The sequence below is a fragment of the Streptopelia decaocto genome, assembly GCF_964273445.1.
Source record: "Streptopelia decaocto genome assembly, chromosome: 3".
Classification (NCBI taxonomy): Eukaryota; Metazoa; Chordata; class Aves; order Columbiformes; family Columbidae; genus Streptopelia; species Streptopelia decaocto.
The window spans coordinates 32,615,138-32,737,033 of NC_138656.1; the positions used below are offsets into that span (position 1 = coordinate 32,615,138).

The window sequence follows — 121,896 nt, forward strand, 5'->3', positions numbered from 1 at the left end:
TTATTTGAAGCATGATGTTGTAAGAAAGAAGGAGCTCTTGGGGCACAGCTACTAGCTGGAAGGAGGCTTGGCATCATGAGCAAAGAAGGTGCATCCTCAAATGCTCATTAGTGCTTTCCTTATATATTTTGTAAATAAACAATGTCCAAGCTTCCTAGATGGGTAGTGCTATAACCAAACTAACCTGTGTCATGAAGAGCCAGGTGTCTGAGTTCACCTGAATGCAACCCTTTCAGGTAATATTTTACTTCTTTCTCCTGTGATGCCATGCAATCCAGAAGTAGGCCAAAATTCAAATTTAAGAATAAGCTAAAATCTTAGCTCTGGCTCTTCTTAATTTTAAGTTCATTTTCTTTAACAATTCTTTGATATGTCTTTGACCTGCTGAAGGCCAAAAATGCATACTTTTCCCTGAGACCACTGTGAGCACGTGCATGTCTTTGAAGCTAATGAAACTGTGGTACAAGAATCAGATCACTTCAATTTTATGTATTTGTATACTTAAATTAAAAAAAAATACTAAAAATAAATTGTGCTATTAAACTTGTTCTTACTTTTGTACTGCTAGTCACAGCTGCGAGCTTTCTGGTTGTACTCAGCAGCTACAAAGTGTGCGGGCAGTGCAGGTAGCAGGCCGGTTATCAACACAGTGAGTGCTTCACTGTTTCTTTGTCGGTCATTCACTTGTGTTGCATTTGGCAGTTTTAAACTTCTTTTCCAAAGATGTTTCTAGAGTTTTGCTTTCATATTTCTGTAAATTCCTATGACTTTGAGTTTTGGTATTCATGTCTTCCCCATTATAAGGCACTTGTTTGATCTGTGCATTGAATCCCTGTGGGTCTCATTTAAGTTTATAAGATCTCTGAGATCAGACATTTTGCCTTTCACCTACCTCACAACTGTTGGAAATGGACTTGAAAATGTACTTTCTCCTTGAGCCTTTCAAGTCACGATCTGTATCCTTCATTCAAAATAACTAATACAACTTCACTTAAATGCTTCATCTGAGGTCAAGTGGTGCCAATCTAAATGTGCCCATTCCTGAAGTTATCTTGCAGAGCTTTTCCTGGCCTTCTGGGAGGGGGTTGCTGCTGTTGTTTTCCAGTTGCACAGTTCCAGTGATGCTGTTCCCTCCCTCGACCCAGAGTACCACAGTCTGCCTGCCAAACCTCAGGCAGGGACACTGAACATCAGTCCAGAGGCCAATGCAGAAAGCTGCCTGGTTTGTTGTTGGCTTTGGGGTTTTGCTTCTGAACAAGGGTGTCTTTTTGTAGCTGGACTAAATGTGTTCCTGTCATACTAATAAAAACGTGGCGTTGTTTCTCAGGCTTTGTCACCTTTTGAACACATATCAAACATAATGAACATATCAAACATAATGAACATATTAAACGTAATGAACTCCAAGGCCAGGCTGGATGGGGTTCTGAGCAATGTGATCTAGTTGACGATGTCCCTGCTCATTGCAGTGGGTTTGGACTAGATGACTCTTAACGGTCCCTTTCAATCCAAACCATTCTATGATTCTGTGAACTCTTCTGGGGCTGACCCAGAAAATGTAGTGATCTATTTATGTGACTTACAAAAGTCCTACTTCTTCTACCTGATTTAGAACTTTGGATGTGTTCTCTACCAGTTCCAAGCTGTTGTATCTGCTGACTGTCAAAGCATTTAGCAATCTCCTGATAGTGAGGGGTTTGGGTTTTTTATTTATTTATTTTTGATCTCAAAGCAAGTGTACATTTCCTTCTGTAGTTGAAGATATTACTTATCTGTATGCAAAAGTTATTCTTTGTTGGTTGTTTTGCATACAAAACTATATGTTTTTTTCCCCTCTTAATTTACATGAACCACACATCTGTTGACATAGAAATACTGAGAAAGTTAATTCTTTATTGCAGGGGAGTATTGTACTTCTGCAATACCTAAGTCTTGTGAAATAATCCATTTGCCTAGTGTGCTAATTCCACCACCTGATTTAAAAAAGTGGCACAGAATACCACTTGTGTCTCACAAGCCCTGTGGCAGGGCTGGAGCAGCACAAAAGCCACCCTCTGCAGTGGACTGCCTTGTTTGTACTTGCTGCTGTGTCTCTGAAACAAATAAGAACACAGGAGAGAAAAAAAAGAGAAGAATATGATGGTTAATCACATTTTTGGATGCCCATGAGCAATGAATGTGAAGTAGCAGTAGAAAGACTAATGCACTTTTAGGGCACACTAGGGGAGTTGTTTTTGGCAGAGATATCCAAGACATTGTATGTGGCAATGATGAAGTTTCACGTACAGCTGAGATCACCTGTCTTTAACAAAGCTTAATGTGAGTTCAAACAGGTGCAGATGAGGATTAGTAGGTCAGTTAGAAGAATGGAATGGATTACACATTTCCCTGTTATTCCTTACAAAGAGGTAGAAATGCCTTGATTTGTTTAGCCTGGGAGGCAAATGCTTATAAGGGGATAAGACAAATATTTGTAAATGGGTTGGAGGGTTCTGTTTCAAGGATGGGAAAAAAAGGCATACAGGAGGATATTATTACGCCCAGATCAAATGTTTATTATCTGGTCATGAATACATTTAGGCTGGAAAGTGGAAGGTTCCTGAATGCTCAGAGTGAAGCTCCAAACAGGACTGGAGGGAGCGAGGAGTTTAAACTGTTGGTAGATTGAGTGCGATAAGCCAAATGGAAGGGATTGTGTAACTAATTTGGAGAATTCCTGAAGATAAGAACCCATATGTATCTGCTAGGTTCAAAAGGAAACTGGATTGCTGCTTGCACTGTATTTATTTTCGGTAATCCTGTGCTAAGACTTCTGCCTGTTTCTTGTAGGGATCAGCAGAGACTTGTCCCCCCGAACAATATAACAAACTCTGTTTAACAGATTTCTTGCATGTTGCAGGGATCTAGCACATCAGTGGTGCCTTCAGTCTCTCTTTTGCTGTCTGCTGTCTACAGCTGTTTTGTCTGAGCTGTTTCTTAGGTCCTTGTTTGGTTATCAATTTTGGGCAACTATTGCATGGAAGTGCGTACCTGGACATGTCGCGTGCTTTCCTGGGAGTGCAGGAAGCCTCGCTGCAGGACCTGCCTCCCAGTTCTCCTCTCCTATTAAGGGAGAGATGCTGATTTACTTTTCCCTCAAAAGGTGCTGGTAATCCAGTAGTGCTCCCCCCACCCTCTGTTTATACAGACAGTTCGTGTCTTTAAAGGCTCTTTATTTTTTGTTTTGAACATTTCATGACACACATCACTGTTTACTCAAGCAAAGGGCTGAGTACAACTGAGTCCTTGTCATGATGTACTGATTGAATACAAATTTATTTTCCCCCAGTTATTCCTCCTTTCTGGTGCATTAACAAAATAAAAAAAAAAAAAAATCAAGGGAGAGAAGCATTCTCTGGATTCCTTAAATATTCCCTGTGTCTCAATGTTATGGCACAGCTCTGTATGTAACCGTAATGACGGCAGGAGGATCCCCCTCCTCAGGATGTACAGGCCAGGAGCAGAGTGATTTACTTTTTTCTCTGATGGCTCTTGCACAGGTAAAATATCTTTGATACTTCAGAGAGTAGCAGTTATACCTTTATCTATGAGTTTACTTTGCTCAATAATGCATAGTTAATTCCTTTTTTTTTTCTGTAAGGACTAGTGTTTAAAAGCACTTGTGTACCCAGCTATTGTGTATGCTTGAAGCTGAGCAACAAAAACACACCGCCAGTTACAAGGTCTCGCTGCTGTACTTTTCCTTGCAACCTTTAATATATTCAAACCACTGTTATTGTGCATAGAATTCAGCAAGGCTATAATCACCATTAAAGAAGGTGGTTGGTTTATGTTTAGTTTGTGTTTTGCTATTTTAGGACAGACAAGAAAAATATTTATGTGGTAGAGTTTTTTTTTTTAGGATAGGAATAATATTTTCTGTTTACATTTGTGGAGTGAGCACACCCTGGTCCATGCAGTCACTGGGACTCCAGTACCACAGTACACAAAGTGTTCTTACTTTTCTCATCCACCATCACACTGATCAGTGGATTAGCAGGTTTCATCTGATTGAGTGAAATGTCTAAATAGTTAGTAACAGTTGCAGTAGAAAGAAAATATTTTTCTTCTGAGCAGCAGAAATCTTGATCCCCCAGGTCTTGCATCCTACATCTCAACTTTCTGCCAGTAAAAATAAATAAAGAATTTTTTTAAAAGCCCTCCAGATTTAATAGTTGCACCTCTTCTAAGCACTCCACCATTATGTTTCTTCCCCTTTCATTGTTCCCTGCACACATACTCTCATCTTCCTCTGAACTACTGTAGGGGCAAAAGGCAGCGTGTGTGATGTCTTGTTCTGAGCTGTACGTGTCCCCCCTGACCCGTCTCAGTAGGGAGCTGCCAATCTCCCATTGCAGCCTTCCCCTCAACAGGGGCATTTACTGGGATCTTCTATCCCCATGCAGATCTACAGCCCTGTAGGAACTTAGGACCCCCTTAATCCATGTGTCAAATGTGACTAAAACTGCCTGTCATGTTCAGAAGCCATTAGGAAATGAAATGCTGGACAGATATACAGCACTATTGTAAAAAGCCCATTTCATCAGTGAAGCACCCTAAAAAGACTGGATTTCCAGTTGTAATATATACAGAGAGATAAGTATTCCTACCCAGATATATAAAGTTAACTCTGAAGATGTACTTTTATGCGCATTCTGCAAATAGGTAATTGAAAAGTGAGGAAGAAAGAAGAGGGATGTTTGTATCATCTCATGGCAGGTACAAATGTCACAGCACACCTGGGTGCTGTTGACCTTGTTTCTTACACAAGTGCTAATGAAATATTTTGTGGTTTAAAACCAAAACAAAACAAAATGCAAACACTTGGAAACCCAGTATCAAAAGGGTTTCAGAACTTTATTGTATGAGCCAAATATTTCCAGCTGTTGTTGCCTTCCACTCATTTCCCACAGCATCTTGGCCTGGGTCTGCTAGTGATCTTTCTTTGTTGATGGCATGAGATGTTAGCTGAGCCAATGTTTATGCTGCTCAGAAGGATATTCCTCAAGCCTACTTCATTAATGATTTTAAAGCTTGTTAACCTGTTTATCTTCAAAGGATGGAAACATTTAATGCTAAATAATTTAGACAGAATTTATATAGATTTTGATAATGAGTACAATTGGATATCAGTCTCCAGTCTGTGTGATAAACTAGGGGCCATCACACATACTTCAGTTGCTTCTCACTGAGAGGAGTGAGATTAGATGGCATACACGGGTGTCTTAAGCAGCATTACATCTGCTATTTCCAATCCATTGAGTGTTTCCAATGTACAGCTTCATCAAAACAATTGCTAAGATAGTGGAAAACTTGGGGATAGTTTACTATAGGTTCTGTAATAATCTGTGGATTACCTTGTGGCATAGCGTAATCTTGTGAGTGGTTTAATTTAATTAAATCTAGAGCAGAGGGCATATCTTGGATGTTGTGGGATCAGCTGCTTTCTATCATGAGACTTTATAAAGTTACATATGCAAAGCAGTTGCAAAGTTTAACTGTTTTAATTTTCTTATATATTAGCCTACAGTGCTTTCTTTTAGGGTTGATGTCAAGTTACTCAAAACCACAGTCTGGTTGATTGACTGCTTTTTGTTGTTGTTTTGGTTTCCAAGCGTTCATTAGAATGGCAGGAAGTTTTTGCTTTAATTTTATTTTCCACCACTCACAGTAGTGCTGCTTGTATTTTACATTTCTTTTTGTTTTGGTGATGAAAACATCCTACTTGGCTGTTAATTGCTGTAAACATTTACTTAGCACTTTGCAGTCGCTAATGAATTAATCTCTCTAATGCTGGGTGAGTGATGTGTGTATTTTAGAGTTCAGGAGTGTGGATGAGACATACCTAAGGCCATAAAGTGTGTCAGTAGTGTAGATGAGGATTAATTTGAGAACCTTTCTGTGACTCACTGTAGTTAATGTGCTAGTAGTGTCAGTTTGTGGTTTTTATGTATGAGCCAGGATTTGCAATATTATAGAGATTACATCTGTCTTGTTCTAAAGAAGCTCTTTCAGGTTGCCTTCATTTTCCTTTGAGAAGTCGGTATTTTCGAAAGCTTGCTTCCACCTAACTGAAATGTTAACTTTACTTGTAAGTCTGATTCACATCTAAAGCAAAACATTACCCATTCCAATATCAGCCCTAGAAGTCAGACTACAAAAGACTAAAATCCCTTCTACTTCTGCCACTGACTGGGCAGAGAGAAACAACCAGTTCTCTTTTCCACTTGCCTGTTTGCAGGGACATCCATAACCAGCTTGTGTTGCTGAACCCCAGAGGTGCTCCCCAGTCTCACATGGCAGAGCTATGGGTAGCACAGCCTGGAGGAATCCCACGTCCCATCCTGTGTGGGACAACACAGCCTCAGAGGGAACAGACCCAGGGCTGAGCAGCCCCTTGGAGCCAGCACAGATGGACTCTGTGCCCAAAAGGCCTCTTTGCACCCAAATTTGCAAACATAGCACCCTCTTTTTCCTGGGAAGATGAGGGGAAAGAAACCCAACCAGCAAAACCAAACCAAACCAAAAAAAGAAAAAAACACCACCTTTTATTCTAAAAATAAGAGAAACTTCAAACAGAAAAGGCGTCACTTGCTTTATTAACAGCAGCTCAGAGCTGGTAGAACAGAACATAAGGCTCCATTGTAGCGCTGGGTTATTAGAGTTGTAACAGAAGGAGCATCTCTACTGGGATATAAGGTGCTTTTATTTCACCCTAGCTGTTTCTGTTATTTAACAGACCTGGGGACACTGCTGGATCTGTATTCACAGCCTGGACTTTACCACTTAAGTACCTGTGACTATGGTTGGTTTGTTTGTTTGTTTTTTAACAAATACACTCAAAATTGCTTCAGTCTCTTTTTCAGAATTTTAGGTAGAACTACAAATTTGCTGAAAGAGATACATGGGATGGGGAGGGGAAAATAATTTTCCAATCATGTATTACTTTTTCTTCCATTTTTCCCTCACGTCTTTTCCCAGATGTTGCTAAATGAAATTTAGGGCTCAAAAATCTATAGGCTGGGTTTTGTAGATAAACGTTATGTTTAAAGGCTTTTTATTTGAGTGAAGTAACAATGCCAACTAGTGGTCAGATCCTTCATAGAGAAGAGACTTGGTGTTCTGGCAAAAAAACCCTCGTTTTAATAAAAATATATGTAAATCATAACGGCTTTGAAGGAAAGGATCGTATTTCTTGGTTTTCGTTTAATAAGGTATTTTGATTAGTCATATAACAAGTATACCAGTAGTTTAATGATGTCATTTGACCATGCATTAATACACTATTATGCTTTTTTTTTTTTTTTTTCAAAATTAGTTTATCCCACTTATAAACTGATCACCTGTGCTAATGGTTCCAAAACCAAAGAAAGGCTTACACTGTTTCACAATAGTATCTGGGTTCTCCTTTCCTAACCTATAGATGTGGAGTGGAGCTTGAATAACCCATCTGGCTTTTGCTTGAAAGTGCATGGTTATTCTAATAGCAAGGGATATTCTCTAACATCACTGAAATATTTTTTTCTTTTCCCTCCCTCTCTCGGTGTTAAATGTATATCACCATATCAAACTTCATGAGGTACTGTGCCACCAGTTGCTTTTTTTTTTTCCTTATGTTGTTTAAGGACTTGTCTTTTATCAAGATATTTAGTTTTTTGAGATGTATGTGTAAATATTTGTGCCTATAATCTGGAACCACTATCTAAATATAAATATCCCCTTTATGTATTAAAGAGGTAAGACTATAAAGCAGCTATTTGGGTTGTATTTTAGGCTTTGGGGTAAGTTTTTTTTGCTGTCAAAACTGTACCCTTCTTATAGTGTTCATCTAGCACCCCGTTGTTTCAGAAAACTCGTGCTAATTAAGAAGGCAATTTCACTAGATGATATGGGGAAAGGCAGAGATCAGGGAGACAGTTCTCAGAATTCTAAAAACTGGGTAAAATTAGGGTATCTTTTTACTTTGCGTCAACTAGAAGTTTTCAGTCTGCAGTCTGCAGGTCCTGTGTCTTCAGTATCTACAGTTCTCTTGATGTACAGGTTTTCCAGCAGCAGTCTGAGATTGGGGTACCCTTTTCTTTTAGTGTTAAACTATGGGAGACATTCCCTGGATTTTATCCTAGAAGTTGGCTTGACTATCTACCTGGCTGACTTTTGAAAAGCAAGCTTTCTACATGTTATCATGTACTTACAATTATTAATTTTGCATTCCTAACAATTCTGAGCGTATCTATGCTATTTATCATGTGTTATGGTTTCTGCAAATAACAGTGACCTTTTGCGTTCTGTGAAGTCAGCTGGTCTGTGTGTGCCTCTTATTCCTTATAAACAGTTATCTGTATTTTATTGTATCCAAAGGCTAGCCCAATGCACTTCTCTGCTGTGTACTGAGCTTTGGATCAGCTCCTTGATCTCACGTGTTTAGCTGTGTTGCTGAGATTAGGAGCTCTGATTCACTTTGTTCTGCATAAAAAGGTGGACCACACTTAAAGGAAATATTTTTGAGGACTAATTTTGCTTTGCACTAAAGCTCCAAATCTTTCTTCCCCTTTTGGCAGGCCTTGATAAATGCTGTCCACTTCCACCATGGAATAACTTGGACACACAGGTTCCCTCTCCTTCCTGTGGCACCAGGAACTGGAGCCTGCTCTCTGTGGCTGTGAAGTTGTGCAGTTACTGTTTATGGTGCTGCTGCATGTTGGCTTTGTATGAACATCCTTATCCAATGTGCTCCTTCAGCTCTACTTTTGCCTCTCTGACATAAATACTGAGCTTTGGCATTCAAAGCACTATAAACTCCAAGGCAATCCTGAAGTTTCCCTTGTGTTTTGGAGGAGCGTGGGTGTACACCCCATTCCCTGGCTCTTCTGCACCCCCACGGGGTTTCTGGGTTTCTCTGTGTCATTCTTCTGACTACAGACCTTGAGGTCTTGATTTTTCTCCTCCTACCTTGATTGTTCAGTGCTGACAATGTTGGAGACCACACTTAGAGCAGCCACAGCTTGTTCATTTATTTTTTAATCGGTGACTACTTTGAAGATCAATTACTAACAATCTCCACAGAAACAACCTTCTAGCATTACTGCTGAGTTTGGAAGTCCTCTGTGTTGCTAGCTGCTCAGCTATCTTCAGACCTGTATGTTTGGGTTTATTTCTTATTTTCTTTTTCTCCCCTCGAGTCCAACCATGGTTTGCATATTGCTTTTATTCTTCAGTTTATTTATCTATTTATTTATTTATTTTAATTTTAGCTCAGAGACATCAAATATTGACTGCATTTTTTGATGTATGTATTCCCTGCTTTCCTACCCCCTATAGCCTGAAGGCAGCCTAAGTTCATGATTAAACTATGGCAAGATGGGAAAAGAGAATGGTTTGCTCTGTGAACTCAGCAGCATTAACAATTAACTATGCCTCTATTTATTTATTTTTAATGAGGGAAGAAGGAGAAAAATTAATAACATCTGTCCGTCACCTGCATTGATATGTGGGTTTTATGGAGATGGGAAGCTAAAGAAAAGAAAGCAAGATGCAGCCATTGCTTTATGTGATCTTTTCCACCTGTAGTCCTGAAGAGAGGATTCTAGAATGTATTTCACCCCTCTCCAGCTCTTTCTCCCCACTCCCCTGACCTTGCCTTACCACCAAATTTAAAGAAAAGGAGGAGGGAATAGAAAGATGAAGCAGATCCCAATCCACCATCCTTCTCCCCATTGCAGCCTTTCCTCTTCCCTTCTTGGCAGAAGAATGCTGCTTTCTTGCTTTTGGGGTTTCTCAGTTGCTAGGAATTCAAAATATTTGTGGCTTTTTAAAAAATAATTTTGGAAATTGCGTCAGTGCTGAGGCCTTGGGGCTGGAAATGCCAAGTGTTACCTAAGTGGAATATTTGGCAGCCCAGCATGGCACTGTGTGATGGGTGATGAACTTGGGGCAAGAGGAGCCAAGTGCCAAGGGTAGCAGAGCCTCCAGCCATTCCTGAGTCAGCGTCAGGCAGATGAGCGGTGTCCTGATTGCAGAGGGGCGGCTGCTGCTGCTCGAGGTAACATTTGTCCCTCACAAGAAGCAGCCCACACACAGATCTTGGTGGCAGAGGGAAGCCAAAGACTACATGGAGAGGTGAGCAGAAACATTAGCCTGGTAGGAAGAAAAGGGATTCTTGAAGAAGGGCAAAAGCTGAGGGAAACCCAACTGGTCTTAACTTGTCATGCTTCTTCCTTTCAAGCCCAATGTTTGCCACAGGAATCTGGCCAAACACAATTACTTTTTTTTTTTTTTTTTTTTTTATTTTTACCTGTATGAAACTGTCCTATCTAGCAGATTCAGAAATGAATGATGAGCACAGCTAGGAAACAGGGAGCCTTTACATAGGAGTCTGAAGACAAAGAACTCCTCACTGGGAAATAAGTGGAAAAAACCCAAGGAGTGATCTCTCCCTCACATGGGCATAAGAGGCAACTCTGTGGAGTAACACAGAAACCAAGGGAATCCTGCCATCTCTAGGGAATGCTTAAAATGTTAAAATTCCTGTTTTCTTTGGCATGTGAAGGAAATATTGTTTGTTGTTTTAAAACCAATATTCCGGTAATGCCAGCAGAAGAATTTACACATCACATGTACAGTACTGAGGAGTGTAGTGTTTGTGCACATGATATCTATGAGAAAGATGGGTTTGAATATGTCCTAGCCATCTGCTGTAAATACTTAAATTTTGTTAAAGTAGCACTCTTTACAATACGTTGATCATTTGGCTATTTTGTTTCTCTTCTGCAATTTGAATACCTGCTGTCAGCAGAAATTACTCTCCTTTGGTCATCGTGAAGAGCCCCTTTATTCTCTAAGGAAAAAAATCCTACATTGTCAAGAAATTCTACCCAAGCAGAAGGGAGACTGTCTTTCTTTTCTTCCCCCTGCTCTCCCCACATCAACTGTCCTTGCAAACAGCTACTCTGTAGTTCATGCAACGGTCTGACTGCTTTGTTCCTCAGCATTGCCTGGTATTCTGAGAAAGTTTGGCTAAACCTGCATGGGATTAGTCACTTTCAGTGGTGGAAAAATGTTCAAGGATACACTCATAGATATTGCTCAGTACTGTTTTGCAACAATATATATGAAGGAATTCTCCTGTTGCCATCATAATGCCCTACAACCAACACTGGGCTGCTTCAGTGCAGTTGTTCATACATAGCTCTGGGGAAATTTTTATGGCCTGTGTTGCAAGTTTCTCAAAATCCAAACCAGAAATTCACTTTGTTGGTTCAGCTCGGTCCCCAATGGCTTGCTTCATTCTGTTTCCAAGGACTTGGGGGTCCAGGTTCCCATTTCCTTCTGTCCAGATAGAGAGCATGGAGGACAGCTATGCTTCTCTGGATGCCTTGAAGAACACAAGTATAACTCAGACTTGAAGTAGATGAGAGATGTCCTGCTCTGATCTCTTTTACCATTCCAGGGCTTTGCTTAGTGGAATGCTGATGTGGCCAAAGTTTTCTGCCCTACTTCTTCCTCTAGGCAAACTCCCTTCTCCAATCTCCCTTTTATGAATTAGGGACAGATACCTGGACTTTTCTTGATTAATATGACTACCTGACATCCTCTTCCTCACCTCTCTGTTTTCATTTGAAAACTATTTATTGCTTGTTCACATCTAGTAAGTGCAGATTGAACTTTTGAAATCCTGGATAAAGAAGGAACTCTGATTCCTTCCTTTTGTCCTGCAAGGACAGCCAAGAAAGGGGGAGGCTTTAGCTGACCACCCAGCTACAAGGGGAATAGTATGTCAGATGGACACATCACCAAAGCCAAGCAGAAAGAATTAAAAAGCTGCAGCAGGTTTGGTGATCTGAGGCAGGGACATAGGTGGGAAAGGAGTTGCAGTTAAGGAGCAGTGTATGTATGGGGTGGGGGTTAGCTGGAAGACAATTTTGGAGCAGGCTAGAGGATTGGGGGTGAGGGGAGGAGTGAGAAGAGGGTGGTAAGAGGGTCCAGGTTGGGTTGCAGGGTCAGGACTGAGAGTTTTAAACAGGAGAGGGCTTAATGAGGAGATGCTCTTGAATGGGAGAGGCTGAGGTCACTGTGGTTAACTTATGGGACATCTAAGGGGAAGTGTGGTATTTGACACAAGAGTGGTGAGGAGGGATTTGGAATCAGGGGAAAGCTGGAAGGAAAGGAGTTGATGAGGACAAAAGAAGGACTTGCAGACTGAACAATGTAGTTAGGTCATTTGAGCCCTTAGTGGGTCACTGCAGTGCAGGGAGGAGAGATATGACATCTGGATCAGAGGAGGGAATGTACTGGGGACTTGGAGTGTGAGTCAGAAGCAGGATAGGTCAGAAGAATGCTCAAGACCACAGAGACCTTTGACTCAGGAGGGACTGTGATTACCAAAGGGCTAGTCTTGTCCCTACTCATCCACCCTTCTCACTTGGACACCTCGAAGCAGGACTCAGGAACAAGAAACACCCAGACCCACTTTCTTGCCTCTCTGCTCTGCCCCTTACACTTGCTCAGACCAGGAGAAGCCACCTGTGAAACCCTCCCCTCACCTTCACTTTCTCTCCTACTCCCACACTGTAGAGGTGGCACACCGAGCAACACAGCAGAAACTTAAACTCACATAGTCCAATGTTCTTGGTGCTTCCCATTCCCTGAAAGGTGAATGTTTGATCTTGGGCTGCATCTTTCAGGTAAACTTGGGCTTTGAATCACATGTTCAAACATGTAGAGCCCAGTTCAGAATTCTAACAATGGCCTTGATCATGATTTCTTGTTTCTAAATATAAACTGTGGTAGCGGGAGATAAGAACAACTCCATCCAGGTTTCTGTGCATTCCCATACTGTTTGCTGTTACTGCCGGTGCAACACTACATTGAACCAACTACACTTCTATTCTCAGATTAAATGTCCATTGTTTAAAAAGTCTGAGTGTGTTTTAATGAATCTGTAAAATGAATTCTACAGAAATTACTAAACGGCATACGAAATGCAGTAATTGCAAACATGACCTACTAATTTGCTATCAGGTAGTGTGAGAGATTATCCTCCTGTCCTTGCAAAAAAATTGCTCTAAAAAAATTATATGCATGTAACAACCAGAAAAGAGCACTGTGCATTGTTTTAAATGAACCTGTGATTTGTTAGGAACATTTACTAAAAATTAGATAGGAAGAGATGTCAGTGTCTGTGCATGCTCTGGCAAGTATAATCTCATCTTGAAAAATAGTGTTTCTCTTGTCAGAGGACAAGACAGTTCCCAGGTATGTTGTACCTTCAGAGGCTGCTGTGACTGTATCCTTAGGCTAGTTTTAATATTTCTGTCTGTTTCATTTAGGTTTCACGTTTCAATACTGGCAATTTTAAATAGGTAGTTTGTAAAAGTAGAGCAAGAAAGTGAACAAAACATGGAATGTTTTATTTCAGAAGCTTTAGCCTGAGAATGTAGCCTGTAGGCAGGAAGCTGAGGAGTTGTCCATGTTGTATAAAGGGAAATTCAAACTCCCAGGCAGAATGTTGATTAAAAACTACTGAGAGGCATTTACATAACCTCAGTAAAGCACATGTGCACGTAAAGTAATATAAAAAATATTGCAAACTTTTTTTTCCAGGGCCTAGTACACAAAAATAAAGGTTTGCCTTCAGGTGGTATGTGATTACCAGATACGGACTAGGAAATTCTCTGGTAGGACTCAATTAATACAGCAGCCTGAGGTCCATCGTGTTGATCTTAAGAATATTTTTCTAACAAACTGTTAAGTTTTGTATATCCTCTTGGCCTTGATTACTTGCCCTAACTGGTGCTATGTTGAATAAAATGGCATCCAGGACTGAAAAAGATTGAAGGTGGCATTGTACTCAATATCCATGACATACAGGTTAACTTCCTAAACAACTCAGGCAAGACACCTGCTATTTGTTTTTTTGTTGTTGTTGTTTCTTGTACAGTAAAAAGCAAAACTATGGATGTTATGTCACTTAGAATGGAGAATTTTATCTAATCAATGTAGTGGTAAATAAAATTAAGGAAAACAAAACAACTTTACTTGCAGACGGATTTCAAGACTTATTAGTCCATCTTCAATGAATGTTTTCTTCTCTACTAAGGACATTCAAGCTCATGTATTTTACTAAATCCATTTCCTGCATTCAGCTCCGTGTCATGTAGTATAACATGGTACATTGATCTTCTGTTGCGTTTTTATAGAATCTTCCAATTCAAGATCTTAACATCCTTTGTGTTAGTATAGGAATCTTCTGTGTTTCCAGAGTCCTACAGCAAGCTGTTGCCAGAATCCAGAACAAGAGATTGAAGCTCTTGATCCAACATATTGTTCCATTTACCTTCCAAATATTTGAAAAACAATCATGCTCAGCTTTGCAGGTAGGTGAATGCTCAAAGTCAGGGCCCCGAGAGTCCCATGAAAACACCCACTGGCTTCATGCGTCCTAATCCCCTGAGAAATACCCACCTGGAACTTTTGGAATAGCAGTGAAACACACATCAGTAAGATAATAAAAATCTCTGCTCTAGTGTGAAATGTGGATTGGGAAATATCTCCACTTCTTTTTATATTTCTCGTTTTAAGTTTCTGCAAAGTAAAACATGGGAAAACTTAAGCTTTTATTGTCAAATTGGGTTCTGATATGCACAAACATGACTTTCACTGACCTTTTGAGGGGGGGCTACGGACTTCACTGAACACAGCACAGAATAGCATAGACTTGGAATGGGAAAGTAACTAAAAGGGACATCAAGATATTTATTACCAAGTCAGAAGTACGTGATGAGCGAAAAATGGCCAGTTATCTTAACGCTGGGGTGTGGAATAGATAAGGACACAGTAAAAAACATAAATCAGCAGAATCAACGCAACATCACAAAGCCAAAGAAAGAGGATAAAGGTCAACAAAACCAGGGATGTCAGGAAAGCAAAAAAAGACATGACAAAAAAATGGCTGAAGACTGTGAAGGTGAAGTGGGACTTTTATAACCATGTCAGGAAGAAAAGGTCTGTGAGAAACTGCTTACACCAAGGGGAAGTTGTTCACGTATGTACTAGATAGTGCTGAGAAACACAGCAGTTTCTTCACCTCAGCATTCACCAGGAAGAAAGGGGAGAAACCTGTCAGAACCAAAAATACCTGTCTGTAAAGCCGAAAATGGAAAATTCCTGAACACTAAGTCTGACCACTACAGCTGACAGAGGAGTACAATGGCATAATAGAAAGATCCCAGGGCAGCTGTCATTCCCTCTTGCTCCCCAAAAAGGTAAAGATGGCAAGCAGTGGCAGCAGGAGTGGCAAGAGCCAACTGCAGTATCTGTACTGTTGCAGCACACTGTGGGTCATACCCAAAGAGCAGCTCTCCCCTGCTTCCATGCATAGTGTGTATGAATTTTGGTTTTGCTTTCATTAGTGTGTGTGTGCATGGAAAGCCTTTGGATTTGACTTTAATTGAAGTCCTCCTCCTGCTTGCTTTCCTTATGATCTCTCTTTAAGATGTTTTCTTATTCTTAGTCAGGCAGTACAGTGTGCTCAAAAAATGTTTTTTAGTTTCAGGGCCAGCATCCCCATTTGTCTAGGCTCTGTGCTTACCCAAAAGCTTTGGGGCTCATATAAACAAGGTCATGTTACATTTATGAATAAAACCATGCATGACTAACTTGTTCATCTGATGGGAGAAAATAAGGTGACACTCAAGGCTGCAAAGCTCATAGATACAAATTGAACAAGGTTAATGAAATTGCACAGGGCAAGAGAGTTTATTACTACAGCTGCTCCTGGACCATCATCCATGAAGAACATCATAACAGAATACTCTGTTTAACTATGGGATGGGTATGTTTCAGGCAGGCACAAAGAGAACTTTTTTCTTCTGCTTGTGCTCTAACCCTGATTTGGAGGAAGCCTGGGTAGGCACTAGCACAGAGGCAACCAATTATTGAGAAGGTGATGCTGCGGTCACCAGCCCCTTCTTGCTGGCAGGAGATAAAGCAAAGGTATTACAATTCCCATTAGCATGATACATGCAGCACATGCTTCTGGTCACTGGATAACTTCTCCCTGACCAAATCTAAAGTCTACTAAATCTGTAAGCTACTTAATTGCATGACTTACTGAAAAGATCCACATTATTTCATAAATGAGCTAGTCTATCTTTAGTTCCTGATTATTAACTCTCTGGTGAACAAGGCCAATCTCAAAGAAAGAGGCCTAATGGACTCCTTGTCTGCTTTCTGAATGTCTTTTTCCTGGAAATTAGATCAAGATCCTTCAACTCTTGTAATCTAAATTGCTGCTCTCTGACACTTTGGCAATTGAGAAGGGCAAGATTCAAAACAGCATCTTGGAGGTGAAAGGCTACATATCCTGTCAGTGGGAAAACTTTCATCTCCAAAAGCAAAGGTATTTGACATCAGGAAAAGCCTTTGTGAAGTCCACCACAGCAACAGAAAAGTATTCACCTTGATTTAAAGCATTCTTTTTATGGTGAAATCTAAAAATGGAGCAAGACGGGGTTATAACTTAAATGCAGGAACTGTGACAAGTAATAACTTATATGAGGAAACGGAGGTGCCACAGGGACTGTGTTCCAAGTCAAACTTGTCTTGTGAAAAGAATATGAACTAATGGTCAAATAAACCAGGGATTTTTTTAATTGTGTTTTTAATATTGCCTTAAAAAAAAAAAAAAATAGCATAAGTACAGGAGTGCCTGACATTCAAGAAAGGGTTGCTTGTGATTAATATACTGAGGAAACTGCTGAACAGTTTATCCCCATGAAAGTACCATCTCTAGGATGTTGCTAAGATCAGGAAAAATGTGGATTATTGATTACCTTGCCTGTGAATCAAACCTGCAGGAATGCAGGAAGGAAAATCTAATATAGTTAATCCTCTTTGACTTAGGACATTTTCTGAATTTTTGCTCTTGAAACAATCCACTTTCAATGAAGAGTTACTGGTTTAGTTCTGTTTGGTTTTTTTCCTTGTGTGCTTTTCTCTTGTAGAACAATAAGAACTCCACTAAATTGCAGTCTGGTAAGGATTTCTCTCAAGAAGTCTGAACTGCTGCAGCTTAAACACTGAGGAGCCTGAGAAGAGAAACAAATTGCATCCTTCCCAGGGCTACTTGGTTGGTACCAACAACTGCACAGCTGTTTTCCCATCCTTTCTACTAGGCTACAGCAGTAGTTGGGATGTTGTATGTGCCCAAGAGGAGGTCAGGCATTTTGCTGAGCTTTGCTTTTTTGACTCTGAAATCGTGGCCTTCCTGCTCCATTCACGAGAGATGATCGGGAGTTCCTGGAGCAATTTTCCAAATAAAAGACACTTTTTTTCTTGGCAATCCAAATATATTGCAAGAATGTTTCAGCGGAAGTTTTTTCCTGTAGTGTGGTAATTCCGATCAGTGTGCTGAGGGAGTCTTTCAAATAAGCAGAGGCTAGCTAGAGACAGGCTGCATCATGGTGTCCCATGAGGTGACCCAGTAGCACTAATGTAGAGGTCAGTGTCTCTGGTAAAGCTGCGCTTTGAAATTAAGCACTTGCCCTGAGTCAAGCAGTTTATTGTCTTTCTTTTCTAATGTAAATGTCCTAATTATTTCAAGGCAATTCTTCCACTCTCTTTCCACCAAAAATAACCTTATCTTCCATTTAAAAAATACTGAGTTTGTGCCTGTAAGGAAAATGAAAACTTCTCTAAGATCAAAAGTTTCATTTTTTTTCACTAAGCTCTACTGCAGTGTTACAGATGTGGAGCAGGAGATCAATGTTTGTGTCTCTAAGTTTGTTCCTGAATCTTCATCCCAACAGATGGTTAATTTATTAATTGTAGGTATTCTGAAATGAAGTAATAATGCCATCAGAACACCATGAACTGCCTTTACCCTACTCTTCTATTTGGCCCCTAGCACTTTCCCTAGGGTTGGTCTCACCATATGTAGCACACTCTGAAGAAATGAGCTGAACATGAAAACCTTCATGCTTTGACAACTTGTGTGTGGGACAGCATCACCCCTCTGCAGGTTTAGGGGATGCTTTCAATAGAAAAGTCCCCAAACATTCCATTCTCCCTATTTTGTAGCTCTGAAAAAGCAAAGTATTTGTTGCAACTTGCCTTGAAGTTTGAGAAGCATTTACTCTTCAGCAAGTTGCTAGTGCAGGATCTACACCAGGCATGTCAAACTCATTTTCATTGGTTACTCCTACGTTTATACAGTCCTAAAATTACATTTGACATTTTGAAGGCAACCGCAAGGCTGATGTGGCCCCAGTGAAACCGAGTTTTGCACCCCTGATCTACACAATTGCTGCTCCTTAGGGCATCTGCCCCACCTACCCACCACCATGAGCACCTTGACTCCAGGGCTGCCCTGCAGACACGTGTGCGCTGGTGGACACGGGAGCCCTGGAAACGCTTCCTCGCCTTTTTGCTACCACCTAGTGGGCATAAGCAGGTGTGATAAAATAGACTTCAGTGGAGAGGTGGATGTCAGTAACAGGGAAAGAATGTGGAGAACTATGTGCAGACATTTTCCCTGAATTCCTTTGCTGTAAGATTTTGCTTTGCTGTTCCTGGGACCTGACCCCAATGCTGTTACTGTTGGGCCATGGTGCCGTGCTGGAAGACCAAGGTAAGAGCAGTGTTAGGCTCTTATCTGAGATCTGCCTGCCATGATGCTACAGCTCCTTCACCTGGTGTTCCTAGGTGCCCGATGCTTGCGTTTAGCTGCTTTGGGGTGATGCATGCTATAAAATTGCCTAAGATCCCAGAAGGTCCACAACACTGTTTATAGTGAACGAAACACCACAGCTGTCTTCTGACCCTGCACTGAGTTTCATCCAGAGATCAGAGGAACCTTTGCTTAATGTCCTAGGCCTTGACATGAAAGCTACATTTCAGGAGATGTCAGTCAGCAATAGCAAAACACCATAGCAACTTGTCTGAAGGCCACAGAACTGTACGTCAAGTCAAGAACCTTGATTTATATGCTGTGAAATGTGGCCCTTGGCCTAAAGAGATTACCATCTATTAAATGGAGAGAATACTTTTGTCTTAAACTGTATATATACATCAACACTGTAAGTGAAATAAAGTATTAACAGAAATGGTTACAATGAAGCATCTAAGTCTGGTTAGATGGAAGTGGCCTTGGAAGCGTTATGGCCCTGCTAAGAGTTGAGGAGGGGACAGGAGGACCGAGGTTGTGATCTTTGAATGTGGATTTCATTTTTCTGCAGTCAGCCAAGTCTGAAGAACACAAAAACATAGAACGAAGAACAACAGGAGAGCGTATCAACCCCCTTGTGAAGCAAGGTTGAGGTGGAGTATGACAACCAAAGACAGACCCAAATCGTGATGTGTCTGCAGACATGGTACAAGTTCTGCCTGCAGGTAACAATGCATAGTAAATACAAGCATAGAGCAGATACCATTTTGTTCATTGTCTTAGGTCTTTTTTTTTTTCAGGAATAAAAATAAACAAACACTGAATTGAGACAATCGGATGGATCCTAGCACTAGGCCTGTACCTTCCATGAGGAATATTGGGCCAGACACTTGCTAATGTATGTGTATGCAGCGCTAGTGATTTTTATGCACCAGCCAATGCTCACTGAGAACCTAGTGAGTTGTTTTGTTTATTCATAATTGGTTTTGTTGTTTTACAATAAATCTGGGCAATATCAGGGAGTAAAAGCAATGCTGGGATAATTATGTGTTTGTCTCAAGAAAAATTCTATTCTTTCATGTATATGATTGGTATTTACTTTGCACTGCTCTACTTAAAATCACTTTTGTTCAAGAAAGTGAATGAGCATTGACACCCAATGTTTTAAAACCATTACCAGCAGAAAATATTATTTTAATGGATACATGAGAATTTTTCCCGGGGGGAGTGGGGTGGTGGTGGTGGAAGATGACAAAATTTCCTCTGGATAGAAAAAGCAATAGTTGTGAAACCTGAAATTAAACTCCAAAATCCATTTACTGAAACAGATATTAAATATACAGGAAGACTTGATCCATTTTTGGCTCAATGCACCACATAAAGTTTCTAAAGAAAAGGATTTTCTTGGTATTTGTCCAGAGTTTTGTTTTCAGTATCCCACAGTCTGGATGCTTTTGTGTAGATTACAATAACATAAAGCAAATGTATTTCACTCTGTTCATCTGTGAGTGAATTAAAAACAACTTGAGATCTATCAGATCAGTTCTGCAGCAAATAAGTTCATGCCTATAAATGCATCATTAAATGTATATGTGATTTTACTTTTAGTTTTTAGTTGATCCCAGAAACACAAACAAATGCCCATCTCAGAAGGGGCAACAGGAATTAGAGAAAGAGGGAGTGTATACTCATCCGATGTAACGTAAATTGTGCTTCAGTCCCTGATCCTGGAACTAAATCCCTTCAGGACCCTGTAGTCGATCCACAAATATGTCTTTGGGAGATCAGTTTCAGAAGTGGCTGCGTCTGCAGCAGGGAAATGGAGGTGTCATCTCAACTTATTTTGTGCAGTTTTCCATTGTCAGCTGTATGCATTACAGAAGTGAAGACTAACGCTTTCTAGCTCTTGGGCTCGTCAGTCAGAGAGTGGGTTTTAGAAACATATGTTGCCATTCAGTCTGTGTGTGATAGAAGCCACTTTTATTGAAAGAGAAGGTATATTTTGAAAGTTCAATCTTATCTCACAGAAGCAGATGGCATAGATTTAAAATTTCAGTTCTATTTAGATCCCAAAAGATAAACTAATCTGAACTGTGGAATATGACAGTCATTTACAAAACTATAAAATAGAAATAAATCACAAGGCGTCACATTCCTTCTAAAATGAATTTAAAATTATGAACCAAATATTCTGGCAGCTTTTTTCCAGGCAAGGTAAAACGACTGAGATTAATACGGACATCTTTAAGGTAATAATCTAAAATGACAGTAGAGGGTGCTATCATTTCTCCTTCGATTCACGGTGTCATGACTGAGTGTGTGGCTCTCTTAGCCCTCGAGTTGTTACTTTCAAGAATCTTCAAAAAAACCCAAATTCTGAAATTCATTAGAAGTTATCCAAAAGGCAGTTAGAGACCACGGACGGAGGAAGAAAGTATACACTGGTATGCATTTAAGGCTAGAATTCAACTTCCAAATGTGAAGGTTCTGCAACAAGCACTTCAATTTTGCAAAACTAAAACGTAGAGAGTTTTGCTGTTGTCTGTTTCTCTTTTCTCTAGAAACATAAATGTCAGACCTTTTAATCTCTAATATTTCTCCCTCATTACTTCATACCTTATCTGCTACAGACTGTTGCCCTTACTGAACTGCTCAAAAAGAAATGATAAAATAATATTGCTAAATGTTTGCAATGTCCTGCCTGTGAAAGTTACTTAGTTAACCTTTGGAAGAACTGACAAAAGAAGGTATTCCATCCTTTCCTGCCCTCTGAGATAAACAAATGTTACAGAAACAGTCCTCGAGCCTTTTCTGCCATCTGAAATATCTACGTAACCAGTACTTATGACTCATGGTTCCCTTGGATTTGGGTTTTCCCCACCTTCCTTTTGGAGCTTGATTGCTCAAAGCATGGTCTGTGAGGCCCTGGTCAATCAAAGTATGTAACCTCTGGTCCAGTTTGACTGAAGTGAATAGATAGCCCAGGTGTGAGGTTATATGCTGAACTTGCTGCTGAGGGTGCAATGCTGAGTGTCCTTCAGGATAAGCCCAAAAATACCAAAACACAGCCCATGGTTTCTAAACTTACTAGACGCACTAGAGTACTCTTCATTCTCTTATTGCTCTAAAACCAGCCAGACCCAGTTTTGAACTTGTCCTAAATAAGTAGTACATAAACATGCATAAGGTACAAAATTTGTGGGAAATACGGTATAATAAATAGAATTAATTTTCTGGATCTGTCATGGTTTAAAAGTTCCTAAGTTTTTCTTGTGTTGTTTTTAAGGGAAATGATGTGAAGCAATTTTGTGTGAGGCCTGCAGGTCTCATCAAGCAGATGGCAAGGTATGAGCTCAGTTTTGTTCATCAGAAGATATAATCTCAACACCATTGTAGTTCTGGCAAATTTCCCACTGACTTCTGTAGCAGCAGGATTTCACATCACAGGAAAGCTGAGGGTCTGGCTCGGTGTCTCCATTTCCCTCAGAAGCCCTGAAGTATCTCTGTCCTCAGCACTGCTGTTCTTACATGAATTCTCTTGTCCTTCTCTCCTACCTAGGCATTCACCTAGTCCCACCTGACTGGGCTCTACACCTCAGATTTTGTGTCTTGATAGCTAACCAGACTGCTGCTGAGTCTGCTTGCTATGGTGCTTGCTATGGGTCTGTGAAGAACTGGGTTGCTTCTGGGCTTAGAGTCAGGCCCAAGCCATGGATATAACTCCAAGAGAAAGTGGTAACTGGTGGAAGACTGAGGATTTTCCACTTTTGAAGATGTCAGAAGTAGGTTTCTGCATTATGTCTTGGATTTTGAAATACTGCATAGATTTTTTTGCAAGTCAGGGTTGGCAATGTGTTTCATTCAAGGAGTTATTAACCTGTTTCATAGGCAAAGTTGCCTCTTACTAGTTTTCAGCAGTTAGCAAATGTCTTTCTGTGAGTCTTTTATGGATTTAAGACCTGCTTAGATCTTGCATCTTTTTTCCATTCTGCCTCACATAGGCTTTGCTTCCAGATCTTTATTCCATTTATTAGAATAGAAAAATACTCTGTCTGTGAATTATACCCTATTACGTTTAACTTATAAAGCAAGAGATTCAGATTCCTAAGAGCTCTGTGCCAGCATTGCACCTTTTACTTTGTTTGTATCCATTTGGGTTCATGCGTTTTCTTTACTGTCATGAAGATAAATCTGTTGGTATTTTCTTAATGAATTAAAAGTCAGCTTTTGGGGACTAAGATCCAAATTAGCATGTAATTACCTATAGTGGGGCTGAAACTTCAATTAGGCCCTTACACACAGATCAATTGCCCTCTGGACTCTGACTTGATCCAAAATGACAGTTATGAGATTATTAATAGAGCAGGGGTAGTCACTGAAACATGGGTGAGGGACCTGGACAGAACTTAGATTACTTGGCTTCAGTCCAAGACAGCCATGTGTAAAATCTCTGCCCTGGTGATAAGCCAGGCTTTGTCCAGAAAGCTTTCTTGGATGCTCCTGTCTTAACTGAGCAGAGCATCCTCATGTCCTATTTTCTATAAATTTAATTTGGGATTCTCATACCACTCATCCCTAAGGGTGGTAAACTGCTCTGGTACACAGTTCAGATACCTGACAGCTCTGGTTTCAGCACAGAGCATTAATAAAGTAATCACCACCTCCATTAGAAAATGAATGAGTACTTGGGGAAACTTCATACTGATGGTGGCACCCACAGTTGGTACAACGGTATAACGGCTAGAGCATTTCCCCACTGAACATGGGGGTTTTCACAGCTGATTCTGATGATGCACCAGCCTTCACTCATTGCACTGGTGGGATATAAAGCTTTCTTCTCCTGCCTTCCTCCCAGGGTCACAAGCCCATAGAAATCCTTTCCATAACTGACAAATGAATCTGGAGATCAAGTTCATTACTGCTGCACCTGTCTTTTTTTTGTGTGTATACCACCCACCAACTTTCACTAGTGGACCCCAACACATCTTGGAGCTTCTGCTGCAGTGACAATCAGTTATTTGAACTATTCTGTAGCATAGTTTGGAAATAAGCAGTTGCTATGTCAGGTGTTTAAATAGCATTTTGGAAATGTGTTTTCCTAGGTCATGCTGAAAGGCTAAAGTTCTCTTGGTGGATTGATGAGTTTATTGCTGTCTTTGAAAAGACTAGGGAAGGCCCTAAAATATTTGGGCTTGGAGTGAATATATATTTTTTTTAATTCTAGGTTTGTCCAGAAATCTTTCTTGGGTGCTCCTGTCTGTCTACAGAAGTGCCCCTAACCTTTCATCATCTGTTAGCTGTGATTTGACTGAATAGTTTCACTCTGGTGACAATCATCATAAATATTCAAAAATACAGCCTAGCAGTTGTGGCTAAGAGAAAAGGATGATGGTGATAAATTGACCAAAAGACTAAATCAATAGTATTTCAATAAAATCTGGCATTTTGTCAGAATTAATAGTTTGGACTTTTGTCCTGTGGATTATGTGGAGATATACACATACATCTGTTTTATTTTAGGTAAGCTCTTTTCTTTCACTTAGAGCCAAGGAGGAATAGCACTGCCATGGTGTCTCCCTCCTTTATCTTGTGTTCCCTGAATAATATGTGGGAATTAAGAAATAGTGCTAAGCCCTAGCACCTGGTATACCTGCCTGTCTCAGGGGTGCAGGTGCAGTCTCACCCCATTTGGTTTGTTTCTAGGCAAATGATTTTTATCAGCAAGAGCCTGAGGCTCCAACCAGTGGGCAGGAACACACGTTGCCAAGTGTGATGAGAGCTCAGCACTCTTGGGTGATGATTTGCCCTATCATATAGTGCAGAGATGTGAAGTCATGAGAAAAGGTTTTTGCAAAGCCTTTCTGTGCATTCTGCTCCTCTAAAAATTAAACTTGTCAGTGCTCTGCTCCTCTTCGCATTTTTAGGGGAGTGGCTCTGTAAAACCAGCAGTCAACATGAGCATTAAAGTTTACAGTGTACTCTTAATAAAGGCTTCTGAAAAGAGAGTGTGTAGGTATGTGAGGGGGCAATATATTTCTCTTTTGTCTTCCTGACTCTTTATTCACCTTCTGGCGTATAACATTTTCTATATTTTAAACTCTGATGGACTGGAAGGAAATAGGTGTGGAACCAGAACTGAGATCTAGAATCAGGTTTAAGATGTCCTCTCATGTTTGCTTTACTTCATATTCCCTGTCTGTGAAATGAGGGAACTGCTGTTACAGCATCTAGTTAGGCATTGTTGTGGTTAAGTGCTGTGCAAACCCAGAATAAAAAAATATTCATGCCAAGATCAAAGAGCCTTATGTATTTCCAACTTCATGGAAATGCTTTGATAGTTAATTTACAAAGTTAGGGTTTTTTAAGTTTTGAGAAGAGTGGCCTGGTTAAACCAAATATAACAACGTTGACAGATCAGAGAGACAAATCAGGCTTCCTTTCACTTCAGTTATAGTGAATTTCAGGTGGCAGCTGCATTATTGCCCACTCTGTATGACAAAAATCAAAACACAGTATTCTGACCTTTGAAGTTCTGTAACAGTTTTCAAAATTTTGACTTTCAAAAAAGATCAAAGCTATGAATATGGCAAAACAATCCCAGCTAGAATGCTCATGGGGTGTTATTTTCTAAATATAATAAAGTAGCTTATCTCTCTTTTCTGTTACAATGATTTCACTAAATATCTGACATTTACAGTTGGCATTGTACCAGTGAGGGATACTTACTGTGCTCTTTTCTCAAATTGAAGTTTCCCATGAAATTATAAGGAACATTTCAGAGTTGTGACAGAAATATTAATAATTCTGCTTTGCCCATGTTTTAATGTCTTTAAATATAGAGCAGTTCAGCATATAAAGCAGTAACATAAATGCTAGTATCTCAGCGCTTTTTAGCATACACTGCTGAATATACAAATGCATGCTTTTGGAGACCAGAGAGATGTGAAAATTTGCAATTCAGAACCTAAACTCATTCAATAAAAAGACAGACAAAAAATTTCCTTTACGTCTGAAGGCAAAGTACCCTGACGCTGTTATTTTAGGAAATAAAATTAATGAACACTTTTTACAAAGGAAGCAGCTCTTCTCTGCATTTTAGAACTGATTAGTAAATGGATATGCAGAAAGCTCTGTAGGGTATTAAACAAGTATGAATCTGTGCACTTCAATCTATTTTATACGTGTTCTCCAAGACCTCAACAACTAAAGCTAATGTTCCCTCAGCTCCATTGAACTAATTAAGCTAGGTCGTTACATTAATAATGCTTTGCCCTTCTGTCTGCATTATGGCACTTAGCAAGTCAGCGTGTGTGTGGGTGCTTATCTCATGAAGGAGAAAGCTCCTGTCAATGAATTAGATTAATCCATCAAGAGAATTAATGCGACTTGATTAGTGTTGATACATCTGAAAAAGCTGGTGTGCATGAACAGTTATCTGCAGCTGTAGGAAGTAACAACACTCCAAACCACTTACCAAGGCCCTGAGCTATTGAATAAAGAGGTTGCTGATGCCAAGACGTGGTGATGGGCTGCTGCTGTGATAAATGCAGCATGAGCGATCTATCAACAGCACCCAACATATTTGATTAGTCATTGACTTAGCTGCAGCAAAGGGGAGCAAGACTTGGCTCATAGTCTCACACCTACAAAAAGTCTATATTCAATTTCATTTTCTCATAGATAGTTAGAAAGGCATTGACCAGCTCAGGAGTTCCAGAAAGGTGTCCTTCAACCTCTCCATGTTACCCCTGCCCTCCCAGCCACTGGCTGAAGATCCAAAGACAAGGCTTGGTGAACTGCCTAGGACCTTTGTAAGCACCGGAGTAGGGAACAAATTGTCCAGAAGGTTTGTTAAACAAATAAACACAACTAAGTGTCTATTCAGTTAAGCTGTTTGTTTAAAAACAGGATATACTGAAGTCATTTAAGACTTTATGGATACAAATTTGTTTAGGTATTTGTCTGCAGTGTAACACTCATTTACAGATGAGGTTACTGAAGTGACTTAGGCTTCAAAGGCACAAGCCATGGCATGCTTTGACATGTTTCCTAACAACACATGGCAATATAGGTGGCCTGACACAGCTGTAAAACAGTTATTTGGATGCACAATAGCAAGTATGTACTAAAACCAGTACATTTGGAATAAAATCTGAATGCAAGTGAATCACTGGATGCAGCTTGCAAAGGTGGTATTAAACTCAAGTATAACCATTAGTTTGACTAACAATGCATGTGGAACATAACATGTGGAATTACCCAGCACTTCCTGGAGGAGCTGTTTTCATGAACAGTAATACAAGAGGAAGGAAAAAAAATCAAAATAAAATCATGTCCTGTGCATGCTACCTTAAAATATTTTTGACTGTTATTTCAAAATCAAATTTCCACAAGTAAAGAGAAAAAATGTCATACACTGTGGCAGTTTTTTGCAAAGTCGGAAGGTTAAAAGAAAGTTATTTTGTAACCAAGCATAAAATAGGCATTTGAAAAATTATTTAGTTAGAAAAAAACCACAATTTTTTCCACATTAAGATAACTTAAGAACACCCAAATTGATTTTTATTAGACTTCTCATATTCACTTCTGAGCTGACACATGCAAGAGATATTCAGCCCTAAAGGTCACTTCTGAGAAAGCTATAAGTAACTGGAAACAGCACTGCAGGATGAAATGATGTCTCATCGCTAACTATTACTGCTGGAGAGTGATAAATATTTTACTCCTGAGGCTAAGAGCTGGCTCCTGTAAATAAATTTCTATTTCTCGGTTCTACTGATAGCTGAAAGATGATCATAGAATCATAGAATCATTTCGGTTGGAAGTGACCCTCAGGATCATCGAATCCAACCATAACCTAAACTAACTCTAGCACTAAGCCATGTCCCTAACAACCTCATCTAAATGCCTTTTAAACACCTCCAGGGACAGTGACTCCACCACTTCCCTGGGCAGACTGTTCCAATGCCTGACAACCCTTTCTGTGAAGAATTTTTTTCCTAATATCCAATCCAAACCTCCCCTGGTGCAACTTGGGGCCATTGCCTCTTGTTGTATCACTTGCTACTTGGGAGAAGAGACCAACACCCTCCATGCTACAACCTCCTGGTTGTAGACAGCGATAAGGTCTCTGACAGAGATGATTTCCCCTATTTTGATTTTTTGTTTAAAGAGAGCATGGGACAGCCCAGCCACATTGTAGGACACATCCCTGCTGAGGGTCGTTGGTGAGGCCCGCAGGCCTGTATTGGAGGGAGTGTCTCCCGCCTGCTTCTCCATGGCAGCCACCTTGGGTAGGCCGAGCGAGCAGGGCTGCTGACCATGCCCAGCACAGCTGCCCTTGGCCACCACGCTGCCCCTGCCCTGGCTGCTCGGCGCTTCTCAAAAACAGCCGCTCGAATGCCCAGTGCAGATGTTGCTAGTCACCCTGGCTACTGACGCATCAGTCATGCTCTACAGGCTTTGGTCACCTCATGCTTTGTTCTCTCCTGCTCCTTTTTCTTCCTGGTGTTCATACGAGTAATTAAGGTTTAGATATCATAGAACCATGGAATGTCCTGAGTTGGAAGGGACCCATAAGGATCATCGAGTCCAACTCCTGCCCCTGCACAGGACAACCCCACAGTTCACACCATGTGTCTGAGGGCTTGTCCAGTCTCCTCTTGAACACTGTCAGGCTTGGGGCCGTGACACCTCTCTGGGAAGCCTGTTCCAGTGTCCACCACCCTCTGGGTGAAGAACCTTTTCCTCATGTCCAACCTAAACTTCCCCTGGCACATCTTCCTGACATTGCCTTGGGTTCTGTCACTGGTCACTAAAGAGAAGAGTTTGGATACAGGAGTGGAAAAAAAAATATAGGGAAGGTCTTTGGTGCTTTTCAGCTTTTCTCCAGAGCTAAATGGCAGGCACGGCTACCAGTTTAGAAGAGGAAAGGCGGGGGAGCAGCTGATTGTGACTCCCCCAGATTTGGGCCGAGGAGCCCCCTGTGCCTCCCCGCTCCGCCCCCTCCCCGGCCCCACCGCCCCCCGGCAACCGCTGCCCCCGGGGCGGGGCGCTCCTTGGCTCCGCTCCTCATATAAACGTCACGCGCGCCCTTGCGCAGGCGCGGCGCGGCCATGGCGGCCGCCGTGGAACGCCGGCTGGCGGAATTCCGGGCTGTCCGCGGTAGCGCCGCCGGTTCGCCGCGCCCCGCGGAGCCGCCGGGGAAGTCCGCTGCTCCAGAGCCCGCCGGAGAACAGCAGGCTGCCGCGGCGGGGCCGGGCGGCGGCGCTCAGGTGAGCGCCGAGGTGGGCGGGGCGGGGCCGTGTGGCGGCGGGTTGGTGCTTGACGGCACGTCTCGCTGCTGCCTCCGCAGGCCCGTCCTGGCGGGGAGGCGGTGGCGGCTCCGCTGTGGGCGCGTCCGCTGCTGCTGAAGGTGCTGCTGTGGGCGGTGCTGCTGGCGCTGTTCGCCGAGCTGGAGCTGGGGCTGCCCTACTTCGTCCTTTCCCTGCTCTACTGGATGTACGCCGGCACCCGCGGCCCCGGCGAGCGGCGGCGGGGAGAGCTGAGCGCCTACTCCGTCTTCAACCCCGGCTGCACCGCCATCGCCGGGACGCTGACGGCCGAGCAGCTGGAGCGGGAGCTGTATTACCGGCCCGCCGCCGGGAGGTAGCGGCCGGCCCGGCGGGGACAGCCGTTTTGCGGCCCCCCCCTGCTGCCTCCACCCCTCCGGACCACGGACCCGAGGAAGGGCTGGAGGAGAAGGGGGTTCTCTCTATGCAAAACACCGCTTGTGCCTTAGTCCTGGCCCTCTCTCCCCAGACGCGGTCCAGTCCCGAATAAAGCCGTGGCAAATCCCGCGCTGTGGTCTCGTTTCCTGGGGCGCTGGCAGCAAAACCCTGGGCAGCTGGTTTGGCCGCTGCTGCAGCAGCACCGAGGGACACGGCCTGGTCACAGCGGGAGCTGCCAGCGGGTTGGCTGGTGAATTTCAGCCCCTGCTGACCTTTGCCAGCGGTATCAGGAAGGCTGAGGTTTGACAGCACATTTAGCGGAATGGTTAACTGCTTTTCTTCCCCGCACTGTCTGGAATCCTCTTGCTGAAGAAAAGACATGAAGCACCATCCATATACCTAAAATAGGCTGCTGCTTTTGTTCGCACTCTTGTTTTTCATCTAACACAAACATCCGATTTTAATACCAGATCCCTGTTTGCTGTGTATTACTGCTTTCATGTTTTGTAATTTAAGCAAGAAAAAAAAAGACTTCTTATTATTCCTGGCAGGTAACACATGATTTTCTTTAGACATAATTTAGAGACCTGTTAGGGTCAGTGTGCAGCAGACATGGAAATGCAAGAGGCCCTCAGACAGAAAGAGGGATTTGCCCCGTTGTTGGATACAGTCCTTTTCACACAGCACAGCTGTCGATGCTGCTCACCATCCTCCCACAGACTGTCAGATGTTCTTGTATGATCTACCAGCATTTTTAGTTTATAGATCATTGTGTTAAATCACTAAAAGTCTTAGTAAAGAGCAGCTGGTAGAACTTCTCGGTGTGAGGACTGAGTTGAGAAGAAGAGTCACAAATTGGTCTTTCATATCCTGTTTCATTGTGCCTTTTCTAATTTAATAGTTAAACACCATGTTCAGGCTTGACTTGCCCCAAGTTTCATCATTGGTTGGGGAAACAAAAGGAAGTGTTTTGAATTTAATTGGACTGGAAAGAGAAACAAATGTAATATATTTAACAGTGCTAAGCATCAATCAGTAGCTCTCCACAGCACTCTCTTAGCTTCTATATTGGTCTGTTATGTGAATTCCAAATGTTCCTATTTAAAGCCAAGCACAGAATTTTTGGATTTGCATGTATTCCTCTGGTAAAGACCCTTCAGTGTTCTCACTATTCTTACTGATTCCTTATGACTCTCTACAAGTAATGTACAGCATTTTGGTTTTGATTAACAAAGCCTCTGCAGGTTCAAAGGCCTCTATGCAGTAGACACAGAGTTGCAAAAAGCTTTGTTTCCTTGGAAGAACCATGACTGTGAGTCCTCTCATTCTTAAAAAGTATTCCAATTATGTAGTAAGAAGGGCTCAGGTGATACTTAAATATACCAGTGAGTGACAGAATTTTGTGAGTTGAAACTTTATTCACAATAATAAAAATAAACATCAGCATAGTGTTCATGGGGAGCTGATAATCTGACATATTGTACAGTTCAGTACTGTGGGTATTTTTTAAAACAAGGAAATGCATGCAAATAAATATTAAATATAAGGTAACATCCACGACATTATAAAACATTATAGCAGCAATGATGGAAATAAAGTTTTCATTTGCTATAAACTCTGGTTACATTATGTCCAGGTGAATTTATAGACTCTTCTATTTAATGCTTCATGAAACAAGTTACCACAATAACTGAGCATGAAGCTGAAAGGCACAAGTAATAAAAATTCACACAGTTCATCTCTTCCAGTGCTTTGTGTTGGTTTGTTTATTTCATACTACTCAAATAACTGCACATTATAAATTCTGTGATAGAGATGGCATGAATAAGAACAAAGGCTTGTAAAGGTTTTACTGAAGTAGATAAAGTATGATGGAGAAATTGGTGTTTAGGCCTTGCTGAAAGTATTTTTCAAAATACATGATTAGTGTAATTCTGCTTTGGTGGCAATTACTTTCACTGAGTTATTCCCTCAGTACTTGGAGGGGATTTAAAAAGGTTTGAAGGAGTGCTTAATCAGAGAGGGGAAAAAAAACAATTCTACCACAACCCTCTGCTTGGCTAAGATCTTACTTTGTCATCTTACTTTTCTCTTGTATTCTAACAAGGCAGAAGTTACCAAGGTAAGTTTGTCATCTGGTGCTGGAGCCATTCTTGTGGCCCCAAAGCCCTCAGTTCCTAAGTAACTGGGAGGGACAAGAAGAGCCTAGTAACTCAAAAGCATGTCAAACTGTTGAAAGCATCTTGTGACAGCAACTAAGTACTGGTTTGTAACCACACGTAAATACTTTCTATTCCTATGTCTTCCATAATTCCTGTTTTCATAGCAAAACTATCATCTTGCTAACAGCTGTGCAAGTAGCAGAAACATTTTGGCAGGTTTGCACACAACTAAGCAGGGCTCTGGAAAACTAGCACCCACTCTTCAATATTCATGAGTGAAATTATTCCCTTCAGTGTGCATTATCATACAGCTGTAAATTTCATCTGTCATCATGGTGCCTTTTCACCTACCAGTGACTAACTTTATTAGTCTTTTCCTATTCAAAGCACTTAAGGGTAGATGTTAAATAGAAACATCAAGCACACTCTCTACGTACTGGAAGCTAATTAACTAAATTGCAGGACAGCAGTTGACATACGCACATAGTAATCATGTTTTGTATTGATGGTCACACAACATAGAAGCTAGTTATTAAATTTATAGAAGAACCTGAGGTGCTTCATTCCAAGGTCAGCTCTGCAACCCATGTTAGGAAGGGAAGGCCTGGAAAGGGCCCGTGTAGAAGCCAGCATGCTAAATGTACATAAGCCAGCCTGAGACCTGTGGCGGATTTCTACAAACGTGTCTGACTTCCTTCCCCGTGGAGCACAATTACAAGCATCATAGCAGAAGAAGGTAACCAATCCTCTCTAATTCAATTCTAACCTGATGATTGCAATACTAATCCACCCTGTTGGCAATTTGGATTCTAATACAATGATTAAATAATCTCATGCAAAGCAATCTAGCTTCAGGCAGGAAAGATGCTGAATTACATCCCAGAATAGCCAGTCCACTTTCTTGGCAATGGAGGCGGTGAATGCAAGTGCAAAGAAAGATTTGAAAAATCAGGGTTGTGGTTTTTTTTTTTTTTAAAATCTCTGCTGAGTAGTCTAACTGCTACACCATGAAAGTTACTTATTACAGGATGTCTACAGACGGGGATATTCTCAGAGCTAGTTTTGGCACCTTGCCTCTTTGCTGTAAATGGAGCCTGAATAACAGCCAAGTAAAGACAGGCAAAGTATGTTATTGAGTGATGCGATTGGTCACGTGCTGCTGGTAAGTATACCTCTGTTTTTACCCAGCAACTCCAGTAAACATCAGGGTGGGTAACATAATGAGCAGTGTAGATGCATTCATTGCAAGAGCCTTCGCAGTTTTAAACGAACAGACAAAAGCCTGTTGAGTTTAGGATGGCGTTTGAGAGGATTGTTTGAACCCCGCTGCTGGCCGCAGGCTGTGGCGGAGGCGGCGGGCAGCCCACAGGCGGGGGCCAGGCGCTGTCCGCGGTGCTGAACCCTCCGCCTCCGCCACAGCTGCTGTCCCACCACCAGGAGCGCAGCCCCTGCGGGTGTCTCCCATCGGGAGAGAACGAACAAGGCTGGAGGAGACAGAAAAGTGAGCCCACACTGAACTACCCAATCTTTTCCAAGTTGGTGACGTCTGGTAAGAGCAGCTGTGGCCACAAGCTGGCTTCTGTGTGTTTGTACCCACAAGAAGCAGAGTATAGCTTAGGAAGATAATGTCCCCTTGAAGTACAAGTCATTGTCCTGTCCCTGTTAACACCTGTGTGCCAAATGCAAAGGCAGAGTACTGTATAAAAATGGAAGGGCTGTGTATTCAATGGATATTTCCATCTGTGTCAATAGACCTAAGATGCACCTATTAATAGCAGAAGAAGCCCCTACCAGATACTGGGTTTATTTTTTTTTCCAAGTGACACCACACTACCTGCTGTATTGATAGACCTTCACATTACTGTTTTTCACCCACTCAGAAAACAGGTGAGCATATTTTCAACTTTAACTCTGGGAAACTCTTAGTACAAAACTGATTCTTCCCTAAAATGCAAGTTGTGTCCCACTGAGATTTTTTTTTTTTTTTTGGTAAAAGTGCTGATAACACCTTGCCTTACCCCATAAAAGCCTAAATGTATTTTTTGGCAATAATCATATTTTGTATCCTCGTAATTTAATCATTCAATCACTCAGCTCACCCACTCAACAGTAATGAGCCATTGACCCTGTGGTCTCAGACTGGATCAATGCTATGCTTAACTTTTGGACACCTGGAGGCCTTGTGTGCAAATAGGAAGAAACTCTTTTAACTTACTTTAGATGTGAACAATTTTTCCTCTGATGTGTTGATTACATTAGCAGATTGCTTTCCCTAGAAACCTTTGTCCAACAGCCTGCAGGCAATGAGCGGCATATGCTTAAGTTTCTTGCTGGAGATGCCATACTTAAGCCACTTGCTTGGGTATTTAAGGGTTTTCAGGTGTATTATACAGTTCATTGCTCTCAGTCTCATTCACCTGCAGAAATCTTAGCTGAATGTGGCCTGACAAGTGGCAGCATAGACACTACTGCCTACTGTGCCTCCACTGCTGATGCTGTTGGCTGGACACTTCAGAGGTTTCATACTGTTGTCTCTCTGGACATACAAATGTTCCAATCTCCAGCGCTCCCAGGTTTTCCGAAACTCCATCTGAACCTAACAGAAGGAAAGCAAAAGGAATGAAAGTGGAACAAATCAGACCTTTAAATTACTCCATTAGAAAAGAGCAAGGAAAAAATAAAGATACCATACTACTGAGAAAAGCTGGCAATGCTATAAACCTGCAATATTATTGCTTCAAATTATCCAATTATCTCATTAGTCCATTGTAGGTTATTCCCTATTTAAAATAATGACAGCATCCACTTGTACTTGTAGAAATAAAGCTCTTTTATGTGCCAGGAAATCTCACCTTCATTATTTTATTCTAAATTGCATTCAGCTACAATACTGAACGTACTCTGTGCCCTACCAGAACTAACAATTAAGTTGATTTTGCTTATCAGTCATGAAATGACTGCAAAGACTGGCTTCCCACTCAATATTGTCACCACGAGTATACTTAAGAGTTCTAACTTCTGGTTTGATTTAAACAATATTATGGTTTGGATTATTTTTGTTCTTTGAATATTTATGGTTTTTTATTCCATACAAAAAAATGAAGATTTATTCCAAATTGAAAAGCCAGCAATTAAGCATGTTAAAGACTGTACTGTCCTTTCCCTTTTTAAATAACAATTACAGTATCTCATTCCAGATACTAGCTTTTTTTTTTTAAAAGTTACAAAATACACTCATACAGTTGCAGGTTCTGGGTTAAACTGTGTAATCTATGTACTCATTTGGAAGTTTATCTAGGGTCTTGTAACTGCTAAGCAATAACAGAATTCAGATCTTCCTGTTCCATGGGCAAAGTTTTTACCTCTTGACTGCAGTAAGAACTTCCATTAGCTTTTAAAACATAAGGCAGAGGACATAAAATTGAACCTTTATTACTCTATTTAGAAAAAGGCAGGAGTGCAACTACAGTAATCAATTCACTATGGTGTGTGCTTCAGCCTGGAAGCAAGTTCACTATAGGTGGGACACTCAAGTGTCCTTCTCTGAAGAGTTGTTTTTTGTTTCCTTTTAGGGTCCAGTACTGACCACCAAGAGACTAAATACATTGATGGTAGTTCCAGCCCAAGCTGGCTGCTGAAATCTTCATGCTCTGAGGGAAACTTCCTAGGGAACCAGCTGTTGTATGTCTGTCTTGTTCCTTGTAAAATACCCAATCTGGGAGGCAGCCCTACAAAAAGTAGCAAAGCCTTACACAACCAATTGTCTTCCCTTGGTGCTTACCTCGAATGGGGCTTGTCCACTCTGGGCTACAGCCCTTATACTAACTACTATCCTGGTGGGTACCGGCTGTATCTCTGCATTTCTGACAATGGAATGTGTCCCTCTGGTGCCACAACCAAATGGGACAGAAGAAAAGATGCTGAGACAGAAGCTTGTATTTTACTGTGATAACTGGGGGTCATTGTGTCAAAAGTTGCACAATGACACCAGAAAAAGACAGTGTATCTGAGATAGCTTGGTATAGAAGAACGACAGAGAACAGCCCAGGAACAGTGAAATGCAGGGACTGTACTGTCTGCAGGAGAAGAACTGACTGTATGCCAACTCAGTACTTGGTACCTTTTGTGGGCATGGAAAACAGCTGTTTTAATAGGCAGCACTGGGAAGAAGCAGTTGTAGACATTTACAGGCACATCCTGAAAGCAAGCATGAATTTACTTACTGACAGAGTAAGTCAATGAGCAATAGAAATGGGTATCTTAGAATCAAAGGGAGGAAATGAGTCTTCAGTCTGGCTGGACATGACAGGCTGTATCCTAGAGCTATGACACAAATAGCCTGCAAGATTGAGATGAAGTGAATGGGAAGACTTGAACAACAGACTGTATCAGAGATGATGTCTCAGGAATGGAACTGAATGACAGAACATTAGTTTTCTCTCCAGAGGTCAGGAAAAGGGTAAAGAGCAACTCTGCTTTCTGTGTTGAACTGAGTTTTTGCCTAGGCAGCTGCGAATGTGACCTATTCCCTTGAATAGGTTCAGATTTATTTTGTGAAGAAGCAATTCTTCAGCAAGATTCCCCAGAAATAAGCTATACAGGGAAAAGGGAACCAAGAACAAAACTCCCATGAAAAAAAGGGAAGAATTTTATGTAGCGTATTTTGAAAGAGAAAGGAAAGAGGTACAAAAACTTGTAAAGATGGTCATGGAGATTAAAGGTTGAGAACACTTCTCACAGAGAGGAGCTGATTGAGCTTAATGGAGCTGATGGGCTAGGATGTTGAGAGCATAGCAATGAATCTGGAATCTGATTACAAAAAAAGTTAAAGTTTGGCAAAAAAAAAACATCTCCACAAATCATAGTGAAAGGAAAGCAGGTCTGAAATGGGACGGAGCTGGTGGAGTGATTCATTGGATAGTCTGAATAGAGAATGAAAAGAAAGAAGAAAGATTGGGCAGTAATTAAAAAAATATCCTGGAGTCAGGACAGATTCTTTTACGGCAGAAGAGAGTGAAGTGTACTCCCACTGTGACAGGAAGGAGGCAAACAGGAGAAACAAGACTATAGAGAATGAAACCTGAATCAGCTTAAACTAACTCTGATGGAAACTGGCAGCATCTCTGGTTAGAAAATTTCTTACAGAAAGCAACACTAACTGCAGAAAAACTGATGATATTAAGCCCAGCATATTTTTCAGAGAACATTAGTAACAACAGGCAATCTGATGAGACCCTGCCATTCACTTCAGAGAAATATCAGACAAAATCCAGAATCTTTCAGGTGAAATATGATTTAAATATGAACATTTTTTAACATTCTTTCATGAGTAGATACTACAAAAGAGCATTAATGTATCTTACAGCTTGATTTCTACTTTTAATATGGCACCAGAACTTGCAACAAAAATTCATGCTGTATGGTTAAGGAAAAAGAAAAGGAGTTGCTGAGCGTCACAGACAAAAACAAAAATATAGACCATACAGCAAACAAGGACAGGCTTCAGACACATACAGTATATTGGAAGCAAAGCAGTTTGAAACTCAAAAATTTCTCATATCATTTAGGAAAGAAATAGAAAAGACTTGACCTAATAAAATTCTCTACACGTATTTATGGATGCTGATGACTGGGCTTGACAAAATCCTTCTCCCTTCTTTTAAGAAGAAGGGATAAAAAACTTTATAACAAGCAAAATAATTCAGACTGTCTGTCAGTCTTCTGTGAAGCTCAGCACATTGTGGTTAGATTTTAGGAAATACATTACAAAGGCAAGAGAACTATAGCAACAAGAGATTTGGATGACCACTTAGAAACATACACAGGCTACTTCACAGTAAGTTACCTCAAATGAAACAAGCCTACCTGTTTCAGGGCTTGTAATTAAGTCTGGGCTATGACGTAACTTTGCCATTTTTAACACATGGAGGAAATTATTGGGCATTACTTACAAAAGGCCTGGCTGCGGCTGCATGTATGTATGAGCAAAGGCCAAAGTGAATCAGAAGAAATACCTGATGCACCAGCAGACGGTGCTGCATTTCAGACTTGTAAAGCTGTACAAGGGATTTGAAATAAACATTCTCTAACTCATAATTCAGCAAAGCCTGCTGTAACCCACCTGACTTTCGTAAGCAGCACAACTAACACATTCACCTAAACAAAATCTTACCCACAAACTACAAAAGGGAACAGCCTCCTGCAGGGCTTAATTCAGGATGCCTGCTGCTTTTCTGTTGACCCCAGCCTGGCCATAATGACCCAAGCAGAACATTTTTCCATTGATTCCAATTCCTCAGTGAGGCCTCTCAATAGGTGATCTTCAATTACCATATCATGTTTAAAAGTAGATTTAGCATGAGTGTAAAACACATTGATATGCATCAAACTTAATAATGGGCTGCCAAATTTGCTTCCCTTGCAAACTTGGCTGCTGAATGAATGAATAATAATAATCACTTGGAAGGTAATAGAGAAACAGAACAAAACTATTTACCCCAACAGGGCTGGGATTCAGAAGCCATAGAAGATGGTACTTGTGATCAATTAACTCAAAGCCCTGGCTACATTTCTTCTGGGCCTGTGGGAGAGCTCACCATTCCATGAAGTTCAGTTTGAATGAGAGCGTGATGATGTCTTCAAGTAGCTGGGCCTCAGGTAAACCAAACTAAACCAAACTGTACAGGCATTAAGCCAAGAGGACTCTCCAACCTCACCAGCAAGATGAGCTGAGTTCTCAGAATAAGGCAGGCTCTATTCCCACATTCACCAAAACAAGCAAATAAGAAGCAGTATGAGACAGATCAAGAAGAGCAGCTTAATTCTTAATAAAATAAAAGCTTCAGTAGTGCAAACTATAAGACTGTGAGCAAGAGAACTTGCAAGATTTCACGTCTATAAACAGTGGCCCTAAATTATACTGCCTGAATTCCTTCCAACAACATTTGTCTGAGGAGTTATTCTGTGTAGCTGTACAGAGGAGAGTCTGTAAAAAAAAGTCCTGAACAAGGACAATTTAGCAGTTCAAGACCATTTTCAATTTCCTTTTCCTATAGTGGCTGCTGATAAGGCAAATTGGAACAAGTGTCTCTCTTACCTCATTATTGATGAAACAGTAGAGAACTGCAACCATCAGCCCCTGAAATCAACAAAAACCAGAAGAGCAGTGAGCAGTGCAGAGCAGTTTCCCAGATTTGACAAATAAACTCATAGAGGGCTAGAGGTTCCACACTGGCATGATGAGAGTAGAACAAGATGGAGACAATCTGTGGTCCCCAACAGTTCTGATGGCAGAGGAGAGCTTTGACCAAACTATGTCTCAAAACACATGATCTTAGGACAAAGGAGTTACTGTTTTCTTCAACCTATTATTTTTTTCTAAAGACTCCTTTCCCCTTGTTTTTCTTACATTGTTTCTAGTTATAAACACTTCACAAGTGAACAATTAAGTGATCTTAAATACAGCTCTGTGCTTGATAAATAGGGAATAAGTCTGTGAGCAGCAAAACTAGAAGAATAATGATTCTCTTAGGAGACTCTTAAAATGGCTTTACCTAAGGGAACAGCTAAGCAAAATCACAGTACACCTACATCCTCCTTATAAACAGTTACAGCTACAGTCAGCTACCCCTCACAGCACAGATTTTCCAAGGAGCATCAAAAACACTGGAGAAAATACAAAATTTGCTTTCCGCAATGTCAATATACAATTACAGGAAATTACAGCCAATTTCATTATTGCTTTGAGGTGTCCCATAGGAAGTAGGTATTAACATGTGGATAGGAATTCCAGTTTATTGTGGTAAATTTAAGACATGGAAAATAAGAGCATGTGACACTAACATCTAAGTTGGCTATTAAAAATTAGTCCTCATACTTTCTCTTCCACTGTCATAATCCTGTAATAACCAGTGTTAAATACAAAGAACAGGGAACATGCAATGAATGAGTGAGAAAGCAGGTCCCCAAACAGCAGTTAAAAAATATCTTATTGAGATGGGCACAGTGTGAATGCTACCTGGAAAGAAGCAAAGGAGAGTTCAGTAAAAAGCTTCACAAAGCGCAGCATCCCTCTGGCATGCTCATCAGTAATAAAGGCAAAGATGACCTCATGGGTCCCCAGCAGCGGGATTAGAGTCAATGTAGACTTGGCCAGCCTAAGATCACAAAGAAAGAGAAAAAACAATGCTACTGAGTAGATCTATATTGATCACAATGGTGACTGGAAGTCACCGTGTCTGCATTCTGCTTCTGACACATTGTCAACTTTGCTAAGACACTGCACCACTTTGTGTCGCAGGGTTCTCCTCCAGAGGCTGCACACAGGAAACAAATAATAATGCTAAAACTAAGCTTAGTAGGTTTCGACATGTTTTAACCGCCCCTGCCAGTCCACTGCAGACTCCTTACTGCTGTGAGCAAAGCTCTGTATTCAGTTGTTGGCTGCATTTCACCTGGAAAATCTTTCAAACTCAGGAGCAGGTCATATGCTTTCTTGTACCTGAGATGTCTTCTTGTGTACCCCTTTCCCCATCTGTACGTGGGAAAGATGACCAAAACCTACCTTGTCGATGCCCTGAAAAAAATAATCTATCAATGGCTGAAATATCTTTAAAATGTCTTGGCAAAGGCAGGAGTACTTGCTATTCCTTCCCATCTCTGTGGTGTGTTAAATCTTCAAAACATTGTAACTAACCATAACTGCAAAACACTTTGTAAAAGCAGTTAAACTGTCTTCCAATGAGTGATGACTCCATGATTTAAACACCACGTTCAAAGACACAGCTAACAAAGGAAAAATGACAAACCAATCATAAATAAAACATTTTTCACCAGTAAGAGAGCAATGTTCAGGGATACAACCACAGGAAAACATTCACAAGAACGGTCCTTAACTCTCTCTTGATAGACATACATGCTAGCCACCCAATAGGATAATGAAAGATGCCTGGGCCTCACTTGAGAGTTTACCAGGCTACCCTGGGTCACAGAACCTGTCAACGTCTCACAGTGATTTGTCTTGAGTCAATTCAGTAGATACAAAATCACTCGACTAGCAGGGCTGACAGTACGTAGTAGATCTTGTGTGCCCTAGAGTTGTTGGCTGCTATTCTGAATCAGGTAATCACTCGGGCTGGAAGGGACCTCTGCAAGTCTCTTGTCCAACTCTACTTCATAGCTTGTTACTCAGGGCTGTGTCCAGCCAAGTTTTTATTATCTCCAAGGTCCTCCACAGCCCCTCTGGGCCTCTCTTCCAGTGTCAGACCACTTTTACTGTGTTGTGGGTTTTTTTTCATGTTTGACGTGGAATTGGAATTTCTCTTGCTATTACTTGTAACCTCTACCCCTTGTCCTTTCACTGTGCACTTTTCAAAAGACTCTAGCTCCATCTTCTGTATAACCACCATTGCGTAGCTGAAGACTGCAATTAAAGCCTTGCTTAATCTTCTGTTCTCCAGACTGACTGAACCCAGTTTTTTGGGTTTTCTCCTTACATGTCTGGTCCAGCCCCAGAACTAGTTTGGTGCAAAACTGATCCAAGTCCCAAGGGGTTAGAAGGACAGGACGCAAGGTCTTTCTTGTACTGGGGAGCCCCAGCCTGGACACCAAAAGCAGTCTCACAAGCACTGAATGGATGGGATCAGTCACCTCCCTCGACCTTCTGGCTATGCTCTTGCTAGTGCAGCCCAGCTTGCAGTCAGCCTATGCTGTCACAAGGGCACACTGCTGAATCATGTTCAAACTTTTGTCCTGCAGCATCTCTGGGTCTTCTGTGAAGTTCCTTTCAACCCAGTCAATGCCCATTATGTACTGCTGCATGGGGTTATTACACACCAAGCACAAGGCTCCTGTCAGTTCAACCAACTAGCCTGTCAACATCCTTGGTACACAAGGACTAAGGGATGGTGAATCAAAGCAACTATCAAAATTATATAGTTTACACATACAGGTAAGCAGAAATGCAGATCTCTAGTGGATCTAGGCAGACTGTTGCATTGGGGGTAGGGGGCTTGTTTAAAAGAGCAGCTTACCAGCAAGTCTTGTGATGGAGGCTCTGCTCCACCACCACCTGTCTGAGATAGAGGTAGAAGCAGGAGGCTGATGTTGCATTGGCTCTGGAGACACTGCCTGGGTAAAAAAAGTGAGTTGTGTAGGTGTACAGCAAATCTCTATTTTACTTAATGAATGCTAATTGTTCTAGATGGGAATCTTGGAGAGCTTTGCATTAAACAGGAAGCCATTCAAAATCCTATGAAAAGGCTTCCTGGGTAATTAAGACCTTCCTAGAGAAAATCCTTTCCTTGAGCAAGTGGAGAAATTTCTGCACAACTCCAGCCCTCCCACAGAGAAAAGGGATTCACTGTCATGCTCATCAGTGAGCTCTCTCTTCATCAACTGAACGGGCAACAGGAGAGAGGCGGAGGAAAGACTGGCTCCAGAGCAAAACTCTTTTCTCCCTTCTATACAAAAACTTATCTAAACTCGTGACTTTCTAGGGCACCTAGACCGGCCCTTGTTTAAAAGAACACATTCCAACACGGCAGTTCTGTCTTCCCTCAAAATCTTTTCCAGTGTTTTTAGGCAGAAAAAAAAAAGGAAAAATTTTCTCATTCAGGAATCTCTAGCTCCCTGGTCTTATTACCATCAGAGGCACACCAATGAACTGAACCCTTTTGAGTAAAAGACTTCCCCAAAGATTCTGGCTGTAACGACCAACCTCTGGAAGGATCACCAAGACTACAGTCTTTACCAGTGAAGAAGGTTGTGTTGCTGGGTAAATTGTTTCCTGATAAAGCCTTTCTGTTTATACAGCAGATTTCTGAACATGAAATATGAAGAACTGAATGAACCTGCACCTCTGAGAAATGGCTCAGCTGTATCAAACCTTCCTCCTGCTTGCAGAAGTCATGAGGGCAAGGGCTTTCTCCCTTGACAGGGCAAATTTACTGTCAGATTTTTAAACAGTTTCAGGCTATCGGAGCTGGAAAATCCCTCCTTTCCACCCCAGTAAATTTTACCCTGGCAAATAAAAGTCACATATATTCAAAACAACAGTAGGGATGCAAGAAAAGCCAACACCTCACTAAAAGAAATCTTTTTCTCTGCTTTGAGCTCTAAACACATATCAGAATTTCCAAAATTTCACATGAGGTAAATAAGGTAGGTAACATATAAGGCAACTCTATACTGATGAGAATACACCAAAATACATGCTAGAAGCTTCTAGCTTAGAAGGCTGCAGCAGTGAAATACCCAACTTCAAACTATCTAAGTCAGCCATCAGTAACAGTGTGGCTACCAGAACATGTAAGCTCCACACTGTTTAATTCACCCTATGGCTAACTTATTTTTACATTATTTTTCATACTGCAATATAGAAATATTCTCCAAGATGCAGAAATGAAAGATGTGACTGTGCATCTTAGCAAGGTGATTAAATAATGGGAATAATACACACACGGACAGGGTGAAGCCTGCAGAATAAAAATTGAACACTTCTGTAACAAATCTGACATCTCTCTGAAACGTCATATGCATTCAAGATTGAAAGACTGTCCCAGTAATGACTGGCAAGAACAACAAGGAACAATACTCAAAATGAGCCCCATTCTTGATCTTCATTGAAGGTAAAGCTTTTATTTCTATTGCTTGTCATTATTTATTTCACATTATGTGAGGTACTTGCATTTGCTGCAAGTACTTAAAAAATATCTGCTTAATTAATATTCACCCAGTATTATGGAAGACTATAAGGAAATGAACTAAAAATCAAGCTTTCTGTTTATCTATAACATAGGTATAACACTTGCCCTGGCTTCACCAAGAGGCTTCTCCAGGGACTGATGGTCCAAGCAGTCATACCAATGTGTGACACCACACATGTGCATCACTCAAGGCCTAAGATCTTTAACCACCTCTGCCAATCCACTGCTTTTCTGCTTATCTGCTTCCCTACTTATCTGCTTCCATTTTGAGAGGCAGAGAAAGTGTCAGACTGCTAAATTACATACCTGCATTTTATGTCAGTTTTGCACATCAAATTAGCCTGTAGTTTGGAGATGATGATGCATATAACTCTGATAAAGATCAGGAAATTTACCTGGAGAAATGAAAGATGGGTTTATATCATCATCAAGAAACACATGTGCAAAAGTGTTCAAAAAAGCTGTTTTGTGTAGTCATGTGTAGGTCCCTGTGCACCCTCCTACTTCGCAGCTGCAGAATTTGCCATGGAATTCAACTCCTTGCTAAGAAATTGTGCTTTAAATACAACCTTTGTAACCGCACAAGTCACCTTTAAGAACACAGGCGGTTCACTAAATAAAGTAGGGGAGTTTACCTGCATGCCTGAGGAGGGCGACACAGTCAAGGTGTGGGCCGTCGCATTTGCCTTGTCTGGAGGTCTGAGACTGCCACAGTATTGTGGCTGCAGAACATGGCATTGCTCCACAGTGCCACACAATTTGCTGCTGTTCTGTAGCCTAATACCTAGAATACTATCTTCTGCCTCGCTGTACTACCTGCCACAGCTTTCCCCACACTGCGGAGTTAACAGGATTGCTGCAGCATGCTGTGTTGTTATCATGTTCTGCCACTGCAACATGGCAGCAGGCAAATTAATCAAACAAAATGCTACTCAGGAATTCCAGTGACAGAAACCAATTTGGTTTCACAAAATCACATTTCTGAATTAAAATGTCAATACCCCCAAAGCCTTTGGACATGGACAGCAGTGTATGCACATCTGCTCTTTGTACTATATTATGTCCCGTTCTCACCAAAATCTGCCAGCTTGCTACACCTGCCACATACTCACCCCAATGGCGATGAGAATGGGCAGTCTGATGATCAGCCAGTAATTCATGTTGTAGTTTCTGCTCCAGCAACTAGACAGATGGCAAAAAGGAGGAGACGAGAAGAAAAAAGTTTCAGTACATTACTAAAATCTCCCGCTTTTTGTTCTGTCACAGCAATGCAGATGGAAAACAATATTGAGGACTAGATACCAGGAAAGCACATCATGCTGACATGGAAACAGGTGCAGTTGCTTCTTAGAAACACTGAATGCTTCGTACTATTGCAGCTAGCATAATTGAACCGGATACTACTTGCCTGCCTTTCTTGCCCACTAATGTCTAGCTCTCCTCCACAATTTGCTACGAATTACCATCAGTTAATTGTGAAGATTCAGTCCATTACAACCAAGGTCAAATTTGTCCTGTGGCTGAAAGGAGAAGGCGGGGAATCTGTCTGAGTCAGACCTTGCCTGCGTGGTTTCTATCCTACTCTTTCTGCATTACTTTTTATTACTCTTCAGTCTCAAATGTCAGATCATCTTATTATTTAACTGTTTATTAGTTCTTTATCCCATTACCTATCATCACTTTCCTCATAACAATATTTAGATCTGTTATCTATTTTGTTTGTTCTTCTTTTCAAAAAAGCTCTACTAATTTCAGCCAAGAGAAAGCAAGGCAGCAAACCCCAGTTCCTTCAGTGTATATGTATAGGTTTCAGACCCCAAAGAAGTCTTAAAAGTTATAAGCAAGTAAAATCAAAGACAGGAGCAATAGTTCCACATATTGTTGGCCAGATGAGCTTTCTGCCATGCAAGTAACGCTGCAGGCAATATAATACTTCATTCTCTCTGTAAGTCTTCTTTTAGCTTTTTAAATTCCTGTGTCCCTGAATAATATCGGAGAACAACCACAAGAAACATGATGCCTGAAAGCCACAGTTTGGGATCACTGGAACTTTACACTTGGGGGTTTGTACATCTAGTACTTTTAGGTGCCACCCCGGCCACAGCCAGCCACCCAAAACTGTATGATGGACTATGTGTATGCACAGCGGCCCAGGTGTTGGGGCAGTGTTCAGATGACACTTCACTTGTTGCTGCAGTGACAGCATTCCTAATATTCCTATAAAATAACTTTGTTAGCCTCCTACCATATTGCTCAGCATTACTCAAAAGCAGCAGCCATCAGTAAAGCCAGCAGGCTGTGAAACAAACTATGAAACAGCACTACAGAAAATGTATGTTCCTTCACAAAACAAGTTCCTCCTCATCTCCAAATCTCACCTGACAAAATATATATATGCTCAGTTTTTCTTAGGTTTTCTTAACAGGTCTACGAAGCTCCAGCTTGAGTGATGTTGGCAGAGAGTAAAGTCACCCAGCCTTGTAATGGGACAGTCAGCTTGAGAGAAACCAGAGAGGGTGGGTGCAGCATGTGGTAGGGGTCCATGCTACAGCAATGCACCCACACGTGCTCAGGTAACACAGAGGAAAATGAAACAGCTTGGCTGTGACAAACCCATATTCCTTTGCTGGTATTGGGTCTAAGGATTTAATTTTACCTTTCAGTTTAATGCATAAAACAAGCACATTATCGCAACCAGCAGCTCCGCAATGTACAATTCAATTGTATTTCAGATGCTGGAGAAAAAAGGTGTATGTATGGGGTGCAATCAGTGTACCTGAGTTGGAATCTGAGTAACAGAAGGACTTCTTGGTACGTGTGACTGGGAGCTGGCTTCATGCAGCCTTTAAAATTAATTTTACTTGAACCCTTCAAGACCGGAGGGATAATAGGCATGGCTGGAAGTGGAGTTCTAATTGTCTGACTTGTGGCAGTGGAAGCAGGGGCAACTTTAAAATTTCCTGATAATGATAGAGGCTGAGAAATTATTCTTTATATTAACTCTGCTACATTCTGTGTGTATTAATTTGCTTCCTGTGGCATAAAACAGTTTTAGCTGCTTTTAAATTTATACAAATATGTGCAATAAAAACGCCATTACAGCCCAATAAAAGTGTCCAGAAAATAAAACTGATAGATCTGTACATGATTTCTTGCCCATTTGTGCTTTCTGGGATTGCCACACTCATAAATACACCACCATCTATTGTGTTTGGGATCTATCCCTGCAGTTTGCTCAGTATCACTAAGAAGATACTGGGCAACTAATAGACTCAGAGCTGTGAATGAAGAATAGGTCCAGTGAAACAAACGCTAGTGGGAAGTCTCTGCCTTTGCTTACCAATCTGGTATTCTTTTTCTAAAAAGGAAAACACTGAATTTTTACCTGGAGGAGGCACAGCTGAGCAGCTCCATTTTTAAAAAATATTGTAGTCTGGCTGTCTTGCTCCCAAAATTAATTGCAGATAGTAACAACGATGTGTAAGTATCAGCTCTTTAGACATAGTCCAATAACTAAGAAGCACATCCTGCCTTTAATTTTATTTGTGATCTAGAAAAAGGGTTTTTTTTGTTCAATAGCTCACTCTTAAAGACAGCAAGTGCTTTCTAAAGGGGTTTACACTTGCACATGTAAGGAAAGAAGAAGTCAGTCTGCAAGTAAGTATTGCAGGCTTCAGTCCTTCATTCAAATGGCTGTCTTCACAGGACTGCCTCAAATTCCCAGCCCTGATCACATTTACTTCCAGTTATTCCTCATAGCCAGGGTAGTAGTTAAGTCACAAATGAAATTTACAGCTCACTGCACATCCCTGGTGACAGCGCTGTGGCAGTGAGAAAGATATCCCTGGCTGCTCCAGCAAATGCCTGCCCAAGGCACAGAAATCTTGTCTTTCAGAGAAGCTGCTGTACATGGTTATTTATTGTTGTATTTTACAAATATTTATACAAGATTTAGAAAATTCAATAAGGTGCAAAATTGCCCCTTTTAAGATCTGCTGAAGGCAGTGAGTGACAGTTTTCCGTAATAGAAAATATAAATCAGGTCTGAGCACCACATAATGTAAGAGGCTCAGCATGAGCACTTTGCATACATTTTCTACATCAATGGGAAAATGTGCCCATGGAATGTCGCCTGTTCAGGGGCCGCATGTTCTATATACCTGTTCTAATAATTTCAACAAAGCTTGCAATTCATCAGTATGGCCACAATCTTGCTACAAATATTATCGAGTCAACCTTGAAAAGGGCAGTCAGAAAATCCTAGCATTACTTAAGCCAGAAGAAGCAGCTCTGACTCAACTGGTTCAGTATTATGAAGGACACTGGAAAAAATCCCTGTTTTTTAATACTCACAAACACCAGAAAAAAGTCTGGGAATGGCTCTGACTACACTGAATTTTGGCCTTGCAGCATCTCTCCAAAAAGGATTGTGTTGTGGGGGGAGGAATTAAAAAAGGACCCTCTACAAAAGTGCTGGCTGGGTTGTCTGGAAACTAAGTAAGAGGAAGACCAAATAAATAGCACATTTAGAATAAAAAAAGGAAATAGCATAAAGTTACTTAATTCATCACAAATAAACCTATCTAAATATTTCCAGGCAGTCAGTGTAACCAAGAAGACGAAGTCACTTTCCTCTCCCTTTTGTTAAAAAATACCACAAAACAACAAACTATTATGCAATGCTGTTTAGTACCTAAAGCATACATAAAGGCAATTTTCCAGACCAGGAACTATGGTAAAAATGGACAAAAATTATTTTGTGCTTTGCAGCAGTCTTGCATGTGGTATAGTTGACTTCAGCAAGACTAACACAAGCAGGCAGAAAATATGCCTTTATTTTAAGAAGGTCTGAATAACAGAAGCTTAAACAAGAACGGGCAATCACATCTCTGCTTCTAGGCATAAGCTAACCATTACAAATCACAGGCAGAATCGTGTGGGAGGTTTTTGCCTTCCTCTGAAGCATAACTGTAACAGCTACTGCCAAAGGCACAATATCAGGAGTGGTCTTGGTTGGGTATGATGACTTCTACTGTTGATACTGTAACTACAGAAAAACAAAACATACCTTTCCCTGACCTGCAAAAGGATAGATTCATTCAGACATGCAGAAAATTCTGACCAGAAAGAAACATATGCTCCTTTTTGAAATGTTATGCAAGACCTTTAGACAAAACAGAAGCAATTATATGAGGTTTCAGCACATTGCCAAAGCCAACCACACCAAACAGAAAGCAAACAATGACCTGCCAGTGCACACATACAGCACAAATGAGAAAAATTAGAACTAAACCAACCCCTCATCTTCATAAAGGTACTTGACAGTTCCCCAGAGGATAACAAACAGCATTGGCACACCTGGGAAGAGAGGAGATAAGGTTGACACTGACATTAAGAGACAAGGAAAAGCAGAGAAAAGGACAAACCCCCCACATAATGATGAGCAACACAACCAACTGGTAGCAGGGTTGCAGCTCGTACACAGCACAGATGGTTGTCAATGGTGAGAGATGGAACGTAACCTTCCAGTAACTAATAGATGTAACTCATTTTGCCTGGGCCCCCACCTTGCTCCTAAGAGGCATGAGAAATGAACCACGGCACACCATTGTCCCCATACTCAGCATATACCGCCTTTCCCGTGGGAAGTTTCACAGAGTGGCCAAGGCAATGAAGCTCTGCTGGCCTCTGAATTCAGACTAAAGAGGAAGAGGAGTGCGATGCTCTCTGACCTGAACCTTCACATCCACATTTCTGCCTGTGGGTCAGCTACACTGTATTCAGGTAGCATCAAGCTCAGGCTATCTATAGGTGTCAGGGCTGGAGCACACTCAGCCCCACATACCCCTGATGGCAAAGGGGAGCGTGGGCACACAACTCAAAGCAAGTGTGCTCAAGCCTCCCCCGCAGAGAAATCCCAAGTTTGGGCTGTGGTACTGGCAAGGACTTGAAAGGCTGCAGCAAAGACAGCAGATGCATCTGGTCTTGAGAAAAGGCTTAGTCCTCTGTGCTTACCTGACAGTGCATGTGCTATGGTTGGTCAGTTCATCTGGGGTGTAAAGGGAAGAGAGAAAAGCCAAATAAGCTGGCAGACGCTACTTGTTTACAGTGCCAAAGGCTCTCAAATTAATTTCTTTTATTTATTAAATGCCTAGGTCTTAAGAAAATAATTTTAAAGTGCATCTACCAACCAATGCTCAGTACAGGCAATGCCAAAAAAGCCCATGAGAAAGGAGAGCAAGTTGAGACTCAGCAAGCAGAATGAGGAATTTCTGCCTAAGGATGGATCACGATTGTCTGTAATTCCTCTGTGTAACAACTTGGACAGTGTCCGATGCTGTACGTACATTGAAAGGCAACATTTAATGTGCTTTGTTATTACATTCTTAAGAACCAATATGGTAAGGGACCATAAGAACATCAGTGTGCAGGATAAGCATTGCACGGGGCAAATACACAGTTCCTGCCAGCAGAAGCCACAGGGAAATCAGTGATCTGTTGTGTCTGAAAATATACAAGCAGTACATCTGTAGTGCATGTTATCAGCAAAATCCTTCTCTCTGTTGCACTGTTTTCTTTCTCTACTATCAGAACAGCTAAATACTACAGATATGGAAAACCAATTATTCTCCTCAATATTTTTTTTTTTTTTAAGAGAATAAAGAGCAGCAAGAAAAAAATACCAACAATTAAAGTAATAGTAAAGATAATGAATTGCATAGAGATTACTGGGGCAAGTGGTTGAACACATTTCATAAATGTGTCTGATACTGAGAGCACACAATATTTTATGAGTAAAGTTATCAAGCCCTCCATGCTGCTTCGATAGTAGCATAAGAGATTAAGAACAGGCTCATTGCAAACCCCTGCCAATCACAAATGTGACTTTGATTCATATAAACTAATTACAGTTTTAATTATTCCTTTATTGACTTTGCTGAGCATCAAGACATCTTAATATGAAACTTACACGGTAAGATGTGAACACCAAGATTATAAAGGCTGTATGTAAGTGGAGGGAACTGATATATCGAGTGGTAACATGACATGCTATGCAGATATTACACAAATGATTAGGGAGCACGTACAAGGTGAGTTCAACATCCTCTGCCCACTCCCACTTGTGATGCAGGCCCCTGGTGCCTTGGTTTTGCAACATCTGTATTATAGTCCATGGTAGCAATCCACATTCTAATCTGAGAAACCAAGACTTAATAGTGAAATTCACATCTGACATTTGCCAAATTCACATGCTATCTGACACTTAGCAAATACACAAAGTTTTGATCTAGGAAATGGGTGGCTCTGAAAATTGTTGGGGGCACACTCTGCCATGTTATTTCTTGCAGGTTAATAACTGACTAAAAATCTTTGAACATGACATGGCGATTATAGAATCTGTCAAGTGCACTAGGAAATAAGCATGCCAACAGCTCAGCTAATAAAGTTCAACTTCAAATTACAGAGGACAGGGCACCTGAATTATAGGCTGCAAAAACAGTATATATCACGGATGATAAGAAAGTAATGGAACCGCCAAATCGACATCTTCACACCCCACTGCATAAATAAACAGCCAGACCTACTTATTTTCACTGTAGCTTACATATTCTACACCTGGCCAGGTGTCTGCATAGTAAGAAAAAAAAAATCCCACACATTGGAAAAACAGGCATTATCCAGAATATAACAGGATGGGGTGGGCTAGAGAAAGCTGTGAGAAATTATGCACCGGAACCACCGTTTCATTGGCATTTTCACAATGCCACACTGTCCCTAATGAGCAGAGAGGAGAGCAATTCCTACTGCTGCTAATGGAAGCTAACACGTCCTGGTAACACCAGGTAGAAATCGGTCCCTCCATTAAATGGACCTGAGATACTCTGGTAACAGAAAAGCTGAAACTTGTTCTGGAGTCCACTAAGTAGCAGTTCCCATGAAAGGTGTCACCAGGTGGTGCTATTCCATACCATCTTCATTCTCTTACCTCAATATGCATTTTCATTCTTATGGACACATGCTATTTCTAGCTTTACATTGTACATAAAGGCAATTTCAGGGGAGAAAGGTGTATGAGGAGCAAGAGAGGCTCCCCTCAACCTCACATGCTGATTAGAGATTCTTCCTGAAGTAAATTGGTCTCTGTAGGAGAGAGCTCACATTTCAGATGTAACCTGACATCACTGGTTTCCACGTGGTGAGAAGTTCAACCTCCAAAACAATCAGGCACACAAACCAGAAGGACACTACTGCTGTCAGAACTCTGATCCTCCCTCTTTATCTAGGGAACCATCCAGGATGGTCTGACTTGATCAGCTGCTTGATGTATGAATGCAAGAAGTGTGCGATGAGGAACTGGAAGAAGTGCTAAATAAACATGACTAGATGTAGAAAGAATAAGACCATTGAAGGTGTGAGAAGATGAATGTTTTTCTTTCAAAGAATAAGACCATTGAAGGTGTGAGAAGAAAAGATGAATGTTTTTCTTTCTAATAAACAGAAAAGCATGAAAGAGATGAATCCAGAAGACAAAGTGTCAAGAGAATTAAGAGAAACTGCTGATAGATGCATTTGTTACCAGGATCGGTCTGGACACAAAGCCAATTTTCACACCCTTGTCTGAAATACAGTTTTCATTTCAAAACACACAAGAAACAGTGCAAGGAATGTATCCTGCTGCTACACTGAGATCACACTGGGCTTCAGAAGGGAGGTTTCTTACTGGCTCTGTTCCAGCCAGATCCTCCTGCAACTCGGATGGAGATTTTTGACACACTAGCCAGGCTTCCTGCCTTTAATAGCTTCATTCCCTCAAAGTAGTCTTCCTTAGAGAAAATTTGGATTGCCAAGAGCTGGAAGGAGGGGAATTATTTGTTTTTATGGCAGTTTCCCTGCTGCAAGTGCAGCTGGGTATAAAATTGCCATGGAAGCTCAGAGAATGTTTAGAGTTTTATTAACATTTTCTTCTTAGCCTTTAGTGCTGAAAACTGTCTCCTCCTGTCATTCTTCCCACCTGGATGTCACACACAGTCACTGTGGATGTCGCTGTTGTTTCCCCATTCCTACCTCCCACCCCTTTCTGAATGTGAACAGGTCCTTTTTCCACTAAATGCTGCTGAAAGATGCATACAGCAGCGTTACAGTATAAAGTGCTCTTCTCCAGAGACTACTTTGTACAGCACTGACACAGCTGCTTGAAGTGAATGTCAGGCTCAGCGACTCTTCACTTGGACATGAACAGTGAGCTGATGTCCTGGACACCCTGATGAAAGGCAGTCTGCACTTCCCAAGAAACAAACAAATCAAAAGAGTCATCTTCTTGACCTCCGTAGTTACCTTGTTTTCCTTCCCCCCTTCTTCTGGAAATGTTTTGTTCTCTCTAGGTGAAATCCGTGGGCAAGGAATTTCCCTTACACCAGAGGAAGGAAACACTGGGTACCAGCAATGTACATCAACAGCTTTTTTTTCCTACAAGTGATAATGACTATCTGAATCAACATCCTGTTTGGCTGCTGTTGTGCTGACCTCCAGACTGAAGGGAACAAAAGGAAACAACTCATCTACCTGCTCTGCTGTTCATCTATTAAGAGTTTTGTTTGTCGATGTTGTTAGTGTTTCTGCCTTCTTTTTTTCCCCATCAGCTTTGAAAACGGCGTAAACTACTGTTTTTGCAGGAAGATATGTGGAACTCAGGGTTCACACAAATGTATGGAAGTCTGCTTTTACAAAGAAAAAGATGACCTAAGTAAGACATTTTCCACATTGAATGAAACAGTAAAAATTTAACACTGCTATCTCAAGGCCTCGTATGGTGTGAAATCTCAGCAACCAAGTGGCCATTACAGGAAATTACCTCACAAGTCATCAGGAAGGTTTATAGAATTCTATCAATATACATGATGTCAATATAAATTACTCCCACTCTGTAAATCTACATTAGTTTAATCAAGTCTATCAAGATTTTATAACACTCCTAGTTTTTGCAAAGTACAATTACATGAGATTAAACAGATTCTTCCTTTTATAAAACACTTCAACAACAAAGAAGAATTACCATCTAATAACATTAAGAACTTACCTGAAATTATCATATAGCAAAAATATATTTTGGAAATATTTATTAATTTTTTTTACACTCCCCACTGTCTAGCTGTGCCAAGGAAGACACAGGCTAAGTATGGATCTTTTACATGTTTATATTTGGAAAGTAGGTTTACTCTTTCTGTGTTTTCAATTGCGATGAAATTACCACGTTAGACATAAAATGGGAGAAGTACTTTTTTATTTACACAGTCATGTGGATTTTTTTCCTCAGTTACTAAAAAAATAGCACTATTTAATGTAACAGTTTTAAAGCTTAGATATTGAGACATGTCTACCTATCTGAAAGTGGGCCCTTCGAGTACAGTTTTGCTTGGTATTACCTTAGGAAAGTATTTGCTCTAGTTTCTTTTTTTTCCTGAGACTTATTTTTCCTCGAAATAAGTACAACAGGGCAAACACCATGACCAAGAGCACGTGCAAACACTCAGATGAACAAAAACCTTGAGGAGAATAAACAGTTTTATTCATGTGTACATTTGAGAGAAGTGCAAGTGCAAACATACGTGATCACAGGGGAGACTGCAGAAGCTGTTCAGACAGCAAAAACAATACCATATGGTCTGTGAGTGATGACAAAGTTCAGTTACAACTAGAAGAAATAGCAACATGAAATTACTCACACCCACTAAGTTTGTGAACAATACATACACGAAATTTTAAAACAAATATTCATCAAATGATGAGTAATGAATGGGTTAAAAAAATTATCCTGTAAGAGGGCAATTTATTAACATAACAAAAGATCAGGGTATCAAATGAGCTCTGCAATCAAATAGATCTTTATTTTTTGATCCAGCTTTATTTTTACAGTTGATAACCTATTTCAAAGAGCAAGACTCTCAGTGCAAATAGGAACACACTGTCTCTCTGAAGCCTCAGCATTACGCAGAGGCTATCATGCTGCTCAAAACCCGCTAATCTTCTGAGCATTGTATACAGCAGAAAGGTACCTGGTGAGGGACCTGAGCACCTAAAAAAATTGAATCAACAGCAAGAAAGAGTGGAAAAAAATCTTCATCTCTCTCTGCTTTTTAGAGACAAAACTGTTACTGTTGTAAGTGATCTGGAAGTACTTAAATAGCAGATGCTTCTGCATTTGAAGATGGAGAATCGTTGGCAAGGTTTGCACATGCAGCCATGGATGGAACAGCAAGAAAATGTACAGATGAGAACTGAAGGGCACGGGTAGAGCTTTTCTAAGAAGCTTCGATGAAACCCATATAACAAGTGCCAAGTGCTGGCATTACCACTCACATCTACAAACTCATGCAAAAATTCAATATACAGTGGCAGAACTTTAATTGTAAATGAAGAACAGAAACAAAATAGTGTCTTCTGTTTCTGCCTTCCGCGTTTGCAAGAGACAAACTTTAACTAGAAGTGATTCAGGTCAAACCATCCTATCCCTTACTTATAAAACAACACAATACGCTCAGGATTCAGCTAGATATAATTTTGCTTTAATTTCTTTTCCATTTCTTCTCATCACCTCAGTCAGTGCTTCAGGATAGCTCCCCCATATTTTTTTTTTTTTTAATTGAGGGTATGGAAATTCATAAAATATTATTAAAACACACACAGTTCAAATTTATACAAGATTCTGTTGCTTTTGCTGCATGTCCTATATAAAATGATAATGGAAGATATGGAACTTTGTAACTAAAACTCTCCACCAGGACTGCTATTGCTTGCATTTGTTTATTCCCATCAATGTACTGGACAGCCTTTGTTCCACAGATATCACTGTTCAGTAGAACTGGGTAATTCACAGCAAGCCATACATATGCATTTTACCAGCAAACTAATTTGTTAGAATATTCACAGCTGGAAAAACCACAGAGAGGGGGACAGGCAAAGCAATTTAAATGTTCAAACTAGTATCTGTGAAAGCACTTGCAGCATTTACTTGGATTTACTTTCAGCTTTCCAAAAGTCACTCGATTTCCACCAGAAGAGGAGCGGGGAGAAGAGGAAGTGAGAGAACGCAATAAAAGCACACAGGAGATCATCCCAAAAATAGGATTAATCCTGAACAGTAATATATTTTCAGGGTAATTGGAGAGTGAAGGAATTGAAGCTTTAGCATTTCTGCAGAAGGTGAGTGGCTCAAGGAACTGATTTCAAGGCATCACAGTCCTTAGTCTCAAGCAGACACATGCCCATGGCATGGGCACCCCAACCACTCATTTGCCTGACAATCATTACTTGACCTGCTCTGCCCACATAACCAACCTGACAATTTCCTGCCATCAGCCTCTTGTTCAGCAGCCCCTCTGCACCCCCCAAACTCATGCTGCCACTATTTCTCTACTGTTATCATAAAATCATTTTGGTTGGAAAAGACCTTTAAGATCATCGAGTCCAACCATTAACCTATCACTGTCAAGTCCACCTCTAAACTGTGTCCCTAAGTACCTCATCTATGCATCTTTTAAACACTTCTGGGGACTGTGATTCAACCACTTTGCTGGGCAGCCTGTTCCAATGCCTGACAAAACTTGACCATACACCAGGTATCATTGCTATTTTGCACCACTAGTAGTTAACACATCTTTGAATGTAATGGGAAACTTTCAGGAGATGAAGCAGAACAGTCCAGGAAAGTCCATGCTCACCTGGAATCACCCACATGTCTTTTATAGCGGGAAGCTGTTGTTTTTTCAGGGAAAGTACCATGTGCCTGTCACTGGTTTAGGGAGTTCCTGCAGTGCCACACAGACCCTCTGCTATGAAAGAACAGCAGCCTCCATGCTGCAAGCACGCAGGAGCTGTGCTGGCCCAGCACCCTCCAGCTCAAACAAGATAAGGGGTCAGGAACAAAAAGGGAATGGAGAGTGCAGGACTTGAACTGGGCAGCACTACAACAGGCACACACTATTTTTTCCTATTATTCCATCTGCTAGTGCATGCAGCCATAGGCAGACATATGGAAAGATTAACTTACCCCAGCCAATGCAGAGATAGAGCCGAAAAATTCTCTGCTCAGAAAAGACTGAAAGTACCAGCAGTGTGTACAGGTACATGCCTTCCACCAGCAACCAATAGTAGTTTGCAGCCACACAATACTGCATCATCACAAAGACCAAGCGGCAGCTGAGTGATTCCTGCAATGGGAAAAAAAGCACAGCCCAAATTAATGCAACGGAAGCTCAGAAAAAAAGGATACTAACCCAAAAGTGTGGTTCTCGCTCCTACTCGCTCCTCAAAACAACGCTTGCTAAATTAATCACATTTGAGTACTGAAAGGACAGAAGCCAGTAATAGGTGTTGTACACAGCAGATAGATACTTTCAACATTCCTCTTATAAAAAAATATAAATTACATGTTCTGCATTTTCTCTCAATAAGCAATGGGTTATAATTTTAAAAGCACAACACAAAGATGAAAAGAGCAAGTGAAAGGTACTGCACCAACTGCAGTCAGTGAATCTTTCGGTTCCCTCAGTATTCTATTCTGCAGCTGAGAATTTCTCTATTAAACAGCCAATAGTGGATGTCGTAATGCTGACTATCTTCCAAAGCAAAAGAGTTTTGATAGAACAGCAATATTGCCCAGTGCATCACATTTAAGTGCGAAATCTCTCCTGGCTGGTAAATTACAGATGTGGCCACCAAGGTTTTAGATAAGTATGAAACGTGATTACCTAATTAATATATCCAGCAGATCTGATGAAACCACTATTCAATAAACCATGTGTGAAAGCATAAAGCCTAGTGTTTTTTAGAAGGAGGGAATGAGTGACAATCCAATGCGAACATTTCCAAACCACTTAAGATAAGTATTTCAATGTTATTTTCTGCGAATTGATACATCGCAAATGAGAAGAAATCAACCATCCTTTGAGACTCACTACGTGGTATTAGTGCTTAAGCCTCCGGCAGTGCCCTTCCTTTTCTGACACTGAGTATGCATCAGAAGACACATCCCTTGCAACCCCAATGCTGTATTGTGGCAGGAAATGCTGTACCTGTGTTCAAGAATCACAAGAGCTATACAAATAATGAAAATCTCCTTTTGAAGATTCAAGTACATTTTGTATTCCAAATCTGAAGGGGGAAAGTCATGCTTTCATCATATTCACAAGAGAGTCGTATATCCTCTCCCTTTGATTAGAAGTATTTAATTAGCCTGTTCCTCCAAAGCTTTTCTAAATGCTTTCAAATTTACATTTTAATCAGATGCTTCCCTTTTTTCTGTCATTAACAGATTATAAAGATCTCCAAGAACAACCAACTAATATGATCATTATACAAGATGCAGTTCTATCACAAAAGGTGCTGGCTTAGGGAAATGAATGCTATCTTGTCATTGCTAGCAGAAATGAACCTGCAGCATGGGAAGAAGATATGGGCATTTTTGTGCATATACATATATACATATATATATATATATATATATAATCCACCTCTTTGTGTTTCCTCTGTCTAGTGGGGGCAAACTTCCCACAGGCACAGAAACATGCCACAGCATCAGCTACTTACCTATATCAATCCCGGGGTGGCACAACTAGAACTGTTGTGCCAAGAACTAGAACCATTGTGCTACAAGTTTCAGAGAAACTCTGTGGCCTGAATAACAGCATTTTGTACAACCCTCGTTGTACAACATTAAATTACCTGTTGTCATGTAGACACACCACAGTGATGTCTCCAATATCCTGAGAGCCACCACAGTGTCTGCCCCTACCTGAAAGGAGATAAGTCCTTCCCACTGGTGCTCTTGTGTGGCTGTGCTGTACATCCACTTCACCACTGAGTCTTTAATGAAGACAGATATAGCCCGGAGGATAAAAGAGGTGAAGAGGTTCAGGTGAATATAATTCCTTGTGCAATGCAGATGTCTGTAAAAAAGAAGAACCATAGTCATGATCCACTTACCTACATAAAAGCTGAAACATCACAGATAGGACTGATGGAGGGAACAATGAGCCCTGTTGGAAATCAGGAGGTACCAGAGGAAATCCCGTAACTTGAGAACAGCTGTAGGGATTTCAAACCATCTTTAGGAAGAAATCACTATCAAGGAAGAGATATTCAAAACTTCGGCCCTAAGTGTGAATGTTTAGGGGAAGGAAAGAGATCAGTGAGTAAAGAAAAAATATTTTTAAAGTGTAAGAAGTGTAAAAATAAAGGCTTTTTCAGAAGACACATCTGAAAGGACTAAAAAAAAAAAAAAAAAGTAAAGTTTCACATAATGCTAAATCTAATCTCTTTGAATTGACTCCAAAGTCACTGGACAGGTTTACCTTGGCAAGGCTCCTGGCTGTGCTCAAACCCACAATGAAAAAAATTCTACTTGTAAATTACCACTTCAACAACAAAAAGAAAAACCTGTATTCAAATTGCCTCCTTAGGGAACTGTAAATATTTCCTCTAGCACTAAAAGGAACAGAATTTTCACCTCTGCATTCAGAATTGAAACAAAAAAAAAAAACTAAACAAAAAACAAAGCAAAAAAATCTTGAATTTGAGCAGCTGGCTGCAATGACAATAAAATTGCTACTTGTCTAGAAGAGGAATAGCAAAAGAAACTGCAGTCATGTAAATGGCATCCAACTGCAGAATCCTGCCAGTGTTTTACCAGCTTCATCAACAAATATCTTTCTTCCAGCACTGCAAGGATAGACACTTTGCTTCAAAGGAAGTAACACTGGGTATAATTATTTTTTTTATGCTAAAAGATACAGGTAACATATGATAAAAAGCAGTTGTTTCTTCAAGAGTTTCACTGAACTTATGCTTTAAATGTCTATTTTTACTGCTCTATACAATTGGGTAGAAAAAGAGACTTGGTCTGAAAGTTACCAGTTTTGCATTGAAAAGGAAGGATAACTTTTTTCCATGGGTCAAATGGAATTTTTTACATCACTTAAGTCACTTAAGTCACAGCTTATTTCAAACCTTACCTATGATTAATATTTATTTTCTTTAATTCAAAATTCATTTGTTGTTACCCTTCAGAATTGCTACACACTTAAATCTGATTGAAAAAATATGTAAATTAGCCAAGTGAAGAAAATAGGTTGCAAGCAGTTACGGAGTATTTCTGCTACAGACAATGCAAGTTATTCAAATTGTTTCAGTCACACCTAATTCAAGTTTCATCACTGAAATTAGACTTTTCTTCCATTACTTTCAGAGGATTCAAAATTGGACACTAGAGACACTCTGTTGTATCGTTATTAAAAACAAATATATAGGTAATTCTGTAGTATAAGAACATAAAAAGGCCTTCCTAATACAAAAGTGGAGAACACCAGCATTTTGGTGCCATTGAATTAAATTTCGATCCCCGTTTGCTGAAGTGGCACAGCTACTAGGCAGAGGCCATGAGTGGAGGTTCCAGTCAGAATCCAGCAATTGTGAAACACACAGGGGTAGGTCTCATGTATTTCATGAGATCCAGGACCAGGTTGCATCCAGAGAGACAATTTAGATGGAAAAGCACAAAATGGTTTGATGGCATAGTTTTAACAAGGCTCTCAACCCCTTCAACATCTTTAAAACCTCATTTTCAAAATCAGAAGCACACACTAGTGTACACTTCTCCAGACCCTGCTTCACAGCTAAAGGAAAAAATGCAAAACCATCTCTCCACAAAAGTCAAGGCATCAAAATTCCCCCTCTCCTACCCATCCTCAGTGTGACAAACCTGCTCTTTGTTCCCTGTCAAAAAACATGCACATTCTTGCTTCCTTCAAAAAGTATATCATTGTGCTCTGTGACCTTTACAGTTGGGCTGCTAAGATTACTCAAAAAGTGTCATTGATGGGTGAAACAAAGAGAAAGCCCTTATCCTGGGAGACATTTGGAGACTTCAAGACCATCTGGTGTTTTGTCAGATGAGTCCCAAAGTTGCACGGGTACAACACATATAAATCATAATTATTATGTAGGATTCACAGAGGCTGAGCATATCTCTGCATTTCTATAGTCATTTTAAATCTTCTTTTAGATCACTAGCCTATGCTTCTCCACTGGTAAGAGGAGGGATAATACAGTGCCAAAAGTTGAAGTACAATATTAGAATTGGGACATTATAGTTTTGGAAATTAAAAGCTAAAAGGCATGACCGATCTTTTTAAATACACAAGGGGTATCCCTACACTTAGGAGGGAGAAAAGAAGAGGGACTGGCTTGCTAACAGAATCAAATGATCAGAACACTAGAACAAATGATCATTAACTGGCAATGATAATTCTTTAGTCAGGGAAGAAAATTTCTTAAGGACCACAGCACTGAAGATACCTGACCTGATTTCAAACAAGAGTACTAAGAGATGGTAAACTATACTTTTATTAGGAGGCAGCCTCATCGGCATGTAAGAGGGATGGTGGGTCCTGGCTATGTACAGCAGCAGGGCACAGGACTTCACGGCAGAGGGATTTCTTTCCCACTATAGAGCAGGATCACATCTTTGTGTGTTCTAAATATCAGTCTCCTGTGCTGAGCATCCCCAAATGCAGGAAAGTCTGGCTGGAATCAAGACACCTCTTGCATTAATAGAGGAAAAAAAAAAAAAAAGAGATCTCTCTGTTGGGGTCCAAAATTGTTTTTTGTTTGGTTTGGTGGGGTTTTTTGGTTGGTAAGTTGGTTAGTTGGCTGGTGTTTTTTGATTGATTTTTGGTTTTCTTCCTTTTTTTTTAATTTCCTTAACAAAACCTACATAGTGTAGCATTGGTATGTGCAACCAATAGTCTCTTAATTTTCATGTGCTCCATGCACTTTGTTGGTGCCTATCTGGATGAACTCAGTATGTCAGTCTCACCAGGTGGAAGGAACACAGAAGCGACATAAGATAAAGAAATAATGAGGTGATGGAAGAGGGAAAAAACAAATAATCAAATGTTTCTGTCAAGTCTGATGCTATCATATAGAAAAACAACAGCTTTTCTCCACTCTCTTCAGAGCTTCACCAGTTACCTGAATCCAAGAAGAATGGCAGTTGCTATTACAAGGGCAGAGAAGGAAAGAGCATATCCAATGGTGTATATGATGGATAAATTCAGGAGCTGTTCTTCTGGTGCATCCTGAGAGCATATAAAGGAGAAAAGAAAAAAAAAAAAGTAATAAAAAAAAAAGGGGTGGGGGGAAAGACAGAGCTCAGAGGCTTCAGTTTTCTCCCAGCTGCTTTTTAGCTTTTCTTAATGATAACCAGAAGTCAAGAAGTCACTCTCCTACTTTCAAGTTTAAATGCACATATCAAATTAGTCATCCACTTTTCATATGTTCTAAAGAAATAAAAATTTAATCTTACTTCCCCAGCTGCTCCCAGTGTTCACTCAAACAGTTGGGCTTTCCAGCCAGGCTAGAAAATAGATAATGTGACATTATTTCATAATAAAGTTGGAGAGGCATGAATTACCACACAAGCAAGTCTTAAACAGATGGCAGGAAGCAGAGACACAACTCATCCCTGCAGTAAAAATGGCAAAGCTGGTGTTTTCAGACTTGAACACTTAAAGCAAGTCTCCTTACTGCTATAATGAGGAGGTAGTCCTTTGGCTACACCTGTACTTAGAAATAAAACAAGACAGGTCCTATTCATTGACTCTGAGGCAAAACATGCCTTGCATTCATATAACTAATCTCTTTTTGGCCCCCAAAAAGTCTCTCTTCTGCCTCAGGCATGCAACCTCCTGGTAATGAACCATCACCCAACACCATCTCATGACCTTGGTGCTATAGCACTGACGAGGAGGGAGTGAGCTGATATGGGCCAGAGCAGCAGTGATGTTCACACCCCCTAACAGCTCTGGGCTATGGTTCTCTTCAAGTTCACTGTTGAAGACATGACCGCTGAGACCCTTGCTTGAAAGCACTGGCCAAAATCTTTAAGGAGAAGTATATGAAACACTACAGGCAACACAGGCTTAGTGCTCAGAGTCTGAGCCACACTCATATTCTCTATTCTGCTTCATTTCTAAGTACATATCTTTGTCTAAATAGACTCAGGCATTTTACTTCCTGTCTTCAAGCTGCTAATTCTGCAATTGACTCCTGAGACCTGTGCTGTACAAAGAAATATATTCCTTGTACTTCAGAAATAAGTGCAGCTATTCAGATGTACTTTGCACAGCCAGGAGGATTTAAGGTGAACATACAGGCTGCTCCTCAGGGATTTGCTAGGTTAATGTTTTAAAAGGAATTATATGAGAGCTGCCTTATGAAAAATCTCTTCAATATCAAAGCTCAAGTGAGCTACTGAGATCTGACAATTTAAAACATCTACACAGATCAAAATCATATTACGCATTTAAAGTAAACAATGTTATTTTATAAGGATGCAATCACAAACACCTTGGGTCTTGTTTTAGCAACAGTTGAAACATAATACAAAGCAAACTTGTCAAAATTACCTCTTGTTCTCACGCACAAGATGCACAAACAAGCAGGCTATTAAGGGGCTCTATATACATTAGCTGAAAACCAAACAGTTGTTCGCATTTCAGGGAGTGACAACACGTACACAGGGTTTTAGAATCCAGATCTGTTCATGGAAACTTGGAGGCAAGTGCCGAACAACTATGTCTTACCACTAGGTATCTTTCTCCTTGGCATGTGTCAACACAGCTGTGAAAGAAACCATAACGGCAAACAAGGGAAAGTCAAACAACCAGGCTTACACTTTGCTTTAAGATAACATGCTGTGCTGGGATAACCCAGAACATGGATGGGACAAGGAATAAGGCTGCAAATTAAAGGGAAAGGTTAGATTTAACATATTTGGAGAATTAGAAACTCTCTTTTCCCATCTCCTTCTAGTCTGCACCCATTTATTCCTTCTGAAGAATGAAGCACTGAGCAATGGGAACTCCAGAGGACACAGATCCTGCAGCACTTGGGAACTTCATATACTTGAACTGTTTTGGCAAGGTATGCACTAGTTCCCAGTGCCCTGAGACACACAGAGTACACTCAGTTTAAGTGAGGAAAAGCAACACCCTTGGAGGCTCACAGCAGGAGTGGTATCACGTGTCATGGGAACGTACTCAGTGCACTAGCTGACGCCAATGGCTGACAAAAGTCCCCTGGAAATCCTTATGCTCTGCTTCATTTGTTGCCAGGTCTCTCAGCTCCCTACAGAGTATAGAGCACTAGGGCAAGGAAATAACACTGACAAACCTATTCCATGGCCCATGGCAAATTAAGGTAAAAAGATAAAAAAACTCAAACAAACAAAAAGTAGGGACTGCCCCCTGCCCGAAGGTGAAAACAAATATCCTTCAGTTCAGTTCATCTTAATCACCTTAATAGCTGCTAACAAGACAGAGAGAACAATCACTTTACTGCAACAACAGGCCAATAGAAGAAAATGCAAAGGAATAACATTAGGTCACTCCTCCGGTTTGTGTGGGCTGCAGTTGAGCCCCTGCACTGCACCGCAGCTGGGACTACCTGGTTCACTTCTCCTGGCTCTCTCATGAATATTTAAACTTGTTCTTTTCTACCCTCCATGCTCTTTTTGTTGAAGGGGAGAGGCCTGATGTCCCTTTCCCTCAGACTCACTGAAGTAAGACACCCAGGATGAGTTGGTAAACGTTACTTTGACAGGACAAAAATGTGTGGGCATCAATGACTATATTTTTCTTTTTTCTATTTTGTCCTAAACAAACACAACAGAAAGAGATGGAAATTCTTACCTGGTCAGAGGCCTCACATTCAGACAGGTTCCTCCAGGGAAGGGTCGAATTCTCTTTCAACAGCCATGTCCCTTCCAGGGTGCAAAACCGGTACACCTGCCCATGCAGCACTGCCAGAAGCAAAACAAGCCACCGTGTTAATGGGAGGAGAGGTTGCTCATGAGGCAAGGTGCAGCCTTTTGTCCTCACAGGTGGCTCCCCTGGCTGGAGGGGAAGCCACCACGCTGCCAGGGGAGCTCTTTGCCTGCTCCCTGCCTGCAGCAGATGCTGCTGCTGCTCATCCTCAAGGCCAGGGAGTGGTTTGGGAGGACACAGCTGCAAAAGGACCAGACAGCACATCCTCCACGACAACTGCTAACTGTTCAGCAGCAACAGTCTGAAATAGTTGCTGCTGTCTTTGTGGGGATTTTACAACATGCATAAATGCTAGTTCACTGAAATATTAAATTTTAAGACACACAAATTTTGGAAATATTAAGCCTCAGCTTCAAAATTCACAAAGAAAAGAAGGCGCATAAAGAGTAAATGTGCTTTTTCTTTTCTAATATCGTGCAGACTCAGATAAACCTCAGAACAGGTACACTAACACAGCTTCTCAAAATGTAAATGCTTATACAAACATCTGTGCTACAAAATGAGGCCATAAATCTTTGCCGAAACTGCCCATGTATTCTTTTTATTATGTCTGTCTACATGTTTGAATAACAAAACCAGCAGTAAATAAACTGCCTTTCCAAAGCAGTTAGCAGCTTGATCTTGTAAAAGCAGGTACAATGAAATGGCTCATAATAAAATTACATCAGACTGAAGCACCAAAATGAAAGTACAAAGGGAAAGCAGCACTCAACCACAGCGTGTTGAAAGAAAACTTATGTCTGGTATCTGGAGTATTGGGGAAGGAGGGGCTGCCGTATATGGAAGGAGGGGCTGACCACCTGGGAAGAATATAAGGCTGTTGTCAGCAGGTGCAGGGAGGCAACTAGGAAAGCTAAGTCCTCCTTAGAATTAAACCTGGCGAGAGGGGTCAAGGACAACAGGAAGAGCTTTTTCAAATACATGACAGATAAAACTAACACCAGGGGCAATGTAGGCCCACTGATGAACGAGGTGGGTGCCCTGGTGACAGAAAATACACAGAACACCTTCTTTGTCTCTGTCTACTCTGCCGGAAGCTGTCCTGAGGAGCCCCGTACTGCTGAGACCCCAGAGGAAGTCAGGGCAATGGAGGAGTTTGCCTTGGTTGATGAGGACTGAGTTAGGGAGCAATTAAGCAATCTGGACATCCATAAATCCATGGGTCCGGATGGGATGCACCCGTGGGTGCTGAGGGAGCTGGCTGAAGGCATTGCTGGACCACCCTCCATCATCTTTGCCAAGTCTTGGGAAATGGGAGAGGTGCCTGCAGACTGGAGGAAAGCAAATGTCACTCCAGTCTTCAAAAAGGGCAAGAAGGAGGACCCGGGTAACTATAGACTGGTCAGCCTCACCTCCATCCCTGGGAAACTGATGGAACAACTTATCCTTGGTGCCATCTCAAGGCATGTCAAAGATAAGAGGGCCATTAGGGGCAGTCAACATGGCTTCACCAAGGGGAAGTCATGCTTGACCAGCCTCAGAGCCTTTTATGAGGACATAACGAGGTGAATAGATGATGGCAGAGCGGTGGATGTGGTCTACCTTGACTTCAGTAAAGCATTTGACACAGTCTCCCACAGCATCCTCACAGCTAAACTGAGGGAGTGCGGTCTGGATGATCGCGTAGTGAGGTGGACTGTGAACTGGCTGAAGGGAAGAAGACAGAAAGACGTAGTCAATGGGGCAGAGTCTAGTTGGAGGCCTGTATCTAGTGGAGTGCCTCAGGGGTCAGTACTGGGGCCAGTATTGTTCAATATATTCATCAATGATTTGGACGAGGGAATAGAGTGTACTATCAGCAAGTTTGCTGATGACACCAAGCTGGGAGGAGTGACTGACATGCCAGAAGGCTGTGCTGCCATCCAGAGACCTGGACAGGCTGGAGAGTTGGGCGGGGAAAAATTTAATGAAATATAACAAGGGAAAGTGTAGAGTATTGCATCTGGGTAGGAACAACCCCAAGTTCCAGTATAGGTTGGGGAATGACCTATTAGAGAGCAGTGTAGGGGAAAGGGACCTGAGGGTCCTGATGGACAGCAGGATGACCATGAGCCAGCACTGTGCCCTTGTGGCCAGGAAGGCCAATGGCATCCTGGAGTGTATTAGAAGTGAGGTGGTTAGTAGGCCGAGAGAGGTTCTCCTTCCTCTCTACTCTGCCCTGGTGAGACCACACGTGGAATATGGTGTCCAGTTCTGGGCCCCTCAGTTCAAGAAGGACAGGGAACTGCTGGAGAGAGTCCAGCACAGAGCCACGAAGATGATTAAGGGAGTGGAGCATCTCCCATATGAGGAAAGGCTGAGGGAGCTTGGTCTCTTTAGCCTGGAGAAGAGGAGACTGAGGGGTGACCTTATTAATGTTTATAAATATATAAAGAGTGAGTGTCACGAGGATGGAGCCAGGCTCTTCTCGGTGACAACCAATGACAGGACAAGGAGTAATAGGTTCAAACTGGAACACAAGAGGTTCCACTTAAATTTGAGAAGAAACTTCTTCTCAGTAAGGGTAACAGAACGCTGGAATGGGCTGCCCAGGGGCATTGTGGAATCTCCTACTCTGGAGACATTCAAAACCCGCCTGGACACATTCCTGTGTAGCCTCATCTAAGTGTTCCTGCTCCGGCAGGGGGATTGGACTACATGATCTTTTGAGGTCCTTTCCAGTTCCTAACATTCTGTGATTCTGTGATATAAGCAACCCAGAGGTGCTCCTGTATTGGAGCACAGCAAACAGTTTCTTACTAATTACGTTTTTGACCCAGTAAACTGACCTAGTCTACATTATGAAGCCACCCCTAAGAAAGCGGTGCTGGGTCAACTGCTCAACCAGGGTTAGCCTCTATCAAGGCAGTGTTTGGAAACAGACACTTAGAACTTTTTGACGTATGAGAAGCTGAGTTAGAAGGATTCAGCTCTACACAGGTATCAAAATACCTCTCAATTACCGCTTTTGCTCAGACCCAGCCTTGCCTGCTGCAACCTCATCCCATTGTCAGCTCCCTCATTACTGCAAACCAGAACTCATTGGAACTCAGCATTCCTGTTTCATTGGGAAAACATTAAAACTTATTTGAAATTATAACAACCCAATATGCTATTTGCATATTAGTTGGCAACACATACTTTGTTTGATAATTGTCAGTGGTAGACTAGTACTCTAAGTGAAGAATGATTTTTCAAAAAATAATCTAGACATTCATATTCTAATAAGCCATTTCTAATGAGTATGCTAAACGGTAACTGAAAATGGTTTGGGTAAGCATAGTCTATTCGCTTTTGTAATTGGTGTTACTGAAAATACCAGTAAGAGATAATATGAAGTTATCTGAGATGATATAAAGATTAAGTCATGTCTCATGGAGGTTTTTCCTTTGTATCAAGGATACCTGTTTGCATAAGTTTACACAAACACAGAAGGAGAGACTAGGTCAGTGCAACATATACATTCACATCCATTAATGTTTTGCCACTTGCTCCCATTATCTGCTGGCAGTTCCAATCACTTCTTTCCCTCGAGATGTTGCTACAATCTTAAGGATATCTCAGCTGATGGGGGGTAGCAAATAGGAAAGCATAATTTCTTTTTCCCCTCAAGATTAATGGACAGCAAATTGAAGTAATTAATTCAAAATTTTACGCAAAGGTAGCTCTCGGAATCAGTAAACATTACATATTGGAAGCTAACGAAGCTGAAATCCAGAGGGTGAAAGCCTAGAGGGTCACAGGACTCAGAAATTCAGTCTGACTGTCATTGCATAAGCTGTAACCAAGTATTACAAGACAAAATAAAAGAAATTTCGCTATCTTCCTGAAAAAAAAAAGGAAAAACTTGCTAAAGGGGAATTGATTAAAAAACAAGCAAACAAACAAACAAAACCCAAACCAAACCAAACAACAACAAAAAAAACACCACACAAATGTTATTCTACATCTTCTGAAACTGTGAATTTTTTCCCTCAGCACTTCTGACTGTCAAGGTCTCATTGGGATGAAGGTTTAGCCTCAATGTATTTATTTTCTCTCCAAATCATCATGACACATCTTAATTTTTTTTAATTGATAAAATATCTTCTGAAATAATGAGGAAAAAAATCTACTATATGCTGAAACCTGGCATATATTGGAGAATGGAAGAGTTTACAGTGAATGAAACATGAAATTTGCCATCAGACAGAAAGACAAGGCAATTAATTTAGGTATTTAAAAAAGCGAATGTAACCCTATTACACTGTAAAGGAGAGTTCCTGCCACATCTAGGAGTCGCAAACACTTGAACTGGACTGATGGCTCTTATGGACCTCTGGGTAGCCACAAGCCAGCTGTGTCAGGTTGTTGTAACCTCACTGCTTGCCAAAACAGTGGTGGTCAGTGCAGGATGCAGAGGCAACCGAAGATGAACTGGGCTGTTTGTGTCCAGGAAGAGCCTTAAGAAGCAACGAAATAATCGAACCAAAAATCCAAATAGATGAGACTGTATATGAGTACATCTGGTCTATGGAATAAGTTATTAGTCAAAATGCTTACGAGATAGAAAAAATTAAAAAAATAAAACTTAGACTTTAAGGCAGTGTGGAGATTCTGGTTGAAGCATGGAGCTATGCTCATGAAAGAGTTGAGAGACAGCACAAACCACAACACGAAGAAAGTGCAGGAGTGATGTACTGCAGGCAGCCAGTTACTCTCAGGAATGTGAAAACAAGTCTCACCATTGTGGAAACAGATTATTTGCAGTTATGTATTGAATACCAGAGAACCCCCACAACATCAGCAGAGGTTTACTGTAGGGGCTGTGAAGTGCTCAGTGATGGACAGACCCTGCAGCTGGTCACATCCAGAACCAACACTGTGCAGGACCTGTGAAGCAAACCCAGCCCAGGGGTGCTGCCATCTTTATGTGCTGCATGATTGGCCACAGAAGCTCCCCAGAAAAGGAGGCCCCGAGCCACAGTCCCATCAGCCTTGGCCTTCAGGCAGCACAGCTGCTGCAGGATGCACCTTTGGAGCAAACCTCCCTCCCCGAACTGCATCATCCTGCAGCCATTCCTGTTTTCTCTGTTTCCAAGAAGCACAATGCAAACAGCTTCCATCTATTAATACTCACCCTCTGGGCAAGAGGCTCCATCCCAATCAGCCAACTGCTACCACCCAAACACAACAAAAAGGCTGTTAATGACTGACAGCTCAGAAGAGACATTACCTTAACTCAGGGGTGTCAAACTCATTTTCACCGTGGGCCACGTCAGCCTCATGGTTGCCTTCAAAGGGCTGAATGTAGTTTTAGGACAGTCCTTAACTGAACACCCAGCCTTAACTGAACACTCTTCCCTGGTCTTGCCTCACTGAAGAGCGGGATGGAGAACAGTCTCAACAGCAGAAACTCTGCTCTGGTGCATCTCCAAACTAACTGATAAAAACCTGAAGTGGAGACTTTAGATCTTTTTGTTTGTTTGTTTCATCTACAAACTAAATTCTCATATTTGCTTAGTGAAAGCAATTCTGACTCATTTCAAAGGGATCCACTGGCTTTTAATCTTTTAATCAAGGACTTTTTGATTTTTTTGATTCAAGCACTGCATGTATTTTACCACTCTTACTGCTCAGAGTAAAGCATGTGGTTTGCATTAAAGCTACCTACAAATGTTCTTAAAACAATTTTTTCACGTTTACTTTTTATTACTTCCTCTCTGCACAGCCGGTCATGGCTTAGTTTGGCAGAGATCTTCAACCTCCTAAAAGGGATAGAGGGGTAGTATTTCTACATATTGTCTCTTTCCTGTGGGCCAGATGCAAAGCTCACCAGGAACCTTATTTCCTTCAGCTTTCATGTAAAGTCATTGCTGAAAAAAATTCAGTTACTATACCTACAGAGGCAAACTAACAATGACAGGCTCTGAGGTTGCCTGTGTGCCGTGACAGTAGGAAGGCACACACACAGCTTCCCCCTCAACTGCTGAGCAATTTCAGCTTCTTGCGTGTAGGTGGTTTAGTCAGAGGTGATTCACATTTGTCTGTGCCTGAATTCTGCAGAGTGACTCAGGCCCTCTTACCTTTAATGCATTGCAAATACCAAACATACAAGAATCAGCTTCAGTTCTAATAGACCAGCATGATGAACAACCTTTTCTCAAGGTTCAAGTGGCTGCTGCCTCCCTGCTATCCTGCAATACCTTTCTCCTGTGCTATCGTGCTTTTTGTTACCATATAGTCAATGTTTTAAAACACAGTGATTATTACATTCTAGAATTGGCTTTTATCCTCTGCAAACTAACAAACAAACGAACTAAGACTACAGCCAGTGCATAGGGAATCTGATTTTATTTAATCTATAAGCTAAATGCATTCACTCACAAAAGTTGCCTAAGGAACAGCAGCTTAATGGCACCAGTATATTTGAACAGTGCCAATCACACCTTATTACATGCAAAAACATAGATTGATGCCCAAAAATGCGGTGTCTGTAAACTGAAAAAAGACAGAGAGCTCAAGGGTTAGCACTGAAGTTAATATAACATCTATCTATTTCTCTGATAAATCCGTACATCAAATAAAATGCTACAATTAGCCAAATACTGTTACATGAGGAGAAAATATGCTATGACATAGGCAGGAGGCTCACAAACATTTCCTTATTATCCCCCTTTTACTAGAAATAAAACACAAATTATTTCTCTACTTAAAACAACCAACCTGATCTGTGTTTTACAACATCAGGGTGTTGAGGTCTGTGTGAGATTACCCACCCAACTGTACCTGAGGGTAAATTGGAACATTATTCATTGTAAAAACAAATTACAGCATGTCCTATCCAATCAATTCTGTTCAGGCAGAGCGATGAGAGAATCAGAAAAAGAACAAGAGAGCCCACAGTTCTGCCTGGCTGCTATGTGTCAAGTATTATAGACCTCTCTTCTGTTAATACCTCTTCTCTGTTTCCAGCAGGGGAAATATTTTGGAAAAAGGTAACAGTTTTCTACATGAAACAGGGACTCTGTAGTACGAAAGCATCATGACAGTCTTCAAAGCAGACTGACTCATTCCTGAAATGAGCAACTTGCCCTTTGATGGGGACAACAATTTATCAGAACTTCGGAGGTTGCGCCCCCAATCAGCAGCTCTGTTCAGCTCTCATTTGGTGTGACCTGGGCACTGCTCTCCTGAAAGGAGCCACTCTTGGCTGTAAAAGCTGCTGCATAAGTGTCACTCAGTCCCAAGCCCTGTGCTGCTTACAGTGAAGACATCCTAAACCCAGGACTTGTGCACTCACGTGTGAGCCTGCAGCTGGAAACACACCACCAGCCTGATCACGAAGCCTCCAGGGAGCAGGAGGAGCTCCAGCCTGCATTACTGTCCAAGAATCACATTTATCAAAATGAGCCTTTATGCTGGGCTCACTGCCACATCATCTGAAATTATATTACCTCAACAAGCAGTTTAACTACGAGTACTTTATATAGTATATCTTCTCACTATTCCTCCTACTCCGTAGCGCATTCGTCATCCCAATTCCTTTGCTTTAGTCATGATAAAAAAAAAATTGAAAACCAGCTATGTGTTGTATTTTGCCTTGAAGGCAGAAAGGTTGGTGGTCACTTCAAGTTCTTGCAGCAGGTAGAGAATAATTTTCAGTTATATTCAATAGTTTGGGTGAGAGGTGGGGAAACAGATTTGAACATCCCCACTGTGAATTGTCCTCATCACTAGCTCTTAGCCTGAAAGATCCAAGAATCCCTACAGCCTCTTCCAATAAAAAAACCCAATTATTTCAGTGAATAAGAGTTACAAGAGAGAGTCATGCATCCACACTCCTACATAGAGGTGGTTGTGCACTTATGCAGACCTAACAGAACTTTATATAGTGCAAAGAGAGATCCAATTAAGCAAGTGCAGTCCATGCCACAGGCTGCACAAACTCACCCTGAATGTCCTGGAAATCCTCAATGCCTGAATCCTGTGCTGTGCTATCGAAAGCACAAAGTCAGAGACTCTACATATGGAGATGATGTTGTTTGTCTCACCCAAGGGATACTGCCTGCATATAAATTTGTATTTTAAAATATTTGTTTTGGAATTACATTAACAGAACAAAATGAAACATTCAAGAATTTGGAACCGTTAAGCTAAAGCTCCTTACGTGGGGTTTAGTTCCCCTCAATAACAGTTTCCATGTACACATTAATACATTTTTTCCAACAGAAACGACTGTTTTGTTCAGGATACTGAATAGAGAGAGATCATTTAATGGGAAATTATTTACCCTTACCACTGTGAGATGTTAAGTCATATTTGAGCATACTGAACCAAGTCTATACCAATTACTGTATTTTTTTTTATTTGTATACCCAAAGACCACCAATTTACCTGCCCAATGAACACTAAGTGCTATTATTTTATATGTGTACACAGATAATCCAAAAAATAAAGATAATATTCTAGTCACATAGTAAAGCCAGATTTATACAACAAAGAACATTTTGCCACCAAATTCGTTCTGCACAGAGATTCAGTTCTCCTAGCACAGTGATCATCATTACCAGCTCTGCAATATCTTGCCTCAGTCAACACAAATTCCCACAGTTAATGAGGCAACAATCCTGCAGAGAAGAGCTCCCTTTACTACATACCCCACAAGCAGATCCATTCTGCACAGGGAAGGAATACGAGATCAGTGGAAAAATGGCAGAATATAGCTTCATAATTAAAAACTACTTGCATAATGATAGCCAATAAAGGTTGCGTGAGCAAGGCAGACCATGCCAAATCATAAAACATTCATTACGTTGTAACCTTACACATCGCTGGGTACGAGTTAGTATTAATAAAAATTAAAATATCTTTCTGAAAAACAATACTGTTTTTTAACAGAGTATTGCCCTAAAAGAAGTCATACTCTCCAAGCACTTCAGCTGAGTGTATTGAGAAAGAGTTGCATTAACTATGCTAGACTATACTGAACCCTAACATAGCTTTTTGAAATATACTTAAAAAAACAAGTCATAAAATACATGCATGTATGTGTGCATTAGGTTTAATAGAGAGTGTTTATGAACTATAAAAGATATGTGAATTAATGCAATAAAAGGAGTTTTTTTAGTGAAAAACAAGTATTTATGATAATGGTTCAGCTTTGTGAAGGTTTGGTAAGATATCAAAAAGCACCATTAAAACTTTTGTTCAGAATAAATAAAAGTCAGTTGGAATAAATTTATTGCAACAACAAACGTGACTGGAAGTTTAATGTGTTAGAAACTTGTAAAAACTGTGCTAAGAGGTTTTGTGTTTCAAAGTTATTTGATCAGTTAATGTAATGAATTGAAGACATCTCGTTAGAGTATGTTAAAATGAAGCAAAAAATTATGCAATAAAAAGTGTTCTTAAAAGCTTGCAAAAGACAACTAAAGGGCAGAGGAAGGGTTCTATTTTGCTATGCCCATACTTCAAGGACTTGTAAAAATAACAAAAAAAAAAGCACAAATAAACAAACAAAACATGCAGTGAGTTAACAAAACATGCAGAGAGTTAAAAGAAAAACAAGCTAAAAAAAAAAAGGGAAACAACTAGGCAAATCATTAGAATAATGCTTGCTGACCTAAAGCAAGGAAAAACAACTTTGAGAAAAATAAACAGATAACTAGTATGTTAAATATGCACAGCTAGGAGGGAGAGGGAAGTACACATGTAAATAAACACCAGTTGTTTGATGTATCTTCTGAGCAAAACAAGAAGCTCCAGAAGACGCAGGCTGAAACCATCACCAGGTGCTGCAAACAATCTGCAGGGAAATTAGTGGTATTTAGTTATCCTCAAAAACAATGGTATAGAGAAACAATGATTCAATAATCCTGATTTGTAATCTCTGACAGGACAGTTATAAAGATTAAAAAAAATCCTAAATGACTGGAAGCTTTCAGCACAGGCAACTGCAAAACATATCATGAAAAGGAACCCAAACCATCCAGCTTCACTTAGAGATGACTATAATTCCAGAAGTATTACCCACTATCTACACAAAGTAAAGGAAGTGGATACTTCAAAGCAGATCAAATACAATGAAGTGCCCCTTGCATTTCAAAGCGCAAAGACATACATTTTTATTGAGCAAGTTGTGCACTTTAGCCTTGGTTAAAGCTTAATACTTCTGTATACAAGAGCTAAAGCATGTGAAGCTGTAAAGAAAAATCTTATCAACTGGTAAAGGCTTTCCTACAGATGTTGATCTTCTACTCTCTGCAGATTTAGCATTACAGATATATGATGCATTTACATGATAAGAAGTAGTACTATATGATAAAACACCAAACCCAGATAGCTTAGGTGTAGGAAGAAGTACAGCCCTTAATTCTACTGCTCAGGACACTGTCTTGTGCCACATCAATATATCCCTGTGCTTTGCCCATGGATTTCTCTGCTATACAACAAGGGGAGACCGATTTTGAGTATCCATAGCAGATATACCGTAACACTAACACTTCTCTCAGCTCCTACTCTGACTTGCCGTTCTCCAAAAACACTGGACTTAAACAAAATTGCAACCTGACTCCAGCCTCTCACATCTCCTTTCTCCCCAGTCCATTCCTTGGCCCTTCTCATAGCATCCCAGCAGCTCCTCCTGTTCCAGCCAAGCAGTGAGGAGGGGTGAAATCAATGAAGCACCTCTGCTCTGTCATCTGGAGCCTACTGTGGCCAGCAAGAGCATGAGAAGTCCCCCTCAGGCCATGTGTCAAATACAGATCTGGCCTGACAGTCACACAGGATTTTGGAGAAAGAATCACTGCTCTGCTCTCATGTGGCCTCTGGAGACTACAGGTACAAACCATGGGAAGTCTAGGGAACATATATAAGGAATTCACCCCTGTGAGCAGCAAGAGGCATATCACCAGTACCGTAGGAGCTGTCTTCTCCATCCACGTGTTGAAATGTAGAGAAAAGTTTTGACAAAAGGCTCTTGAAAATCATCAGCCTTAAAGCAGGCTTCTATTGTGTTGAATCTCAGTCAAGCAAAGTTCTGTAAACCTATAAGCTACTAAATACAAGCTCTTACAAATAACAAAAAAACCCACCAAGTGCTTTCATTATGGAAACCACAATTTTTTGTGTCAATAATGACTGGAGGCCACTAAAGCTGCAGTTACATCCAGATTTACCTTTCCATTACAAAGCCAAATCTTAACACCAGTCTGATTCTTACCCTCCTTCTCAAAGTTGGAACCTACCCCGACCTGAAAAACCACGAACACTTACACCATTCTACTGGTATCTTCCCCAAGTTTTCTATTGCATTTTTGTTTCCATTCAGTTTTCATTGCTTGAAAGGTATTTGGATGGACATACAATCCTTTTGACTTAAACTTTTCCTGCCAAGGTGCAAAGCCTTTCCTTGAATATGCACTGCCAATGCCACCTGACATCTCTAAAAACTTAGACGAGCCCACTGTCATTCATCAGCTACACAAATGCAATATTTTCCACATTTTCACCCATGCTTTCATTCTGTTTAAAAGAAATTGTTGATGCCCTGCTTCATCAAGCTCCAGGACAATTATCAGGCAGCCTTTGCATGCAGAAGCCCATTTTTTGCTTTCAGAGGAAATATGCTGATGAACACTTGATCCTTTTCTTGCCCAATTCATTTCTGCTCATTCCAGTTGTCAAAAAGTAAATTAGTTCCAGAAAGGTCAGATGAGTCTGGCCAGGTGCCAACCACCACTATCATTATTACTGTCATTGAACTAGTCATGTACCCAGGTTCTCTCATAAACATGTTGCCCAGAGAAACTTTGTTCTTATTCAAAGAAAATTTGAAGTGATTTATGGGAATCCTAACAGTTAATGTTTGGAGCATGTTTGAGGAAGATTAGACATACTTTCAAAATTCATAGCAGGGACCTAGGTTTTTCAGGCAAGACACAGACTATTACAGAAAACTCTTAAGGGGAAAGTTACCAGCAAAACATGCAGGTGTAAAAGGATAATACTGCAAAATAAACAAAATTGTGTACACAATTAACAAGTGCAATCATTGTGTAGGTTAGCACATTTTCAAATTAAAGCTTTATTTGTGAAATAGCATGAAAGGGAGGATGTTCTTAATGAGACTGCTTACCTGCAGACACCTTTTAAGTCAGTCCACAATTTTTGCATGACTAGTCTGCCAAATGAAAATATTATAAAAAATTCAAATAGAGAGCTAATAACTTCAAGAAGCAAAGAGTGTGATTCACCTTTACATGAAGCATTTACTTTTATAGCTATATGAGTAGCTTGAGTTGTACCTTCACCCAAACTGAACTGAGGATCTTGGAAGAAAGAAGGAACCTTTAAGCTCACTATCACACCAGAAGTGTATTTATTATAAGAGAGAACGCATATAAGCTGGATGTGAGAAGACCCTTTCTCATAATCCAAAGGTAAAGTGCCAGGGTCTCCTGAAAAAGATAGGAAGAAGCAAGTTGTAGGTCATATGGCTCTTCTAGCAAGTTACACTCTACCTATGCTATTTTCAGGTCAGATATTCATGTTTTATCCCATCTTTGGGACTTGGGAAAGAAAAAAAAATCAATACTGATTAGCAACATTTAAGTAAGCCAGAAAGAAAATAAGCTGTTTTCAAGAAGGCATTTAATTATGTAGCACATACAAGATCCATGTTTATTCAGGCCCTTAGTTCGTTCAGTTTACTCTTTGTCCGCTGTAATTAAAAAACGCAAATTCTTAAGTGCAAGTAACATAAAGAAAGGTTTGAGGTCCCTTTGTTTAACAGACTATACTGGTACTGGGAACAAATAAGAGTGGGTAGATAACACATACTTCAGTTATGCAAGAGCTGTAATGAGAGCATAAATAAAGTTTAAGGTAACTGGTGAGCTCAAACATGTCTGTTGGAAGCTAAGCTGTCTGCTAGACTAGCATGGGCAAGGTGCAGATGTATTCCAGTAGCTTCCTTGCAGCTGGGTGTAACAGTGTCTACTTCTCACTTAAATGTCCTAGTCACAGTCAGATCAGCTGGGGCCAACTTGTCAAGCAGTGAAAGAACAAGGCTCAGCTCTGTCTCTGCAGAGGTGTGCCTTGATATCCTTGGCAGTACATCTCAAGGAATTACTTTAACAAAACAAAACCCACTCTACAGTTACAACTGAAAAATTAGTGGAAAAGGTGCAGTCCTGCCAACTACTCTCACTCCCACAGATGCCGTCACAGCAAGCTGATATCCCAAAGCAAGGCTGGCTAGCATTTATGCTATGTCCTGCAGTGCAGAAAACTAAATTCTTCCTAGAGGGCTTCAGGTGACCAGATCTATACCTGACATTAACAACAAGCAGCTGCTTCCATCACCCATGTATGCACTTCAGTGCCTGGCCGCATGCAAAATCTCCTTCTGTTCCTATGACATATTTGATGAGGAATGCTCATGTTTTGGTTGCAGCAGAAGAGGAATTAGAGCATATAGCATTTCACTGTCCCTAAAGGAGGTCACATATGTCAGCCCAGCTGAAAGTTCATAAGCCACTGCTCAGTTGCATGTACTTCAATCTAAAGTTTACCAGCAATCTATTTAAGAATATATTTCATGTGTTTAAACAATTGATAAAATGGAGAATGACACTGCCACATGGCCCAAAATAGATGCATGTTAATAATATCTGTCAATGATTTTTAAAATTATTTGTGCCAACAACCCCTATATTTACCCTTGAGATGAGCAGTATACGTTCTAGAGTTCTCTGGTGTACTCCCAGATGGAGACTAACAGAGGCAGAGATGAACTTGAAAGACTAGGAGTTTTTGGGTTATTTTTAAGCAAAATGAGATTGCCAATTAGCTTGAGACAGCATTTAGTGTAAGGAAGTATAAATTTTAAATTGCTTATAGGTTGGCAAATGCAAAGCAACATATTTTCACTGAAAAAAGGTCACAACCCTTTCCAGAATTATGGAGAGCTTTTTGGAAACCTCGTTTTATTAGAACAAAGAAGAGAAGAAATGTGATAAATTTCTAACAATCTTCACTGTATTAAATATTTGAAATGAAATTTATTCTCTTGCATGTTAAAAGACAAACAAGTAATTTAGTTATACACTCACATAGCAATCTGTTATTTTGGTTTTAAGAAGATCATAGAATCATCGAATAGATTGGGTTGGAAGGGATCTCCAAAGACCATCTAGTCCAACCCCCCTGCAGTAAGCAGGGACACCTTCAACTACATCAGGTTGCTCAGAGCCCTGTCCAACCTGGCCTTGAATGTCTCCAGGGATGGGGCATCTGCCACCTCTCTGGGCAATCTGTGCCAGTATTTTACCATCTTCACTGTAAAAAATTTCTTCCTTGTGTCTAGCCTGAATCTCCTCTCTTTTAGTTTAAAAACATTACCCCTTGTCCTATCGCAACAGGCTCTGCTAAAAAGTCTGTCCACCTTTCTTACAGGTCACTTTTAAGTACTGGAAGGCTGCGATAAAGTCTCCCCAGAGCCTTCTGTTCTCCAGGCTGAACAATCCCAGCTCTCTTAGCCTGTCCTCATAGGAGAGGTGCTCCAGCCCTCTGATCATTTTCTTGGCCCTCCTCTGCATCCTCTCCAGCAGGTCCATGCAAATGCACATTGCCAGCCCATGTCCAATCTTTCATCCACCAGTAGCCGTAAGTCCTTCTCCACAGGGCAGCTCTCAATCCCTTCATCCCCCAGCCTGTATGGATACTGGGAGTTGCCCCGACCCAGGTGCAGGGCCTTGCACTTGGCCTTGTTGAACCTCAGGAGGCTTGCATGGGTCCACTTACTGAGCTTGTCCAGGTCCCTCTGGGTGGCATCTCAAACTATGAAACTGGATGATTAAACAAAAAGTGAGATTAAACTAGACAAGGTTTAACCTGGTCCCCCAAACCAAATGTTCCAGCCATGCATATACCTCAAAACTGTCTGAAAGAAAATTCACACACAAATGCCTGCTTCCTCAGCTGTAGGGCTTTCCACAGACCCCCCTAAAAAGCAACAGCCCTTTTTCAGCCCTTCTCCTTGGTGGGCACAACAACCACAGATTAATCTCTCAGATCCCAAACAAAATCCCTTTCAACACTTATTTTTCTGCTGCTTGTGTAGCAGAGAATAGGATCTGCAGTATCACCATGCATGATGCTGTTACAACTGTGTAAGTCTATAATCACAGCTTTTGGGCAGGTAAATATCGGGGCCTACACAGTTCATGACGTAAACAGTAGCCAGAACTAAGCTAGACACTAATGCAGGGTGGGGACTGTGCAGACAATTTCATCACCTCTGCTGCACCATAAGAAGGCTTACCTATATGTCACAGGCCTAGGGAAATTGCTTTTAAAAGGCATAAAATTCTCATGGTCAGACTGGCAACCACTGGCACTTTGCAGTTCTGACATAAAGCCCCATTTCCACACAAAGGCTCATGCAGAGCCCACCCATACCTAAAGACACATCAGGAAAAGTAGTTCTGTCACTAGAGAGGGAATAGGGAGTGCTGGGGAAAGGGTCTCAAACATAGGTTACAATGGGGGGAAATGAGAAAAAGCTGACCTGGATGTGTCCCTGCACCTAAAGTTAATCTGGAGCAGCAACCCAGTCTCTGGCCTCTGTATTACCACACCGTCCCATGAAGCTCAGTTCACGCAATCTCTGTGACTAGGAAAACTATTGTGCAAAGTACAGCTGTGGTCCCAGATCTCCACTACATCCTTCAGCTTACTAGATTTAATCAGACTTTGACTGCATCACCACTAGCTAGAGGCAGCCACAAGGTTACTATCAGAGCTGGTCTTTCAGATCTTTCCTGTCACACGGTGAAAAGCTATGCTGTTCCCAGGGGTCCCTAGGCTGTGATTTATCTGGTCTTCTGGGAGAAAAAAAAGGAGCAGATGGCACCATTGCAACACGTAATGTAGTAAAGAGAGGATAATATAGAAAAATAAAGTGAATTTTTGGAGACAAGTGATTAAAGCAAAGGTGAATGGCAATGAAAGTTATTTGTTAAACAAAGGAAGGGGTTTCAAACTAGAAGAAAGGTGGATCTAGAGAGCATAAAGAACTACAAAGCACTGAGAACTCATGGTCAACTACAGTTAAAGGCATACAAGCCATCTAGCCCTTTACCTGGTACAAGAAAAACTCAGGATTTAACAAGAGCTTGGCAGTTCTGGAGTCCTCCAATGGTCTACGTATGGTCATACTGGAAGACTTCTCAGTAGTACAGACAATTTATTAGGTCTTATGTCTCAATCCAGAACTGAAGAGAATACAATGCACATCTGGGGCACAGTCTCTGATGTAGTTTCCTCCAAAGATTCCAAAACTGCTCAAAATAACTCAGTCAAAGTGAGCAGGACAGTCAGGGGCTTGCTTCAAAATTCACTACAATGCCAGAGCAAGATACCAATACAGATACAGACGCACAGTTAAGTCAGTTCAGGAGTCCAGCCACCTCAAAACCAGAGATGCATCCTAAGCTGAAACAAAAGCATTCAAAGAGTTTAGAAAATTTTGAGCGGAGTTTGGAATAACAGCCACATCTCTGTTAATGCAAGTTTACAGCCAGCCTTTGTGCACCCAGTGCATATAGGAGCAACTGACAAGACTACTGTTCACATAACTCTTGTCTGAAACTAGTACCTCTGGAAGGTTTTTTTAATTAAAAAGGATTTAGTGCTATTAAACAATAAAATATCAGAACCCCAGAGAGCATAATTGCAAGATGAATTGTGCAGCTCCACAGTTTCCAAATCCACATGGTGTTACTGGCAGCTGGCCTTCAATTATAAGAACATAACAAGAAAAAGCACACAGTGAGGTAAGGTGCCTGCCTTCCTTAAAGTAACACTGCTGCCCTTGGAGGTTTCTGCACTGACTGGACTTCGACACAGCTGCTGCCCTAGTGTAACTCACGGTAATCTTACTGAGGACAATGTCGATAGCAAGACATGCAAATTTTACCTCGTGTAACTTCAATGCTACCATAAACTGAGTAGGCCTTCTGGGTTTTCACTAAAGGCAAGGTTTGGCCCAAGACACATATGGGAGCAAAAGCTTTGACTCAGGCAGTCAGATGTATGTGAAATTTGCCTACAACAAGCTTTGGCCATGGACCAAAATCTGTGCTGGCAACTTCACAGGACAAATCCTTTTAGCAATAACCTCCCTCCTGCTACTTCAGCATCTCCCCATGAAGACCCAAATAGGAGCAAAACAGAGTCGGAGTGAAATAACCCATATAGGTTTTAAATTGCTGTAGCGTGCTCTTTGCAGAGATGTATAAGCATATAAGCAGACTAAAACACTTTTTTTTTTTTTGGGGGGGGGGTAGGGGGAGAGCTGGGGAAGCAAGGCATGGCAGAAATTAAGCATGTGTTTGTTTTGATAATCCAGACATTTCACTTCATATTTTGAAAGCATTTCAAAATAGCACTTTGAAAAACAAGAAGAGAAAATTTATGAATTTCACTAGAGTCCTTCCTTTGACCAAAATCAGATTCCCCTCCACTTTCTGTCTGCCCCAATGTCACTGCTTCTCATTGTCCCAAAGGGCTTCCTCACTACATGCACAAAGCTATTTTATATGGCGCTACAGGGACACAGATGATTTTATTAACTCCTACCATGTAGTTTCCAGCCCAGCAGCATCTGGGGTCCTCATCTGCTATGATACCAAACAACTGCATTGTGCTGTGAGACATTTGCCACATATTTCTCATTCCAGTGACAATGGTTTAACCTGCACTGAAGCAGAGGCTGCTCTAAACCTCAGGTCCTTTTGCTTCAGTGTGATAATGATTACCCAGATGCCTCAAATATCCTTATTTCATAATTGAATCTGTTGAGTTAAGACAATGCTATAATGGCCAATATACTTGATGCAGATCCATGCTAATACATCTGCACTCACACCATTCAGGAAAATGATCTGCATGAGGAAAAAAAAAAAAAAATCAACAACACAAAAAACACACAACAAAAAACACCTTAAATGAGTGAGAACAAAACCCCACATTTCAGTCAGGTGAAATTCTCAATCTAGTTTGCTGCACAGCCACAGATAGAAAAAAGGTACTAGTGAAGTGTCACTGAAGAAACATGTAATAAACCAACCTTTGGGCCACATCCCAGAAGTGCACCAACAACCCAATGCCCAGTACTTCAGTGCAAGCTATAAACCAAAAAATCCTCTAGGAACTTGGGTTTAGTTTCCTTACATGTCACAAAACAAATCTGTAGAAGTAAACGGATACAGGTTTTCAAGCATAAAATCCTAGTATAATGTTGTGATCTTTTTTTCTATCCGATTATCACTGACATATTCAGAGAGCCCATCCTTGCAGACAGCATACCAATGCTGAGTTTGGCCAGGATCCTGACACACCCACTAGGTAACATGACCAAAAAAAAGTCTCAGGTTCAGCATTTCTTATGAGATCTGACATACAAGTGGAACTGTATTGATTGTCTTCGCTGTAGTTTATAGGCTGCCTTAGCAAGCAGCACTTTCAAGAAGTGCAGAAGACTAATGTTGCAATCACAAAGCGAGTGATGCTGAGACAAAACCTTGCAACTGCATGCAGTGCTTAGCACAAAAGACCTGCAAGCCCATTCTCCGTGGGTTTGTCTTTTGAAAGTCTGGTCTTGAGCGTCTGTATGCATACAAGTCTGGATAGACGTACAACACTGAGAACAACACTTTTATTCTCAAGTTTTTCAATGAACAGATTCCCATCTCCTTGCCGTTGCTCTTGTACCTTGAGATAAATGAGCAATCTGAAGACCTGGAGAAAGCATTACTGCTGAACCCATACCCACTATGCAAGTGGTGATTCAGAAGCTGCCACACTAAGGAAGCAAGAAGAAAGCTACACCTCAGTGAGCACCTCTGTGGCAGCAAGTAGAGACAAAAAAGCTACTAACATGACATAAGGTTGGACTAGTGACACAGCATATACCTGCTGAGCAGGTAAAAAGTTCTCCGTATCATTTTCGACTTGCCAGTCTGACAGGCAACCTGCTGAGCTACATTTGCTGTTGGTATTTGCAGAAGGGCAGGCTCAAGACTAACAGCCACTAGGATAAGAAGAGTGGGACACAAGAATAAAAATTGTTCAAGTGTAAGGTCTGCAAAACCTGTAATTGATCAAGCAATGCTCCAGCATTACAAACTCTTCCCACACAAATTATTTTCCCTATCTCCTACTCTAGCTGACACCAAAGGAATTTGTAACATGTTACAGTAACTAGTTATCAAGACTTATCATCTTAAAAAAATTAACAGAAATGGAGAATCACAAAACAGCTGGGACTGGAAGGGGACTCTGGGGATTTCCTAGTGCAACACCTTGCTTAGAGTATGGTGAACTAGCGCAAGTTGCTCAGGTCTGTGTCCAGTCAATTTTGACCATCTTCAAGGATAGAGACTCCAAAACCTCTCTGGGTCACCTGTTCCAGTTGTTTGATCAATCTCACAGTAAAATAATTGTGTTTAAAGGAAATGTCCCGTATTTCAACTTGTGACCATACACATTGATAAGATCCCTGCTGAGACTTCTCTTCTCCAGGCTGAAAAACACCAGCTCTCTCAGCTTCATTTTACCAGAGAGACACTTGTATCCCTTACTAAGGGGCCAAACTTCATAACCATTTCCTGGATTTGCTACAGTATGTTCAACATCTCTTTCATACTGGGGAGTCCAGAACTGGACAAAGCACTCCAGATGTGTCATCCCCTTGAACTGACAGTGATGCTCTTCCTAATATAGCCCAGGAAGCTGTTGGTGGTGTTTGCCTCAAGGGCACATTGCCTCTCATGCTGAGCCTGGTGTCCCCCATGACCTCCAGGGTCTTTTACGCAAAGCTGCTTTCCAGCCAGTCAGTACTGGTGCATACAGCTATTCCTAACCAGTGGCAGGACTTTACATTTCCTTTTGCAGAACTTCACAGGATTCCTGTCAGCCACTTACTTTGACCTCTCAAGGTCCTTCTGAATGGCAGCGCAATCATGTGGTGTTATCAGCCACTCCTCTCAGTTTGTACGGTCCGCAAACTTGCTGAAGGTGCACTCAGTTCCATCATACAGACTATTAATAAAGATGTTAAACAGTATTGGCCCTACTACCAATCCCTGGGGTACATCATCAAGGATCAGTTTCCAACTGGACTTTGTGCTGCTGACCACAACCACATATGCCCAGCAGCTCAGCCAGTTTTCCAGTTAATCACGTTGTTCATTTGTCTAATGCACACTCCATCAGTTTGTCAATGAGGATGTTATGGCAGACAGTGTCAAAAGCCATGCTAAAGTCAAGATAAACACATCCACTGCTCTCCCCTTATCCACCAAGCTAGTCATCTCATCAGGTTTGTTAAGCATGATTTCACCTCCATAAATCCATACTGACTACTCCAAATCACCTTCCTGTCCTTTATGTGTTTGGAAACAGTTTCCAGGATTATTTGCTCTGTCACCTTCCTGGGCACTGATGCAAGGCTGATCACATATAGTTCCCAGATTCTCCTCCTTGTGCTTGAAGATAGTGGTGGCAATTGCTTTTTTCCAGTCCTCAGGAGTTTCTCTCACTTGCTATGACCTTTCAAAGGCAATCAAGAGTGGCCTCACAATGGTATTAATCAGTTCATTCAGCACTTGTTAGTATACCCCACCAAGTCCCATGGAGTTTTGTATGTCCCATTTAAACATTTCATAGTGCAGTCCTCTTCGACTAAGGGTAAATATTCCTTGCTCCCAACTTTACCACTGATCTCCATGGCCTGGTATTACTGGTAAAGCTTGCTTTCAGCAAAGGCCATGACAAAGAAAGGCAGCAAGTACCTCAGTCATTTCCCCATCCTTTGTCACAAGATCCTCCTATCCCATTCAGCAGCAGATCCAAATTTCTCTCATTTCTGTTTAGGAGCTCTTTTTGTTGCCTTTCACATCACTTACCAGATTCTGCATAGGCTTTGACTTTCCTAATCCTATCTTTGAATGATCAGTGCCTCTATATGCTTCCTGGGTCACCTGTCTCTCCTGCCAACTCCTCTACAATTTCACAGAAATGGCTAGGTCATAACAAGACTTGCACTCAGTGCTTGCCCTATTGTAGTACCCCATCATAACCAGTATTCTTTCTATGACAAGTTTACCCACCTGGCTGACCAAGGGAAGCCTGTCAAGGTGATTTTTTTGGATTTCAGATAAGCTTTCAATATTGTGTCTCACAGCATCCTCCTAGACAAGATGTCCATACAGCTGGGTAAACACACAAGGCAGTGGGTGAGTAATTGGCTGACAGGCCAGGCTCAAAGGGTTCGAGAAAATGGTCTTATGTCAGGCTGGCAACCAGTTACTAGCAGGTTCTGCAGCGATCCATCTGAGGGCCAGTACTCTTAAATGTCTTCATAGATGACTTGGACACAAGATTTAAGGGAATACTAAATTTGCTGATGACACAAAATTGGGAGGAGCTGTTGCCACCCTAGAAGGCAGAGAGGCCCTGCAGAGGGATCTGGACAAATTAAAGAACTGGGCAATCACCAACTCTATGAAGTTTAGCAAGGGCAAGTGCCAGATTCCACACCTGGGACCCAGCAACCTTGGCTGTAACAAACAGACTGGGGGAGAGATGCTGGAAAGCAGTTCTGCAGAGTAGGATCTGGGGGTTCTGGTCGATGGCAAGTTGAACATGAACCAAGTGTGCCCTGGAAGCCAAGAGGGCCAACCATGTCCTGGGGTGCATTGGCCACAGTATTGCCAGTCATCTGAGGGAGGTGTCCAGAGGAAAGCCACAAAGTTGGTGACGGGTTTAGAGGGAAAGCCATATGAGGAGCGGCTAAAGTCACTTGGTTTGTTCAGCCCAGAGAAAGGAGACACATCATCATGACCTACAGCTCCCTCACAAGAGGAGCAGGAGCAGCAGGCACTGATCTCTTCTCTCTGGTGACCAATGACAGGACCTTAGGGAATGGCAGGAAGATCTGCCAGGGGAGGTTTAGGCTGGACATTAGGAAAAGGTTCTTCACCCAGAGGGTGCTGGAGCATTGGAACAGGCTCCCCAGGGAGGTGTCACAGTCCCAAGCCTGGCAGTGTTCAAGAAGAGACTGGACAACACCCTCAGACAAATGATGTGAATTTTGAGGTTGTCCTATGTAGTGACAGGAGTTGGACTTGATGATCCTTGTGGGTCCCCCGACAAGTGTTTCAAGTGTTTCAATTTCTTCCCCATGGGACTTTAAGGAGTATGGTGTGAAGTCCCACAGCAAGCTTTTTGCACACTTAACCTGACTCCTAATAAAAGTAACAGGAGTCTTAAATGAACATGTTTTGAAGATACTTCCCAAACAAGGTCTCTTTTTCATTTTCTCCATTTTCATCAGGTGAAGAGATGGAAGCTCTGCAGTTCTAGAATCTATTTCAAGTTCCATGTAGGGGGCTTAGCAAAAACAAGTAATAAGCATGTTTTAGCAACAGCTGTAAGTAACAAGCTGTCCCGTTTCATATTGCTCCAGATCTTCCATTAAAAAGATGTTACCTCTGCCTCATGGCAGCCCATTAGCATTCACTTTGAACATGACTCCACAAGATGTCATGAAATAAGGTCATTGTAATTCAGGCTCCTAAATTGCATACCTGGCACAGATACAAACTTCTTGTTTTATAGTAGTCAATGAAAGGCCTCCTCATTACATTATTATTCCTCGCTAATAAAACAGAGATTGAGGTATATGCACACTATGCACAACGAGGGAACATGTCCATAGGCTTAATGACTTTCTGAAGTACTTTTGCAATCCTTCCTAGCAAGAGGTTATACAAAATACTGTTGTTCTTTTCACTGAAACAAACACTTGTTTCAGGATAATTAATGTTTAAAAAAAACTTATTTCCAAAAGCATGAAAGATATTGCACATTCCAATAATTTATTAATCTGCAATATTGTGTTAAACCTTGGCTGTCTCCAGCAGTGATGTTTCAAGAGCAGCTGGAAGTCAAATAACCGTGTCCTGAGTCTTAAAGATTGCAAGTAAACAGGTTTAGAGGAAAAAATTTTAATCCTGTGAAGAGTTTCAGATATCCAGAAAGATAAGCAGTATTGGATAAAATTCTGCAGCATCCAATAATTTTATGTCAATTAATTGAGGTAAATATTAATATCGTATGCTTACGAAATCTTGTTTACCCATTCTAAAACCAAAATATCTTTATTAATAATCTGAAGAGGATTAGCAAACAGCATTTTGACTTCACAAATTATCAAATTGGCAGTTACTACAAAGACAGTTGAGGTAATACAAAAGATGTGCAAAGTCAGAAATATGGATACAGCAGCATAATGTTCACCCAGTAGGATACAGAGCAATACATTGGGTGGGGAGTTACCCCAGCATAGATGTTTAGCACAAACAAGATGGGTACAAAATTGCCAGGCATACAGGTCACTTAGGAAAGCAGGCAAGGCAGAAAAGTGGCAGCAGGACCCCAGAGCACAGGGCAGAAAGACACACACACACCATGGGTTTCCTTAATCACTAAGTACACTGTAATGTGGATTCCAATCTCTTCCCTTGAAACCCTAGTACAAAAGATGAACCAAACTAAAGTGAAAAAAGCAACGCAATCCAGACTCAGCAATTTTGTTTCAGGGACTTACCTCTGAGACAAGCTTAAAGCTAGCCAGAAAATTAAAGGGTTGCAATAGTTGACCTGTCATTTACCCCCACACACACCATCAACAAATTCGTACATTTCCAAGCATCTCTCCTACTCAACAGTAAGAGTCATTACATGCTACAGCAGGTTACCAAGCATCCTGCATGTTTGTATCTAGGTGTTGGCAGCGGGGGACTGCAGGGTGGCCTCTGTGAGGAGAGGCTGTAGCTGCCCCATGCTGGACACTGCCACTTCCAATAGACCCAGCACAGGGCACTACTGAGCCCCTCGGCCAAGATGGTGCTGCCTCAGGGGAAATATATGTAGAGAAAGCACCAAAGCTGTCTGGCAGTGAGGGGTGAGGAAAAAAACAAGTGTGAGAAACAGGCCTGTGAGCACTGAGGTCAGAGAAGATGGAAGGGAGGGGGTGATGCAGACACAAGAGCAGAGACTCCCTTGCAGCCATTGGAGATATCATGGTGGATAAGATGAGATGACCTTGGCCAGCTGGTAAATGCCCACCCAGCCACTCCCTCACTCTCACTCCTCACAGCAGGATGGGAGAGAAAATAAGAAGGAAAAGCTCACAGGTCAAGATAAAGACAGTAACTAGGAATGTAACAGGCAAAACTAGAACCGGACATTGCCAGAGAGGGCAATAATGTTGGGCAATCTTTTGTGGCTATAAAGAAGTGAAGGAACTAGGAGTGGACTTTTATTGTGCATGTCAAACTTTGTTGGCATTGTGATGACATTTTGATTTTGGTGTGAGGATTCCTTCCTCTTCCCTCACACACCTCAAGATAATAACAGTTCAATACGGAAAGCAAAAGCTACATGTGCAAGCAAAGCAAAACAAGGAATTTATTCTCTGCTTCCCACCAGCAGACAGATGCCCAGTTAGTTCCTGGAAAACAGGACCTCAGCATGCATAACTGTTACTTAGAAAGAGAAACATCATAACCACGAGTGTCTGTACCCTCTTCTTCCTTCTTTCCCTGAGCTTTTATTGCTGACCACCACGTCCTATGGTAGGTAATATCCCAGTGGTCACATTAGGTCAGCTGTCCCAGTTATGTCACCTCCCAGTTTGCAGATCCCCAGCCTGCTGGCCTTGGGTAGGACATAGGTTGGAGAGTGAGCTTTGACGCTGTGTATGCACTGTTCATCAACAGCCAAACCACTTGTACATTATCAACACTTCTAGCCATAAATAAAAAGAAAAGCACCATGTGGGCTGCTGTGAAGAATTTACCTCTATCCCAGCCATACCCAGTACAATCTACACCCTTATTCCATACCATTTGCATCATGCCCAGGTCCCACATTATCCAGTACATCTAAATATCCTCTAACCATCCCATCCTTTTTTTTTCTCATTCCCAAAATCCCTTCATACCAACACTTGCTCTATGTACTCTATAGTTAAACCATCTTTACAGCCAGCAGATTTATATATCCTCATTAACCAGTATCCTCTGTCCCTTAACAGGGACCAAAGCCAATTTGCCACACCAAAGTAATTAGTTAATAAACTATTTCATTTAGACTTCAAAACATAGAAAGGTCTTCACAAAGAACAAGCTGTACAAGTCACTGGTTTTGAACACTAGACAGAATACTAGACAAAGTGATCTAATACACATTGCTTTGAAGTGGTATCAGGTACACATATACATAAGGCTGTAAACTATAAAGGTGACATTCAGTCCTGCAGAGAAAAAGTGTTTGCAATCACTGACAACACATTCAACTTGCAGCACTCCGAGAAAGGTTTATCTCATGACACAGAACTTCACTTTAGATTTTTTTTTTTTTTCCATTATCTACCACAGGATGACCTACTGTCTAGCTTTGATACTTTTATCTCAAACTACACCATTATTACTGTTAGATAGTGCTGTGGTGCGTGTATTTTATTAATAGGAACCACTATTCAAACAGCAAAATCACGTGAGAAAAAATCCAAACTAAATGGAATCCTTAAGAACAGTATCTTCTCTCATTTTCATTTTCTTCTGCTAAATGGAGCTAAAGAGTGCATCATACTGAGCCCCATACCTACTTCTTTGTTGCAGAGAACTGACTGCGCTCACAGCCTTTTAAGCCAATTTTATCCTTGCAAAGACTGTGCAAGGAAAGCAGGGTTGGTTTAAGGCTGTGCCTATATGGAAAGGCTCTTACCTGCATTAGCCCAGGGGAGATACCAGGGGCAGCTGACATTCACGTATGTGCCAGGCAGTCCATCCGGCCAGCAAGCATAGTTGTCAAATGTTCTGTTGCAGAACTTGCCTTCTGCAGAGAGATGGAAGGGAGGGTCATGCCACTGCCTTCTATTAATACTGTGAGGAAAACACTGAAGAGCAGACAATAAAAGGGAACACGGACATGTTCATTTAAGCTATAACAAAATTATGCAATTAAGCTTTGATGTGGAGTTAAGTGAGATTTATTCGTCCAAAAGATTTTCTCTCCACACAACAGGAAACTTGTTTCAGGGTGGAACTGAAGAACAGATTAGCATCTTTGACTAAATCAAGGGACAAGAAAAATAAATAAATATTGATCCATTCCCATCCTTTCTCTTTTACACCCTTATGTGTCTCAGTTTAATTTAAAAATCACTTTTACTGTGACTACTGTAGAAAATTATTCACGAGAACTGGTTCACAGTTATGCAGTTGTCTAGCCTAATATATAGATCCATCAACAAAATACCCACACACAATCATAACTTTGCATTACAGCTTAATCAACATCAGAATACTTCAACTACAGATTTATTAAACTGTCATTCTTAGAGGGCAGCACTCAAGCGCTCAACAGGATAATGGAGCGGAGGGAGATGAATGTTTCCCTGCCATTGTTGTCATCAGCTACTGCTCTCACTCTGCCATAAGAATATAGTTAAGAGAAAAAAATTAACAGTTTTGAAATAATTTTTCACAGATGCAACTTTAGACCCATCTTGTCATTTTCAGTGTGTCACAAAAGCACTGAAGCATAGGAAAGGCCACACTGTGTCCAGTTGTGAGCGTCATTGACAAGTCTCCAGTGTCCTCTAAACACCACATCACAGCTGCTCTCAGTATATTAGAGCAGCTCAACTGCTAAGACAAGCCACACTCTCATTTTTACTAGGGTACTTTGGCTTCGTTTTTTTTTTTTAAGCCATTTCAGCATTTATAATGCTTAAGATGATTTATATCAGCTTTAAGGCCTACAAACTGTTAGAACAATGGTCCCAGATTTCTTACCACCTGTGTGTTCTCTCACTCCTGACCCCTAAAAAAGTTTCAGGGGTACTACATTAGTGTGATGTTTTTATATGCTACAGCCACTGCTTGCCACTGCAAAACACTCTGGACCTAAGACTAACATCTTTATAATGAAACTGTTCTATAAAATGCTTCCTCAGCAGAGAGAAAAGTCCCACAGAGAACAGGAGGAAGCAAATGGGATAAAGAAGAAATTGACTGGAAAGTAAGCTGGAGAAGTACTTTCAAGTTCATAATCACTCCCTTGCTAACTGTTATCATGCATTTTAAAAATTAATACATTCTTATCCTTACCAAGCACGCTTACCTGCCACAATGGGGGGTGTCTCATACAAATATTTCAGGCATTGGAGCTGATACTCCTTCCACTTCTGCATAACCCCAGAGAGGGACCCATCTGAACTCTGAAAGAGAAATCATTAGTCTCAGACACCACAGGGATTCAAACTGTATGTTTTTCATGCAACCTGAATAGGTGGATGGAAAAATTACTACCATAAGCCAAGACAGCATTGCTTATCATAAGGGGTACAAGATGCTGCTATGCATTTGCCTAATCGCAGCCAAACAAATCCCTATTTGTACCACAAGGAACTAAAAAATAAAACAAACCCCACAAACAGCTATACCATGTCCTCACTGAAACCCAAACTGAGCTAGCATTGCTCTCTTGAACATGCCCCAGTTGTGCGATTTATTATCTCATGAAAAGACAGGAAGAGCAGCAAGTCCTTTTAGGAGAGGTTTTTTTCCAACAGCCGTATTTCTGCTAACCCATAAATAGATCAAGTTAATTCACTGTATTCAGTGGATATTCCCCAAGCATTCTTCCAGAATGTGGATGAAAACTTTTCCAGCTCAGCTTTCCTTCCATGAACAACATATTTTCCCCACATCCAGCATATTTTTCTTGAAACCACAGAAAGAGCAGGGACATGCTTTTTGCACAGTTTGACAGGCTGCAGGTTCCACCGTCAGCTACCACAAGTACTGAGGGGGCAGGGGAACAGTACGTGCAAACTCTGAGCACAAAAGGAATTAGTTGTTATTAAACTGCAAAATGTAGCACTGGCTGCTCACTCAAACCTAGCAGCTGCCCTGCCTGGCTCACAGAGGCCCAGCATACTCATTGCATTTAAGTAAAGATATCTCAGTCCTCCTCTCTCCTCTCCACATTTGTATAAACTGAGTTACAAGTGTCAGGATTAGCAGGCTGTAAGTGATCAATAATGCAGCAAACTCAGCATTCTTTTTCCAGAGAAAATCCCGGCAGGGGTGTCTTACACATACAATCAACAGCATGAACCTGATGGTACAACACACTGAGTAGACAAAAATTCATTAAATCCCAGCTGCTGATCAGTTTATTAAGTGAAGTATGAGGGTTAATTATCCTTGTAATTTTACCCTCACAGCTTCAACAGCTAAGTTTTATTTTCCATTTGTGCTTCTAAACCTTTTTCAGGTGGTTAGAAGGAAACCACGGCATGTAAAGGATTGTTTTAAAACAAATAGGTCGTTTTAAACATACACTGCATTTCAGGAAAACCAAACTGAATGCTGTCCAGTACAACCAATGTGACTTTAAAATTTACACACCAGTGGAAGCACGCTGGTGTAAAAGAAGTAGAACTGGCATTTTTGGACTACAAACCTCGCATGTCCTCTCATACCCTTCTGCCTGGACTAGGCCACTATCTTTAGGCAAAAAGATGCTCTTGTACATGTGATGAAAAGTAAAACATTTCGTAGACATCTGCATTACGTTTCAAGAATAACCACCTATATTTTTGTGCAATGTAACTGTAGCTAGGGCCTCACGGCCATAATTTTAGAAGAATTTAGCCAGCTCCCCTGAAATCAAAACAGGCACAAGCCTGTGGATCTTTGAAACTCTGACCCTTGTCTGCCTGATTTAAATCACCTTATCTATGCCAATAAATGCTGCCAAAGTCTGTCTGAGCTGAAGTCCCTAGCGTAAAATGAATGCATCCTACTGAATTTTAACTCCGTGTGCCTATGGAAATTCACAAACTTGTAGCATAGTAATCTATGCTCAACATACCTGAAGTAGAAACAAACATCACCTAAATTAGGGCCACAGGTGTGTGTAGAGAAACACAGAAACAAGTAACTCTAAAATGCCATAAATGGACCACACAGGCTGAATAAGGATGGATGACTGGAGTACAGGGAGAGGGAACAACTTCCAAACCTAAGTTTCGCTCAGGCAGTCTTTAAAAACTAGCATTCACATTAAACATTGTTTAAAAGGTCTTCATTTTACAAGGGTGGTTATTGAAGATATACAGGATTATTTCACCACTCTGTCATGGCTAGGTTAACACTTTAATACATTAAATAAAAATAACATTTTCTAGATGAACTCCTAAATTATGATTATGATAATAATTTCAGAAGTTAAAGTGTCACACACCTTCCCAAAATGAAAACATTGATCATGCACGCCGATGACCACATGAAGTTAATCTAATTCAGCCTTTAAAATCATTACAAGATAAAGATGCATACGGAGTTTCATTTAGATACAAGACTTTACATTTTAAAACATCCTGAAAAATATCCTAAAACTGCTTGCACTAAGATTAGCTCTTGTGGTGTAAGCAAGCCTTGAAGTATTTTCCTCTAAAACAAGTTTTCATCTACTGCCTTCAGAATGCAGGAAGAACCAGCTTTAATTACAGCTTAGGAAAAAGCAAGCCTTTACCCATCCATTTAAGGTAAAAGTAGAAACATTCTACTTAAATTGGTTTCTCATAATGTGAGACAACGACTCTAACAAGGAGATTAGCAAGCTATAAGAGTAAAATAATTAGACATGCCTTTTTGTGGAGATGACCAATTTGGTAGACAGTTTTTTATTATCTATAGTCTGTTGCAATAAGACAATCAGCTATAAATCCCAAGACTACATATTTTGTTCTCTCTACGCAACAGTTTACTCTGGTTCAGCTACCATGTTTTGTTAAAATATTGACTTCATATTTTATTTTAATATATGCTGATACACATTTTCCTGAGATTTTGGGCCATATGAGCAAGAATCACAAGTTATACAGTGCCACAGATTTACAATGTGAGTAGTTATTCAAGTAAGAGAGACTACATTTTCTTGAAGAGAGATTTTATTCTTCTGCAACATCAAAGCACTAAACACATAAGTATACAAGGACAAGTCTCTGGATCTGTACCCCAAATTTGGAGCAAATTGCAAAAGTTTGAATAGGTTTATTAAACACAGAACTATATTTTTGTTGCTAAAATCACTGGTCCTTGCATTTTATTTATAGGGAGTTTTTGTTTTGTTGGTGTTTTTTGTTTGTTGTCCCCCCTCAACCCCTCAGTTATATTCAACCATGTGAGAAAAAACAGTAGTAGTTTTGCTGTGGTGAAAGTATATCACAGAAGGATAGTAGAAAAGAGGATGGAAATATGGCTGACTGGTTAAGGTGGAGGAGTCAGAAGGCCAGAATGGATGAAGGACATTAAGGAGGTAAGTAATGGTGCAGCCTAAGGAGCATAAAATGGATGCAGAAAAATTAAGACAGGCAAGAGCACAGACACTGGGAGCCTTTCAGTATGCATACATCATTAAGTAGAATTAATCTCTAGAGATAAATTAGCTCATTCAACAGTCTAAAGACAGAATCCTTACAAATCCTTAACACCTTTATAGGAAAGCCTCTTTCTCTAGCCATCATTTGTCTTCACAGACTCTTGTAAAAGGAATAATTTTAATCACTTTTCAACATCTTTGAAACTATTCCTGCTGCACCAAAAGCAGCATCCATGCAGATCCAAGGTGATCAATGCTACCGAAACACTATTCCAATATAGTGAAATCTGAGCACACAGGGTATAAACCTGTAGTGGGCTCAGGCCAGACAAAATGTACCATGAAACAGCATCATTCAGAGTGGGAGAATTCTCAGAGCTTCATAGCAGCTGGTGACTCCTGGGGTTTTCTTCCCTCTTCTCCCATCACCATATAAAAGGTCTTACCATGCAACAGAATGAGAAACTCCTCCTCACATTTGTATTACTTATGTATTTGGTTGCCTGCTTTTATACAGGAACAGTTACATTTCAGCTCTTTCATGCTTTTAACATTTCAGAATAAGACAGACTTCAGCTTGCTGCTAATGGCTCATATGTAATGTCACAACCACTGGGACCTCCAAAATGCTAATCTTAGTCTTCAAAAGCAATAGCTAGGCAACCTGGCATTGAACTACACTTTGGTATGGCCTTGGTATTCTTCCCTCTGATAGTAACGATGACATATCTGCCTCGTGAGAGGAGGGTTCACATTACATTTACTGCTTTTTATATCAGAAGCACCAGTAAATTACTTCTCAAAAAGGGCAGTAAATTTTAGAAGTCCAATGCAACACATTATTTTAAGGCTATTCTGCTCAGGATCAGCACAGCAACTAAGTCCAAGATAGGTGAAAATTGCACATTACTACCTTTATGCTCATTCTGACTTGACGTTCTTTCCTGTATAATATGGATCTTACTAAATAATTTTTTACGTCGGCCTGAACTATAGATATGCATCAATAAAAGCCAACAAAGTGGGAGCTAAGTCAGCCACCGAACAGGTTTATTCTATTTGTAGTGCGGACATAAGCTTGAATTTATACAACAGTTTTGTCCTCAGTTCACAGCCCACATGGGGCACAGCACAACACTGCTACTCAAGAAAGTTCTGCTGTCACCCAGTGTCATCTTGTATTTATTGAGATGAGATTCCTCCTTTCCAAGAAAGAATGATTTCCACGTTTCAAATGTAAATGCATTCATTTTTGTGGGGCTTTGATACAGTCACCTTCCTGAAAGCACTTTTCCACCAAAGAAGATGCTTGTGCTTGTCACAACAGCATCTCTGGGAGCAGAATTTCAAAAACAGAGGTTGTAGCACAGCACAATTCTGCTACAGGGCTTGCTGTTCACAGAACAAACTTGTCTGCCCCTGCAATTTGTCATCACTTTTCTTCACTCTAATTTGAATATGACAGCAAGTAAATGGCAGGATGCTATTACTACCTCCCTAAGCCCATCAGTCAAGATCCAATTTCTCAATAATTACTATATATTTGTCAAAGAAGTCCTGCAAATGTTGATGCTCCAATCACCAGTTTGTATTATAAGAAAAGTTATGTTTCTTTAACTGTTGCAGGAAAACAACAAACACAATACACACAAAAGAAAAAACACACAAAACAACAATGACAAATAAAACACCAACCAAAACACCACCACACACTAAACCAAAACACTCAACACTGAGCTTCATATTAATATGGAGTTTTTTGACCCACTGTTCACCCCATGACAAATCCTGTTGAGGATCAGTCCTTCAAGTACAATACTTCTTGAAAACCAGAAGAGATTCTGGAATTGCGTTAGTATGGGAGAAGTCTTTATTGTCCAAACTCCATCTCCTCACTCTTGCAAAGAGACAATATTTAACCTGATTTTATAAATATTTAGTTCAACTTCTGTGTAATGAGCTAATCTGAATCCATAAGCAACATCTGACAGCCCAGTTACTCTTCTTTAAGAACTAAAGGTAAGCCAAAGGAGGAAGTACATCAAAAATGACAGTGCTGTCTCTACTATAGATAGTACAAAAGAAGAATCATTAAAAATACCTGAGCAATGCCTCTTCCAGAAATCATAAAATGAGATCATATTTTAGGACATCTGACATCCCCCAGACTTCTGCATTTATCACATTCTCTTCCAATATTACATTGCCCAGTTTAGAGTTTAATGTAGTCATCTGACATCACGCAAGACTAAGCGACCTTTGGAGGTAAAGTCATTATTCTCAGTCTTCTGTAGGGCTGCTTGACTGATCAGATGATATAACATTAATTATGTTTCCCAAGTCATATTTTGCAAGATACTTTGTCAGCAGTTGGATCACTCTGGACAAATCTCTCAGCCCTCAGAAAAAAAAAACCAAACAAACAAGGGATCAAAACAGCTTTTCTTTTAGAGAAAAGTCTATTGCAAGCTTCTAGGAGCTCTTCCTGTAAGTGCTTCTGTTCCTTAGTTACTAATGAACTCATGACTCCAGTAGCTCAAGAGCACCAGAGAAAGAAAACTTTCAGCATTCTCCTCGCTATTGAAAAGCAGCGAATGAGCTCCCACAAAAGGGGCTACTGGATTCAATGAGAAACTCCCTGGTGACATCAGCCAGCTGAGCTTTCTCTTAAGCTGCAGCACCTCAGCACTTCGAATGAGACCTTCAAGATAAACAGAAAGTCCCAGGACTTTGACAAAGGAAAATCTTGAAAACAGTGTCTCACCAGCTGTCTAACCATGGAGACCCTGCCATTCTGTCACTGGTTTAAGACTTCAAGTTTCATGACATCAGGCTTTTGAACTCAAAGCTGCAACAGCAAGCTCTCATCAGGCACTTACACCCCAGTCAATGCACAGAAGAGACACTCCTCCTCTGCCTGTTTCTTCTGAGATGTTGAGCCCAGACTGACAGCACATGTCCAGTCCTGAACAGTAACACTGCACTCTCAGTAACTTCCCAAAACACAAGATGACCCTATTCCATTTCATCCTCTGCCTGAGCAGCTCCTAACAGTATTTCAGCCCATCTAAAGAACAGCCTGAAAGAGCAAATGACACTCCTGTCATAGACAATAATATGTATAATTTTTTTTTGTATGGAGATATTTTTGTTGTTGTATTGGGGTTTTTTTATCGTTTGGTTTGCTTGGTGGTGTTTGTTGTTCTCCTTTTGTTTCTTTGTTTTAAACCACAGGTTTCCTCTTTGTTTACTGTACAACTCATGAATCCATATGCTTACAGCTGAAGCAGACACATATTTAGATTGACAGCCATTGTTACCAGAAAGTTATTTCAATTACAATGTTTGTCATCTGTTCTGGTAAACGTTTCCATCAGGGAGGTAGTATATGAGCCACTCAAACATGACAGAAGAAACTACTCAGCAACTATGCAAAGAGGCAGAAGAAATGAGTAAAATTCAAATGCAGCTAAAACTCCCGAACTGTTGCAGAGCAGAAAGCAATCCCACAATTTTAGTGGGAGACATAGTGTGCCAGCACTCACAAAAAATTAAATCATAGGTCTGCTGTATGAGGAGATTTTCCTGTGCATTGCAAATCTAGACACATGCTTTATGAAGTGCTCTTTAGAAGAGGGCTTTCATTGATGCAGTTATACAACACATCAGGCAAAACAGAATAAAGAGTTTAAATTGCATTTTTAGATAGATACAGAAGGTGTAGCACTAGAAATCCTATGGAAAGAACAAAGGCAAAGTTGAGCAGGGTTGTTGGAGCAGGGGAAGCTACAAGGCTGAAGATGAGAAGAGCGCTTCAGATCTACCCTGAGATTTAGAAACAAAGTGCAGCCTATGCTACTGGAAGAAGAACTTGACATTTAATTAAAAATGTTGTAATAACATGGAATAGTAGAATGGTTTGGGTTGGAATGGACCTTTAAAGATAATCTAGTTCTAATCCCCCTGCAGTGGGAATGATCATCTTCCACTAGACCAACCTGGCCTTGAACATTTTCCAGGGATGGGGCACCCACAGCTTCCCTGAGCAACCTGCTCCAGTGCCTCACCACCTTCATACTAAATTTCTTCCTTATATCCAACATAATTCTACCCTCTTTTAGTTTAAAACCATTACCCCTTGTCCTGTCACACTACAAGCCCTGGTAAAAAGTCTCTCCATCTTTACTATTCAGCCCTCATAACAGGGTCTCCCCAGATCCTTCTCTCCTCCAGGCTGAGGTACAGAAGCACTCTCAGCCTTTCTTCACAGGAGAGGTGCTTCAGCTCTCTGATCATTTTCCTGTCCCTCCTTTGCATCCACTCTAACAGGTCCATGTCTTTCTTGTCCTGGGGACCCCAGAGCTGGACACAGTACTCCAGGTGGGGTCTCACCAGACCCAAGTAGAAAAGCAGAATCATCTCCCTCAACCTGCTGGCTGTACTTCTTTTTATGCAACCCAGGATATGGTTGGCTTTCGGGCTGCAAGTGCACATTGTCAGCTCATGCCCAGTTCTTCTTCCACCAGTATCTCCAAGTCCTTCTCTGCAGGGCTGCTCTCAAATCCATTCATCAGCCAGTCTGTCCTGATATTGATGATTGCCCTGATCCAGGTGCAGGGCCTTGCACTTGGCCTTGTTGAACTTCATGAAGTTCACATGGGCCCATCTCTCAAGCCTGTCCAGATCCCTCTGGATGGCATCCCTTCCCTCAAGCAAATCAACTACACCACTTGGCTTGGTGTCATTTGCAAACTTGCTGAGGGTGTACTCAGTCCCACTATGTCACCAATAAAGACATTTAACAGTACTGGTCCTAATATAGACCCCTGAGGGACACCACTGTCATGTACAATCACAGTGGAGTTACAGGGACAACTGGGGATATACAGGGCTGAAAAAGTAGAGAAGATTTAGGGTGGAATTCAGATGCCTGATCGCAGGCACCTACTGTTCCTCTCAACATGCACGAGTGCCTTCTGCTGTCTCCTGCCACAGCCGCAGAGGTGCAGGTTTCCCCTGCACCCTACATCATATCTGTTAGTCCTTTCAGGGCACTATAGCACTAGATGCCTACCTCCGGGCAGCTGACTCATCCAGAAGGTCTCTGAACTGCTGAAGCAAAACAAAGCAAAGAACATCTGTCAAAGCCAGACTTTTGGCTCCTCTTGCTGTGGTTTAAAATGCAATTAGTTATGCTGGTTCTTCATGACATACTGAACCAAGTGCATTTAAAAGGATCTGTTTCTTATGCTTATAGCTGACTGGTTTCTCTTTAACGGCCGGCAACAGTCCAGTCCCAGAGTTGTCTGAGCAAAGATAGAGAGTCTGCAGTCCCACACAGCCAGGGAATTGCAACATTCGAGTTTCAAGAAAAAAACAGATTTCACAAAAAAAAAAAAAAAAGCAATCTTCATCACAACCTCAGAGACTAAACAAACATCACTTCATTGTAAATAACCTGTATTTTCACTAGGCAACAAAAATTCTATATCTTTTCAACCTTTCACAACGAAGTGTCCTCTAAGCATCCCACAACTTTTCAAATTACTATTTTAACAGTCACTCTTCTTAAAGAGCCATGGTGCTGGATCAGAAGACAAGGTGTACAGAGTTACCTATTTTTCCCATGATTACAAATCCTATAGCAATGTAAACCTAGTCACGTTTGTCATCCCATCACCACAATACCTGCAAAACAAACAACAAAGAACCAACGCACAAACCAAAAAACCCACACACTGAATCAGACACATTAACCTTCAGAGACATTTCTCCCACCAAATACATTCCATTCATACTTTTTTAAACAAACTTAGTTCTCCAGTTAACAAAAAAAATAATCACCACAAAGCTATTTAAAAAAACAATACACACAAAACTGAAAACTCCAGTATATCATTTCATGGGTTTTACATCTACTGTTTAGAGATCGCTGGAGAAAAAAGCAATCAAACCTGTATAGCTTTTGCAGTTCTACTTGAGGGCAGTAGTTTATTTTGGTTTTAACTAATGTGAATTAACTACCTCAGTAGCTTATTGTCACAGTGGCTCAAGGTCCACTGTCCCATTGCTCCTTCCCACCTCCCCATCCCCTTGCCAAGGTAATGATATGTAATACTTTCACAAATTGCTAGTATTTTCACTAACAGTTACGGCACATTTGAAAACAGAGCATACAAGAGGAGTTCTGCCAGTGAAGCTCATTTCCAGACATAATCCGTCTTCCTTTCAAATATTAAATAAAAAACAATGCAGAGGTACACTTTTGCATAACACAATGACAGGACAGAAGCTCTACAATAACATCCTTGTAGTATTGTATCATATACAGTAGACTTCTCATTCACTTTGTCGGATGTAGTGTGGCGTTTTACAGGCTGCATATAATCTTATACTTTTCAGCATTCAACTGACATGGCCGTGAAGTGTTAAATTCCAAGGGCTTGATTTGTCAAAAACAAGACAGGAGCAATGTTGCATAAAGGCTAGAGTCCTAACCCAATATGGAGAAACATTAAAGCGAACAAGAAAAGTAATAAGACAAATGAAAGAGGTGTATTGAGGTGCCACACAGGGACTGCACTCTGGTAATGAGAAACAAATAAATAGCGCGGGTTGACAAACAAGGATCAAATCAACATGCCTGAAGTTATGCACAAATTGGATGATCATTTTATTTCATCCCAAGTTTGAGGGGAAAATCTTGCTGTCCCTGGACACCAAAATCAATAGGGGGTACAAGCTATTATAGAAGTCTGGCATAACACTACTGCAGCAGCATCCTCAGAGCTGTGTTCCTAAGCAGAGAGATCCAAAAGACATTACCACTCCCAGAGACCACCCAAACATGGAATGTGTATTCCTGCCTTCATCCTACCTTGCATGTCTTTTTCCTTCTACCTTCTTTTAAAACAGAACTCAGAAAAGTTTAGTTTTCCTGTACAGGGCTGCTTTTCGTTCTGGCTATGCTCCTGAAAGCCTCTAAGCAAAAGACAATTTAAAGCATCATCTCAACTTGACAACAGCCTGCTGTATTTGTGAGGCCTGGGTAGCTAAGCTGAATGGTACAGTCATCCTTCTCCAGAAGTGATGTTACAAGCATCAGCCAACAGCCAATGTAAGTGCACTACAATGTTCACTTTCACTTCTGCACAATTTTACATTTGCTTTTATTTGCCGAGGCCAATTTAGCTTCATGAAGGCAAAAATAAAACAGCTCCAACCTGAAATCTAAATTTTCTGCTTTTTCATTCTCTGAGGACAGTCATCACCACCTTCTACAATATTTAAAATTACAGTCAGAGAGAAATCATCTAGTTGCAGGACACTGGAATGAAATCCATTAAAAGCAAGCTTTCATTAATATATTAGTTTACATTAACTTTTTTTTTATCTTTAATACATGACTAATGCTTTGAGAGCATTCCATAGGACTAAGCAGACTGAAAAATTTAAATCAAATAATTCCAAACAATTCCAAACAATTCTTAGCTGTTCAGCATTGCATTGTAACATTATTTTACCATCTTTGACTCAAATGATTTTGAAGGTCAATAACACTCTCCCCTCCTCCCCTTTTACACAAATAAAAGTACCTGTCAGATTTATCCAGAATGGATTTACTTACCAGTTTTCCTGCAGTCCCTCTCAGCCAGGCAAGCAGACTACAGAAATGCAGGCAAGTCAAGTTGAATCACAGACTTTCCTTACTCTAGGACAGCAAAGCAACTTATGAACCACAATATTACCATAGGAACCAGATCAGGCATTTCCTCAAATCTGAATTAGTCTACCACAATATCACTTCCAAAAAGAAAACTGAAGTTTCTTCATTTCAGAAGCATAGCAGAATGAAAGTATTAAGAGAAATTACTATTATTGTTAAAGCAAACAAATGGGTAACCAAGACACATAGACTCTGGGAGTTCCGTCTTCTTCTGGTTCCCCAAGATGTCAATAGTTTCAGTTCTCTGAAGTTAGTACGATGACAGATGCATGTGTAAATGACACAAAAGCTAATAAAATTAAAAATCCTTCTGCATGCTTAATCCTGAGATCTTGCTTCAGTCCACCCTTTCCTTGAGCTCAGAGAATTTTGCAGTTCAAGAAATTTAGTAAAAAACAATCCTCAAACACTTATTTCAGTACTCAATATTGGGCCAGTTTATCAGTCATTCTATACCACAAGTCCCTCAAACAAGGGAGGCAGCAATTTTCCCAGTTCCCTCTTTGAGTATCTGGATTGGATAAAATACGAGTAAGCAGCCCGCAACCTATTTCAGTATCATGCATCTATCAGCTCACCATTTTCCCTATTCCTTTACATTCTTACCTCCATTGCATTAAACTTGTATACATAATATTCAGATGCTAATACTCAGTCCCTCTTCTGTCCAGAGGTCCTGGCACTCCCTGCACAAGTTGAATCAGCAGCAGAGGGTGTATACATTAGTTCTGCAAGGCAATCCCAGATACTACAGTGCTTCTGTCTCCCAACAGTAGCACAGAGGAACTCTTATGCAGCCTCTAGTTTTTCAGAAGTTTATTCCTACCTGATCTTCAGGCCACTTCTAGCAGGCTTTGATCTCCACCAGTTCAAATCTCACAATATAATTTTGTCAATACACGGGAAATCAATGTATTTTCTTCATTCAGAATCCTTACCAGCCCAAGGGCTGGATCTTCTTCCTTTACTTCTGGCAGATATCACAGCCTTCAGCCCTGCATGTCTGCTGTGGCAACAGCCAGTTTCAAAGACAGTCACAACTCTCCACAGAAATCAGGCTGCCTCCTGCTCAATTCTTCCTTTCCATCCTGTCGTAGAGCTATATGGAGCTAATGAGGTTTGTGGCTTAAGCTACAGAATTGAAGTGTGATTATGTTGATATTAAAGGTGAGTGGACTCACATTTCTTCCCACCCCTCTATAGGGAGACCTTAAAAAAGAAAGGAGAAAAGTAAGCAACAGAGGAAGACTGCTGTTCAGACAGCAAACACACTGGTTTTCAGAAAGCAAGAGATATGATAAAGCCCAAGAACAAGGTGAAACAACTTCAGAAGCCAAGCAAAGAAAAACCTATAGAGATCTTCTCAAGAAAGCTGCCCAGCCTGGACAAATGGGAACACAGAAGGGTGAGCTACTCCTATGGTCAAGTCTCTAACCTTTGTCAAAATGAATATTTTAAATTGTGCACCTCCATTTCCAATTTTCAAAGCAGTGAGGGAAGCAGTGACCATGCAGTAATAAAGCTGAAAATGGACAGGTCACTTAAAAGGAATTAAAATCATTCCATTAGTTCCGTGTTAGTAGTTTCACAGCCACATATTTCCCATCCGACATTAACCTTAAATCAAGCAGCACTTGTAGAAAGATAATAGATTCACACAGAACAGGCTAAAGAAAAAAAACTTGGTTGCTTAAACAGCAGTGGCTTTATGTCACATCTCTTTTTCTGAGGAGAAGTTTGCTCTCTAAACAAACTTGCCCTGCAAGGGATTTTTATGTTTTACATCTCAGTTCATCCGTAAGACACAATTCTGGAGCAGAGAGTCATCTTACAGCATAACTATCAGCATTTGAAACAGCATTAACCAGCTCTGCTGTTGAAAGATGTGCTTTCTCTGTCTCCAGAGAAAGGCTGTGATTTCCTCCCCCTTCCATCACTCCCCTCTTCTCCTTATGCCACCATAAGGACTTCTGCCATCAACACTGTGAGCCAGACAGGCAAACTCTCCAGGGTAAAATTAAGTAGGCAAAACGTTTAAGAGGATAAGAGTTGCTGTGAAACAGAGACAAGCAAAAGCAGCACAGCTCACAGCGAGGCATAAGAACAATCTTAATTATCCAACATATTCAAAATAAGGAGCCTGAAATGAAGCCCACTACCTGTATAAAAACATTAAGCTAGCAGCCCAATGTCTATTATTCATATAGAAGCAAAAACTTGAGGATTTCAGCTGTTGGAGAAATAGCCCTTAAGGTCTCTTTGTCTATGCTCATTACTAGATGACTCATGATTTTTCACCTTTTGCCACTAGGAATGTTACATGGCAAACACTGTGACCTTGAGGCCAGAAGGAACTATGATAATAATCTAATCAATTCCCTGCATAGCACCTTTCAGGGCCCCATATTAACTTCTGCATCTATCTCACACATGCTAGCTTAACCAGAAAATACCACTCAGATGTATATCTAATCTTGACTTGAAGACTCCAAGTGACAGAGAGCCCACTGCACCCTTCAGCAAGCTGCCGCTGTGGTTAATTACGCTGAGTACTGAATTCCACACTTAATTCTCATCTGAGTTGAATCATCGATGCAAATAGTTTTTTTTAAAAGGAATTATCTTGCAAAACATGAAGTATCTTACAGTAGTTTTAATAAAATGGGACTGATGTAATGAAAATACATCTGATTCAACTTTCCCCAGCTAAACAGGTTGGTTACTATTTGTGGCATCAAATAATTTTTCAGCCTTTTCACAACACTGTTGGATGACTATCAGACTGAACAGCTAATAGTCACTAGTAAAAACAAACAAATTGAATTTTTCATAGTACTGCTACCATATGGTAGTATGCTAACACTGCTCTGGAGCCCTGTGCAGAGGAGGCCAGATTCCTCCACCCCACCACTGTAAAGACCAAGCTGGGTTCTGACAAAGGAGCTTGTTTTCCTTTAGCCCCAGCCATCACAGACTTTTCAGATATTTTAACCTTCATTTACATTTTTTAAACTGTTGGTTTCTACTTGTTGCCATCAGCTTCCTTACCTTTCTGTTATACATCATTGCTAGAGTAATTTTAGCCACCGCTTCCATTTCTTACAAGAATGGTTTAAGTTGTTACAGAAGATGATTACACAGCTTGAGGTATTTGGGGATACTATCAGCATCTTGAACATGTCAAAGTTAAAAGTGTTTGTGTTTTTTATATAATGATTTTTCCTTTCACATAATTTGTACTCTTTCAGCTTTGCAGCTGCAGATGGTAGCTTACAGTTCTTTCTACTTTTCCAATTAGAAGAGGGAATGGATTGGGTAAACAAGTCAAAATCTGTAGATGGAAGTTCTGCAGTATCATGGCTGCACATCACATCTGCTTCTGGAGATTGGTAAAAGCTTTCATGCCTGACTACCTTGCCCAAAAAACAAGTTTGTTCCTTGCAGCTAGCAAAGTGGCACACCAATATACTACAGACAACAGTTCTTCCACCTCAGGCATCCTTTTGCTTTAGCAGCATTGATTTTGAGGACAGAAAGTTCACTGAAACATTGAAGTTTAAAATAAGTAAATTAGCCACTGTATGGGAAAATTCTGCTCAAACATCACACCAGACACATGCACACACGTGTGCATACACACCCCCTCCCCTTTTACACCCTTCCAAAGCACACAGAGAATACAGCATTAGATGTCCCTTGCCTTTTTTCTTTCTTGTTGCCTTCTTCCTCTCCCTCTTACTGACTGTACCTGGAGTTCAGGAAGACAGGACTTTTCCCACTGTATTCAGCATTGGTGAGGCTTCACCAAGAGCACTGTGTGTGGTTCTGGTCCCACAATTTAAGAAGGATGTGAAGGTCCTTGAATGCATCCAGAGAAGGGCAACAAAGCTGGTGACAGGACTGGAAGGAATGTCCTGTGAGGGGCAGCTGAGGACTTTGGGCTTGTCTAGTTTGGAGAAGAGGCTGAGGGGCAACCTCACTGCTCTCTACAGCCTCCTGAGGAGGGGAAGCTCAGCAGGAGAAGCTGAGCTCTTCTCCCTGGTATCGAGTAGCAGGATGCATGGGAATGGCACAAACCTATAAACCTATACCAGGCGAGGATCATGCTGGACATTAGGAGGCATTTATTTACTGAGAAGGTGGTCAAACACTAGAATAGGCTTCCTAGAGAGGTGGCAGATGCCCCAAGCCTGACAGCATTTAAGAGGCATTCAGACATTGCCCTTAATAACATGTTTTTACTCTCAGTCAAGCAGTCAGACTAGATGATTATTGTACATCCCTTCCAACTGAAATATTCTATTCTAAAGCACAGGACCATAAGTGGATTCACAGTTTGGAAGCATTAATAGCTCCATTCACTTTCTAACTTCAATAACTGTATTCTGCCCAAATTTGTCAGCCTTATTATCCTCCTTTCTTATACATACACCCACATATAATATTGCAATTCGTTTTTACTTTGTATGTTATGAAAATGGAGCAAATCTCAACTTTAAGATTAGTATCTCCACAGCTGTCTTATACACTCTTGCAGTTTTATTAGAAGAGCACCTTTTGAAAGAAACTCACTACCACAGATTCTCTCTATACATCTTATTACTCTGTCAGCTGTAAAAAGGCTGAATGGAATCATCAATATTCCTTTAAAGCAAACCAACAACAAAATACACAAAATAAACCTAGTTATTCTTTATCACTAGTAATAAAATCACAAATTTTAAAACCTATGAAGGCCTAGTCAGTAGATCATATAGACCTTTAAGACTGACATGTGGTATATAGATACTGCAGAATATGCTGCAATTATGATTATACCTTAGTGAGCCAAATATTCTTTATATCCATGTAGAACCAAAAGTGCTACATGGAAAGGAAAGAAAGGTCAGCTTTTATTATATTCTTAAACCCTACAGCCAAAATCATGCTAGAAAGGGCAGGTACATGAAAAACCTTGTGCTCCAACCACCTGCAGGAACAGCTTCTCTTCAAGTTATTGTAAGGTGCATTCTCCTCCTTTACAATAACCAAGATTTATTCAGATCTTGTGAATAAATCTTTGTGCATGCAAACCTCTCTCAACATCCTTTACATAACAGTTACCAATTATTAAAATAAGTCAGTCATTAATTCATTAACATTTCAACCTTCGCATTTCTTATCTTCAAGAGGAAGGCTCATTTAGCTATATAGTTTAAAGGAAGAAAGAAAAACAAAAGATTTAAAAAAGGATGTTTTTATTAGCTTTAAAAAAAGCCTAAAACCCCCACACAACACCAATACTCATCAGTACAACCTAATGGGGCCCCGGATGAATACAGAATCTCACTAGGCTGCCCACTATATAAACTAGTGTTTCGGGGAGGGGGTGGAAAAAAAAAAAAATCCTTAAAACTTCATTCTTAACTAGATTTGTTCTGAAGTAGCCATTTTATGGAATTCAAGGATAGAAACAACACAACCAAATAAGGCAGTTAGTCACTATACGGAGGACAGGAAGACAACCCTGGCGAGAGTTGGGACATGCTCTCTGGAGGGGCCCTTTAGATAAGCAGCCTGGGGAACCAGACAAACACACAGCAGACTGGCCAGCTCGTCTGCTTTGTTTCTATGAAAACTTTTAATGGAAAGGACACTAACCTGCAAAACATTTCCCTCGTCAGATTACTTGGACCAGAAATGGTCAAAAACTTAAGAAGGCATTGGGATGGAAGAAGAGACAGATGAGAGGGAACAGAAGGCTAAAGAGAAAGTGATTTAGTCAAGATCAAAGTAGGATGACACTTTCCATTCCCAACTGTTCAAATAGTTTATTTTCCAGTTTGAATCATAAAACTAAATAAAAGATGAGTATTGCAAAATAAGCACAAAACAGTCAGCTCAGAATGGTATTAGAAGTTGAATATTTCCATGTTGGCTGCCTGTCATCCCATACTTGACAGTGTTCCAAGTTTGCTATGAATTTGCTATGAAATTATCTTCTCATTTCCCAGTGACATAACCTGCTGCCCATGCTGCCTTTCAAGAAAACACTTTTCTTCTGTGCTGATCCCAGCTGTCCATTGAGCAGGATAGAGACACTTTGAACAGTGTAATAAATCTGTTTATTTCCAGAGCTTGATTTCGCTCCAAATATTTCCAGCATGACAAAAACAGGGGAAAGAGAGAAGAATAAGAACAGCTATAAATTAAAAACAAACAAAAATATGCCAGAGGCCATAAAGTAGCATCAACTCAGAATTTGGGGACAAGAGAAAGTATTTGGAATGCAGTATTTTTACACAAGTTCTTTCTAGCACACCAACTGGATATTTAGTTTCTCTTGATCAGCCATTACACAGACTCTCTCTCCCTCCCCTTCTCTGAAGTACAGGCATGTTCATGAATTACTTGAACATATGAATTTCCTTTAAAGCTTTATTTAAGCTTTCTGCCAAGCAGCTCAGATAGAACAGCAAAGCCAAGACTGAAGAAGACTAAGTCTTTCTGTTGAAGAAAAACCCATAGGGTCTTTTCAAAGACAACAGGGGATAGCACACAGCAAATATTAAAGCCAGGCTGTGAACCAAGTTGCTGGTTCCAAGGTGAACTCTACAAGCAAAGAGCAATACAAGGGACAGACATGAAGGAAACCAATTATTGAAAGCTTGAGCAAGTATAAATTTAACCTTATGAACTATAAAGGATGTTTACATTAGCTTTGTTCTCTCCGTACTACAGCTTTAAACTCCCTAAGTAGTATGTGCAGCACTGACAGCTTAGCTTGTTATTAAGTGCCTGCCTCTAAAGAGTATATTGTTTAACAATACAAACGGTCTCATTGATTAAGATGTCTACCGTGCAGCTGCAACCCCTCCTCCCCTTGCAGTCAATTTTACAGGAACTGAGAACACTTTTAGAAAAACAGTCCTTCAACCCTGACTCAATATGAAAAGGGATTTGTACCCTACTGCTTTCTCTAGCTATTACAGGTATTTCTAAGGCACCTATTGTATTAGTGTCCAAGCACACAGACTTGGTAATCAAATGCACACAGAAAAAAACCTCATCACTACCACTGCTTCCACAAAACAGGTATTTGGAGGGGGTTATCTTACTGCATGGACTATAGCAGCATGCACATGTGTCCATCCTACCTTGTTATTAATAGAAAGTAGGAGTGGTTGTCACCCTCTCTACAAAAATGCAATACAATGCTATTCACTATTCAGTAATTAAAACATATGCTACAGGAATGTTAATCATCTAACTCAGACTCCCTAAAATGAAGTAAGATATTGAAAGTTTACAACTTTAAATCGGTCTGTGTAAGATAGTCAAGTAAAAAAAGCAAACACACCCCCAAGCCCAAACTTGGACACTTAATTTATCAGCCACAAGATGTTCCACCAGACTTGCACAGCGGCCACAGAGACACATTTAACATAAGTCTTGAGCCACCCCTGTTTCTTCCTTCTACCTGACTATTACATTCTTAGAACAAAACCTTTATCTGCAAGTGTAAGCACTATGAAAGATGAAAACTCTAACAAAGAACAACAGCTTGTGAATGAGCCAGAAGTTTCAGTTCAGTCAGACTCCTTATCACCAACAACCACTGTCCTGCATGGCACATCTCACTTGGTTGCTCAGACTAAACCATGAATGCTACAGCAATGTGGACAGTTTGTTACACATCTTCTCCTCCTTTCCCGTGTACAGAAATTAAAGCCTTGTCCCCAAAGAGGACCTCAACTAGTTTTTGCAGCTCAAAGCATGTACTTCCCACCTATCCTCACACAGTTCTCTGTTGAGAACAAGAAATATTTTATCCTGGACAGGTTTTGAAAGAGTTTCCTCATAGCACACCACCTGCCCTCATCACAGAAAAATAAACAAACAAAAAAAAGCACAAACCACACAAACACACACAAAAATCACACCACAACACCACCACAAACACACACACACACACCACAACACAAAAAACACACCACCAAACAACCAAAGCCCCTCCTTATTATCCTCCCTCCTGGAAAACAGCATACTGGAACATCACTATAAAGATCCAAACAAGAGACTGCTGTTCACATTTGGAAAGCCTGTGACACCCTTTTGACAAAACCAAGCAGAAGTGGTGAAAGCTGCACTAACTCAAGGCATCTTTTACAGAAGAGTAACAATCTGCAATGGTAACAGCTTCCTCTAAAATTAATATGTAAGCAAAGAGATCGATCCATGTAATCATTTGCCCATTTCCCTACTCATACAATGTTTCATTGCTGGTGCAATCACATAAAGGACTACAAGTCAAATCAGGTGATTTTAAGTCTATTGTATGGAGAGTTATCAGATCTTTGCATCTTGAAAAGAACTTTTAAATAGCAAAACACCACATGGAAACTCAGGTCCTAGTTAATTAAGAGGGATGAAGAGTGGCAGAGTGGGGAAGAAGGCAGGAGTGAGGAGCAAGAGGAAAGCTTCCTTGAATCATTACAGGATGTCCCAACACTCATTTACTGTAAGCAGCAAGGAAGTAGGAAAACAGATTAGGAAATACAGAGTTCTTTGGTTGCTCTATGACCCATCTGCATGGATGGGTATATACAAGTAAATAAATAGATAAATATTTTTCTCCAGTCACAGGGACAGCTCTAGGTGGCCCTGTTTAAGCAGGGAGGTTGGACCAGATGACATCCAGAGGTCCCTTACAACCTCAGCCATTCGAGATTCCAGCTCCAAGACACTAATGTTGCTTAGACATTAAAACAAATAAGAAATCAAGAAACGCATTTTCAAATGCCAGCTTTGTTTACTGCAATTCACAACCATGTTTACTGTTGCAAGGCCATCAAGAGCGCAAACTATAAAGCTAACATTCTTTTATCCATACATCTCATTAGGAATAGAAACAGTTTTATTCTAGAAAGCTTTAATAGCCTCATTCATTACCACCAGGTAACAAACTAATTCAGAGCATACGGAATTATTCTACAGAAATCTTTTAATGCAAGTTTATCCTTTAACTGACAATAGCTACCCCTTGGAACTCCATAGGAAGCTAAACCAAATGAGACCAGATGCAGTTTTTCTAAAAGTTTTGTGTGTCAGCTTTTAGCTTGATTCAACTACTAATCAATACAGGAGTGCTGACATACAGGCTTAAAGTGCATCTATCGCAACACTAAATGTGTTGGAACCTAATCTTCTGAAATACAAAGGTGGTCAGAAACATCCCGTTAAAACAGTATGTGAATGTCTTCCATACCATCTCTGTTAGGCTTTGTATTTCATTTAGAGAAGTCATACATATTAAGGATTTGGGGCTTTTTGAAAGAAGTCCATTACAAATACATCTTAATTTATTTGATGTGCAATTTATAGCTATGCAGCATTACTGTAAACAGCCTATAACAGCTTCCTGGGTGCTCTTTTGTTTGTTTTTGGTTTTGTTGGGTTTTTTGTTTGTTTACTAGTTTGTTTTCCCCTCCCCAGTGTGTCCTCTGCTTGCAATGTCACAGAGTTTTAAAGGAATGGGATCCTTTCGTTATTCTTAGAATGATGCATTTCAAATGGTGTTTGATGAATTTTTCTTCATTACGATCGGTAAAGGAGAAGGGCAATAGATTAGAAGATGCCACAGCATCTGACAAAAGACCACTAGCTATTTCAAATGATTCAGATCAAATACTGTATCTTTAACCTTCCCGTCTCAGGGGATAAAAATTAAAGGCCTCATTCGTTCTCTGTAATTGGCTTTGTAAAGCAGAAAATTTTTATTTGTGAGGAAAGCATTGGAAGGATGAAGATGGAAATTGACCTAATTGAATATCATTGATCCACTGATACAGGGCTGTATCTTTTATTTTTAACCAATGCACAGCTGTACCAATATCCACACCACTTTTAAAAGTGACTTAAGTGGAAGTGTAGGTTTTTTCCCAGGGCCTGGCTCTCTCCACAACAGCAATAGCACCTCTAGTAATATTATAGCATACGGGGCAGGCCGTTACCTTCTTAGATGTTGGTATTCCTTTCAAACTTCACACTTCCTCCTCAATCTCACCTACTGAAACAGAGGGAAAAATTCAAGCACTGAAACCAAGATTCTCACCCTGTCTGAAAGGCACAGAATTTGGATTTCTGTGTACAAAACTCCTCAGCAGAATGATCAGTCTGTAGAGGAGTCACAGCCAGCCATAAAGGCAACAGGCTTACAGACTTCTCAAACCAGACAGGTACCTTGCCCTGCCACCTTATTCCAGGTTCCAAGGAGTTCACTGTAATGGAGCCTGAACAACACAAAGATCAAATTGGGATGAGTAAACTAATTCATTTCATGAAGTAGTGACTTGAATAGAGCATTCTGTAACAAAGTCTTTTGAAAGTTTCCTGATTCTCCCCCTTCAATTTTGGCATAAAGTAAGACACGCGATGCTTGTCAATGCTTCTGTACACCCAACCCTTTCTCTATGTCAAAATGTCTTACAGCAACTCTTCAACAGTTTCTGTACAGCACATGTCAGAGGAGCAAACGAAGTTATCAATTTCCATCTTGAAGAAAATCTGTGGAGAGGCTAATGCATAGCCAGGAGTCTGTGTATGTCAGGAAATTAATCTTATGATGGAAGCTCACAGATATCAGGCATGTCAGTCTCTCCCAGAAGGTTTGAAAGGCAATAATTACTACTATTTCACACCACAGTTTAGTAGTCACATTAACCCCATACTTCATAATTTCTACCATGCACCTGCAGAAACAGAGAACTAGACCAGAAACACCCTCCAAAGCGTGCAAAGATTCTGCCTTTACCTGCAATAGTTCTGAGTTATTCTCCCTTACAGGAGGGAACCAAAAAAATCTGCTGAGTTGCTGACAGCACTTATGGCATGCTGTGCCTAGGGTTTATCTTCCACTCAACAAAAAGCTTAGAAAGAGAAGAATATCACAGGAGGACAGACAGAAGGCAAGAGAAAGTCACCCTAATGTCTCCAACCTCTCCCAAAGATGTGTCCTCAAATCTGACAACTAACTTAAAATTTAACTGAGCGGACCCTTTGTCCTTCTCTCCATTAAAAGTTGACTATGTCATCTTCAAAATATACAAGAGTTGGTGATGAGATCTCTGCAACTGCAGGGACACACCATATCCTCTCAAATTATATCCTTTTAATGCCCTACACAGTGACAGCAGACTTAAAAAAATGGATGTTCTACAATGCTATCTAAGTTCAGTTCTGGTTTAGGGTCTTCTTTCAGCTTTGTTTTCTTGTAGGTGGGTGCAAGTTTTTACACTCATCAAGGTAACAAGGTAATACTCTGATTTATTTGGTCTAAGAGATTCTTAGGAGTACTGAGTCACGCTTGCTGCAGTAGAGAAGTCATCTACTGGCCATCTCTCCTTTATTCCCTCCAGTCACACCCTACGTGGTTGTGCAGTCCAATTATACTCATTTGTTGGTGTCTGGTTGGTTGTTGGTTTGAGGGCTTTTTTCAGGTGCTGATGAAAGACTGAACCAATGAAAGAGATGAACAAATGCAAAATTTGACTCATAATCAGGTCACATTAAAAACAAACTCTTTGAAACTTAGTTACGAAGAGCTGAGCTGCAATGAAACAACTGGACTATGCTTTGAGGAAAAAAAAAACAAACAGACAAGAAACCAAACATTGTTCAGTTTTCAAAATGAAACTATATATAAGGATGAATATAGTTGGTCAATAAAGAGAGTAGGAGTATTAGCAAATGGAAGAATAAGACAGTTGCTTCCTATGGGAAAGAAACAGAAGTTTTCTGCTAGCAGAATTCAGAGGAAAAGGAAGACTGATGCTACATAACCCAAGTCAGATTTTAAGAGGTGCAATCCATACACTCCTTTGGAAGGAGTTTTGTATGTCTCCCTTGATTATCAGAGCTCAGTAGACAATGTGGTGAAGCTTGGTTACAGCATCAGCTGCCATTCCTCAACTTGTTTCAACACCTAAGACATGCTCACAAATAGCTGGACCACCTTTCAAAGCACCAGAGAAATACCCATTATGAGCAGAGCCAGAGCACTCAGGGAAGCTGAGCTGCTTGTCTGCATTTGGCTTGTCCACACAAAAGAGCCAGTCATGGTCTAAACAGCTCGTGCTGCCACAAAAGCATGCTCTGGTGCAGGACTATTCCATAAGCTTCTGCCAAGCACCAGAGATGTACTCAGTGCAAAAGTCTCAGTGGCCACCAGGATATATACAAGAGCACCATTCTCCCTCCACCTTTTCCCTTAGGGTGGTCACAGAAGTGTTTTGGTTCACTTGATGCTAGGCCTTCCAGTAAAGCTTTGTTTCAGAGTGATGTGTTGAGCAGCACCAAAACTGCAGATGTCAGAAGGGTTACCAAATGACACAGTCAGAAATGCAAGTCTTAAAGAGAGCAAAATAACAGAGACTATCCCATGCAGATATGTCCACATACATACCACTCCTGTTTGCCCTGAAGACATTAAGTCTAATAAATTGGCAAGAAACTGCTTCATGGGGAAAGAAGGGGGAAAAAGAATATATATATATATGTGTGTGTATATTTATATGTATATGTGTGTGTATATATATATGTATAAAAATCAGTGTGAACAATGGTAAGAGGCGTAAATGCATGAGCAGACAATATGCCCAAAGTGTAACAAATTTTAGATGGTAAGCTACCTCATGCTTACTTGTCCTTTAAGGCAACAGGTAGAGAAGAACACAAGGCACCAAAAGAGCCACAAGCTTCTCAATCACACTCAAGGAGTTCAGAGTTTAATATTTGCAGAATGTTTCTCCACACAAATCTTGACTCTTTAGCTACTTCCGTGGCACGATCAGAAAGCAGGTTCACTTTCCTAAACTCCTCCCATAGCACAACAGAGAGTGCATAGGAGTAGCAACAGAACAAGGAAAAGGGCAGCAGCAAGCTAAAGTTAAAACCACACATCAAGATAAGAACTTAAGTTTCAAAAATTGACAGGAAGGCATCAAAGGCAGCACTGGGCGAGTGGCAGGGCATGTGCATAAGTGAGACAGGACAAGAACAGAACAGAAGAATGCGGATGAGCTCAATGGACAGAAGAGCGTAAGAAAGAAAAATACAGTAAATGGGAAAGCCAGCATAAAACAAATTAAGATGGCAAGAGAGTGAACCAACAACGAAATACAATCAATTGCAAGAAAAACAGCAGTCAATACCAGACTGCACGAAGATGTCAATCCATTAACAATCAATTACAGTGAAACAGCAATAAGATGCAGTCAGTGAAATGACCAGCTGAATGAACTATTCTTTTCCACCTGTGTAAACTACAATTTGCTCTACCCAGTTACAATTTTGTAATCATTCATTCGATTAAATGAAACCTGTGTCTGTTCTATACATAGCTGCAGTATTTATGAGACATGCCATACTTAAACATGAGGTGGGGGGTTGCTCACAAGGTTTTTGTGTAAGCATTTGAGAAAGAGATTCTTATGCCATCATGTCTGCACTTAGCAACCTGTATCAATTCATTCCCATACATTGGAGGCAGGGGTTGCTGCTTGGTTCTTTGAGAAAATAAGACCACAAAGATGAAGAGGAAGACAACTGGTGGAAATTCACTCGTGTTCTCCGCCACAAACATCTGCCACACTGTGTCCCAGGAACACTGTCTGTAAGGCTTACTGAAGTCCCGATAAAACTGCAGGGAGTTTCCCTTTGCATGGATCCACATTCATGGCACTAAGAGTAGAGCCATCTACCTTCCTCCAGCAGTGGAGAAGGTTACGATACTGCTGCTGCAACTTCACCTGAAGAATTCTCCCCCTGCCTGTGAAGACTGACATGCATTTCATAATCTCCTCCACAATCACACTTAAGGGACACTGGGATGCAGCAGATCACAGGACAGTGTGGCTGCAATTTATAACTACCAGTTTCCAATACTGACCAAAAAGAGGCATCAAAGAACAGTACTCAGCCACCAGCAGCAAGCTTATATTTACCTACTGTAAGTTCAAATTTGCTGCATTTAGTATAAAACTATGACATTTAAGGGGCTACCTTACATTTGGCAAGCAAGAGATCCCTAGGTACTGTTTATCCTATCGCTCTTCTGCAGGGAAGCATTGGATGCAAGTATTAAACTTGGTCTTTTCTTGGGTACCCAGGTTAGAAAGACATTATTTCATTAAAGGAGCTCCTATCTGATGTTTTAATTCAGCCTCACAAGAAAACAACATTGTAGGGCTTAAATAGAAGGTCTCTTACCTCCAGAGCAGACAACTTTTTTCCACAGCGAAGTCGTATCTGCTATTGTGTAAACTTACTGTTGTAAAGATACTAATTAATAGAACTGATGCACTGTGCCAAGGAAACTTGAGCAGACAGCCTTGGCAGCAGTGCATACACTGGTTTACCACAGAGAGAGAAATACAAAAGTTTTTAATGAAAGAAGGCAAACGCAAAGATAATAGCTTTCATTTCGCTACAGCATTGCAGAAGGAAACAATCAGTTTCCAAAGGACTTCTCCAAGTTATAAACTAGTGAAGGCCCTGTGATTTCAGAGATAAAAGCTCCTGGTTTGTCCTCTCAAGTAACTGGCGATCAATCAATGCAGCTAATTAAAGCTTGGTTTAGTTTGAGAAGCTAACAGAAACAGGATATGATACAGTACCTTTATAATCTGTTTGACAGCCAGCAGACAACTGTTTATGCTTTGTATATTAAAGCCAGTTTCATTGAACTTTACTGCGCTACAAAGCTTTTGGAGGGCAAGAGTTTTAGTTATTCAAAGCTCCATGTGCATCACTTTGAGAACACAAGTTTTTCTCTCACAGAAGAGAGATACACACACGCCACTGCTCGTACAGCCATGAAACAAGCCCTTCCACATCCAGCTGTATCCGCCTACACTTCAAATACTTTTGTCCAAACTATTTCAGACTGCTGCCTAGTTTGGTGTGGGGCAGGGCAGCAGTGGCCCTAGAAATATGGGGAAAGGTAAAAAGATTTGATAACTCTTTCAATAACTTAAACTTGCCTGGATCAGACATTAGTGCTTTAAAACAATGCAACGAGCCAAGTCATTGCTCTGCTGTGTGAAATACAGTCCTTTCCATTGGCTCTTGGAGATCTGATATCCTAGGCTCCTTAAGGCTGAAATGTTTGGGAGTTTGTTTGTTTTTTGTTGTTATTCCTCCCCCTCCCATACATTTAGGTTTGGGAGGTTTGGGATATTATAACAAGTAATTATCTTATTTTTAGTGTGTATAATCAGATTTGCTGCATTAGGGCATCTGGTTTATAGCACACACACTGTCACTAGCTTCACAGAGTTTCTAGAAAATTAGTGTCATTACTAAAGAAAAAAGCAAACAACAAAAAACACATCATTTTCTGAATACAAAAGGTGTTAGTCCTTTGGGATGCCAATTTAATCTCTATTAATTTAGATTATTGTACTATTAAGCAATTTAGAGTTTTACACCATACTAATATAATCATGAATTTCAGTAGCCTGCAAATATTAACTTTTGAAGAACCTGGCCATATTCCTTGGAAAGGAGCCCATTACCTAAAAGCCAGCCAAGTCTCATTTGATAAAAACTACAGCAAGGTGGCACAGTGTCAGACCTTGTCTGTTCACCCTTCCCTCCATTGCTTTCTGCACCAGTACTGGTACATGCTGCTGTGACTTGTCTAGCACATTGTGATTTTCAGAGAGCAGGAAGGAAAACCAGCTCTGTGCAAGTTTTGGGGAACAGAAAATAGAGAAATAATAAGGAATGATGCAGAACTTCCAGCCAACCTACGTATGGAGGCATTTTAGCCCAGGTAAAGATCAGCTAATCCAGATGCAGCCTGACTCCCCGTCCTTGCTTCTGCATGGAGTCACTAGTTTCCAGGTCACTTTTCAATTTTTCTATTGTTTTTTAGCCAAGCTCTATAGCCATTTTCCAACCCTTATGACTTCTAAGGAACACAATCTACAAGACAGTGGTAATCACAAGCCTTGGTTCAGTCCTCTCAGCACTAGGGCATGCAACAGAAGACACAAAGTCAACGCATACATGGTCCTGCAAGACTGTTGCAAGAGTACAGCAGACTAATGACGCATTCAAAGCCACCCACTCACAGTGCATCTTTTCATCATGGCTTATCAGGATTCCAAGGTAGTACTCTCTGAGAGAAATACCTGATACTAGATACCCATGGTTATAGCAGATGCTGCAGAATGAGAAGCAGCCACTGAAGGCTTCAGAAGGCTGAGCAAGTAGCAGCAACTATATGCGTCCCTAACACCTGCAACCTAAGAAGTCATGCTGACTGTTAGTTTGGAGAACAGACTGGCAACTGTATCTAAATAAGCCTAAATAACACAATATTAAGAGAGCACCAACAGCATACGCATACTTACACGGTCTGATTAATGTGTTGATATTGATGTGAGTACTTTTCTATTTCCATACAAGAGCACTTCAGATATAAGAGCTGAGGAGACCAGGGAAAGGACTCAGGCTTGTCATTAGTCATAAAACTCTGCAATGCAGCCACATACTACCAGCTCTTGGTCATTCTACTACTTTTAATGGAGTAAGGAAGATCTAGACACTTATTAAGCAATTTCCAGTCACCCTGCATTTAAGATGATGGCAAGTATGAAGTACCACCTCACACAGAAACTCTACATTTTCTCCTTTTACACACATTCTCGGCTTCCTCTTCTCCCCCTCTTTTCTCATTTGTTTGAGGAGCTGGAGGGAGAGAGAGGAAAGATCAAAGGAAAACAGTCACAGCACCAAAAAAACCAGTTCCTCCTCCAACTCCATATCAAATCATTCTACCTTCCTCTCAGACATCCTCCCCATTTAAACCAGAAGACCTTGCAGCTGATTGCTGTCTCCTGGATTTTACTATCCCCTACTGTGTAATCAATGCTATTTTCAGTTTACGTTAAATATTAACTTTAACACTATTCTGAACTGAACCTGAGAAAAGACTCCTGACAGCAAAAGTCCCACACTTCTGTATACTCAGGATTAAGCAGAGTATTTTGTACATTTTCTCAGCATATGACAAGCACAATTGGTGTTCCAGACAAGTTGTCAGCTAAGACCCTCTAGTGTCAGAAGAGGCTATAAAAGTACTTGTTGCAATAATCAACACTGAAGTCCAAGGGTGACCATAGTGTTGAGACCACAGAAGCCTCTGTCTTCTCACCTCTCCCCAGTTCTACATCCAGCTAAAGGAGACCCCTTTGCTAGGAAAGGTGCTTCACTTTGACTCTCTGCCTCTGGCAGCCCCATCATTAGTTTGCTCAGCAGTACAACCTCAAGCTGCTCCAGTGCCTTATCCTGTCAAATAACAAGCACCATGGATGTAGGCTCCCCACTCTCACTGGGCCACCATTTCAGTGTTTGATCATCTTCATGATAGAGATTTTCCTGACTGGAATTTTCCCTGATGCAACTTGTGCCTGTTGCTCCTTTGAAGGCTAGTTGTCCATACTAACAAGGAAAACCCACTACAAACAGACAACCCTACCAACTGAGACTTAGTTGGGAACTAAACAGATCATCTTAGTGCTGTTCTGTATAAACCTCAAACTTTTAGCACCTGAAAAGCTGCACAGGCAGTAAACTTGGTCCATCATCAGCTTCGCTGTCCCTCACTTCACCTCTGCAACCCACAACCTCAGCTTCCAGTCCATCCTTGCTCTCCTTACAGCAGCACTCCCCCACAACCCCACAAAATTGTGGTCAGCCTTCTCTGTCCATCCTTCCCTCACCCACTCCCTCTTCCCCATTGCCTCTCGATGCTCTTGACCACGAATTCTACTTTGGTTTCCCAGCCTCGCTCTGTGCGGGTCACACAGCCCAGCTCCTGCCCGAGCAGCCTCCTGCCGAGCCTGCCGCTGCTCAGGTCTCTCCCGTGACACGGCTCGTCAGCGCTGGCAGCTCCACCGCGCCCACGGGGCCCGCGAAACAAGAGGAAAACCCAGCAGCCTCAGTCGCCGCCAAAGGAGGCATTAAAGCATTTCTCCCGGCGTTTCGGGGAGGTAGCGGTGAGACGAGCCGCCCCGGCAGACCCTGCCCCATGCCTCCTGCGGAGCATCACCCTCCGCCTCGTCCCCTGCTAAGTTTCAGAAAAGGGGGGTCCCACCCGCTCACCCTCCAGCCGACTCCCCACCCACCGCCACGGCCCCGCTCTGTTTTTCCCACGGTCGTCTGACATGACAAACAAGCGTGTTATTTCCCGTGGCGGGGAGGGAGCGTTACCTCGAGGGCAACGTCCTCACAGTGCCCGCGTCTCCGCTTCTTTCCCCCCTTGGCTCGCCTCAAACTCGAACTAGCACCGGGGCCCACGCGCGGAATGTCCCCGCGCCGCAACCCCGCGTCCCCGGTGGCCGCTTGTTCTGCTGCAAGTGTCGACGCGAGCACCCAAAAAGTGACGGATTTAACTTCCAGCTGGTCCTCGAGGGGCACCCGCAGTTCCCCCGCACCCGCCTCCCGCTCCGCGGAAAACCGCGGCGGAGAGCAGCCCCCGCCCCAGCGCCTTCGGGAGGGGAAAATAACCTCGGGACGCCGGGCCGGGCAGCGGCGGGGGTACCGGTACGTCCGTAGCACTCACCCGCCTGACGGGGAGGGACCTTCCCGCGGCGGCCAGCAGCAGGACGGCGAAGCCGAGCGGCGCCGCCGGCGGGGAGAAGGGCATGTCCGGGGCAGCCCCCCATGCGCGGGGGCCCAGCGAGGCTCCGGCTCCCGCGGAGGCTCCGCGGCAGGGCACAGAAGCGCGGCGGCGGGCGCCCCGGCGGCCGCTTTTGTAGCGGCGGCGGAGGCGGGGACGGGGCCGGCCCAGGTGCGGTGCGGTGCGGCCCGGCCCGGCCCCGCGGCGGCCGGCGGTGCTGGGGCTGTGGGGGTCGCTCCGCGGTGTGCGGGGCGGACGCGCTGGGTGCTGGTGTCGTCAGCGCGAAGGACTGTTTCGGGGAGGGGAAGCAAAAAGGAAGAAAAGCCGAGAAAAGTCGTTTGCCATCCTGACCCCCACCTCTTCAACTTCTTTTGTTTTAGTCTGACTTTGTCCAGGCTTGAGCATCTTGGTGGCCTTTGTGCTGTTCGTGACGTCCACGTTTTATTAGTTTTTAATAACAGTAAATGCAATTATCCATTTGTAACATGAATTTGCAGAGCTGCACGTCAGATTAGAGCTTGGTTTCTAAATTAAAGCCAGGGCACAGGTCAGTCCAAGCAGTAGGGTGATGTGTCAAATTGGAGGATTTAGTAATCTTATTTGCCTAGCAAAAGGATCTTCTGAATTTGTTTTGGACTAGATTTATATTATTGTGCTTACTTATTCACTTTGCACTGACTAGTAAAACTAAACCCTCAATAAATCATGTATATTGGGTGAGATTATACACCAGAATCTGGAAGGAGAAAGCATACAGAACCTACCAGAGCTAGAAGGGAATATCAAAACTGAACTGGGAACTGGGGTAAAGATTTCACATTGTCTGTTAGATACTACTGGAATATAAAGAACT

General features: G+C 41.1%; 2 protein-coding genes across 2 annotated transcripts; one reads left to right on the top strand and one right to left on the bottom strand.

Moving 5' to 3' along the window:
• The first annotated feature begins 28,791 nt into the window (after window positions 1–28,791).
• SAYSD1 (SAYSVFN motif domain containing 1) lies at window positions 28,792–31,028 on the top strand. Its single transcript, XM_082048086.1, has 3 exons — window positions 28,792–28,974; window positions 29,055–29,347; window positions 29,501–31,028. The coding sequence occupies exons 1-3, from the start codon at window positions 28,816–28,818 to the stop codon at window positions 29,661–29,663; spliced, it is 615 nt and encodes a 204-aa protein (XP_081904212.1). The 5' UTR covers window positions 28,792–28,815; the 3' UTR covers window positions 29,664–31,028.
• Window positions 31,029–31,170: 142 nt separating this feature from the next.
• On the bottom strand, window positions 31,171–121,231 carry GLP1R (glucagon like peptide 1 receptor). Its single transcript, XM_082048085.1, has 13 exons — window positions 120,987–121,231; window positions 91,381–91,477; window positions 89,980–90,090; window positions 64,024–64,133; window positions 61,304–61,410; window positions 58,068–58,221; window positions 56,325–56,484; window positions 48,574–48,634; window positions 44,389–44,458; window positions 43,583–43,671; window positions 39,589–39,727; window positions 38,668–38,709; window positions 31,171–34,167 (listed from the first exon to the last, which is right to left on the bottom strand). The coding sequence occupies exons 1-13, from the start codon at window positions 121,068–121,070 to the stop codon at window positions 34,000–34,002; spliced, it is 1,392 nt and encodes a 463-aa protein (XP_081904211.1). The 5' UTR covers window positions 121,071–121,231; the 3' UTR covers window positions 31,171–33,999.
• Between the last annotated feature and the right edge of the window lie 665 nt (window positions 121,232–121,896).

Coding starts and splice junctions, on each gene's coding strand:
- SAYSD1 (XM_082048086.1), top strand. CDS start 28,816: ATGGCGGCCGCCGTGGAACGCCGGCTGGCGGAATTCCGGGCTGTCCGC. Junction 28,975..29,054: donor GGCCGGGCGGCGGCGCTCAG/GTGAGCGCCGAG, acceptor CTGCCTCCGCAG/GCCCGTCCTGGCGGGGAGGC. Junction 29,348..29,500: donor TACCGGCCCGCCGCCGGGAG/GTAGCGGCCGGC, acceptor CTCTCTCCCCAG/ACGCGGTCCAGTCCCGAATA.
- GLP1R (XM_082048085.1), bottom strand. CDS start 121,070: ATGCCCTTCTCCCCGCCGGCGGCGCCGCTCGGCTTCGCCGTCCTGCTG. Junction 48,635..56,324: donor CTATCTCTGCATTGGCTGGG/GTAAGTTAATCT, acceptor CTCTCTTCCCAG/GTGTGCCAATGCTGTTTGTT. Junction 34,168..38,667: donor ACTGTTTCATCAATAATGAG/GTAAGAGAGACA, acceptor TCCTTCTGTTAG/GTTCAGATGGAGTTTCGGAA.